This window comes from Battus philenor, unplaced genomic scaffold (assembly GCF_028537555.1).
Source record: "Battus philenor isolate CCGP_79_NKW_IND1 unplaced genomic scaffold, ilBatPhil1.0.hap1 SCAF_5, whole genome shotgun sequence".
Classification (NCBI taxonomy): Eukaryota; Metazoa; Arthropoda; class Insecta; order Lepidoptera; family Papilionidae; genus Battus; species Battus philenor.
The window spans coordinates 15,854,891-15,999,069 of NW_027181715.1; the positions used below are offsets into that span (position 1 = coordinate 15,854,891).

At 33.2% G+C, this 144,179-nt stretch overlaps 1 protein-coding gene across 1 annotated transcript; it reads left to right on the top strand.

Moving 5' to 3' along the window:
- Nucleotides 1–38,744: 38,744 nt before the first annotated feature.
- Nucleotides 38,745–96,341, top strand: Nlg3 (Neuroligin 3). Its single transcript, XM_068773081.1, has 11 exons — nucleotides 38,745–39,195; nucleotides 56,780–56,935; nucleotides 66,383–66,580; nucleotides 81,107–81,223; nucleotides 82,062–82,187; nucleotides 85,123–85,261; nucleotides 86,852–87,064; nucleotides 87,861–87,999; nucleotides 92,048–92,199; nucleotides 93,019–93,177; nucleotides 95,486–96,341. Exons 1-11 carry the CDS (start codon nucleotides 38,745–38,747, stop codon nucleotides 96,327–96,329), a joined length of 2,694 nt encoding a protein of 897 aa, XP_068629182.1. The 3' UTR covers nucleotides 96,330–96,341.
- The last annotated feature ends 47,838 nt before the right edge of the window (nucleotides 96,342–144,179 follow it).

Here is a 144,179-nt window from a genome sequence, read left to right on the forward strand (position 1 = left end):
CGTAGAAGACGCTGCTATTCATCACCTGAAAACTTGTCTGTGAGCAGTGGTAATTCTATATAATTAATAAATAATGTGAATTAATTAAAATTTTATTCCGGGAACCGAATTTACGACCTATGATTGTAAGATCGGTAGGCTACCACAACCTTTTTGTGATCACCTTTAAAATATTCTCAACACAGTAGTAGAGTAATTAATCCATATTTAATACAAGGCCTTTGTTAAGGCTTTAATAAGGTTGTTTGTTCTCTTTCTGGGTGTACGTTTAACGCTGTAGGTATTTAGTATCAACTATAGATGTTGCAAAGCACTTGAAACGTCCAAAACATAAAACTGCGATGTAATACCTTTAAATAAATCAAATGTAATAAAATACCTGGCGATAAATATTGCACATCGACCTTTGGAAAGAGACAATCGGCTAGTTTCGTAGAGCGTTATCTCTGTCGCACAACGGACAAAACTTCACATAGGTAGTGTGTGACAGAGATAATGTTCTACGAAGCCGAAATTAGCCGATTGTCTCTTTCCAAAGATCGATGTGCAATATATATCGCCGGGTACTGTTGTTATTATGGATTTCAAAAGAAATTTGTGAGATATATAAATTTAAATCAAGATAAGCTTTTGCCACTTTATCAACTTTAACATAACTGTTATTTAAACTGTCTTTGCGACTATTTGGGCAAATTACAACCTGCTTGACATTTTTATTTATTTTTAAACGATTTTATTTAGTTCGACCCGTACGGAATTCGCTTATTTGGATCAAAATTAGAAATTGAAATTTAAGCATCTTCCCGTTGTCAGATTGATCTGAAATTTGGTACACACATTTAATTTATATGACAATACAATATAATAAAATCAATAACATTATAAATCCAAGATGGCCGCCGATACAAAATGGCGGATTGCGTATTTTTCCTTAACCCCCTCAATATGGGTATCAAATGAAAGGGCTACACTAGTAAAACACGATGATTATGTCAAAATTTAAAATTCAAGATGGACGCCGTTCCAATATGGCGGACTAGGTACATATTTTTCCGCGACCACCACAATATGGGTATCAAAAAACCGTTTAACTTAAAAGTTTTTTAAATGTATTTATTTTATATTGACAGTTTGTGTAGCTAGGCGTTGTACACGTTCGTTTGTTCTGTCCATCTATTGTTACGTATTATTTTACAGTTACTTATTTTAGTAAAAATATAACTAAATTGCCATCATCATTTGAATTTATTTTAAGTTAATACAGTCCACACGCTCGCCAACGGGCTGCATATTTATATATTTACTCATATATAATGATTTTAACATTAGCATTGCAAATTTTAGAATTCGCAAATCTATCAATCATTTGTGACTATGTATTAAATCTAATCTACATATATTAATATCCGCTTTGTTATTCCGTCTATGGCTCACTAGATATACAGACAGACTGGACTTAAATATATTCCGTTTGATTGATTGATATATTAAGATTATGCTGTCATATAATACCGCAAGTTATTTATGAAGATATTAGTGTTCTAGCCTTAAAACTGGATTAATATGTATATATACATATGTATATACATACGTGTGTTTGTGTATGTGCGTGCGTGTGTGTGTGTGTGTCGTACAACTGCACAATTTTGTTTATCTAAAGAGTTTTATTTATTACTAGCTGATCCCGCAAACGTTGTTTTGCAAAAAAATTAAAGTTTTTAATTAACAAATTAAAGATAAGGATTGATCGTAGATGGGTGAAAATTTAGGGTTGTATGTTTTTTTGTATGCTGTATCATAATAAACTAAAAACTAAAAAAAATTGTCTAAAAAATTAAAAATAAAATTTAGGGGTGGACCACCCTCATCACTTAGGGGTATGGAAAATAGATAGTAGCCGATTCTCAGACATACTGAATACGAATGTAAAATTTAGTAAAAATCGGTCAAGCCGTTTCGGAGGAGTCCAAGTTCGAACACCGTGACACGAGAATTTTATATATTAGATATATAAATACATACATGCGTGTGTTTGTGTATGTGCGTGTGTGTGTGTGTGTGTGTTGTACAACTGGACTATTTTGCATTTGTAAAGAGTTTTATTTATTATATCATCGTAACTCAGTCCGTGTGAAATTTCTTTGCGTTATATTTAAAAAAAAGCCTAAGTTACTCTTTATCATATCAACTACCTGCCAGTATATCACATCAAAATTAGTGAAACCGTTTCAGAGATTAATCCGAAAAAACAAACAGACAGACAAAAAAATTAAAAAGTGTATAGTTTAGTGCAGAGTTCCCCAAACTTTTTTGTGTCGTAGATCCCTTGCCATGTTTTTCCGTGTTGGGTAGACCCCCTACTTACCTGATATTGTTTTCCTGTAAATTTCTAACTGTAGTGAAGTTTAGTGTATGTTAAAAATGTATTGCGACCACAAAGCGAATACCAACATCCTACAACTTACACATTTTATAAACATATATAAGAAATTTTATACTTCATAGGTACTTTTATAAATAATGCAAATGTTTTGATATTATAAGATAGTATGATGTAAGTAAATAGGTACTATCAGTGTATGTGTTGAGATTCCACTATCGTGGACCTCCATTTTCATTTTATGGACCCCCAAATTTTTTTTCGCTGACTTAGACCCCTTGAAGGTTGTCATAGACCCCTAGGGGTTGATATAGACCACTTTGGGAATCACTGGTTTAGTTATATATACCGCATATTTTTATATGTGGAACTACTACATGTAGAATTAAAATTGCTTTTAAGTTAGGCGCATTGCGCCTTGCTAACTTGTACCTATAAATGCCACTTAAGCATCAGTGATAGCCAAATAAAAAATTGGTAGAAAGAAGTTATTTTAATGTTACAAAAATACAGTACAATTTTATTTATTTGTATAGATATATTGTTAGTACGGTAAATTTTAATAAAACCTGCGTAAGATTTTTGAACTTTTTTTTCTGGTTGTTTTTTGCTCTATTTTTTTAAGTCCTTTCAATTTTGAATCTGTGGGTATCTTAAAGAAATCTCAGTTTGCGGTAAAATGGCTATTGTTGTTTTTATTTTGTCTATTTTATATGATTTTTTTTCCTAGATCTTGATATACTAAGCAGTGAAATAGCTAATGTCTTAGATTACCTAAATAAATCAAGTTGATTCTTTGCAATAGCTCAAAGAATCTATAAGCGTTATTTTAGTTACCTACCATTAAATATTGTTAATACTATTCAACGTATTTCGTTATTCACTGTCTAGTTCATATATAGATTTTACAACAGAACAATTTATTTGTGACGAAAGATTTTTTTTTTTTTTTTAATATTCTTTATTGAACACGTTAGGATACCTTTAAGTAGTTTCACAACAATATACAAAAAATACAATGGGCGGTCTTATCACACAAGGCAATCTTTTACAGACAACCATAGTAAGGAAAAGGTAGAAATACTAATAATGGGTAGTTGACGTGTACAAAACATAAATTTGTAAATACAAACAAACGTACATACTATAATACTATAAAACTGATTATATATATAATACAAATATATATAAAAACATTAAATTTATTTCGATCGCACTAGCCTCAGAAAAAATAAAGAAAATAAAAATTAATGAATCAATGGATAAATAATGAGAAGTCTAGTAAATAGTTCCAAAGCATTTTCTTAAAAATATGTAGTTAGCACGTATTATATTCAGCTGTAAATTATTCCACAATCGAACAGCCTGTGTGGTGAAAGATTTGGCCATAAACGAGGAAGAATGCGTCTGCTTCTAGTGACTATGAAAAAGAATTTTTCATGTTTTTAGACTTTCTTCTTTCTTAGTAAACTTATATATGTATATACAATAAACACAGTATATTAATTTGCATGGTTCCTTTAAAAGATCTAGATTTTTTTAGCCTGAAGTATCTCTGCCGCCTAATGCATCTGCAGATTCCAATACCTCTTTTAAAGCAACGAAGGTTGAAGGTTCCCCAGAAGCCTCTACTAGGTAAGGATAATAGGACAGACCATAAAAACGAATAAATAGGTAAAAAAGAAAAGTAAATACGACTAGTCAAAATAATAATACTTAAATGTGTGCAAATTAGCTTAAGCTTAATAGCTTAGCGCGCTATAAATTCATATATTTAAATATTGTAATAATTCGACAATCAATCGGAGCCAAAAATAATTTAGCGAGCCGCAGTTTGGCCACCCCTGATATATTCTATTTAACTGGATTTGGAGGCTGTCAAGCTATATTTCTGAGGTGGTCGCTATGTAGAGTGACTAGAATTAAGGGACCCCACCAGAGGACCTCAACTTAGGCTGTGACTCGCCTGTTTAGTATTTCGGCACAAGGGCGCCGGATAGGTCCGAACCTCGCTTTGGTTGGTTCAATTTTCTGATTATCATCAATACTAACACTTCGGAATGTGTTTACGTTGGGAGAATAAGACGAAAAAACTCCAGAAAACCTTCTATCTAGTATGATCCGACGTCACTACGAATCTCGGATTAACAAAACTTTTTTGAGTTTTAACTTCAATTTAGCTACATCGATGACTTTGTTAACGATTTTAATGTGAGATATATTAAGGTGCAGGATAAACCGCGCAATGTACACCAAAGAAACAACGCAATAAGCCAACCCACTCATAAATCCATAGCATAATACGCGAATTAACTGCGATTTATCGTCGCGAAATTTAACCGGTGCGTTGACGAAGCTCGTATTTCGGGCGAGTTCGGGCGAGTTCGGGTGAGGTCGGGTGTAGCCGTGGTACCCATCTCCCGATGCTGCGCGGCTGGACATGCGCAGTACCTTCAGTCGCCAAAGCGCCTCTGACCGGCGCGGTGGTCGGTCGTGTCGCGTCGGCCGCACCCAAAAACCATTCGTAAATATATAATTCAATACATAACCGTCATATGTATGTGAATACATACATTCGAAACCAGTGTTATGTGTATTATTAGTGTATCTGTGTAGTGTATTGTGATATATGGATGTGTCTGAACTAATTGTGGTCGCGTGAACCAATTTGGTTATGGTGAGCATTTATTTAAAATATTTACTTTAATTAACATATACATCTTATCTAAAATTATTTTAACATAGATTGTGTTTGATTTATAAAATTAATATTAAAACAACTCTTTAATATTGGTTCTCTATATTATTTATTTATAAACATTTATATGACATAATTATGTCCAGGCCTGTGTACAATAGGCAAACATGTTTAATTTCGTATAAACTTTTTATTAAAATAAATAAATTATTATACACATAAATTATTACCACATTTAAAACAGATTTAGAGCATTTAAAGTGATTTAAATATACTAAATTGATATAGTATTCTTTTAGTATATATTGAGAAATTTCTGTTACGTTTTCAATTATAAAAAAATTATTATGTGCTATTAATTATTTAGTAGTAATTAGTACTTTTATTTAAGGCTTTTTATATATGATTAACTTTGTTTTACCGTGTCTTGATTTTAGCAAAGTTAAATAGATTGAAACACATAACGATTGGAAATTGGTGTAAAATTTTTGTTATTATTGCTGATAAATGTGCTACATTTTCTCACTGCCTTGAAGTTTTTACATATCTAAACATCCTGTATAAGAAAAATTTTTTTAAGTAGAAATAAGTGATGTAAGCACATTTTGAATTACTTTTTTATATAAGCGTTGAGAGTTGTTTTATATATACTCACATATATATACATATATTAATTTTTTAATCGACATAGGATCATTGACAGTGAGATGATGACATTATGATATGAATTCTAAAGGAGTTGAATTTAAAAGACTCCGGAATTAGATTAAATTCTAATAAAGACATCCTTCAACTTAAAAGCCGTCGCCGTTACAGCCTATAGACTTCCACTTTAAAGCATAGGCCTCATTCAAGTATATCTAAAGAAATTTAAGTTTTTTTTTTAAGTAAAAAGGTTATATATATGTATACATACTAACTATGCAGATATATATGTTATCTGTTTTTATAGAAGGATCCATACAAAGATACTTCATATTGGATATATTGAAAGCCTTACAGGAAAAATGATATATAAACGCCCAAAGATATTTATGGGAGTATATATTCCACATACAGATACGCCGGATGAAGATAACGTCAGTGCAAAACTCCTCTCTCTTTCTTCTTCTTCCTTTCGGCCCATTGTAAGCCATGGACCCAAAGATATATGGGGGATATATCATAATCGCCACGAATGGGCATGCGGGTTGGCGATTACAGTGTCATATTATAATATGCAGAGCACGCTGCCGTCTATCCTTTGGAAACTTGTTTGTGAGTAGTGGCAATCCTATATAATTAAAATACAAAGTGAATTATATAAGTTTGTATCCCGGGAGTCGAATCCGCGACTCATTTCAAAGTGAAAGCTTAAAGCAAAAAGCTTTAAGGCTTTTAGGCCTAATTTAAATATCCGTGTATACTAAAATAGTAAAATAAAGTACGCCAAAATTTACAATTTATTACAGACACACTCATATAAGCATTTTATCTATTTATTCATTTTATTATACACATATGATCACTCATCGCATTTAAAGTGATCGTTTATTTACGTCATAAATAGAATGACAGAGGAGTTTGATTTGATTCAATCTAGTATCAAATGGATCTCATAACTAACGATGTCTTTAATCTTAAATATACTTACTTACTTAGATAACTTAGGTGGGTTTTTTTGTGTTCAATTTAGTTTTTTATAGGATGCACTTTGGAGAGTGCTCGAAGGCTCTTTTCGAAATGATTGAGCCATCTCCATTCCTTTATCTAGGAAGAATACTAGGCGCAGGCAAAAGATTCATCCATACGTTGTTGACATACCCAAAAGTCGAACTAAACGGTTTGACAGATCGTTTTTGGAAAGAGTCGCCAAGATTTGGTACGACTAGCCTGGGTTTATTTTTCCTCATGAGTTGAACTCTGGAGCCTTTAAGAGTAGAGTGAACAGGTTTCTCTTGCATTGGCGTGTACCACCTTCGTCTTCATCTACAACCTCAATCAGGTGAGATGGAAGACAAACGCCTATTCCATTACAACTACATAAAAAAAAAATTAGACTAATTCATTCCCAAATTATATTAAAACTTTTTTTTTATAAATTTTTGTTTCGAACTTCCTAAATTTATTTTTTAGGTCACAGTATGTCCACTGTTAGATATAGGGATCCCTCATATAATGTTACTAAATAAACATGCAATAAATTTTATCTAAGGGGGAGTGGACTCCCAGTAGTGGACGTTCTGTGGCTGACATCTTGATGAATAATAATGGGATGCTATTGACCATACAAAATTGCCTAAAAAATTGTAATTAATTTTATGAAGCATTTTCTTGTAAATAAAATAAAACGTCGTTTCAATTCTATATCCTTATTATTTCGAAAGTTAGCAACATTTATATAGAAACTTTTTGATAGTATAATCAAGTTTTTTTTTTTTTGGTTGATGACTTTATTTTTAATATTAATATAACTGTTATAGCTTTTAAAGCTTGAATGTATATCTCCTTTATCAGCGAAAAAATTTAAATCTGTTCCACTTACAATCAACCTGCGTAATTTATAATAAACTGTGTAATGTTATGTAATTTTGTTTATTCTATTTGAATACGATACGACAGTAATTAATTTTCGTGTAGAAAAATACATTAATTTACAGTAAATAGCAAAACATTCATCACTTTAAAGACTCGATCATATCAGTCACCCTTTATAAGGCATTTCGTTTAGGAATTTAGTTTTATTCAATACTATATTATATTTGTCGTATATATTTCTTAATGTAGAAACAAATCTAACACAAAAATGGTGCTACCATTAAATAAATTCAAAATATTAAAAGTAAATTGACAGAAAAGGATTATTATTCAAAAAACGAATATTTAAATGACGAGAATCCTTGGCAGTGATGTAGCTTGATTATTTTAATTTGATTTAAATTGTATATGCATAAATCTGTATTGTTAAAATTTATGTAAAGATGTATTGTTGTGGAGTTTCTTCCTGCTTGTTCTTCACAACTATATCATCTCGCGAAGAAGAGCAGAGACAAAAATAAAACAGATAATAGGTTTAAGGTCAATATGGGTTCTGTTAAAAGTTCCCATGTTTAATTTTTTTTTAATTTATTATGCGTAGTACAAATTGACTATCAACGCACAGACACTGGCATACAACCTGAGGATAGCAATATGAAGTAAGGATGAGAAAGTGGTCGCATGAAACGTAATATTAAAAACTGGACATCGTGATAGCGTCGTTATAAACAACCAAGTCACTAAAATTTTAAATAAATACATTTAAAAAACTTTTAAGTTATACGGTTTTTTGATACCCATATTGTGGTGGTTGTGAATATGTACCTAGTCCGCCATATTAGAACGGCGTCCATTTTGAATTTTAAATTTTGATATCATCATCGTGTTTTACTAGTGTAGCCCTTTCATTTGATACCCATATTGAGGGGGTTAAGGAAAAATATGTAATCCGCCATTATGTATCGGCGGCCATCTTGGATTTATAATGTTATTGATTTTATTATATTGTATTGTCATCTAAATTAAATGTGTGTACCAAATTTCAGATCAATCAGACAACGGGAAGGTGCTTATATTTCAATTTCTAATTTTGACCCAAATAAATAAACAAATAAATTCCGTACGGGTCGAACTAAATAAAACCGTTTAAAAATAATAATCGTAATAAATATTATAGTTAGTCTCAACTTCGTTTTAAATATTTTACGATTTTAGTAAGTAAATTGATTAAGAGACTTAATAAAAACCTTAGAGAATCTTTTTCGTATTTACATTAAAAATGATTACGCCGCGATTGTTTCTTATAAAGTTAGAAATATCAATACGTAATCTAGGATATTGACCATAGACCTAGGAATGTCAATAGATGGCGATTTCTACAATTAAACATGTAGTTTTATTCAATTGAAGTACTGGAACATTTTGGAACAGAGTTCCCCAAACTTTTTTGTGTCGTAGACCCCTTGCCATGTTTTTCCGTGTTGGGTAGATCCCCTACTTACCTGATATTGATTTCCTGTAAATTTCTAACTGCAGTAAAGTTTAGTGTTAAAAACTTAAAGTAAAAACACATGTTAATTTATACATTTGTTAATTGAATTTAAATTAAAACTACTCAAAATAAAATTTTGTGTCTGTTATGTAAAATATACGTAACATTAAATAAACTTTAAATAAAATAACAATTAAATATTTTTAGTGAGAAGGATGAACCTGATGCTTTAATAATAAATTATCAAAATTTGGCGTCAATTTTGAAAGGGTTAATCTCAAATCTCCTCGGCTAATGATGTCCAGTCTGTGGACCCCCATTTTCATTTCATGGACCCCCAAATTTTTTTTCGTTGACGTAGACCCGATGCAGGTTGTCATAGACCCCTAGGGGTCGATATAGACCACTTTGGGTATCACTGTTCTAGAAGATATCATTAACCTTTTTTAATTCAGTATGACGTCGGCTATAAAATGGCAACACTGAAATAATTAATTATATTTTATTTCGATTTTAAGTAACAAAATATCACCGAACCTGTTTTTGATAAAGCTTTAATTAAAATGTTGCCAACAATAAAACAGTTAACATTTAAAATTTAAATAAAAAAACAAATCTGTTAATGTAAATATATAAAATGTACATATTTAAATAGGATATTAATTACAAAACACAATTCGTAACCGCGTGGTACGGCTACATACACTCGCGCACTGGACGCTTTTATTTTAACCTATAAATAGGGTAATGGTTCTAAATATTATCGTATCGTTCATTATTAATGGGTGTAAAACAATTGTGTTTTTTTGTTATAAAGAAATAATTGCTACCAGCCTAGTGTTTTTTAATTTTGAGTCCTTTCGTAACCTCCTTATTGAGGTTAGGGACTATTTTTTATTTTGTGTTTTCAAATCACTCTCCTCTTTCGTCCTTCTCAATCTTTATTACACTTCTTCTATTCTACACAATCCCTTTCATTCTCTTATCATTTATTTACATTACATTCACATCTAAACAGTCTTTCTTCGCCAAATCTTTTTCTTTATACGTTCGATATTCTTATTAACCGATCTAGATCGCATTTTTACATATGACTAAAAAGAAGTGGCGACACTCTGTCTCCTACTAGGTAGAAGATGGTGCCACTCTCCACTATTCTACCTAATTGTAACTCACATTCTGCTCTTACACTTGTAAATACGTGACATCAAGTGATTACTTGCATCATGATCTGTGCCTAATGGTTGATAAAAAACATTTTTAAAGTTCTCAGGTTCAACTCTCTTCCTCTCTCTCTATATATATATATATATATATATATATATATATATATATATATATATATATATTTATACAGACTGATAGTTTATGCGTAAAAACTATATAACATTATCAGATTAATAAGGTTCACTTCTAAACATAGAGCCTTCCTCCAAAGTTCTCCAATATAACTGAAATGTTCACAAGGCTGTCTGTCCACTTTGAGTGAAGAACCAACGCTGGGCTTGCCGGTTCAAGTTGTCCACTAATGAAAGTTAATCTTAAACTTCATTGGCGAAAAGTGTGGTATATTTTACATATATTATAAAGTACACATATATACATATATAAATCAAGTTGAAATTTTGACGTCGATTCTAGCCGTGATAATATAGTGAAAAGAAAGCAAAGAGAACTACACTAAATGACAAAAATATCTACGAAATCATTTCTTATTCACGACGCTTTCGACAATGGGTTTATCTCTTTACGTTTTAATATTTATACTTTCAGGAGTGACTGAAAAGATCTATTGATTCTTTTTAATACAGATCCGAGATGAGATATCTATTATTCTAGTTAGGTGTAAGAGTTTTATTTTTATTTCGCTGCTTCTATCATAGTTAAACTATGGACTTTGATTTCTTTAATAATTTAATATTTTTCTTTCTTTTAACTTAGTTTTTTCTTTTTAAGGTTTTGGTGTATTTTATTCTCTTTACTATATAATGAAGATTTTGAACTGTTTCGTTCATATTTAAGTAGAGACGGTAAATATTTTTATACTATTTTTATAAATAAAAAAATAATTATGAATAAAATAATTATTTTTTAATTTAAAAATAGTTTTCTTTTTTGAATTCGAGTCGTTTTATTAACCTACTAATAATTTCGATAAAAAAACTTATTTCTTAATTTAAAAATAGTTTTCTTTTTTCGAATTTGAGTCGTTATATGCTCACATAGGCAAAAGTCTGCCTGAAAGATCGCCATGATTACAGTTCCTGCGCTAGCCGCTTTCAGCGACATCCTTCAACCTTAACTATGTTGTAAAAAAACCTGTTAACAGATGTAAACTCATTTTGAAAAACTGTCAAATTGACTGTTACGTGTAGCTATGCAGATTAACAATCACGATAAGATGGTAAAAGAAAACTTCCTTGACATCTAAAATATGATATTGTATAGCATTTGTTATTTATGTATATTTATGTTATACCTTTTTCACGTACAATATATATATACACGTGTATGTTTATATTTTAATATATGTATTTACATCCTAAACTACTGTCTCCATGTCTCTCATCTCTATCCAAAGGTTGTCTGGTAGAGATCGCCTCGAGCGATAAGACCGCCTCTTGTACTTCTATACATATTGTTTGTTTTTTTTTTTATTTATTATCTACGGTGTAGAATTAAGTGTAAATAAATTAAATTAAAAATTAATAAAATAGTATCTAACATTAGAATTTTTTATAAGTATTTGGCAGTAATATTTACATATAAAATAATTAAAAACTTGGTAATGCACACAAGGCATGCACTAACAATACAGACTTTATATATTTTATTTCAAGCCTTTTAAATTATTATATCCTTTAAGGCTAAATGTAGACACTTTTAACAATGAAATCAATAAATCAAACAAAAAACCAAACACATGTATATGAAATACCATAATCGCCACACCTCGCAGGCTGGTTGGCGATCGCAGTGTGGTATTATGGTACGCAGAAGATGCTGCTGTTCATCCTCTGGAATCTTGTTTCTGAGTCGTGGCAAATCTATATCAATAATGCACAAAGTACAAATTATGTATAAGATTGTGTCCCGGGAATTGAACCTAAGATCGTACATCTAACTCCTCTGCCGCAAGGCTACCACCGCTCATGGAATACATACCATTGTATTCCAAAATTATATCCTTTTAGCTTATGTCTGTCTGTATATCCAGGTTGATCTCTAAAATGGCTGGACTGATAGTGACAGGAATTACATTGGCAGATAGCTAATTCAAAAAAGAGTAACTTAGGCTAGTTATATTTTAGAAATATTAACATATATATTAACATATATTTTAGAAATATAAACTAAGTGAGTTTTTTTTTAAATTCCACGCTGACAAAGTCGCGTGAATAGCTAGTGTAGTATAAGTTTAACAATAAGCAAACAGAACATAAAAACAGGACAAAACAATGTTAACGGTTAATGGTTACGTGAAGTATTCGTCGCAGAATTATCACGAAATATTATAATGTATATCAAATTTAACTAACAAAAATAACTTTAAATAACATAAAGAATTTTAATTTGATTATATGGATATTTCTTTTATCGATTTATTGATTAAAAGCAAGGCCGAAACAATAGATAATTAAATGTGCTTAACCTATCTCTATTTCGAGGTCAACCTGTATTACACACACATAGATCTGAAATTGACGTTGATACTATCTGATCTTAGACAAGCCTCAATTACGTAAATGTATATGTCAGGTAAACCAATACCTGTTTGACACGACAGACACCTAAAATATATAACATATATATGTAATTACAAAATCATTACATTAGATTACCTTATGTACTAATGAAGCTCGAAATGGCAGTTGGTGGGTTAGGCACTCCTTAGATGGACCCATGATATAGTTAAGGTTGCAGGATGTCGCTAGATATGAGCAGCGCAGGATCGGTCATGATGGCGATATCTGAATGCCTATGTCTTGCAGAGAGCGTACGAAGGCTGAAGAGTAGAATCAAAGGGAGAGCCAATATATGTTACAAATATTGTCAAATTATAAATATGGTATCTTACTTCTAAACGCTACAGAGATTAAAAATATCAAGAAATATAACATAGAATGATAGGCAATGCATAAATGATTCGTAATAGTGAAAGGAAGAGCGTAAGAGATAGAGATGGATAAGAGAAGAAGAATACTAAATGAACAAAAAACTGAAATTAAAAATCTAATAGATTCAGGCGTTACTTTGCGGAAGTCCATCCTAAGTAAGAAAAGGACAAATATGTATCTATTTCCACTATGCAGCAGTAGTCGTGCAATGAAGTGCACCGTCCGCCAGCCCGCTGATAAATGCGCGTGCGGTAAACAATGCAAAACACAACTACCACTGTTAATTCACTCAACACGTGTTTCACCCCTCCACGGGGCATCTTCAAGAGTAATTTTACACCGATTAGCTTCGATTAACTCAGTGGTGCACTTTATTGCACGACTACTGCTACATAGCGGAAGTAGCTATATATTAGTCCTTTTCTTAACTGAAAAAAAAAACATTAATATGTACAATTTCTTGTCATAGTATGAGATAGGTGAACAACAGGTCATTAAAACGGGGTATAATGAGGTCTGCAGACGAAAGTACAAGGCAGTATAGACCATGTAATTTGCAAAGTTGGACTAGTGATTTACAAAAGATGTTATTACAAATTTATGGAGGAGTTCTATATCCAACAGACGATGTACTATGGGTGAAATGATGTCGATAAATTTTATTTATCATGACGTAATATATGACAAAGGTACTGTAACATAGCATACAGCCTTTTGGTTACCACTGGTTAGTTGTCGAGTACACGCAATAGACGTTTTGAAATATTTTTCACTTCATAAACGGTTACCGGCCGCCAGTGCCATCACTTTTGACGATCAATTTAAACCGGTCGTTTTATGCTGTTCGCAGCTGCGAGGGTGCTTACAACGATGGACGTGTGAATGGGGCTTTAGTTTTACGTCACACATTTACGGGGTTGCCAACATTTTTTTTTCTACGTATGTCCAATCTAAAATTATAAATCGTTTCGTTTTGGTTAAAAAATTTATCGAAAAAAATTACCCAATATTTTTTAAAAGGTTGACTTAGTGGAAAATTTTTAGAAAGGTTCCGTAAGTTAGGTGGAAATGCTAGTAATCAGAAGTTCTAAGCAAGAAAAGGACCAATATTTAGCCACTTTTTCATTAAGACACAGAGTCAATGATGTGACAAATGTGTTTGAAACTAATCGGTGTAACATAACTCCTGAAGATGCCCCGTGGAGGGGTGAAACACGTATTGAGTGGTTTATCTGAGGCAGTTGTGTGATTCGCATTGTTTGCCGCATACGCGTTTATCAGCGGGCTGGCGAGCGGTGCATTTCGTTGCACGACTACCACTGCATGTGCGGAAGTGGCTAAATATTGGTCCTTTTCTTGCTTAGGATGGACTTCCGCGAGGTAACGCCTGATTCCATTAAATATCAGAAGTTCTTGTATGGTTTTATGAGTTCATTTATATTTCGAGAGATTAGAATCCGGAGAAGAACCAAGATATGACGTAGCTCAAAGAATTTCTCGTATAAAGTGGCAGTCAGAGCAGAAAGATTCTCGAGGATATACCACGAACTAATAGATGCGGCGTGGATATGCCCCTCATTAGGTTAAGGTGGAAGGGAGTCGCTGGACGCGGGAGGTGGAAGACCAGTTATCGCCACTGCCATTAGGAGAGACCTATTTCTTGCAGTGAAAATAAGAAGATATATTCATCAAAACACACAAATATTTTTTGCCTTTTTGTTGTTAATAAACATAAAAAGTTAATTACACGTACACAACTTTAGATATTTTATAAAATATGCAAACATTGTTACTGAAAATCTTTGTATTTGTTGAATATTAAAATTAAATAAAACGATAAACAGAGCGGAAGCGGAAGTCGGGGGAATAAAATCCGTTATGCGACTTCAACAACTGCTGACTGCTGCTACAAAAGTCAACGCAGTACAAAAGTTTATTAGTTTCCGTCTCGACGAAACGTATTTACTCTTAAATATCTACAATGGGATTATTTAAGATTCTGCGAACTTGAACGATTCTCACTTATTTAATGATTTCTTTACAAACATATTATACTGTTTGATATGTTCTCTATCACTGAAAATACATTTCAGTTTATTAAATAAATATTTTTGTTTCATCGTCGCCATTCTTGCAGTCTATAGTGTGTATATATATATATATATATATATATATATACACACACTCTTTATATATATATACTATATATATATATATAAATATATATATAGCCCCCAAAAGTAACTTTTAGGTTATATACATTCATCTCCGCACTTGGTAAGCAGAGGATACTGCTGCCAATCCTCTGGAAACTTCTTTGTCAGCATTGGCAATTCTACATAATTAATGTCTTGTGTGATAAGATAGCCCTTTGTTCTTCTTTGTATATTATTTTGAAACTATTTAAATGTATCCTTACGTGTACAATAAAGAATTTTAAATAAATAAATTAATGCATATAGACCCGACAATCTCAGTCTTCTACCGTTTACCTCTGCTAATTTCATAATCATATATATATATATATAAAAGATCATTTATTTCTATATCCCCAATATGGCGCAGAAGGCGTCCACAGTACGTAACCTTCCCGAGAGGTCTTGAGCCTCGCACTTTACTTCGCTCCACGTCATTCCAACTGCCTTCACTTCTACAGTGATCGTCTTCCGCCATATTTGCTTTGGGCGGTCGCGTCTTTGCTTTCCTTGAGGATTCCATTCTAGGGCTTGCCTCGGTATGTGATCAGGGTCCCTTCGGAGCGTGTGGCCTATCCAGTTCCACTTGCGGCGTTTGATCTGCTGGTCGATCGGCATCTCACCGCAGCGTTTCCAGAGATCTACGTTGGAGACTTTCTCAGGGCAGTATATACCGAGAATGTCGTAAAAGACAGTTGTTACTAAGACTTGTAGCCGAAGCGAAGTATATTTGATAAAACCAATCACCCTGTATATATTATAAAACCATTTGTGTTTTAATAAGCAATTTATCACCTGAATGGCGTCGATAAATGTGAAATATATTTACCTCCACACGATGTTTTCGTAGCAAGTCCTTAAGCCATATTGCTACGCGCTGCTACGTATATTTTTCGGAGCCGTAACCAACGCACGTGACATTGGCTGAACCATAAATCATCGCACGATCCACAGCTCGTTAAGCCGCGAAGCCTATCAATCGATATTCACGGCGGCACTCTGTTTTTATGAAATCACCTTTCTCCCCCTTTTCCAAATTCACTGCGTCATATGTAATGCTGTCCCAAGTGACACGCGTTGAACTATCGACCTATCTGTTTGAAATACGTAAAGGTAAAAATACGATTGAATTCATTGTCTTATTTTGATTTTGCAGTTTAATATGTTAAAGCTGTAATTGCTAAACGACATACATATATATATGTATATATATATACATACACACACACACACACACATATATATATATATATATATATATATAATTGTTTTTTTTTGTAAGCCTCCGACTTTATTTAAGTCTCCTGAAGCGCGTATTTGTTTTCAATCTTTCGTTTTCAATGTTTTTTGAATCTTGACCTGATTGATAATCAGCATTTTTCATTCTATCCTATTCTCTGCTTTCCTCTGCTTTGGCAATGGATTCAGATGAGAGGATAGGTGATCACCCACGTGACTACTATATATATATATGTATGTATGTATGTATATATATATATATATATAAATATATAGTTCATTACCCGTCAATTAATGTATTGTACACGCTATTAAAAATAAATTGTTTTAGAAATAATAACTAACTTAATGGTTATATAATAATAAAAGGTGTTTTCAAAACTCTACATATAAAAACAAATTTTTGTTTACTATCTATCCCTGTATACTTTATACTGCAAGAAGTCATTGATCTATTATATTAAAAATAAATAATGTAACATATTTTAAAGGTATCACATTGTAGCATTCGCTCTGTGTTGTTGGCCACTACGACCTGAATCGGTAGGAATTTAGAATTTTTAAAAAGCCAATTTCGAAATTCAAATTGGCGATCGAATTTGATTTTAAACTTGCAAGCATTATTCTGGTCTTAGTGGCCGGAAGTACAAAGTATTCTTAAATGAACGCTACATTACCCGTCATGGATTGTAGTCGTAGTAACAAGGAATACGGAACGCGAAAGTTAAAACATTACATACAGTTATTAAAAGTAGATATGAAAGCTTTTGAACTACTTACTGATCGATAAGCTATGCATTTATTCCTTTAAACCTTTTGCACCCTTCCATCATCCTGTATATTGGTAATCTTAATATCTATGTAATATTTTTGGACGCAAATACAATATATATAACATGAGATGGAATTTAATGAAAGTATTTTAACAATTTAGTCATGCAGTTTAGGTAAAAATTACTTCGTAACTAAATCAGTTTCGAACTTTATATATATGTTATTATTATTGAACAACAGTACATATATTTAATCATATGAATAAATGTGCCCAGCGGTAGAGGACTTGCGATAGTAGGTCGCTGGTTCAATTCTCGGGATAAAATCTTGTATAATTTACACATTGTGCATTAAATTTATAGGATTGGCTGGTAACAACATCCTCTGCATACCATAATACCACACTTAGATCAGATATACCCAGTGGAAGTCTATGAGCTGATACAACCCCGACATATATTTCACGTACTGAATGAAAATAAATTTAATTTTAAATTTTACAGATGTATAATGACAACTTCATGAGATTAAATTTATTTAAACTTTACATATGTATTTTAATTTTTAAATGCAATTACGTATTACATATAGTACAGTACCCGCTGATAGATATGGCACATCGACCTCTTGAAAGAGACAATCGGTTAATTTCGGCTTCGTAGAGCGTTATCTCTGTCGCACGAAATACAAAAACTGACAAAACATCACATAGGTAGTGTGAGACAGAGATAGTGCTCTATGAAGCCGAAATTAGCCGATTGTATCTTTCAAGAGGTCGATGTGCCATATCTATCAGCGGGTACTGTAAATGTATGAAATTTAAATTGGTTTAAATTATTTTATGTTTGTAAACAATTTATAGTTTAAGTACTTGTTTTATGAAAGTAAAATCATGTAAGGCTTCACGGTTAAATATAAGAGGTTAAATTAAGTAAAAGATATATAGTGGTTTGAAGTAAAAACCAATTTTATAAATAGATAAAGCAGTAACAAAGTAAAAACGAGTGAGTGAAATGAATAAAAGTGTTTCAAGTACGAAAATTGGCTGAGAATCGACGGTTGCCATTGGCTTTGTGTGAACAGTCTCTACAAAGGCTAAGCTCACGGTCGATAAAGGCTATCATGATATTTTCATTGTTTTAGACACTCTGCGTTTAGTGGAAGCTTCGAGAAATATTTATATACTTTTATAACCATTCGACGGTTGCTTTGATTTACTAAATACTTTTAAATATTGTATTTATATTTCATTTCATATTTTTTTATATGGTAAGCTTTTTATTTACTTTATTGAAGATAGTAACAAAAGGCAGTAAGGAAATACAAACTTAGAAGCTTGGAAATATAAAATTAGTTACAGTTGTTACCTTATAACTATCTTACTGAGAACATATAATGATTTATAGTCAAATAATGAAAGCTTTGGAAGGTATATAAAATATCAAAATAAATGTTATCTTAAAAAAAGTCAAATATAAGATTTTAAGAATAATTTATTATCATCGTCATAATTTCAGCTGTAAAACGCCCACTGCTGGAGAAATAGGTTTTTTATATATTGACAATAGAACCTGTTTTAACTCTGTATACATTATATATTGTCATTTAAAACTCTCAGGCATTAGAAAGGCAAGTATTTTTTCTACGTTGGTAGGACTGTCTATAACATTTGCCAAGCGTCTGTTTGTCAAAACTGAGAATATCATTTGGCTCAGTGCAAACCATGTTGAAGGATGTTTTATGTCTAAAAGGCTTTTTGGTTCTTTTGGGTTTTTTGCCAAAAATTCGACTCATATCGTTCCGCAACCAATAACTCGAAAGGATAATGCGCGGACACCATTTCGATACAATTGTGAAGATGAAAACTAAATCGAAGATGTTTTTAAGGCTATACCAGATAACATTGACTAACTGACTGACTGGAAAACGCGTTGGAAAAAGTGAGTTTTCTATTGACGGGGATCTCTTTGGAGGTAATGAAATTGATTTAGAAGAATAAATTACTAATTAATACTTCATTAAGAAGTTCATCATACCTTTTGTTTAGATGCTTTTTCATAGTTATTTTTATTCATACTTTGCAAGTGCAAAACATGTTACTAAATTTATGATTAATAACAATTCTGTATTCTTTAATACGTGAAACACTTTTAAAACAATTTAACATAATAAAAATGAGGTCATAGTAAAAGGAAACTTATCTTTGTAGTCAGAACATAACAAATTATTAATAGAATTTATTAATGACAGTCTCTAGTATTGTGAATTAACAAAGCAACGACATGAAAGAAAATCGTTACGAAGCCAAATACAATAACCTACAAAACAATCGTGTTGGCAAGTGTGTTGGAACAAAATATTTTTTTCAAACTTTTGACGATACTACAAAGGGATGATTTAAAATCGTAGTGTCCACTTCACTGTGCTTTATTTCGAGTTATTTCAGAACGTTACTTTTTTTCATGCCTGAAACATCTTGAAACCTTTGTGAAATATATCAAAGGTTGTTTCAGTGTCTTTTTTTTAAATTATACGCATATTGTCGATTGTTGTTATAAATAATATAATATTGTGGTCAAAAAGTAAGGTTAATTTGTTAATAAAATGTAAAATATTTATTAATTCTTTAAATTTTACAGCCTTCAAAGTGATCTCCGTCCGATAAAAGGCAATGTTTCCAGCGCTTATTCCTGTCCTCCAAATAGTCTTTTCTCATTATAACCTATAACATCTTCTTTGATTCGGTTTTTCTATCCTCAATCGTGTCAACGGCGTTCTATTATTGGCCTTTTCAGTTTTCTGAATAGCCAGAAGTCACATGGCGCTAAATTAGGCGAATGCAATCGTTGCTGAACGATATGAGTCAAGTTTTTAAAATAGTCGCGAAGAACTAATGTAGTGCTACATTGACCAATCAAGTTTCGACGCTTTTAAGACACATAATGTCGTTTGAAATAGTTTTGAGCTGGGCCGAATGATGTTACAACTTTTGAAAAACAGACGCTTGGCAAAAGTAACAGACTGTCTTCCTCACCTAGGAAAGAAAAAATACTTGCATTCCTTTTTAATCTTAGTACATATACCCAAAGACCACATAAATGAACGTGTACTTTGTATATGTTGGTAAATTGGTAACAATTTAACAATTCCACCGCTTTAAAAGGATTTTAAACGAGTTTTTTTTTTTAATAAACTTTATAAATTTACATAATGATTATGTATATATTCAATTAGTAATTGCATCTAATTCAATTCAATCATTGCAGAGTTAGGTTTCACCGATTGACAGGTGAGAATCAATCAAAATTGACGATTCCGATTTCGAAATTTCACCGGTGTTACGAAACTGCATTTTAGATTTACAACTCAATATCCGGTGCTACGAGTGCAACACGATCGCCTTTTGCTACGTTTGTCGCACGTGCTACATTTGCTACGGTGCTACGCGTGCTACGACACTAACATTTTACGTAGCATGTTAATATGCTACGGTACAAATATGAACAGCTATAAAAGCGATTTGCGAAATTCACAAAGGTTTCTATCGACATTAAAAAAACTTGTAGTAGTGAAACTTTGTTGAAATAGGTTGCGTGTTGGAAATTATATATTATATTCTACATTTGATTTAAGGTACATTTGATTAAAAGGTAAGCCTCGATTGTGAAAGCAATTTGTAAGTTTAAATGGACGTTGTAAATTATGAATAATAATAGGTTTAATGATTTGAAACGAGCCTTTGTTTTGTTCATGCCGTATATACTTGTCAACATTCAATTGTAAAATATTTTTGTAAACAAAATATATACAAGAACGTCAGTATTTTTTCTGTATATTTTCTGATTCTTATACCTTTCTGTAGACTCCCATCGCCTAGTGATTTATTATAATACAGTATGAAAGATTATTTTACCTTTAATATTATATATAGTGAACTACTAAAACCCGTATGAGTTTGCGTTGGGCTGATATATCAGGTCCATATATAATTTCCATGTTACAATGTTAGCTACCGTACTCCTCCGAAACGGCTTGACCGATTTTATTAATTAAATTTTATGTATGTATTCAGTAGGTCTGAGAATCGGCTACTGTCTATTTTCCATACCCATAAGTGATAAGGGTTGTTCACCCTTAATTTTTTTTTAATTTATTCACGAAATTTTTTGTTTTTATTTTTTAATGATACAGCATATAAACATACATACAACCCTAAATTATTACCTTAAAACATTATTTTTTCGCAAAACAACGTTTGCGGGATCAGCTAGTATATATATATATATATATATATATATATATATGTAAATATATATATATATATAAAGGGTTATAAAATAATCGCCTCGCTTTCTTAAGTTTGCGATTAGTGTGGTATTATGTTAAGCAAAGGACGCTGCTGCCCAATTAATGCACAACGTATAGATTATATAAGATTGTACCTCGGGAATCGAACTTGTGGCCGACTAGCAAGCATAAGTCCTCTACCGCCGCGCTACTGTTTTTCACTTATGTCACGAGCTTCCAAATGAGCTTCAGATGCTAAATTTATACCGCATTATAGCAAAGGGTGCCTTGAAATACCACTTGTGCATGCAGATGGGCCACTGTTCGTTTCTGCAACTAATATGTTCCCGCGTTCGATGTTGCTCACTTATAATTATATGAACCTTCTATTTCCAGACGACTGTAAATTCATTTATTCTTCTTTTTTTACTTCGAATTATTATAGTTGATTATTTGTGCGTTGGTTAAATAGATAATGGATAAGTCTTGTGTTTATGCAATATATTACCTTATTCCTACCAGGTAATACTAAATTGATAATGTAAATAAATACATTTAAAAAACTTTTAAGTTAAACGGTTTTTTGATACCCATATTGTGGTGGTTGTGAAAAAATATGTTAGGTACATATTGTAACGGCGTCCATCTTGAATTTTAAATTTTGATATAATCATCGTGTTTTACTAGTGTAGCCCTTTCATTTGATACCCATATTGAGGGGGTTAAGGAAAAATATGTAATCCGCCATTTTGTATCTGCGGCCAACTTAGATTTATAATGTTATTGATTTTATTATATTGTATTGTCATCTAAATTAAATCTGACAACGGGAAGGTGCTTAAATTTCAATTTCTAATTTTGTCCCCAATAAATAAACAACGTTTAAAAAATGTCGCAGAAGAGTTCTCCTTAACAATCTGTCTCTTTCTATTCTTCTTCATGTTCTTTTATAATGTCATCGTCTTGTCTAATATACGCTGTCTTCCTTTTTCTTTCTTTATATCTGGGACATCATTCCCTCACTTCTTTAATACTTTCATCTGTCGGACTTCTAAATAGATGTCACTGTTCATTTCTATTATTTCATTCGATATTTTATATAAAAATATTAGTACATTTTCTTATTGTTAATCGAATTTTATCTTTTAGACTTAACTAGACCTAGATATATATTTATTTTAATTATAATTATAATTCTGATAGTAATTTAAATAATAATATAGATCACAATTGTATCACAAATATGGAAAGCTTATCGAAATAAAAACAATGTATTTTTTATTACTTGATTTTATATTTAGTATACTTCTGTTTATTCTATGTTGACAAGTTTCTAATGATTGGCTATGTAACTCGTTTAATGTTCAAAAACCAGACAACTAAGTAAATTAACAAGATATACATGGAATCGAAAAGACATTGAACCCTAGAAGAGGTCATAAAAACTGACGCATATAAAAGAAAAAGGAAAAATATTTAATTTATTGTTTCTATCAAGTATGAACTTTGGATTTGTTTATTATATATTATTAAATGAGCACATGAGATTTTTACTGTTTATATTCGGTCGCGTTAAAATTTGATACTTCGTAGCGCCATCTACCAACAATAATTAACAATAAACTCAATGGTGCTCTGAATTGATTTTTTTTTCGTTTTTATTAATAAAAATTCTTTTCTTCAAAATTAAATCTATTCATTTCCAAAGATCTTAATTGTGAAGATACGCTGGAATTGAGTTATATGCCTTTTGGCAGAGATAATTCTTGAATAATACATCAAATTACTTTGACAGATTGCTAGTTTTGATGTCGAACAAAGTTATCGATGATTCGAAGAATGGTAATTTGTTAATATTAATGAAATCCATCTTTTTGGCTTTGATGTATTCTTATAAGAACTAAATATCCTTTTTATTCGTTGACGTGCATTTCAAGGCGCAGGCTTCATCCAAATCCAAAAAAAAATCCTTAAAAACCTTAACTATGTCGTCAACGTCGTGCCTACCTACTCGCTCCTCGAGAACCTTTCGTCCTTAAAGCGCCTGTGTGTAATACGACCGGACGCGCAACGTATTTTATGAACAATTTTCAATTAGATGAACTATATTGATTTGTTGTATGAGAATTCGGAGGTATTACAAGGTATGAATCAAATTGTCGTGCAAGCGCTGCACAATCGTGTACAGGGATTCTCGATGACGTCATCACGTACATATCCGGCTGAAGGCTAACGTGATCGGAGGCTTATAGAGCCAATCGATTAGCTTGTACGAAGGCGGGGACCCATGTTATCGACTTGTCTGTTTCGACCAGCGATAAGCGCCAGATTAATAGCACCACCGTTATTATAGCTATGCTATATATTTTGTTAATATATTTAGAGTGCTATTGATGCTATTTATAGCATTCGAATTGTAACGGTATTTTCTTTTAAATTATTATAAAATTTTGTTTGTAATTTTATATATTGACTAGCTGATCCCGCAAACGTTGTTTTGCAAAAAAAATTAAAGTTTTCAATTAACAAATGTAAGATAAGGGTTGATCGTAGAGGGGTGAAAATTTAGGTTTGTATGTATTTTTGTATGCTGTATCATAATAAAATAAAAACCAAAAAAATTGTCTAAAAAATTAAAAATAAAATTTAGGGGTGGAACACCCTTATCACTTAGGGGTATGGAAAATAGATAGTAGCCGATTCTCAGACATACTGAATACGCATGTAAAATTTGGTAAAAATCGGTCAAGCCGTTTCGGAGGAGTTCAAGTTCGAACACCGTGACACGAGAATTTTATATATTAGATGGAAATAGTTTAGATTTGTAAAAAAATAATCATTACTGTTTATCTTTACAGTAACTTTACAGGCCTGTTTCACAGATATCTGTGTGCTTATGTAAGCTTTCCGTCAGTCTTTCAATAGAAAGAAATCTTTATTCAACTTACTATAGGTTACATTTCTTTTTGACGGTCAAATTGAATCAACGATACGTTCTTATAATAAAAGCAGCACATGTGAGAGGAATTGGAAGAAGAATGTCAGCGAGACTATATATATAATACAGTGATCAAAAAGTAAGGTGAAATTGGTTGTAAAATGTAAATTATTTATTTATTCTTCGAAATCAATTTCATTCCCTTGCTAGCAATACTCGACCGATAATTTTTTTGTTAACGCTTTTTCTAGTCATTGAAACAGTTGGAAGAGTATTATTCCGGTATAAACTTCCGAATCATGTTTGATGCGGTTTTTATCTTCTCAATTGTGTCAAAACGGCGTCCCCGCATTGGCCTTTGTTTGCTGAATAGCCAGAAGTAGCATGAAATTAAATCAGGTGAATACGGTGGTTGCGAAACGATGTGAGTCGAGTTTTTGACGCGAATGTTATTGACAGTCTTACCGATCTAGGAAAAAAATATTTACCTGCCTTCGTTATGACAGGGAATTTAATTTTTTTAATTTGGCCTTATTTATATATATATATATATATATATATATATATATATATATATATATATATATATATATATATATATTTTAATTTCGGCTAACAGCGCAACAGAGTCTTCGAAAGTTCAAGTGACAACTACGGTATCCATATTTATACACCTCGTAGACATACAAACATTCGTAGCTGGTAACATTCAAATTTTAACAATCAAATGGCTTCAAAATAGTGTAAACCATTGATTCTCAAAGTGGTCTATATCGATCCCTAGGGATCTATGACAACCTGCAAGGGGTCTACGTCAGCGAAAAAAAATTATTATATATGTTTAATAAAATTGTGTAAGTTGTAGGATGTTGGTATTCGCTTTGTGGTCGCAATACATTTTGAACATACACTAAACTTCACTACAGTTAGAAATTTACAAGAAAATTAATATCAGGTAAGTAGAGGGTCTACTCAACACGGAAAAACATGGCGAGGGGTCTAAGACACAAAAAAGTTTGGGGAACTCTGAATTATACTAAAAAATACGTCTTAAAATAATTAATTGTATTAATCATAAATGACAAGATCCAATGTAGAAACAAAATCACGGACGTGTATAAAAGAATTGTTCGACAATTTGATATAAATTATTTCCATGTAAGTCGACCTTGAAGCTATGTATCATAGTAAAGGAAGGTCAATGCAGACTAACCTCATTTACTCTGCGAAATATGTCAGATTAATTTCACGTTGTCAGATTATAAAAGATTTATTAGGTACAATAATAAGTATTTTTGTTTCGCGTAACAGCAAATTTATATTTATAACAATTTAATAAGTTATTTATTTCGGGAAGCTGTTTCAAGATGACATTCTTTGATGAATTTGCGTTAAAAATGTTTACTTATTTTTTCAAGAAATAGCCTAAGGAGTAATCCTTACATTAGCTACCCTCCAGTATGAGTCCCATCAAAATCGTTCCAGCTCTTTCAGAAATTATTCGAAACAGACAGACCAACAGTCATAATGATAAAATAATATAATAAAAAGCGATTATTTTACTATTATAAACAGATACTCCAATTTTATTTATTCAGAAACCAACTCAGATGGGCAGCGTTCAGAAAGATCCCAAACCTTTTCAACTCCAAAATACCGCAATTTCTGTAGATAAAAGTCTTTGATCAATGTTATTTACGGTGATGATATACGGATCTTAGACGTGGTCTTGGACTGTCACCCAGAGAGCAATGGAGAGGGCTATGCTTGAAGATTCGCTGGAAAATAGAATTAAAAATTAGAAATTCAGTAGAGGAACCAAGACCACCGATATAGCTCAAAGATTTTCACGTTTGAAATGGCAGTGGGCGAAGTATAGCAACCATTGGAGTTGAAAGGTTTTAGGGTGGCAACTACAAACCGGTAAACGCGACGAGAGTAGGCACCTAACAAGGTAGATCGACGATATAGTTTATAATGTCATTATGGCGATCTTTGGGTGAGTTTTATGCCCAACAGTGGACGTCTATGATGACATGAGGTCTTTCTTAAGCGAGGTCAAACAGCTGCCAAATGAAAGTGATTTCGGTTCTTTTAGATGATGTATTTCTTGAGTCCGCTATATCGCATCACTTGTAATATGCATATTATAATACCAGGGTTTCAAATGTGATATGTTCCGAGGAGATCCTAAAGAAAACTCTATCGCTTTTTTTTAGTATTTTATAAAAATAAATCAATATTGTAGTTAGAGAAAATTATTTCTAAAAAAAATGGTCATTTAAAAATCACTAATAGATTCAGGCGTTATCTTGCGGAAGTCCATCCTAACTAAGAAAAGGCACTATGCAGTAGCGGAAGTAGCTATATATTAGTCCCTTTCTCAATTTAAAAATCACTAGTAGAATTTTTACGAGATATTGTTTTAAAAAGTAAAATTCTGTTTTTAAATTTATTTCATGATATTTATTCAGATTGCAATAGAAATGGCATATTGGATATCAATGGTGAAGATGTATCCAGTTGTGGGGCGTTCTGTTTGAAATGAATAATGAGTCATAGCTTTAAACATGAAAGACCGCCATGTTTGATTGTGACAGTTGAATATTTAAATATAAATAAAAAAATAAGTGTAATTATCTTGAATCTTTTCGCAAGTCGCTTTCTTAAATTAAATTCACTCAACTACATTTTTAACAAGTTTTTATTTACATTCAACTGTATATTCACTTTCGTTATCAACAACCTTTTGTCATCTAGTATACAAATCAATGCCGGAGCGGTGAAAATCAATCGGTTTTTCAGTGAAATATGTCGACAGAAGCGACATTACTTTCCATAATTATAATTCTTAAATTATTTAAATAATAATATGGATCACAATTGTATCACAAAAAATTGGGAAACTTACTGAAATAAAAACAATGTATTTTTTATTGTTTGATTTTATATTTAGAGTACTTCTCTTTATTATATGTCGAAATCAATGCCGGAGCTGTGAAAATCATTCTGTTTTTGTGAAATATGTCGAAAAAAGCGTCATTACTTTCTGCTACCTCTAACATATTGAAATGGATATTTAAAAAAAATGTTTTTAAAAAATATGCCTCCTTGTTTTTACATCCAATATTCATGTTTCGCACGGATCAAAGGTAGAGAAATGTAGTAAAATTTATGCGATATAAAAAGGATATCACCTATGCCTGTAAAAGGTTCCCAATTTGCCACGATTCCTATCACGCGTCGCCATCCTTTGTGGTCGACCAGTGTGACGTCATTCATGAAATCCAATATCCTCACCTTGGTACGCGTTTAGGGGAACGATGGCAAATATAATATTTTTCGCCCGGAGATTGTGAACACGTATGGATTTACAAGGTTACATTTTAACGTATTCATATTTTCATCTCTGTTTCGTCACTACATTCCGTAAAAACTTAATGGCATATTACATTCGTAATTGTAAAAATAATCAAACATAGATCTTTATAAGTTGATTTCATTACTTGTTCATATAGTCCTGGTATGTTTAACCCTTAAATGCATGACTTTTATTTATACTTTTAAAAAAATATATTTATATTGCAGATAAGTACACTAAAATGCAGGGCAAAAAAAAAATAAAATGTATAAAATATTTTTTAAACTTACTTTTTGAAAAAACCTTATGTTGCATGTATATAACACTATTTATTTACTCTCTCATTTTACGTTTAAGTGGTATGTTGCAGTTCTACATCATTATGCATTTAAGGGTTAAAACGCCTACTACTTATCAAGTGAACCAACCAATCTGTAATCGAACCTATAAAACCAGGATCCCCACCATATGCTTCAAGCGGATTCCATGTTAATTCGACTACACAGCTTGGAGGCAACTAGATAGTCTAGAAAAGCAGTTTGATACAAGTACAATAGAGTCATCATATTCATTGCAACCATAGGATTCCCACTGCTGTACATAGATCCCACTCATAAATTCTAATAAAACCGGTTAATTTTTTTTCCATATTTTTGGTCGGATGCCCAGCGCTGCGCTTCCGTGTCCACCGCCAGCGACCATCTGTACATAATGAACAATATAGTTAAAGTTGAAAGTGCTCATTCATATAAGTGAACGCTCAGAAACGATGATCGACTATACATTTATAAAAGGTTAAGTAGAAGAAATTTTAATTTTATTTAAAGTTTAAAAAATTATATGTAAAATTATATCATTAATTTCCTTTTTTTTGAGAATTTTTCAAAATCAAAGTAAGCTAAGTTACTCCTTATTATATCAGCTACCTACCAGTATAAGTCCCGTCAAAATCGGTCAAGACATTTCAGGGATTTGCCGAAACAAACAGACAGACGAAAATTGTTTTTAAAAATGGTATATGTACCGTATATATGTATATATTTACACACATATGTATATATATGTGTGTGTATATATATATATATAGTAAAAAGCGTTTATATTAATATTACAAACAGATATTCCCATTTTATTTATTTGTATATATTGTTCTATAACACACTCAGAAATGTCGACCGAGTATTTACATTTATATTTTTGCTTTGAATATTATTACAGACGGTACATTAAATATTTATTATTTATAATAACTAAATATTTTATGAATGTTAAATTTATTATACCATTTATTGTACACTCAATGTAGTTCATACTCGAAATATGAAACGATGTTTGTTTTTTTATTTTGACAAACAAAACAATTTATTACATTATCCATAATAATTAAATATATGCATTTACGTGATTGTGATGACTCAGCGTGTAGACACTTGGTTGAGTGTTCATTTGTATAAATGTCAATGTAGATTAATGTAAAATATAATATATGTAGAATAAAATAATATTATAGGTAGTAAATAATAATATAAGTATAATAAATCTAACATCTAAAATTCTCGTGTCACGGTGTTCGAACTTGAACTCCTCCGAAACGGCTTGACCGATTTTTACCAAATTTTATATCCGTATTCAGCAGGTCTGAGAATCGGCTACTATCTATTTTCCATATCCCTAAGTGATAAGGGTGGTCCACTCCTAAATTTTATTTTTAATTTTTTAGACAATTTTTTTGGTTTTTATTTTATTATGATACAGCATATAAAAATACATACAAACCTAAATTTTCACCCCTCTACGATCAACATATATCTTACATTTGTTAATTAAAAACTTTATTTTTTTTTGCAGAACAACGTTTGCGGGATCAGCTAGTAATAATATAAGTAGGAAAAACAATATAAGTAGAAAATATAAGCAGAATATTAAAAAATTAGATTAATGAAAATAATATAACAGAATAATACATGAAACTTTTTAACAATTATGGTATTTATATAACTTTGCAAATGCAAACTACAAGTGCACACTCGTGCCGATCGACTGGTTATATTTTTTTCAAAAGGTTAAATAAATACAATGGGTCAGACTTTGCGTTAATTAAAAACTATTAAAGGGGAAATGCTGTTTTGTGTGACAAAACGGGGTCAACGCCGCTCCGGGCCCACTCCGCGCGGCCTTGCGTGTGACGTAAGCCGAGTCTGCGTACATACTAATTGAATTTTCAGCTTTTCAAATGTTTTAATTAACCCACATAACTTGGATTTGTTTTATTTCAACATGTCTGTACACACACTGCTATATATCGTCTATTATTACTGCAAATATTTATGTAGAAGTAATATATACCTTAAGAAAAGTCTTTTTTTTATAAACGGTTTTATTTAGTTCGACCCGTACGAAATTTGTTTGTTTATTTATTTGTGTCAAAATTAGAAATTAAAAATTAAATTCACTGTTGTCAGATTGATCTGAAATTTGGTACACACATTTAATTCAGATGACAATACAATATAATAAAATCAATAACATTATAAATCTAAGATGGCCGCTGATACAAAATGGCGCATTACATATTTTTCTTTAACCCCCTCAATATGCGTATCAAATGAAAGGGCTACACTAGTAAAACACGATGATTATGTCAAAATTTAAAATTCAAGATGGACGCTGTTCCAATATGGCGGACTAAGTACATATTTTTCCACAACCACCACAATATGGGTATCAAATAAAACCGTTAAAAAACCGTTTAACTTAAAAGTTTTTTTCCGATTTTTTTTTATTATTAGCAACGTAACAATCTTTTCGCTCTATATTTCTCGTGACATTACATCGAAGTAATTAATAAATAAAAAATTCGAAATAATTTAACCTTTAATAAACATATATGTGGTAGAAAAATGGTTTCGGTAACATTAAGATAGAAGGATATAAGAGTTGACATTGACAGGAGATGTCAGAGCTGTCAGGTTTGCGAAGTACGAATGTACATACAAGTGTCTTCGTTTAAATCAAATGTTTTCACTACATACCCACACATATATAATCATATCTTTCTCATCTTATTAACGGAAACCCTAACATAACATATACTATATATCTACATGCAAATATATAAATACAGGCTGATTAGTAATATGTGAAAAAGCCTTAAAAGCGTACATATGCTGACAGTTTATGTATGATGTAGTAATTAATCAAAAAGTTTCTGGACATATAACAAGCTTCGAATAAACACTTTGTTAAGTTCTATAGAAAATCTACGGAAAAGTCCTATTTTATGGTTTAAATGACAATTTAAAACAAACATTAAATAATTAGAGATATGAAATATTTTTATAATTATAAACATGTCTAATTTTTTATATTACAAAAGAGACATACCATATAAACACATATATAACTTTCAAAGTCAAAGAAACATTTATTTATTTTAACAATATTTCAACTTTTTAATTATCATAAGTAGTTAAATACTAATTATTGCATATATTATTCTAAAAGTTACTGGCCAGTAGCATATTGGCGTTCTATAATTGAAAAAAAAAATGTAACATATTTCAGAGTGATCGAAAATAGGTGTAAGATATTAAACCTTTTTGCTAAGAAATGAGATATAAATTAATAACTAAAACTGGTGTAAAATCATTTAAAAAAGAACTTAAACTTTTGAAATTCGAATGTTGTAAGAGCGTCAAGTTAAGACTGTAGTCGGCAGCTAGATGTCGCTGCAGTAGAACCGCAATTTCCTGCAGACCGGGCAACGTCACACTGATTTCCTGTTTCCACGGACAAAGCTCCGTCATAACTGTTATCTTTTACTAACTGCCTGATGAAATATTACTGCATTTGAACGCTAGTCAATATTTGAATAGTTATAATGCTAAAACTTAACTTCTTAAAATCAAAAATATTCTTTTTTCGAATATGCTGTAACATGCTTTTTCGAATAATCAATCAACATAAAATGTCAGTATTGTTGTACCTATAAGCTACCACTGGCAAACTGTAAGAGAATGGGAACATATAAGTTGTTATTTTAAACACTTTTTATACATTTTATGTATAATGGCGAATTTAACACTAAAGGCTTTCTTTACCAGTTAACCGCTAGGCGGTGCAGAGATAAAATAATAAAAGTAAGAAAAGTTCCAATATTTAGCCACTTCCGCACATGCAGTGGTAGTCGTGCAACAAAGTGCACCGCCCGCCAGCCCGCTGATAAATGCGCATGCGGCAAACAATGCGAATTACACAACTGCAACCATAAAATCACTCAACACGTGTTTCACCCCTCCACGGGGCATCTTCAGGAGTTATGTTACACCGATTAGTGCCATACACAGAGTGAGTTTAATAAAAGAAGATGAAAATGGTTAATATCATAAAAGACATAAAAATAAAATAAAAAAGTATGATCGAATTGATAAGGAAAATAATTACATATAGCACTATGGTTGCTACATGATAGATATAATTATATACTAATATATCACAAAACATATTATAGTGACTGGAAATTTATGTCAGTAAGAAAAAGACCAATATTTAGTCACTTCCGCACATGCAGTGGTAATCGTGCAAGAAAGTGCACCGCCCGCCAGCCCGCTGATAAATGCGCACGCGGCAAACAATGCGAATTACACAACTGCAACCGTTAAATCACTCAACACGTGTTTCATCCCTCCACGGGGCATCTTCAGAAGTTATGTTAGACCGATTAGTGCCAAACACAGAGTGAGTTTAATAAAAGTAGGTAACTCTGGTTAATATCATAAAATATTTAAAATAAAATAAAAATGTATGGTCGAATTGATAAGAAAAATAATCACATAAAGCACTATGGTTGCTTCATGATATAATTATATACTAATATATCACAAAATATATTAGAGATACTGGAAATTAATATCAGTAAGAAAAAGACCAATATTTAGCCACTTCCGCACATGCAGTGGTAGTCGTGCAACAAAGTGCACCGCCCGCCAGCCCGCTGATAAATGCGCACGCGGCAAACAATGCGAATTACACAACTGCAACCGTTAAATCACTCAACACGTGTTTCATCCCTCCACGGGGCATCTTCAGAAGTTATGTTAGACCGATTAGTGCCAAACACAGAGTGAGTTTAATAAAAGTAGGTAACTCTGGTTAATATCATAAAATATTTAAAATAAAATAAAAATGTATGGTCGAATTGATAAGAAAAATAATCACATAAAGCACTATGGTTGCTTCATGATATAATTATATACTAATATATCACAAAATATATTAGAGATACTGGAAATTAATATCAGTAAGAAAAAGACCAATATTTAGCCACTTACGCACATGCAGTGGTAGTCGTGCAACAAAGTGCACCGCCCGCTAGACCGCTGATAAATGCGTAAGCGGCAAGCAATGCGAATTTACACAACTGCCACCGTAAAATCACTCAACACGTGTTTCATCTCTCCACGGGGCATCCTCAGGAGCTATGTATGCTACACCGATCAGTGCCAAACACAGAGTCATCTGTCTCACAGTCAAATAGCGGCATTATCAGCGGGCTGGCTGGCGGTGCAATTTGTTGCTCGACTACCACTGCATGTGCGGAAGTGGCTAAATATTGGTGTTTTTTTTACTAAGGATGGACTTCCGCAAGGTAACGCCTGATTCCATTAAATAAGGAAATTAATGTCGTTTCTGTCGAAACATTTTATAGAAAAACCGATTGATTTTTATCGCTACATCATTGATTTGTATACTAGATGGCAAAAAGTTGTTGATATTGAACGTGAATATATTGTTGATTATAAATAAAAACTTATTAAAAATGCAGTCGTGTGAATTTAACTTAAGAAAGCAACACTACTTTCCGATCCCCCTAATAAGTGTCCTTGCTCCAAACATGATAGCGGAAGGTTGTAGAGTAACATATTAAAAAAAAGAAGTGAGATGATAGATTATTTCAGTTTCGTCGATAAACAAATCATTATCGATATGAAAGATCTTTTCTCCAATTACTGTCACTTGAGCAAGACTTCTTTTATCTTATCCCCTTGTTTAGTTATTCCTTTTAATTATTTATGTATTTTTATTTGAAACTGTAAAATAAATAAAGCGTAAGAAAAACGCAATTACATTTGCGCCGCTCCGAGCTGAATATATATCTTAAATTGCTTCGTATTATAGAAATTGCCTTCGCATTCATCAAAGTTTCGAGTAACCAGTTTTATTGCTTATAGAAATCGACCTTTTTTATGACTTCTCAAAGGCAAGAGCTTCGGAATTACAGTGCGTGGATTTTTATTACAAACAGAAATTACTTTACATTAGAACGTGTATTTTTCTTTTCACAGCTTGAAAGTGTAACTCAATGAAATGAGATTTATTAATTCTTTTCAAGTTAATACAGATATTTCTGACCCCGTATCCATTACCTTTGCTGTTTCTGAACTTTGTCTTTGGTCAAGCTAGTCCAATATTTGTTTTTTTTTTAATTCCCGCTTGTCATTATTCCAACGTCTTCGAACGAATCATGTACGTGGATGATCCTTTCTGACTGCTTTTTCGTTTCCTTTCCAAATTTTAAGACTCTAGTGGTCATCATTTATATCTGATATGCCCTGTCCACTACCTATTAAACTAAGTAAGAAAAGGACCAATATTTAGCCACTTCCGCACATGCAGCGGCAATCGTGCAATAAAGTGCACCGCCCGCCAGCCCGCTGACAATGCGTATGCGGCAAACAATGCGAATCACACAACCGCCACCGCCAAATTACTCGACACGTGTTTCACCCCTCCACGGGGCATCTTCAGTAGTTATGTTACACCGATTAGTGCCAAACACAGAGTCACTAGAAGTGGCTAAATATTGGTCCTTTTCTTACTTAGGATGGACTTCCGAGAGGTAACGCCTGATTCCTTTAAACCTATTAAACTTGCTAGAGATGCAGGTCGCTTTTGGTCGGTCCTATTGTAAATATATAGATCACCATGACTTTTTATACCTATTTTTGATACTAGTCTCAAATTCCATCCTATTTGATGAACTCAAGTAGGCATTTACATGCACTTTTAAATCGTCTATTATTTTAACATTATAAGTAGTAAGCTACCAACGGCTCAGAACGCTGATATGCTGAGAAAAACCGGCAAGAAACTCAACAGTTGCTCTTTTAAATGTAATTCATCAATTTTTTACGAGCACGTTATGTGCGTTCAATCAACTAAAAAGGCTTTGATGCTACTATAAGATTTATTTAATAATAAACTTTTAATTTAGCTTTAAAAATAATAAACGGAAGAACAAAGTCTACACAGAGTATAAACAGTATAAATATTTCAGCTACATAAAACGTTACGTGTAAATTTAAAAATTCATTGTCCGAAATCCCCTTGCTATAAATTTCACTGTGATATTGATATGTAAAGATATCGCCTCACCTTGGTAGCGTGTTCTATTCATACGTTCGAAATGGGGTCGCATATCGCATTTTACATTTCACGAGCGCGTGGAATTTTAAATATATTGTAATATCGTCGTTTAGAATATCGGATATACGGGATGTTAGGTTATAAAATTCATCGAAAAGCATGAAAGCTTCTATATATTTTCAATCATACTGAATGAATTGTAATCGCCAACTACTTAGACCTTTACTTAGGGACAGGTAGTAAAAAAGACTATGTAGTTTATAAACACACACACACACACATATATATAAATATATATATATAGCTGATCCCGCAAACGTTGTTTTGCAAAAAAAATTTTTTTAGTTTTCAATTTAAAAATAAGGGTTGATCGTAGAGGGGTGAAAATTTAGGGTTGTATGTATTTTTGTATGTTGTATTATAAAAAAATAAAAACAAAAAATTTCGTCAAAAATATAAAAAAAAATTTTAAGGGTGAACAAACCTTATCACTTAGGGGTATGAAAAATAGATAGTAGCCGATTCTCAGACCTACTAAATACGCATATAAAATTTGGTAAAAATCGGTCAAGCCGTTTCAGAGGAGTTCAAGTTCGAACACCGTGACACGAGAATTTTATATATTAGATATATATATATATATATATATATATATATATATATATATATATATATATATATATATGTATATATGTATAACAGGGCTTCTTAACCTATGGGTCGCGTAGCAAAACTCTGGGGTGAACAGATTTTAATGTCAAATATTTATATATACCATTTTATAACATCACTAGATTTGGCGAAATACAGTGGACTTGCAGCGTCTAAACACGCGCATTTGTTGAACGGTTTAAGCTATCTCCACCGACAGTAGTAAACGATCGATGATCGCTATTATTATACTGTGGTAATTTAATACGAGTACTTACCACGCAACTAATTGAATATATTCGAGCGAATTAAGATGGTCAGAATTGTAATTTTAATTTTATATAGGTTAGGATAGATATATCTTCGTCTTTTCCCAGTAGGCGCCCACTGCAAGGAACATATCTTCCGCATAGCATCGCCACAATGACGGATCATGTGCCAGTCGACCAGTAGTGGTTGCCACTAGAGAATCTTCCAGCCCCAACAGCCATTGATCGCACGATCGATTACCATTTCAAAAATCATTCGAGCTGTACAATATACCTCCAATAAGAAAAGGACCAATATTTAGCCACTTCCGCACATGCAGTGGTAGTCGTGCAACAAAGTGCACCGCCCGCCAGCCCGCTTATAAATGCGTATGCGGCAAACAATGCGAATCACACAACCGCCGCCGCCAAATCACTCAACACGTGTTTCACCCCTCCACGGGGCATCTTCAGGAGTTATTCAAAGTGACTCTGTGTTTGGCACTAATCAGTGTAACATGTGCGGAAGTGGCTAAATATTGGTCCTTTCCTTACTTAGGATGGACTTCCGCAAGGTAACGCCTGATTCCATTAAATATTATACCTCCAGTCTTAACACATATAACAATCATCCTATATATAAGTTAATACGTAAATAGCCTCCAATGTAAAGAATATATGAATTCATTCCATTTTCGAATAATACGCGAATGCAATAAACCGAATAATTTAAAACGACACGTATTTCATCGCGTGCCAATATATGTAGTGTTGATAGCATTTCGCCGGCTAATACAAAGTACATTTACAAAGCCGTATGCGGTAAACCAAACAGGAAATGGTAATTTAGCGGCGGCTCTTCAATAATGCTTCATAATGAAGTTTGAAGACCATAGATGTAAAGGCTCACACGGTCTTGATATAAGAGCTTTACCTTGAGCTTTGAGACGAGACTGAATCTTTAAATATATGTACTGTGATTAAAACTTCGCAGAATTAAATGTGAATTGTTTATTTATTTTTCCAAATCAATATCATCCCTTTCAATGGAATACCTGTCCGATAATAGTGCAATGTTACAAATAGTCACACCGATTTAAATTATTTATATATATATATATATGATAAGAATACACATAAGAAACAAAAGTCACATAAGAAAATAATTTAAAATGCTAGATTAACATCTGCCTGTTTATTTTTTCAACCCTTTTACTTTTCTCTTTGGATTATACAGGTTTATTGGTTTTATATAAAAATGTTTTAAAGTGATGAATGTATAACTAGTTTGGTATCGATACAGATATACACACAATAGTAGCCTAGCGAAAAGTACAGATAATGACGATAATGACGATCCCATCATGCAAGACGAAGGAGAGAGAGAATGCTTCTGCTCAGCTACTGCAGGAAGGTGGTAATAAAAGCAATAGGTAAAAATAAAACGAATACTAAAATATAGAAATAAAAGGAATATAGTAGTAGCAAAAACAGTGTAATAAACAGTATAACATAATATGATAATTATAAAGAAAATATGTGTTAAATGTTTGAACATTAAATGTAATGTTGCAAAATAAATTAGTAAGGAAACCTAGAATGTAGTGGTTGAGGATGGATGTATGGCTAATGGAATGAAAGAGAAAGACTGGGAAAATTGTAGAATGAAAAAAACAGTACGACAGATAATATGATACATGAAAGAGAAGAATGATAATAATTAAAAATATGAATAAATTACTAGAAATAAAAAGTCCCTGTCCCACACGAGATAGGGGAACGAGAGGTCCCCAACAGCGGGGACCATATAAAAAAAATTCCAGTCTAATAAAACGCACTTTTTCGAAAGCTTTTTCCATCCTTGAAACAGTCAGAAACAGCTTTTTTCGGTATAGCCTACAAGACCTTCTTCGATTCGGTTTTTACATCCTCAATCATGACAAAGTATACTTCGCATTGGTCTTTTGAATTTGTTGAATAGCCAGAAGCTGTACGGAGTAATAGTTGCGAAACAATATCAGACAAGACTTCTTTTATTTTGGCACCGGTCGACGCGTTTAAGACCAAAACAACCTTCGTAAGAAATCGTTAAAAATTGAAGTTTTATAAGTGCCTGCTAGTTATAAATGAATAATCTAATTTTTTTGAAATTTAAATTCGAATTCAGCGACTTTTTTCGAACTTGGCTAAGTTGTGTGGTCTACCTGTTATTTGAATTAGTGTATAATTTTTTGTATTACCCACTATTTTATTGTAATTTTAATTGTGATTTTAATAATTGCTATATTTAATTATTTATACGTTCTTTGTTACAGACAAACCAGTAAATGCTTCGAAGGCGTTTCGAAGATCGGCAAAATGATGTTCTTATAGCATCGAACAGCCGAACATACCTTCAAAAGTGGCGGTGGAAGCGAAAAGATGTTTATTTTAATGATTCTTCATTTCATCACTCTACCAGTCATTACATGGAAACCAGTGAGAGGTGAGACGGTGATGGAGGACAAAGGCCAACCACTCATCAGCTCTAGAGTTGTAAGAACCAAGTACGGAGACATTCGAGGGTTTATTATGACACCAGAGTCGCGGTACTTGGAACCTGTAGAAGTATTCCGCGGTGTGCCTTATGCATCGCCGCCTGTGGGATCGCTCAGATTCATGCCACCGGTGTCAGGCGCGCAATGGTCAGGCGTGAAAATCGCAGAAGAATTCAGTCCAGTATGCCCCCAAGTGCTACCAGATATAAGAAACGAAACAGCCGTATTAAAAAGAATATCTAAAGGGAGATTGGAATATTTGAAGAGGATACTGCCCTTTTTGACTAATCAGTCCGAAGATTGTCTATATCTCAACATATATGCACCTGCTCAAGGTAATTTTAATCTTATTTTTTAAAGGTTTTATTTAGTTCGACCCGTACAGAATTTATTTGGGTCAAAATTAGAAATTGAAATTTAAACACCTTCCCGTTGTCAGATTGATCTGAAATTTGGTACACACATTTAATTTAGATGACAATACAATATAATAAAATCAATAACATTATAAATCTAAGATGGCCGCCGATACAAAATGGCGGATTACATATTTTTCCTTATCCCCCTCAATATGCGTATCAAATGAAAGGGCTACACTAGTTCCAATATGGCGGACTAGGTACATATTTTTCCACAACCACCACAATATGGGTATCAAGAAACCGTTTAACTTAAAAGTTTTTTAAATGTATTTGTGAGTTGTGAGTCAAATATTTTCCCACGCAGGCCGTTCGATTGTAGAATGATTGATCGTTGAATATAAGACGTGCTAACTCACTACCTATTTTTAAGAATAGTTAAGAAATATTAATGGAGCTGTGGTTACTTATGCTTTAATTCATGTTTCTTCTCTCTCTGTTTCTTTATCATTTATTAGGCAAGTGAGATGAAAGTCAGTTTGATGTTGTTATTTATTGTTATAATTATATACTTCGCCGTATTTATTATAAGTATATATTCTTCTAAATATATGTATGTATGTTTGTTATTACCCGTTCTTTGTACTTATACTGTGTTCATACTATGGTTGTCTGGAAGTAATTGCCTCGTGTGATGATACCACCCATTGTACTTTTTCTTTACTTTTATACAAAGTAAGAAAAGGACCAATATTTAGCCACTTCCGCACATGCAGTGGTAGTCGTGCAACAAAGTGCACCGCCCGCCAGCCCGCTGATAAATGCGTATGCGGCAAACAATGCGAATTACACAACTGCCACCGTCAAATCACTCAACACGTGTTTCACCCTTCCACGGGGCATCTTCAGGAGTTATGTTACACAGATTAGTGCCTCTGTGTTTTATCAGCGGGCTGTTTCATTATTATCTATTTCTCAATTTTTAAATTGTTTATTTGTTTATCTCTTCTCTTTTTGTTTTACTTTTAATTTTGTAACTCCGTTCTGATAGTAAACAATTACATCAACTGCTTTCGGATTATTCAATTCCTTTATCGCAAGCCATCTCGGGGTTTACTGTCAGCGGAGCAAATATCACATATATTTATAAATATATGTATATTACAACTGTGACCTATAATCACAGGTGTGAGTTTAATAAGTAAAATAACCTTCGGTGATTAAGGTTGAATATATTTGTAACTTGCGCCGGAATGGACACATCCTGTCTATTACCAGTGCTCCCTGCTCTGACCTGCTGTCGCCTGATCAGTCCTGGGAGATCGTGCGGTTGCTTATCACCACCATCAGGGGTACACCGACCTGCGGTGTAAAATCAGACCAGACCTTCTATCTATTACCCTTCATATATAAATATATTTTTCTTCTGTTGCCGAGTTCGCTGTATTTACCTTCCATACCGTATGCAGGCTAGAAGACATGATTGATACAATATAAAGAAACAAAATTTCAAATTACCATTAAACCTATCCCCCGATTTACACGGTACTCGTTTTACACGTTTTCGCTTTTACACGGTTTTCCAAATAAGTTTTTTTTTTTGTTTTAATAATCGATTTTATTAGCATCTCTCATAATGTAAATATTTCTACTTCAAACATCGAATCGGCACAAATAACTTGGAATGATGAAAGTGAATTCGAACCTTCGATTCCGAAAAAAAGAATGAGAGTAATTTATTTTTTGTTCTTCTGTTTAATGTATATTGTAATTAAATATTAAAAACAGTATTTCCGTAATATACTAAATATTTTAACTTGTCAATGCATTTTATTTTTATTTCTGTGTACACCTAAAATTATTGAAAAAAAAAAATAACAACTGTTAAATAGCAAAATCATGCATTTTCTGCGAGTTTTTCGATTTACACGGTTTTGACTTGAAAATTTTTAATTTTCGATTTACACGTTTTTCTAAGGAACGTATCTACCGTGTAAATCGGGGGATAGGTGTATTTATCCTTTCTAAATAAATGAATGTGAAACAATTTATAAACATGGTACATCGTTAGCACCCCGGAGCAGTTTAATTAGTGACACTCGCGATTCACGACGAATTTCGTCCACTTTATTTTTAATTCAGCTGCGGGTGGCTCTTATTTAAATCCGCGAACACCCTCGCTCTAAATTTTGTTACAGTGAAATAAAAGTGATTTTTCTCTTCGAGAATGAAGCTCTGAAAATTATAAGCTCCTGCATTTAGATATTTTTAAATCAGGTTATATGTGCAACCATAAGTGAAAGTTTCATAACGATATATAATTTATTATCATTTTAACAATCGTCACATATGATTATTTGAAACATGTTATACATTTGAAACCTTATAATTTGTAGTAAACATAATTCTCGCCTTATTTTGATTAGATAAATGCATCTACTAACCGCTTTTTTCTTCATACTGCTTATTTTTTTAATTTAATTCAATATTCTTTATTGTACACTCTAAAATATATACAAAGTTGTATAATAGTATTTAATGGAAACAGGCGTTACTTTGCGGAAGTCCATCTTAAGTAAGAAAAGGACCAATATTTAGCCACTTCCGTATATGCAGTGGTAGTCGTACAACAAAGTGCACCGCCCGCTAGCCCGCTGATAATACTCAAAAAAACTGATCGAAAAAAATTACCCAATATTCTGTAAAAGGTTGACTTAGTGGAATTTTTTTAGAAAGGTTCTATAAGTTAGGTGGAAATGCTAGTAATCAGAAGTTCTAAGCAAGAAAAGGACCAATATTTAGTCACTTTTTCATTAAGACGCAGAGTCAATGATGTGACAAATGTGTTTGGCACTAATCGGTGTAACATAACTCCTGAAGATGCCCCATGGAGGGGTGAAACACGTGTTGAGTGATTTGACGGTGGCAGTTGTGTAATTCGCATTGTTTGCCGCATACGCATTGGCGGTACACTTTTTTGCACGACTACCATTGCATGTTTGGAAATGGCTAAATGATGGTCCTTTTCTTACTAAAAGATTCTTATAATTTAAATATTCGATTTTCGTGACGATCTTTGGTGAATATGATATATTATCTTTTACTTTGGTGTAATGAAACCGGGGTAGCTATTAACTTGTATATGTTTATTTTTGGTCCCCGCTATCGGGAGCCGCTCGTATCCCTATCTTTAGGAAGGACGGGGTCGTTTATTTTCTTTATTGATTTTTACACGCTCTTTTGTTATTATCTTTCTCTTCTTTCATTCATCATATCATCTATCTTTCTACTTCTTTCACTTCCGTCAGTCACTCAGTCTTTCTCTTCCGTTCTATTCGCCATACATCCATCCTAACTACTACATTCCAGGTACTCGTATATTTATTTACAAATTTCTTTAAATCTCAGTTTAATAAAGCTTTACATTCTATTATTTAAATATATATATCACAGTTTTTATCTTTTATTCTACTTATTGCAATATTTTGATTTACAGTTTAATTTAATTTCTTTCTTTACTTTAGTGCTTTACTTACTATTTCCAATCTGACAATATTTGAGCCTAAGTTTATGTTTTATTTCTCTCTATAGCTGTTTTGGTTACCTTTTTACAATAGTTGACGAAGAATTCTTCCTCAACTATGAAGTTCCTCTTCTTCTAACGTGATCGAGGCGATGGTCGATACTTCCAATGCGTCTATTCAACTATCGCGCATCTATACGAGAAAGTTGCTACGGGGTGATGAGACATACAATGGGCATCTTTGATACGATTATGATGATAATAAACCATCACTTACGAGCAAATCTCTCTTGTGTGTCATAATTTTTGAATGTAACTTGTGTTACGTACAAATATACTTAAGTATATTAAATTTTTATCGCATTGCAGTCAAAATAAAAACTGCATGCAGTGAAGTTTTAGTAAGAACCGATTTATTCATATGAAGCAATGAATATGTGATACGTAGAAGATATAAATAACATAAATTTTATTTGGAAATTTTATTACTTAGTGTGAATCAAAACTGGTATCGGAGCTTTTATGTTTTATGATACACGAGCTTTTCGGAGAGCTTATTAGTATTTTTCTTATTTAAACCACCTATCATCCTCTGCCGTCAAATAGCAGACATATTTTGTATCGGTTACATTTATTATCATTTATACTTTTTAATAAAATGCCGTGAAACATTATTGAACTACCATTTACTTTAAAAGGCCAATTAAAAATAAATTGTCGGAAAAAAGGATATTATTCAATAAACAAATATTTAAATAATAACAATTCTTGGCAGTGATGTTGCCTAACTACTTAGAGTTTATTTATTTATTCATTTTAATTCTTTAATATTCATTATTGTACACGATAGGATACATTTAAATAGCTTAATAATAATAAACAAAAGAGTACAATGGGCGGTCTTATCACACTAGGAAATCTCTTAACGACAACATAGTATGGAATTAGAAGCATAAATAATGGGTAGTTAACATGTAGAAAACATAAATATATACATACATATGTAAATAACATATATATTTATAATAAATTGGGTGTAATAAATAGTATAAATATAATGCAGTAATAAATAAAAACATTAAACTGGCTTGGATCGTACTTGCCTTTTAAACAAAAGAAGAAAAATAAATAAATTAATGGATAAATAATCACAGGTCTAGTAAGCAGTTCTTAACAAAAATCTTAAAAAAATTTTAGCTATATCTGATAAAGTGTATATGTGTAAATCTGTAAAGTTAAACTTTATTAAAAGGTCTGTCGTTGTGGAGTTTCATCCTGCTTCTTTTATATAACTGTAATATCTTGCGAAGCAGAGTAGAGTCAAAAATAAAATAAATAAAGAAAAATAAGTTGACGATCAATCAGAATTCTATATTATTTAATTTTAAATTCTCCAAAAAAAAATTACATTACAAATAATAACAAGTTAACATTGAAAATAGACATGAAATGAATTACGTAAAAAAAAAGCTAGCAAATAAATTACCATGAGGTTTTAGTAACGTATGGTATAAAATAATTAAAAACAAAACGAGAAGATATAAATATATAAATTGATTTAATTATTTCAACCTCAATATACTTTTTTATGGCCCCCGCTATTGGGAGCCTCTCGTACCCCTATCTTGTGTGGGACAGGGACTATTTTACATCATTTAATTTTTCACAAACATTTTTATTTTCTCTCTCTTCTTTCGTGCATCATATGATCTATCGTTCGTTTCGTTTCTGTCTTACCAAAATTCTTCTATCATTCCCTTTCGCTGTGTAACGCCTTTCATTCATCTCGTTACTATTTTACATTTTCTTTATTTATATTTTTACTTTATTTCTTTATAAGCTTATAACATTATCACATTATTTTTATTGATTTTGGATATTTACATATTTTTAAAGGTTTTTATTTTTATCTATCATTATGCTTATTAATTTTCTACATAGTAAGAGGAACTCTTCTTTGGTTTTTTCTTCTCTTATCAGGGAGGCTATTGATTCCTCCCTGATTTTCACACCAGATCGGCACTCGAAGTCGAACCGAAGTCCCCCGAATGCGGGACACTGGGCCACAAGGTGGATCACGGTCTGGTCCACGCCCGGTTCACAGAAGCACGAGGGGTCCTCCTTGAGCTTGAACCTCAATATACTGGGTGATCTTAGCCCTCATAAGAAAGTTTAAAGTCATCCAGAGAGCAATGGAGAGAGCTATGCTCGAAGTTTTCGAGATTGAATCATAAATAAGATGATCAGAAGAACCAAGATCACCGGCATAGCTTCAAGAATTGCTCGTTTGAATTAGCAAAGTACCCGCTGTACTTTGCTCGTGGAATTAATGGCTGTTGAGGCCGAAAGGTTCTCTAGTAGCGTCCACAAGCCCGAAGATGCGGCGTGGGTAGGTGAGCCGACGACATAAATTATGTCGTCGTGGCGATCCTTTGGGAAGGTTTATGGCCCTACAGTGGACGTCCATCGACTAAAAAAAATCATTGCCTTGAAGTTACAGAAAATAATTTCTAGTCACTTAATCAATCAAGTGAATATAATAGTAATAAAACTCTTTTGTATCTTTTGTATATACAAAAACTAAAACCTAATGTATTGAACCACACGTGACCCGGTTCAGCGCTGCACAGAAGTACGACCTCCTTACTTTATTCATGCCGAAAGTCGACGCAAGAAATGCGAAGATATTTCGACTTCGAAATAGTCATATAAGCGCAACGACGAAAAGGGACGTGAAAACATAGCATGCGGTTCGGTGCTGAAATACTGAAATCCGGCGAATACGTTTTACCACCTCCGCATGTCTGCGACTTTGGCTTTGTCATGAACACACGTATAGTGGCCTTATAAGTTCGCGACCAATCTCTCCGTATGGTACAAGTGATAAGCGATACCTATTAGTAAAATTTTTTTAATGCAATATTCTTGAATTGCCTATTCATTATTCTAGTATTCTAAATACAAATACGACGCTGAACCAGTGGATTCTTAAAGGTGCCATAGTTAATAACTATAACAGAAGTTAAAAAATTCAAGCAATTATTTTTCATTTGTCTATTCGGGTAAAAACATTAATTTGAAGAACTGTAATAAGAAGATATCTTAAGATACTAAGATTAATCATAACAGACGAAGTTCGAAATTTAGTTAAAATATTCTTTAGGTGTCTATTCAATCTATAATATTGAAACGCAGAGCAATAACAAGATGATTCTTGAAGATATCATAGAGATAATATTTAAAATTTCATGCAAATATATTCTTTGAATGTAATTAGTTTAGAAAATTAACACGGGTAACAGTGTCTAGTAAATATTTTTTTTAATGAGAGTATGTTAAAATCCAATGGTTTCGAAATAAGTTGTGGTAAATTTCACGTAATTATTCTTTTTGTGTCTATTCAGTATAGAACATTAACATAGAGGCAGATATTTAATGATACTTAATGAGATTGTATAACGAACCATAATAGAAAAGGTTTAAATTAGGTTCTCTGAAAAATAGATTGCACAAAATTCATATAATTATTCTCATGGTGCCTATTCGGTGTAGACTATTATAAAGGGCTTAGATAATAAATGATACTACAAAACAAATTGTAATAAAAAGACTTTAATTTTCATAAGTTTTTAAAAAGGATTTGAAGGTGTAAAATTTCATGAGATAATTATAAAGGTGTCTTTTCGATTTAGAAAGATTAACATGTCAAACTGAGTTTGCAAACTAATAACAAAAAATTTTAATTTATGAGAAAAATGTGTATAAATTTTAAAATTTCATGCTTCTACAAGTGCTTTTTCAGTTTTGAATATTATGATAGTTATAAAATTCTCGAAATTGTGAAGAAATTTCAAAAATTAGTAAAAAAAGACCGAAATATAAGCGATTTTCGAAATAATAGCTATTTTCATAATTTTAAGTTATTCTTTAAGTGCCTCTTCAGTCTAGAAGATTAAGGTATGTTTTTAAAATATAGTAATTACAAAATATTTATTTACGCTACAATAATTATTTCAATGATGAAATGATTTTATAACGCGGTTATTCCGATAAATATTTGAAGTTTGTATCGGAATTACATCAATTCATTCTCCCATCTCCTTTCTTCCATACAGATAACAAGACGCACGGGTTCTCGACATATATACATCTGGGAGTGAATCAGGCGAATAATAGATGTTTTTAGATATTTTTTAAACACTTTAATTTTTCACTTCTTACGTAGTTGATACAAACCGGCCCATCGCCATCTTCCCAGAGAATGCCATAATTAATTCCTACTCTTCATTCATTCATCAATCAATCGTTCACTTCCTTCACTCTTACGTTCCGTTCCCACATACATTATAAAGTTTTTGCAACCCGCCGGAATATCATACCAGCTAACTATTACTTGGGAGTCTTGAAGACATAAGTGAATAGGTTACTTCTAAGCAAACATGTAGCGATTAAACACCTTGCCTGTAATCCATAAATAAATAATACGAGATATATTTTTTATACTTGGACCATTCGTAAATTCGCTGTCTTTCGGCGTAATTTTGGAACACCCCTCATGCCAAAAAGGAGGTTTTCTGATAGCCCTTACATGGAGTGCAATTAGCGGTTTCGAACAGAGTGCTTTTCGGGAATAAAGCACTCGTACTTGCAAAGACCGTATAGGTCAGACGTTTTACTTAAAAAAAGACATATACAACATCGTCGTGCAGATTTCCTCTCTTTAAACTACGTAGGTTATATATAATTATTTAAGGATATACTTTGTGTTTATGAGAGGTAATATTTAAAAAAAAACATATTTAAAATTAAACTAAGTGATGTTCACTTATATTTTTTTGTGAATGGATGGTCACTGTACTAATAGACATATATATATATATATATATATATATATTAAGAAATGAATGAAGACGATGGTCGTGACCAATGTTGTGCCGTTTAAAAAAAGAAAAATATACATATATTTAATTAACTAAAATAGGTAGTGGTTGATGGCAACAAAATGGCACACAAAGAAAAATATGTATATATTTTTAATTAACTAAGGGTAGTGGGCAGAAGGCCTGGTCTAATTTTGCACCGCAGTTCGGTACTCCCCTGATGGTGGTGGTAGGCAGCTGCACGATCTCCCAGGACTGGTCAGGCGGCAGCAAGTCGAGAGCAGGGAGCGCCGGTAGGTAGCAGGATGTGATGGTTCCGGTGAAAGTTGATATGAATTTCAACAGTGTAAAACTTGCAGTGTAAAACTTGCAGTCTAAAACTTGCAGTCTAAAACTTGCAATGTAAAACTCGAAGCGTAAAACTTGCAATGTAAAACTCGAAGCGTAAAACTTGCAGTATAGAAGTCGCAGTGTAAACTTTGCAGTCTAAAACTCGCAGTATAAAACTTGTAGTGTAAAGATAGCAGTCTTAAACTCGCAGTCTAAAAACTTGCAACATAAGACTCGCACCCCTTGGGGTGCGAGACGATGTAAAGGTTGTGGCGTGAACTAAATGATGCCCGGAGAATGAATAGGACCAAGGCGTGAATTTATAACGTAAATTCTAATTGGCCCCGGCGCGTATGAAGACACATAGCTGGTGAACGCAACCGACACAAAGAGTGTGCGTCGGTGCGTGAGACGACACCTAGCTAGTGAACGCGACCGAGGCCTGGATCCTTCTCCCGAGCACTGGTGTAAACTCTGTGTGCTGGTGCGCGGGCGCATTGGAATTTTTGTTATAAAAACAAAGATCCGTTAAACCAATAGCATGCTCCCACGACCCCACGCCACTTGAGACGTACCGTTACCCGCTAAGGGTTGAACAATTTTTTGCTGTATTGCGATTTATGAGACGTTTCTCGTGATAATATTTTTTTGGTTAAAATTTTAACTAAGATTTATGGGACGTTAACTTGCAACGTTACATTACCCCGCGCGTTACCGAAGGATTTTATTTCATTTAAAGGAAATAAAATCCGAACTTATTGATAACAATTTCATTTTTATCCTTTTAAACTCATTCTTTCATACTTCTCGCAAACAAACTAGCAATAGTAATCATTATAAGGATTACTAACGCGACCAAACAATTATGAAGGTTATAGATTCATTCTAATAACCCAAACGAAATATTACGCGGTTAATGGTAATGCTTTAGTTTATGTTGTATCGCATTATGTTTGGTATTTATTCAAACCTATTTTTTTTTAATCCTTTATGTGCCATGTTCCAACATTTTTACCGGCCATGTCTTTTTCTAATACATACACTAAGAGAGAATTATTTTTAATTATACATTTTATTTAAAGAATCAAGAATAACGTATGTCTTAACAAGCACGTCTTCTACGCTATCGGAATCGTCCGAAATTTGATTGACTCTATTAGTATAAAACATCCTCAGAAGGAAAAAGAGGACCCAGTGTAGCAATTTGTTTACGTAAGTTGTTAACAATAGCGCCATGTTTAATCTACTTTTATAAATTGGTAAAGAAAGAAAGAAGAAAAAATTAAATGCACCACAATAAGGAAGGTGTTGAACAAGTATTCTACTCAATCTACTCCGTTCTGTTACAAATTCACTAACGAACGTTATGGTTGCTAGTATAAGAATTAAAAAAAATAACACAAAAAATAATGAAAATGATGCGTATAACTGCAACTAATGTGTACGGTCCTATGACAAAATAGCAGAAGCAAAAAAGGTTACAACATAAGAACAAAATGTATGTTAAACTAAACAAAAACTTTTTTAAGTGAAGGATGTACACTTCAGTTGCTGGCAGTAGAAAAGGCAAAAATAACGTTTTACAAAATTAATTAAATAAAAAAAAAACAATCACATAACTACACTACAATGCAAAATCAGACCTTTTAATACCACGTTAAGGGCGCCAGTGTGCCGTTTAAAAAAAATAGTTGCTGGCAATAAAAAAAAACCTGGTCTAATTTTGCACCGCAGTTCGGTACTCCCCTGATGGTGGTGGTAGGCAGCTGCACGATCTCCCAGGACTGGTCAGGCGGCAGCAAGTCGAGAGCAGGGAGCGCCGGTAGGTAGCAGGATGTGATGGTTCCGGTGAAAGTTGATATGAATTTCAACAGTGTAAAACTTGCAGTGTAAAACTTGCAGTCTAAAACTTGCAGTCTAAAACTTGCAATGTAAAACTCGAAGCGTAAAACTTGCAATGTAAAACTCGAAGCGTAAAACTTGCAGTATAGAAGTCGCAGTGTAAACTTTGCAGTCTAAAACTCGCAGTATAAAACTTGTAGTGTAAAGATAGCAGTCTTAAACTCGCAGTCTAAAAACTTGCAACATAAGACTCGCACCCCTTGGGGTGCGAGACGATGTAAAGGTTGTGGCGTGAACTAAATGATGCCCGGAGAATGAATAGGACCAAGGCGTGAATTTATAACGTAAATTCTAATTGGCCCCGGCGCGTATGAAGACACATAGCTGGTGAACGCAACCGACACAAAGAGTGTGCGTCGGTGCGTGAGACGACACCTAGCTAGTGAACGCGACCGAGGCCTGGATCCTTCTCCCGAGCACTGGTGTAAACTCTGTGTGCTGGTGCGCGGGCGCATTGGAATTTTTGTTATAAAAACAAAGATCCGTTAAACCAATAGCATGCTCCCACGACCCCACGCCACTTGAGACGTACCGTTACCCGCTAAGGGTTGAACAATTTTTTGCTGTATTGCGATTTATGAGACGTTTCTCGTGATAATATTTTTTTGGTTAAAATTTTAACTAAGATTTATGGGACGTTAACTTGCAACGTTACAATGTGTGTTACTGGTGATGACATATGGATACTTGTAGTGATCATTTACGACGGACCTCATGTGAAGGTTCAAGGTTCGTTTCGAATCCTACTCTCAACCCTTCATAATCGAGATGATAAATTGCTCTGTATAGCAAAGGTTATTTTGGTGAGAATTAAAAAAAAAAATTATTTAAAGGAATCTGTTTTATCATTCGTAGAGCAAAGTTTTATTTCCTACAAACGGAATGTTTCTGTGAACAGATATATCCTTTCTTTCGTTCCATCATGGCTGCGATAGTGTATCGAGATTCGCCATTTCACACCGATACGAACGAAGGAGGCTTTTTTTGTTTCCATTCTAGAAAGAATTCTGAATAGTAGAGCGGCATGTGTAAGTTTCTCGGCTGTATTTTCGCAGCCTGAACACATCCGGAATGTGCTTTATTTAAATTTTAGAATACGACAAGCGAAAAACTTTTCAGGGTTTTACTTTAGGAAAACTAACTCGCTTATTCATTTTCTTTTCGACTTCCTATTTATTTTAACTATAAAAAATGCTCTTACATTTCTGAGCTGTGGTACGACTGAGTCATAGTTTGGGTTCTCGTTGTTCAATCTTGTATTTAATTCACACTTTGTTTTTTAATTACATAGGATTGCCGCTGCTCGCAAAGATACTTCCATAGGACGAGAAAACGTACGAAATGTTCTTAAGGAAAAACTATAAATTCTTTAACCTATATTACTATCACAAGATCATTTTTAATTAATTTGATAGAAAATATTATTGAAGCAGTGGTGGACCATTGGTAAGAGCTTAAACTTGTTTTAAAAATTATCAGTTCTTTACTTATTCTTCAAAAACAATATTATAACCTTCAAAGTATTTCCCGTCTGATTAAACACACTTTCGCCAACGCTTTATCCAGTCCTTGAAACAGTTGTTCAGGTATAACCTTTAAAACCTTAGTAAGAAAAAGACCAATATTTAGCCACTTCCGCACATGCAGTGGTAGTCGTGCAACAAAGTGCACCGCCCGCCGGCCCGCTGATTTTACTTACAACACAGAGTACTCTGTGTTTGGCATTAATCGGTGCAACATAACTCCTGAAGATGCCCCGTGGAGGGGTGAAACACGTGTTGAGTAATTTGGCGGTGGCGGTTGTGTGATTTGCATTATTTGCCGCATACACAGGCTGGCGGGCGATGCACTTTGTTGCACGACTACCACTGCGTGTGCGGAAGTGGCTAAATATTGGTCCTTTTCTTACTTAGAATCTACTTTCGCAAGGTAATGCCACCATGAAATACTTTAAAACCTTCTTGTATTCAGTTTTTATCCCCTCTATCGTATTAAATTGCGTCTCCGCATTGGTTTATTGAGTTTGTTAAATAGCCGGAAGTCGCATAGAGCCAAATCAGGCGAATGCGGTGGTTGCGGAACAATATGAGTCGAGGTTTTCGTAACAAAACGTCACGAAGAACCAATGCAGTATGATATCGACCAATCTAGACTTGACGCGTTTGGGAAACAAAACATCCTTCAAAATAGTATAGGTTGTGCCATATTATATTCCAACATTTTACAAACAGACACTTGTCAAATATTATAGCCTTACCAACCTAGGATAATCTTATTTATTTTTATTCATTTGTTTATTTAATATTCTTTATTGTACACGTTAAAATACATTTAATAAGTACAATAATATACAAAAAAGTACAATGGGCGGTGTTATCACACAAGGCAATCTCTTACAGACAACCATAGTATGGAAAAGGTAAAAGTACTAATAAAGGGTAGTTTACGTGTACAAAAAATACATAGACATATATACTTAAACATACATGCATACGTATATAACATATATACTTATATTAAATAAGGTTTAATACATATTATAAATATAATACAATAATAAATAAAAACATTTAACTGACTTCGATCAGTATTAGTTCGATAGCACTTGCCTCAGAAAGAAATAAGAAGAAAAAGAAATGAACTAAGAGATAGATAATTATAGGTCTAGTAAATGGTTCTTAACCATTTTCTTGAAAATAGGTAGTGAGTTAGCACGTCTTATATTCAGCGGTAAATCATTCCACAATCGAATGGCCTGCGTGGTGAAAGATTTGGCCATAAACGAGGAAGAATGTGCTGGTATTTTAATTCCAGGTACTCTGATGATCTCAAAGACCCCTCATGTGTATCCTGAAGAAATTGAAACCTTGATTAGAGATAAGAGGCAATGAGTGGATTGAAAAGAATATTATAGAGTATATAAAGTATGAGAGCATTCCAACGAAGCCTTATGGGTAACCAATTGAGCTTAGCGCGAAATTTCGAAATATAACCAACCTAGGATAATCTTACCGACCTAGGATAAGAATATACCCGCCTTCCTAAAACCCAGGAGTTATAAATCACAATGAGCTTACTTTTTGATCACAGTATATATACTCAAAGACAACACAACTAAGATGAACGTGTACATATATGTTGGGCAAATTTCTAACAACTTAAAATTCCTTCACATTTTAATATGATTTTATACGAGTTTTTGTTTCATCACCTTACTTTTTGATTACAGTGTAAATTTACTATTGCAATATGTAATATTTTTGGGTTTTTGGCAGAAGTATACTAAACAGCAAGCAAATATAAAACCCACGACCCAGTTTTTCTCATTATACATTACTTGCTATCGATGTTTGCTTATTTTGATATTAAAAATTCAACATTACAACAATGAAACGAAATATCAACAATGGAATGTAAATATTTTGGTAGTTCATTAAAATAATGTGCCTTTCAGAACAAAAATCTATTTCTCCATTTTTGAAATACGCATAGTTTCTTTTTTTAAACTAAGGCATATTTATACAGCGTGATTGATTACAGGTATAAAAGCTTTAGAGGTATGAATGTAAAACACATTTGATAGCAAAAAGCATACCTAATAGATTCAGGTGTAACCTTACAGAAAGATGTCCATTCTAACTAAGAAAGGGACAAATACATAGCTACTAATATTAGCGGAAGTAGCTATATATTAGTCCCTTTCTTAGTTAGCAAAAACAAAACATATTTTCATTTAATTTACTCTAATGGAATCAGGCGTTACCTTGCGGAAGTCCATCCTAAGTAAGAAAGGGACTAATATTTAGCTACTTTCGTACATGCAGTGGTAGTCGTGCAACAAAGTGCACCGCCTGCCAGCCCGCTGATAAATCGTGCGGAAAACAATGCGAGACACAACTACCACCGTTAATTCACACTACACGTGTTTCACTCTTCCACGGGACATTCTTAGGAGGTACACCGACCAGTGTCAAACACTGAGTGCACATCACTCATCACATGTTATTTCTTATTTCTACCTCTGTACTGTATGTAACAACAAAAATGTTTGTGATACAAAACAAACATTTTGTTTCTCTTTCATTCGTGGTACAAAATTTTGGAAAGTATCTATAAAGATGTTTATTTATTCAAAGCATTGTGTGAAATCGAAAACTTTTGAAATTACTAACCCAATCTTGCTATAGGCAATATGAAATACAACGAATAAGAGTTCAACTGAAAGTTTTGAAACATTCATAATCGAATTGTTTATGAAAAGAGGCTTGATTTACTAAGGTATTTCAAAAACATTTTTGTTAAGAAAATCACTGAATTATGTTTTCTTTGATTAAGACAGTCTATTTAGATAATGCATCAGAGGCAGGTCACCAATTAGTGAACCGAGAACATACTTAAGTTAGTCGCCATCCTGAGCAGCCTTAAGCCTCGCGCTTTTCTTCGCTCCACGTCATTTCAACTGCCTTCACTTCTGCAGTGATCATCCGCCAGGTTTGCTTTGGGCGACCACGTCTTGACTTTCCTTGAGGATTCCATTCTTGGGCTTGCCTCGGTATGTGATCAGGGTCCCTTCGGAGCGTGTGGCCTGTTCAGTTCCACTTGCGGCGTTTGATCTGTTGGTCGATCGGCATCTCACCGCAGCGTTTTCTCAGTATATACCGAGAATACGTCGTATACCTGTATATATAGCAGTGGGTTTAAAATAAATAAAGATGCGTTTTGATACAATTTTGATAGTACAAATATCCAAGGTACGGAACAATCTACCAGCACCGTTGCAGTCAAGTGAATAGTGAATAGGTTTCTTCTAGGCAAGCATGTATCATCTTAGGCATCACCATTGCTTAAGGTCTGACAAGACAAAGGTCAAAATCATCGACTATAAAGGATTAAAAAAGACAATTTTTATGCCACATAGGTAGACCCCGCCCTTGTTGTACCAATATAGTTACTATCGCGGTAAGAAACTGAAAAAACACTTATAGAAAGATAACTTAATTTAATTCATCACTTGAATTGTTTCTGTGTCCAAAAAAAGAAAAAGAGGTTTTACATTTTCAGACGAATAAATTTCGATTCGATATTCAAAATTTATAACTTTGCAATTCAAAATCGTTATTCGGTTCTTTTGTCGGATGCCGTTATGAAAATTAATATTTCCTTTTGAGTTTTATCGAATTTGTTCGAGTCGGCTTCGTTCTGTGGGATTTATTGTTTTCAACTTTTTCTTTTTAATTAAACCGATAATCTGTAGTGATGGAATAATATATAGACTCCGGTTTTTAGAATGGATTATTTGTGAGTATTTCGGAAAAAATTAAAGTATTTGTTAAAGTTAATTAAACAAAGAATTACTAATTACTTACACACACACACACACACACACACACGGCTAAATCCCCCCCGTGAAGTAATGCCTAGCGGCCATGCCGTGGGGACCAGGGATACCGAAGAAGGAGGATTGTTTTTAGTCGGTATTGACGCCTAGATCGAGTCCGACATACGGGGCACCACCATCAGGCCCTATGATATGTAAACGTATTTTTAAACCTCTTCGAAAAAAAAAACACACACACATATTTTATATATATATATGTAGGTATGTATATATATATATACATAAGTTCGTTGGAAGATGCAAGATTTGAATCCCTTCTTACCGATCGTATTGGAAATCTTCGTGGGAGAACCATGCCCAAAAGTGGACGTCTTTATGATATTTGTAAAAATATTTCAAAATGTTATTTATTCGCCTAATCATCGTCCACAGCTGGGCATTTATTGGACTCCCAGAATCCAATATTAAAACGATCGATAGCCCTTAGAAACTCTACCATACAGTACACCCTAAAACCGCAGAGTAGATGAACTAACCACCACACTCGCCACAGACTGTATTTACATACTGTATTTGATATGCTTTACTATATATACCACAAGATATATTTGACATCTAGTTTCCTAGTTTAAAAGTATATCATTAAATAAATTAAATAATATGCTCTAAAAAAAAACAATTCCTTTAAATTTGTAGAGGAAACACCGATGATATCGATTTCGGTTACAATGTAGTTATGAAAGATACATACCGTAGGCGGACGAGTGATGAAAATGAAAATGAAAATTCGTCAAGTGGAAAGAGACAATCGGCTGATTTCGGCTTCGTGGAGCGTTATCTCTATCGCACGAAATACGTCTGACAAAACGTAACATAGGTAGTGTGGGACAGAGATAGTGTTCTACGAAACCGAAATTAGCCAGTTATCTCTTTCTAGATATCGATGTGGAATATTTATCGCCAGATACTGTTCTCCGTATTCCTAGACGGATTTCACATTGTAATAAGACCCTTTTACTTTTGACATTCAAAAATAATGTTAATATTTATACATAAGAAAATAAGGTAACCTATTTATATCACATGTAATGCATAAAGTATATATATTGACATATTATGTTTACGTATCTTAAAAATGACATAATAATAGTAACATATACGATATAAATAAAATAAATAAAAATAAAATCGTAACGCTTTTATTTCGTCTGAAAAAATTTAACAAATCTTTCATAGATCTGAGTGTTACATATAAAGATGTCACAAGATATCTTAGCTTTAGTTATAAATCTAAAATTAAATGTATATTATTGAATAGATCTTATTATAACATTCAAGAGTTTTTAATTGAACTAAATATGTGGAACGCGGTTAGTTGACTCATTTACATGATTGATATTATAATGTACATATTAAAAATTGTTAAATTTCATTTAGAGATCATTTAGAGCTGGTACAACAACGAAATTTTAATTATTATAATTAAAAGACGATTCAAAAGTGAGTGTAAATTACTATTTGTATATATTTAAAATTAAAAAATTAAAATAAAATTGTGTCGACTCAATAGATTTCTTTTTCACGTAGCAGGCGTGAGGGACGCCGTAGCAAGGTATCCCGTGTTGGTGTTCGTTCACGGAGAAAGCTACGAGTGGAGCTCCGGTAATCCCTACGACGGCGCTGTACTTGCTTCGCATGCTGGTTTAGTCGTAGTCACAATAAACTACAGACTCGGAATACTAGGTAAGTGTTAACGAAATCTCTTATATTCTCTCTGATATGTTACTATAAAATTCCAATATCATTATCGTCATTTAAAACGTTTAAAAGTGACCTGAATCAAGGGTCTTCCGACGACTAATTCGCGCATAAATATCCACGTTGTGGGCAGACGTGTTACACTTGCTGTTTTGTGACCTTCACTCCAGGACCTCAACGTGTATATAGTCTGTATACTATATATAATATATATAGCCTGCGAGATGCCGCAACAACTTGCGAATCTGCTGTCCGAAGTCTTCTTCTTTTTATGTGGTGGTTTAAGGTATAAATCTACTCCAAAAATCTTCAACTTATCCACTTAAACTGGTCACTGGTGCTGATGGTCACCACTCGACAACCTTTCGACCACCTGCCACTTTAAACGAGCAATTATTGCAGCTACGTCGATGATCTTTGTTCTTCTCAGGTTTTTCTCATTTCTACTTCGATTTCGCAGTGAAACTTCAAACACAGCCTTCTCTATTACTCTCTGGGTGACCACGAACTTTCTTATAAGACACGTAGTAAGTGACCACGTTTCGGATCCATGTTAACATGAATCTATTCACGCACTTCGAACACAAAGACTGACCCAACAACCTACTTTATTAATAAAAATAGATTGTCTATTTTTACTTAAGTGAATTATAGTATCAGGAAATTGGACAGAAAGATTGTTTTTACTAAACTACTTATTTAGAGCCGTCAAAGTTATTTATTTATTTAATATTCTTTATTGTACACGTTAAGATATATTTAATAAGTTTTACAATAATGTACAGAAAAGAACAATGGGCGGTCTTATCACACAAGGCAATCTCTTACAGACAACCCTAGTATGGAAAAGGTAAAAGTACTAATAATGGGTAGTTTACGTGTATAAAAAATACATATTTACAAACATACGAACATAAACATACATAAATATACATAATATTTATATATTTATTTGTAACTTAAAAGCTAGAATTACCTTAAATATATGTTTAAATTAACTTATATTATAGGTGATATATGTATTGAGAATCTATATATATTTAATGACAGATTATTTAAATATATAACTGAATTTAATTTAAAAATAGCGACAGAAACATGATAAATATACGAAAAAAATAAATAAACTGCTAATGCTATAATGGTAATTGGTTATTTGTCTCATTTACACGGTCAAAATAAAAATAAAAATAACAATAACCTACATTTTTAAATTTTATTTAAAAAGATCAACTATATTCCGAGCCTGTAGAAGCTTTTTTTCTTTCATTCATTCAAAATTCATCATTCATTCAAAAGTGCGTATAAATGCCAACTTGAATAAATATATTATATATAAATATTTCTTGTGTAAACTTTAAGTAAAAAATGAAATATAAAAAAAAAACTAAAATATCTAATTGTTTTATTTATTAAAACACACAAAAAAATCATTATTTATATAAAAATATACCATTGTTTTCTTAAATTGTTTCATTGACTATATTTGCGGTATACTCATATTGAAACTGTATTGAGATGATGTGGTTTTAGAATATCGTCATTGTCGTTCCAGAGACCACAGATGTCCACTGCAAGGTATAATTCTCCCCGGAAGATATCTGAGGAGGAATATACTAATCAGTCAACGGTCCATGAGATCGAACTAGGGATCCGTAGATGAACGAAATAAACCTACATTGGTCAAAGGATTGCAGGTTTAAGTAGCAGTATCGACGTTCTATAATGAACGCCAATACGCTTAAAAATATTTTTGGTGGCAATGTTAACTGTTCGGAACTGTTGTCCGATGTAAACTTTCGAATTCCTGCAGCAAGAACGCGTTCTAGATCTCTCTTTTTTTATCAACGGCTAAGACAAATATCGGTAAACGTGCACCCTTATACAGAATGTGTGACCTCCACAATTCATATGTTAGTGATATTGATATATTCTCGTGCTCTCTCGTATCTTTTAAAACACTATTTCATTCAAAATTATTGAGTATACACAATACAATTTAAACCATAATATAGAACATAAACCATACCACAATATAATGTAAATGTATAAAGAAACATAATATAGATATATAAACTATAATCTTTGTTCCCTGTTTAGTAATGTTTTTATTTGTTTTGTCATTGTTTGACTATAAATCACTAAATGTTCTCAGTAAGATAGTTATAAGGTAACAATTGTAACTAATTTTATATTTCTAAGCTTCTAAATATGTACTTTCTTACTGCCTTTTGTTACTGTTTATCTCCAATAAAGTAAATAAATAAATAAAGTACATATATCACATTGGATGATCGTTGAATCCTTGAGATTCATATTTAATGGAATCAAGCGTTACCTAGCGGGAGTCCATCCTAAGTAAGAAAAGGACCAATATTTAGCCGTTTCCGCACATGCAGTGGTAGTCGTGCAATGAAATGCACTGTCCGCCAGCCCGCTGATAAATGTCACACAGAGTCTCTGTGTTTGGCACTAATCGGTGTAACATAACTCCTGAAGGTGCCCCGTGAAGGGGTGAAACACGTGTTGAAATATTGGTCCTTTTCTTCCTTGAGATTCTGTCCTTTCACAAGGTTGACAGGTGACCGTGTGAAGGTAAACAGATTACGGTTTATGCAGCTTGCTCCTGAATCCATGAGGGAGAATTATGTATAGTAATGAACCTTCTGTAGTAGAAACAACGATGATGATGACGACGATGAAACATGAGAAATTTTCATGGCATTAACAATTGGCTAGACTTGTGTAATGCGATTCAGCGAATCCATTAGTTTAATTAAAATAATTTCCGACGAACAGAACTATGTGTATTCAATCGATAATTGTTTACAGAACATCAAAACACCATGATCACAGTATCGCATGCCGCGAAACTATAAACCCACAACCCTTTTGCCGTGACTCAGTTTTATTGGACCAATCGCGTTTATGTTCACCCACCATGTTTGCAGATGTATCCACGGATTTACGACGTATTTATGATTTTAATCGCGTTTTATGCGCGATGATATATTTTATGGTAACTATAAAACCTAAATCTAACTAGGCTATGAGATTTATTGTCTGGATTCGAGTGTGCGATGTATCCTCGATGTCTTGGAAGATGGTCGCGGGCGTTGGTTATTTTTTTTTTGACGATGTCACTTAGTATAATGATCCTGACGATAAAAGCTTTCTTACCACAAATTTTCTTAAACTATTACCATTTTATATACTAGTTTCTCTATCGCACTTCATAATATCAAAGATAACTAATAGATTCAGGCATTACTTTGAGGAAGTCCATCCTAAATAAGAAAAGGACCGATATATAGCTACTTCCGCTATGTAGCAGTAGTCGTGCAATAAAGTGCTGATAAATGCGCATGCGGCAAACAATGCGAACTACACCATTACCACCGTTGAATTACTCGACACGTGTTTCACCCCTCCACGAGGCATCTTCAGGAGTAATGTTACACAGATTAGTGCCTTTTATTGTTTGATCAGACTCGGTGTTTGGTTCATGTTACTTTATTTCTACATTTTCTTCTCAATCATCTCCTGACGTTCGTGTTCGTCTTGAAGAATTTTGTGTTCTATCTTATCTTCTGCTTTCCTTTGGACATTGGCAATGGAGAGTCTAGTTATTGATTTGAATTGATTAGATCAGAGGATAGCGACCACCCACGAAACCATTTGTGTCTTATTGTTATTTTTATATTTAATGAAATCAGGCATTACCTTGCGGAATTCTATCCTAAGTAAGAAAAGGACCAATTTTTAGCCACTTCCGCACATGCAGTGGTAGTCGTGCAACAAAGTGCAACGCCCGCCAGCCCGCTGATAAATGCGTATGCAGCAAACAATGCGAATTCCACAACTGCCACTGTTAATTCACTTAACACGTGTTTCACCCCTCCACGGGGCATCTTCAGGAGTTATGTTACACTGATTAGTGCCTAGAGACTCTGTGTTTCGCTTGTTTGGGTTTGCTGTGTTTGGGCAGTGGCTAAATATTGGTCCTTTTCTTACTTAGGATGGACTTCCGCAATGTAACGCCTGATTCCATTAACTAGCTAAGGTATCATGTTTCAGATCCTTTATACGACACTTCAACGTAGGTGATACGAAGTTTATTTTATCTTGTCTCTGTGAAGTGTAATTCATTCAACACGTGTTTCACCCCTCCACGGGGTATCTTTAGGAATTATGTTACACCGATTAGTGCCTAGAGACTCTGTGTTTGGCTTGTTTGGGTTAGCTGTGTTTGGAAAGTGGCTAAATATTGGTCCTTTTCTTACTTAGGATGGACTTCCGCAAGGTAACGCCTGATTCCATTAAATAGCTAAGGTATCATGTTTCAGATCCTTCATACGACGATTTATTTTATCTTGTCTCTGTGAAGTGTAATTCACTCAAAACGTGTTTCACCCCTCCACGGCATCTTCAGGAGTTATGTTACACCGATTAGTGCCAAACACAGAGTGTTATGGAGGAGAGTTATTTTTAGGCAATGGACTGATACTGCAAGACATTGGCCTTTTTCAAACATCGCCACGATCAGCGGACCTGCGCTGCTGCATCCCAACACCTTAACTATGTCGTCAGTTTACTTAATGGAGGTTCTATCGACGCCGCGTTGACTGCCTTGTGGCCCCAACGACCAACGGCGTCGATGTTCCCACTGTCACTTGAGACGAACAATTCTTCGAACTATGTCGGTAATATCAGTTCTTCTGAGTTTCTTATTATCTACTTTCCCTTAAACCAGAAATTTTTGGAGCCATCTGATTGTCTGTGAACGATGTGGTCAAAATATTTTTGGACTCGTTGGTAGGTCTTCATTTTATGGAAAGCACGTTCTTAATCTTAAGCTGGTTGTAGTTCTTGGTGCGTTTTGGTGTCCACTTGAGAATATTTCGGTACCATTGGCCATTAGTTGAACGAGAGTTGTGGACTTACAATGATATATCATTATTGACATTAGTTTTATTAGAATTGGTGAAACAAATCTTCTATAAGAAATGTAAATATCCAATTAACTTCATATATTTAGTTGTTAAAAACGCTTGGTTTATTAGTTTTTTGATCAATAATAGAGTCTTAAATATAATCAAGTTATATTATACAAAAAACATCCAAAATTATAAAAAGACCCCATAATAATCTTGCAAATATGTTAGGATCAAAATTTACAAGAATTATATTAAAATTTCGGCGTCAAACACGTCGTGTAAAATTCCGGCGGAATGCTTTGATGACGTCACAAATATAACACGCAGGAAGTCCGGAATGCGGCGTCATTTTGGGAAATTATTCCGCAAAAGTATTCCATTAATGCCCTTAGGTAACCTCCTTATGAGAGTCAATTGAATTTTCATATACCCGTATCAAAATATATTTTTGTAATTATTATGCTTTTTCTATCATTTACCATTACATAATGTATTGATAATTAATGCAAATTTATAAAAGCGCCATCTATATATAATTTCATGAAACACATTTTACATAAAACCATTCTAATTATAAGTTTGTTAATCAAGCGCTTGTTTCAAAAACAGAGATATTAATTATGAAAATTTCAATCAAGTTTGATTCTTCAATGTCATCATTGTCCTCCTTTCAAATGATCGCATTATAAATGTGTGTAAATATTACTGTAATAAGGTTTCGCTGTTGCTGGAGTATTTACTTTACAAACAAGTGTATTATTTACACTGAATTAAAATCACTGATAGTATCACTTACGTATACAAGAATCACAATCGATATCAATTTGATTGAAACTAGTATCAAATTAATCTCCTCTGTAATTACATCACTATCATCTACTAGATGTACTAGAATATTGAGTTTCTTGCCTCGTCTCTGCAAAATTGCCTTCCGAGCTGGTGGTAGCTTCATGTAGGAACAGTCCCAACATTTTAAGTTTATTGGCGATTCAAAAGTGCCTGCAACAGTTTATTTTAATTGAAGAATATTTTGATTTTTGATTTTGAAGTAGGGCGCTTTCAAAATGTTCCGGATAGTATAACATCGCTATCGTAGTGTTTTGTTTAGATGTATGCTAATTGTAAAAGTCCTATATTGTTATAAAATTCATAACTATAGTTTTGCGTAAAGAGGTTTTATTATCATTTGTATTTACATGTAACATTGTTCATATTTTTTGCGATATAAAATAAATAAAGTATACTTTACTTTACTTTATTGGAGATAGACAGTAACAAAAGGCAGTAAGAAAGCACAAACTTAGAAATATAAAATAAGTTACAGTTGTTACCTTATAACTATCTCACTGAGAACATATAATGATTTATAGTCAAACAATGAAAAAACAAATAAAAATATTACTAAACAGAGATCAAAGACTATGGTTTATATATTTATATTATGTTTGTTTATATTTTTGTATTATATTTGTATTTTGATTTAAATTGCATTGTGTGTACTCAATAATTTCGACCGAAATTGTTTTTTAAAATATACGAGAGAGCAAGAGAATATATCGATATCACTAACATATGAATTGTGGAGGTCACACATTCTGTATAAGGGTGCACGTTGACCGATATTTGTCCTAGCCGTTGATAAAAAAAGATAGATCTAGAACGCGTTCTTGCTGCAGGAATTCGAAAGTTTACCTCGGACAACAGTTCCGAACAGTTAACATTGCCACCACAAATATTTTTAAGTGTAGTGGCGTCCATTAGAGAACGTCGATCCTTCAATGATAACATTCGGTATCTGTTTAAAAACATTTTATAAAAATCCCGGGATAGTACATAGTATTTTGAATAACAAAATTTGGTTAGTCGTTACTCTTGTTACGTTTTCTATACCAATATCAAGTTCGTGGCTATTTTTTTTAGATTTAAAAGATGCAACCGAAGATTAAAAAGTTACTTTTGTCGAATTGTAAATTGGGTCGCTGGTCGCGTCCAGATTTCAAAGCATTGAAATAAAATTTTAATACAGACATTGCTAGAGATTTATTCGTTGTTATACTAAAATGTCAGTTCAGTAAATGCCTTTAGTTATCACGCAGTATTTTAAACGAAATTCAGTTTTAAATATACAGAGTGTTATTTTATGGTCGCGAAATCCAGTGAATGTATAGCATATCAGTAAAGAGATTTAAAATAAAGCTTGCACAACTATTTAAAATCACTCTATATATGATGGACTTTTTTTTTGGCCCCCGCTATTGGGAGCCTTTCGTACCCCTATTTTGTTTGAGACAGGGACTTTATTAACAAATTTTTTTTTTTCAGGGTTTTATATTTATTCTACACTCACTTTCATTCTTCTCAATTTCTTTTATTCTTTCCTTTTATCCTTCACAAAATCTTGCAAATTTTTTTTTGTTCTTTCATTCCTTCTTGCTTTCATCGCCTTCCTTTCCTCATCTTTTTTACTCTTAGGCTTGGTACAATTTTATTTCTAATCTTTACTTTATTCTTAAATTTTCTATCCTTATCTTTTAATATCACAAGTTTGTTTAAATTAGACTTTTTAATACATTAGAGTCTTGTATTACATTATATTATTATTTAATAAGTTCTTTTACATGTGCATATTATTCATTTTTGTTCAAGTTTTCCTATTTGTTTTTGTTATTTTTTATTGCATTGCTTACCACCAGCAATGTATATAATGGTCACTCTGAAATATATCAAAACCATTTATTTTTCTATTAGACTATGACAATTCAGTTACTTTTGGTAGTGTTAAATCTGCAGGGATAAATAGTAAATAATAATTATTTTATATTATATGTAGTATATCGCGACCGGCCATAGTGTATCGATGGAAGAATTAACAATACGTTACTTATTGCTTCTGAAACCATTTATTTTTAAATAAGGTTTACCGTACTATAATGTACAAAAATATAGATATAATACTATGTACAAAATTTTTTTCATCCCCGTTAAAGGTATTCCCCGTCCGATGAAACGCGCTTTTACCAACGCTTTTTCCATCCCTCGAAATAGTCGGAATAGTCTTTTTTCGCTATACCCTATAAGAATCTCTTCGAATCGGTTTTTATATTCTCCTATAATAAAACGGTGTTCCTGGATTTATGTTTTGAGTTTACTGAATATCCAGAAGTCGTACGGACCTAAATCACGCCAATACGATTGTTTTAGAACGATATGAGTCAAGTTTTGGATGATTTTTTTTTTCTAAAAAAATGACCGATTTTGACACCAAAGACTTGACGCATTTGACAAAAACATGCGTAACTCGGAGATAAATAAACCTTTTGACAAATTAATGCTTGGTAAGGGTTATAGAAAGTCATATCAAAATATATTTATCCTTTTAAATCTACAACCAAATCCTATTTTATATATCATCATTTATTCTTATATCCCCAAGATGGAGCAGAGGGCGTCCACAGTACGTCGCCATCCCGAGCGCTCTTAAGCCTCGCGCTTTACTCCGCCCCACGTCATTCCAACTGCCTTCACTTGCACTGATCGTTCGCCGCAGGTTAGCTTTGGGCGGCCACGTCTTCGCTTTCCTAGAGGATTCCACTCTAGGGCTTGCCTCGGTATTTGATCAGGGTCCATTCGGAGCGTGTGGCCTATTCAGTTCCACTTGTGTTTTTTCTTCACTTGCGATTTAGAAAACGGATTGCCTTCACTACTCTTTCATATATACATCTCATATATAAATTTTAATTTACATTATACATACTTTAAACATAATGTCAACATCACATTTACCCTTATAAGTTTCAAAAACATACGTAAACCATAAACATGTTTTGTTTATGAAAATGTAAAGTGAAAATATGCAAATACGACCCATGTTAGTTTCAACTTACTGTGTCCGTTACGCAAATTTCTAATTTACAACAACCGATAACGTTTTTGGATAGTAAACAGACATTGTATATACAAGGTATTTTAGACATCTTGATATGGGTTCACTAAAGTTAACACAACTAAAATTATCATATTAAAATTTTGGTTTAATTTTTGTTTATTTTAATACAAGCTTTAAAGGTATGAACATATAACATAAATATTAAACAACGTAATTATTTAATGTAATCAGGCGTTACCTTGCGGAAGTCCATTCTAAGTAAGAAAATGACCAATACACATGCAGTGGTAGTCGTGCAACAAAGTGACCCGCCAGCTCGCTGATAAATGCGTATGCGGCAAACGATGCGAATTACACAACCGCCACCGCCAAATTACTCAACACGTGTTTCACTACTCCACGGGGCATCTTCAGGAGTTATGTTACACCGATTAGTGCCAAACACAGAGTCAAATTATGATTCCATTAAATGTTGAAGCAAAGGATGTTCGTACACAAAGAGTACATACAATTTTTTTTATATCATTGGAAGACTCTAGATGTGGACTTTATATGGCAAAGTTGACGATATCTCTAAGGATATAGAATATATTATGAACTTCTTTACAGGCTTCCTGAACCCTCGTTCGGATGACTATCCAAGGTCACCAGCGAATTACGGCCTCATGGATCAAATAGCTGCTCTGCATTGGATTAAGGAAAACGTGGCTGTCTTTGGTGGTGATCCCACGAACGTCACGCTGATGGGACACGGGACTGGTGCGGCGTGCGTGCATTTCCTACTCACCTCCTTAGCTGTACCTGAAGGTGAGTTAAAATAATATTAAAAAAAATGTTCAGATTAATCTAAGAATTTTGACTTTGGAAGGAAAATCGCCGCAAGAACTTGCCCAACTGACATCGTGTGGAATCTTCTCAGGTAAACTATGTACCTTATTACTATACATTTTCAAATAGTTCTGTTCCTAATTTATCTTGTCATAAATTTAGGAGACATAAAATAAAAAACTTCTAGAAAAATCCTGTCATAGTGTGAAAGTTATTTTAATAAAGCTTAGGAATTAATTTCACTGGATTGAAATCTATAACGAAGGTCAATGTTCACCAACGGTTGAAATTATTGTGATGATGAACCATATTTGTAGATCCTTAATAGACAACTGATCACTAAAGTCAAAATCATTATTAAATGAAATCATTACAATGATCTATAAACATGAGCCTTATATTAAATTCACGTTAGTTCGTACAGCGCCATCTACCGAGAAATAATGATAAACTATAATTTATATCCAAACATTTATCGTGAAGATAATCTGAAATAGTGTAATATGACTTTTGGCGAAGCGTGTACTTAATTTCTTCAATTCAGAGATAAATTTGACAGAAGAAAAGATTTAGGAAGATTCTTATAGAATCGTTTATATAGCGACAACAGACTGCATATATTAATGCGCAATACATTTTTTTGTTGGTGAATACAATACCAAAATCGGCTTTGTTCGATTAGTACTGGACGTTGTTAGCCCTTCTAGCTTTTACAGCTTATTCGGACTCATAGCTCAAAATCCGCAAGCTAATATATGAAAAAATCTACGTCAAATGTTTTGCGTATTATATTGACTTATTGATATCTACTTATTAAAAAAACTATATATCTATGTAAGAAAAGGACCAATATTTAGCCACTAATGCACATGCAGTGGTAGTCGTGCAACAAAGTGCACCGCCCGCCAGCCCGCTGATAAATGCGTATGCGGCAAACAATGCAAATTACACAACAGCCGCCGTCAAATCACTCAACACGTGTTTCACCCCTCCACGGGGCATCTTTAGGAGTACTACACCGATTAGTATCAAACACAGACAAAGACTCTATATATCTATATTTCTAAAAAAGCAACTGTTGACTTTCTCGTTGGCCCTTCTCAGCAGTACTGCATTCCGAGCGGATGGTAGCTTCCTAAGGATAACAATGCCTATTAGCAAATGTTTGTAGTAGGCAATTCGAATAAAGAATATTTATTTATTTTATTTATTTAATATTCTTTATTGTATACGTTACGATACATTTAAATAGTTTCAAAATAATACACAAAGATTTAATGGAATCAGGCGTTATTTTTCGGAAATCCATCCTACTATATATATACAAAGAAGTACAAAGGGCGGTCTTATCACAAACGTCAATCTCTTACAGACAACCACAGTGTTTTGAAATAAAGAATATTTTGATTTTGATTTTAAACTCGAAGACGTCTTCCCTAAATATACATTCACTTAAGAATAAGAGAGACAATTTATGGGGCTTATACAGCATGTTTATTTTATTCTTTTGACCACATTTATAGATATTAATATTTATTTTAAATTAGCAAGAATTTTTATTGTAAATATATGGTTCGAATATATTTCTTAGTGGACCCATCACCCTTTTTAGAGATCTAAAATGGAATATACTTCAGCGGGCATTGCTATGTATATATATGACATTACGTCTGTCAATAGCTGTCAAATTTTTGACATGTCAAAACGAAAAACCGTCATAAGATTAAGTCATATAATCATTGATTGATATATCATATTAATAGATGATAAATAAAGTGAACACTTTAAAATACGTGATTGTATTTTTTCTTTTGAACTACGACAAAATATCATTCGAGAATAAGAAGTTTCGACGCTAGCTTCCGGGTTTATATTAAAAAAACATTACCAGCTAAAAAAATTTCCTCCGGGACTCATGTATATGTAATCTTTATTCACTTTTCCGACCGGAACAATTTTTTTGAACATTTCCAATGCTATACTAAACGCTTTGGTCATTAAAGATGACGCTCAACCACGACTTATATACAGGGTGTTCCATTATAAGTGTAAAAACTAAAGACGTGGATGTATATCTCATTTTATCTTAATTATTCCTAGATCAATAATTTCAAAAATTATAAATAATCTTATATGTAAATAAATTAAAATTCAAATTAATATATATTAATATTTATTATTATTTACAATTTTCTTTGTCAAATTTGTAACATTATAATTAAATTATTGTACAAATCTTTTTATACAGGATGATTTTAAATAAGTATTAAAACTTTAAATCATAATTAATAAATAACATATAGCGTTTTCATATTTCGAATTACAAGATTTAAAAAATAATTATTGTTTAATATCTGCTCCTGAAAACTTTGAACTGCCTGAAATTACTGGCCAGCCACATTTCACTTTAAAAAAATAATAGAACTTATCTCAGAGTCATCATTTTATATGTGATGATGGAAAATATCGGTTTCAAATCATCCTGTAGTTAATATGCATGTAGAGTTTTTAGAGTGGTAATATGGTTTATTAAAGACACATACATCTTTAAAACTTTTGTAAATATAATCGATATTCCTGTATACCATCATACAATATCTGTGCATTAATTTCGTCAAAATCAAATAACAATAGACTAGTGTATATTACAATATGCCTTTGAAACCGTATAGTTACCTAGCATTCGCATCAATGAATTTTCCTTTACCAACAACCTCTTGTATATCTAATGTACACGTTGTTGACATAGGATCAGTAGGTTTGTATTCTCAGATCTTTAAAAGGATATTTAGCTGTACGTTAAAACAACCTGCTTGTGGAGTGTAACAGATAACATTTTAACTGACTTACATTGTGAATAAGCTAAAATAAATCCTAATTTTCTTACAACCCAAATATGTTGAATATAATAAATATATATGTCATATTTTGAATATTATTCTTATATCTACGTTGATTTCAACATAACATTGTTACATCATGGAATATGACTTGCGATCGAAGGTTTTTTATGGCACCCGCTATTGGAGGTCTCTCGTACCCCTAACTTATTAATGGGTTAGAGGCTTTTATTTCCTCTTTTTAATTATTTTTTCACGTATACTTTTATTTTTGTGCTGTTCTTCCATGCATATTAAGATCTTTCATTCTTTCCTTACATTCTTTCATCCATCAGCTCGTTTCTCAGTTTTTTATACAATTTATTAATATATTTATTATTTTTCTTACATTCGTCTTATTTTATTTACGTTTTTCTTAGATTATTGACTCTTATTTCGTTGCATAGTTGCGATCGTAGGTTGCGAATTCGAATCTTGGTACAAAATCTTATATATTTACAGTTTGTGCGTTAAATATAGGATTGTTACTCATAATCAAGTTTCAAGAGAATAGATGGCGTCTTCTGCATACCACAACACCACATTGTAATCGCCAACTCGCTTGTCAAGTGTGGCGATTGTGATATATGCCCTCATATATATCTTTGGGGGAAGTCAATACCTTGCACTTAGTGGCTTTCGGCTGAAACGACTTTAACAAGATCCTATCTAAAATCGATAGTTATAGAAATAGTGCAGTAATGATAATGTATCAAGACAAAGAGCGTAAAATTCTATGTAATTAGTACACAAAGTGTAAAAATTACATAGAATTGTATCCTGGGAATCGAATTCGCGACCAACGATCGCAAGTATCAATCCTCTACCGCTAGGGTACCACTGCTTTGTGTGCGTATATATATACAGCAGGGCTTCTTAAACTATAGGGTCGCGTAACAAAATTCTGGGGTGGAGAGATTTTAATGTCAAATATTTATAAATACTATTTTATAACATCACTAGAGTTGGTGGAATACAGTGCACTTGCAACGTCTAGACACGCGCATTTGTTGAACGTTTTGAGCTATCTCCACCGACAGTAGTAAACGATCGATGATCGCTATTGTTATACTGTGGTAATTTAATACTTACCACGCAACTATCTGAATATAATCGTGAGCGAATTAAGACGGTAAGAATCCACTTTTATTTTTGAAACTATTATAATTTTTTGCGCAATTTTTAAATTTAAGATTTTTGTATGTTTCAAAACGAATTCTAAAACTATATATTTTCATATGTATATGTATATTGTTACCTAATAAATAAATCATCAAAAAACATTAATTTATTTTTCTTTCATATTTGTATGGGGTCGTCAAGAAACTCGCAATCAGAAATGGTGTCTTGAATGACAAAAAGTTAAGAAGCTCTGATATACAGCAACCGTTAACCCACTTGTTAAGTGTGGCGATTGCATTCCCCCCATTGGGGGAGGCATATACCTTGCAGTGGGTGTCTATGTGCAGTCGAAGGTTTTGCTGGCTATAAATACAACAACGCGTTCTAGATCTCTCTGCTTTTTAGCAACGGTTAAAACAAATATCGGTCAACGTGCACCCTTATATAGGATGTGTGACCTCCACAATTCATATATTGGTGACATTGATATATTCTCGTGCTCTCTCGTATCTTTTAAAAATCAATTTCGTTCGAAATTATTGAGTACACATAATACAATTTAAACCATAATATAAATATATAAACCATAATCTATCATCCCTGTTTAGTAATTTTTTTTTGTTTTGTCATTGTTTGACTATAAATCATTAAATGTTCCTAGTGAGATAGTTATAAGGTAACAATTGTAACTAATTTTATATTTCTAAGTTTCTAAGTTTGTACTTTCTTACTGCCTTTTGTTACTGTTTATCTCTAATAAAGTTAATAAATAAATAAACTCCTCTAAATTTATAATATGGCCGGATAGAATCGGACTGCTCCTATGGTCTGTCGACGTCATTACCAAAGTCTGTCTTCCTCTCTCTCTCTTTTAAAACTCTCCTTTAATGGAATTATTTAACATAAAGACACGAGACTTCCTGATCACCCTGACCCGAAAAGAACCATCAACAAACTCCATATTTTTTCTATCATCTCTTTTAAAATAGCATACCAATGCAATCCGCAAATGCAGTGGTAGTCGTACAACAAAGTGTCATATGTGTGTGGCATATAAATAACAAAGCGGCGACGGACTGAGCTCACTCTTTGTTTGACACTAATCGGTGTAACATAACTCCTGAAGATGCCCCGTGGAGGTGTGAAACACGTGTTGGGTGATTTAACGGTGGCAGTTGTGTAATTCGCATTGTTTGCCGCATGCGCATTTATCAGCGGGCTGGCGGGCGATGTACTTTGTTGCACGACTACCACTGCATGTGCGGAAGTGGCTAAATATTGGTCCTTTTCTTACTTAGGATGTACTTCTGCAAGGTAACGCCTGATTCCATTGATATTTTTTAATCAACATCATCTTTTCAGTCGTAAGACGTCCGCTACTAGACATAAGTATCTCCTATATATATGAAATAAGACCTATTCAAAACGATCCATATTCTGTGTTTTCTTATGATTTTCACAAGGTTCGTATATATGTATATTGACAAGCGGTTATTGCAATATTATAAACAGACGCACCGATTTAATTTATTTATATAGATTTAACTAGCTGATCCCGCAAACGTTGTTTTGCAAAAAAAATATTTTTAATTTTCAATTTAAAAATAAGGGTTGATCGTAGAGGGGTGAAAATTTAGGGTTGTATGTATTTTTGTATGTTGTATCATAAAAAAATAAAAACAAAAATTTCGTCAAAAAAATAAAAAAATTTTTTAAGGGTGAACAACCCTTATCACTTAGGGGTATGAAAAATAGATAGTAGCCGATTCTCAGACCTACTAAATACGCATATAAAATTTGGTAAAAATCGGTCAAGTCGTTTCAGAGGAGTTCAAGTTCGAACACCGTGACACGAGAATTTTATATATTAGATAATATTTTGCCGTAGCTATGTTTAAAATAACCTTCATACAATAGGTATGTATATACAGTTGTAATTCTGGTACACTGAAATCTAGAACAGACAGTTCAAGTTAAGACCTCTGTCGTGACCTACTGCGTCCAAAGTGAATTATTAATTCAACTCCCCGTGTACGTATTGTATATAATATTTTACACATGTTGGAAGAGAAAGAAAATTACAAGCTTGTATTTCGGCTTGAATAAAATATTTTGTGAAGATTTGTTAGATCACGGAGATGTACCGTACACGCTGCATAGCCTTACAACAGCGTTGCTTCCACTACATAAAACGCCACACTATCTACACGACGTCACAATAGAACAAAACACTACACACCATGCAAGATCCGTTTACGAGGGCGGCCTCCTGTCTTCTAACAGCGTGGGAGATGTCACAGAGGATCTAGATCAGTGATTCCCAAAGTGGTCTATATCGACCCCTAGGGGTCTATGACAACCTGCAAGGGTCTACATCAGCCAAAAAAATTTTGGGGGTCCATGAAATGAAAATGGGGGTTCACGATAGTGGATCTCAACACATAGACCCTCGCTACCGTCCCAAGCCGTACATCACACTACACAACACATCTCTACTCACTATCTCTTGATTATATGTATATATATATATATATATATATATATATATATATATATATATATATATATATATATATATATACTGTTAAGGTGATTTCTAAAGACTATAAGATCCGCGAAAGATATCGATAGCTTTCTATAGCTCTAGATAATGTTTTTAGTATCAATTTGTTAAGTGTTACTATTTCAAAAAGCTATTTGAAAAACCTTTTTTAGGCACACAATGCATAGTTTTATTATTTGACGAAAATCCTGGCTAATGATAAAACTAAATTTATTTTTAATCAATATTTTATATTTAAATATCGTATGCATAATTAAATTATTAGAAAAATACCACATATATTTCGACAAAAGTAATTTAGTAGGGGTAAGTAAAGTAATGTCATATTTCTTAAATTGATCTATATTTTGTATTTTAAAACCAACGTAACATCACATTAAAAAGTTATGTACTAGTTTTAATAAATACATTTAAAAACTTTTAAGTTAAACGGTTTTTTGATACCCATTTTGTTGTTATTGTTGAAAAATATGTACCTAGTCCGCCATATTGGAACGGCGTCCATCTTGAATTCTAAATTTTGACATAATCATCGTGTTTTACTAGTGTAGCCCGTTCATTTGATACCCATATTAAGGCGGTTAATGAAAAATACGTAATCCGCCATTTTGTATCGGCGGCCATCTTAGATTTATAATGTTATTGATTTTATTATATTGTATTGTCATCTAAATTAAATGTGTGTACCAAATTTCAGATCAATCTGACAACGGGAAGGTGCTCAAAATTCAATTTCTAATTTTGATCCAAATAAATTCCGTACGGGTCGAACTAAATAAAACCGTTTAAATAAAAACCGTTTAAAAAAAATAAAAATAATGATGATGAGATTTTGTATTTCGAAAGCCCTTGAATGGACATATTGTTGCGGTCGAGATGATGATATTATTCGCAATAAGCACTGGTAGACTACAATATTAAAGCTCCACATTTTGTTTAATAAAGCACTTCGTTATCTCAATAATTTGACCGAAAGCACTTTAATTATAACACAGTAATGATGTCCCAATTGTTAACTTGAGAATAATCACTTGTAATTTTCTTTTCTGTTTAAATTAAAACCAAAAGGTTCTTCAATTTTCAAAAAAGAATTTTATTTTAAAAATAGCTGACTGAACTTCATACAAAAGAAATTTAACGAAAAAAAAATTTTTTTTCATTAAGGAATTTTTTCTAAAACATAAGTAACCTAAGTTACTCCTTATTACATTAGCTACGTGCAAGTAAGTAAGTCCCGTCAAAATCGGTCCAGCCATTGTTGTACAAAAGTTGTCTCGATTTCAAAAGCTTTACCCTAGGTAAGCAATGAATATATTCATTTATTTATTTAAAATACTTTTTACACATAACCGTCAACGTAATGCCGAAGTATATAGTCTCTTTTTATAAACCACAGTATAATTTCTTCAACCTTTTTTAGTCTTATTTTCAAAGTTTGACACACCTGAGTAATTCAGACATATAAAAATACATTGAAACCTTTAATTACCATATTTGTTGATAGGATTCAGTTCATTTGATATAAAACACTCGCACACCACAATAAATTTTATGACATCGAAGGCAAATAGAACTGTATTTCAGAGTATTGAAACTAACAGTGATTTATGATTCAAACAAAAGTGTATGAATGCGTTATTCGCTCCGGTTCCTGGCCATTTGAATATTCGACCGATAAATAACATTCGATGGAATTGCCTGAGTTGCTACGTAAACATTGAAATAATAAATTATTAGTGACTGTACTGTACTGTTAATAATTCTGTTTTCAAAAACACCGCAAACATGAATATAATCTGTGCCTAATAGTATTGCCAATTAAAACTGATAAAAACTTTTTACTAAACTTTTTTTTCTTATCATTTTATATACAAACACACCGCCTTCAGTTGTGGTCGAAAGTGTGTATCGCGTGCAGGAAGATACAGTATTGGCAGGTCAATAAATAAATGAATCAAAGAAATAGTCAAGATCGCGGAAAGAAATAAAATTAACTACATTTTTAATGCCCGGGAATTTTAAATAAAAATTTCACCTTACTTCTTGATCAGAGTAGTATTTATGTACTACTATATATACATGTATAGTATTAAACCACATAGTACACGGGGCACGGGGGGTTCTCTGAGTACCTCCACAGGTTCAAGCTCAAGGAGGACCCCTCGTGCTTCTGTGAACCGGGCGTGGACCAGACCGTGATCCACCTTGTGGCCCGGTGTCTCGCATTCGAGGGACTCCGGCACGGCTTCGAGTGCCGGTCTGGCGTTGAAATCAGGGAGGAGACAATAGCCTCCCTAATAGGCGGCGATGACAAACAGGCGTTCATATCCCTTTGTAAAGAGATCGCCAAAAGGGCGATAGAAAGAAATAAAACAAACAGAGTATAAAAAGATAAAAAGATTAAAAACGTAAATAGAAACAAAACTGTGATAGAAATAATTATAGAATAAGTAATAATGTGTAAAAAAAATGTAAAATAAAAATATAAATCAAAAAATGTAAAAAGAAAAAGGGAAGAATGATAGACGAACAGAGCAAAAGGGTAAGAAAGAAGAAATGAAAGATCATGTGAAGAATGGAAGCAAAGAACGGAAATAAAAAAAAACTAAGTGAAAAAAATAAATTGCCCAAAAAAGACCCTGTCCCACCACAAGATAGGGGTACGAGAGGCCCCCAATAGCGGCGGTCATAAAAAAAACCACATAGCAAAATAATATAAGAATTGCTAATGCATGTAAGAGTTACTTGAGGAGATAATGAAAAACCGAGATACATAAACATTATACTAGCGGAAACTGTTATGCTTCGCATCCTTACCTACGGCTGTCAGACCTAGGCCCTTACAGTATACATATAATACACACTCACAGAGTACAAGAACTCCAAAAAAATCCGCAATGCGACAATCAGAAACATAGGAGACAATACCCTCCCTGATAGGCGTAAAGGAACCTTGAAAGAATTCCTCAGTTATTGCAAAAGAATTATACAATATGCAATAGAAAAAAATAAAAGTTAGGCATCAACAAACAAAAACAAAAACAAAAAAGATACGTAAAAATAAATAATATTAAACTGTGATAAAGATAAAGATAAAAATGTGATACAACAAAACTAGAAATTAAGAAAATGTAAAATAAAAAGAGGATGAATGAATGGTAAAACAGAGCAAAAGGGAAAGAAAGCAGAATTGTGGTATAAAAGAACAGAATGAAAGATTATGTGAAGAATGAAAGAGAAGAGAATGAAAATAAAATAATTAAGTGAATAAATTAAATGCTAATAAAGTCCCAATCCCACCATAAATAGGGGTACGAGAGGCCCCTAATAGCGGGGGTCAAAAAAAAATCAGAAACATAAAGATCTCGGAAGTCACAACAAAATTAAAAAAAAGAAAAATCTATGAACTGTCTATATCTTCAGATGCCATACTCCAGGAATAGGAAGAGAAATAGAAGCCGGCAATTTAGATGATAGGAGAATTATAAAAATAACAGCAGGATGTTTATGGTCAAGACCGGCACAAAACAGAATGGAAAGGTGATGGAGGAGGCCTTTGCCAACAACAGGCAAACAGAAGAAGGTTGACTATATGTTTATTTATAGTAAATTAAATGTTGTAAAATTGTGCATGTCAACCTTTACCGAATAAAGCCTTATATAAAGTCGCATTACATTATAAAATTAAAATTACAGTTATTATAATCTATTTGAGTCAACATGAATACTTTTGCTCCACTAGGCAAGTCCTGTACCAGATTAACAGATCTGTTTGCAAGACAATATACAAAATAAGATTATGAATACATTGAAACAGATTCAAAGTACGCAGTCTTTTAAGATATACGAAAAAAAAAACAATATTGAATTTAAACTCTAGAAAAGACAATAAATATTTAATTTTGGGTGGAAATTAATGCAACAAACTCAACTATTATTTCATTGCTTTAAAATCGTTTTCTCTCTCATCATCAATAAAAGCAAACATATATCGATTTAAATGGTTCCCGAAAGCTGTGTTTGTGATTGGTAACTGTAATCTGAAAACTCGCTTACTCAACATGGGATGGAAATCTTTATACGCGATAGTGGTTTTATTTGTGGCCACGCCAAAATTTCTGGATAAATAACATACGTATGTTTATATATAGTAATATTCTATAGTAAAACAAATTAAAATTGCCTGTAACGATAGTCTGGCTTTTTATTCAATTAAAGACCTATTTTTACGGTTTTAACCATAGCAAAGCTTGAATTATTTAAATCAGTTTTTTTAATCAAACAGACAATAGCCAGATGGCAGAATGTAAATACAAACATTTAATGATAGAGAAAATAGTAAACTTTGAAAAAAAAAATAAAGGAGTAATGTTTAATACAGTTTGTTAACTGCTAAGTTATATAATATTTAAAACAGATTGCTAACTGCTAAGTTATATAATATTTAATAGAGATCGCTAACTGCTTAGTCATATAATATTTAATACAGATTGTTAACTACTAAGTTATATAATATTTAATAAAGATTGCCAACTGCTCAGTCATATAATATTTAATACAGATTGCCAACTACTAAGTTATGTAATATTTAATACATATTGCTAACTGGTAACTTATATAATATTTAATATAGGTTGTTAGAGATCGCAAATGTCCTTCTATAAAACTAAGGAAGATTTTCTTTTATATATACGTGTTAGAATACATAAGCCTTATAGCACTTGAATGTTTATTTCCTTTATTGATTATATTACCAGTGTTAATCAAAGCACCTAAAACACGAATGAAATGCGGTCAACATATATGATTAAAGAGGGAATTTGTTTAACAGATTTTGAAATGTTTTAACGGAACAGACAGATTTCCAATTTAGCTGCACGATCTAAATGAACTGTCGAGAACGGTGATAAAATATTAATATTTATCTCATTTATTTCGTCATAATATAAACTTCATACTTTGGTTTTTTGTTGACCATTGACAGATCTTTATTTAGTTTAAATTTAATTTAAAAGCATTTTATTAAATAGTTCTTATCACAGCATTCAAGATCTTTGTGTGGAACTTGGTTTGTTGATTCATTTTCGATTGATGTTCTATAAATCTGACTGCCCAACCGAAGTTTCTAGAAGGGCCTTCGAGCTTCGCTACGTGGAAAGCGCCATTTTTAAAATGTATTCAACTGACGACTAATTTTCAGTTACACCTATTACAGTACCCGGCGATTAATATTGCACATCGAACTTTGGAAAGAGACAATCGGCTAATTTCGGCTTCGTAGAGCGTTATCTTTGTCGCACGAAACACAACCACTGACAAAAAGTCACATACGTAGTGTGGGACAGAGACAGTGCTCTACGAAACCGAAATTAGCCGATTGTCTCTTTCTAAAGGTCGATGTGCTATATTTATAGCCAGGTACTGTAATTCGTACGTCAAACATTGTCAAATTAATTTAAAGAAGATTGACAGCTCATGAGTTTCTGGCCGACACCTCTCAATTCAATTCCGGACGGTTGGTAACAAACTTACAAATTAGAAGTTTTACTGCTAGTGTCTTGAACTTGGTATAAAGTAGTATCCAACTTTCTTTTTTCTTGTTTAATTGTTTAAAAATGACTCAAATGTCATTAACTAAGTAACATTATTAACATAAATAAGGTAATAAAAATAAAAAATCGCGGAACATGTTACTTTGCGTGATGCCGGAACAGTATTGGCTCATAAAAGTTAATCAGCAAGGATCTCGCGCCGGCGCGAGACCGGCAGCTAAGTTGTTAAATACACTGAGATTTTAATAATGATATATATTGTTGACAACACAAAATTGAGTGTAAATGTATACTCTAATAAATATATTTTGAATTTAATTTAAAGATATATAGAAGAGAAGTTGAAGTAAAGATATATTATTTTTCTTGCAAAATTACGTAATAAATTTAACGGTACAAGCTTCAAAAAACTCATTGTTACAAACCGGAATCCCTGAAGAATAATATATTTAAAGATGGATACGAAAGGATAATGTTCAGAAAATTCAACGTTTCGCTTCATATTTCCCGTGTTCACTGTCGCGGAAGGGAGTAATGCGTGGATCATTTTCCCCTTTGACTACACATGCGTTCTTCTTGATATTTCTTTCTAACTCAATAACATTTTTACCACCATGGCAACAGCCAACTATATTATGAGCGTTATTGACTTTTAGTTCAACTGTATCAATTGCCTATATTCAATGAATTCCTTTTTCACAAACTCTTTTTAGGCGAAAAATATCTTGTTTGGCATCTTAGCAATATTCTAACTTTGCTAGAAATATTTATTTAATTATAAAAGAGTTTAAGTGGATATTTTTTCTATTTACCATTTTGAAATCATCACATTTTTTTATGGCCCCCGCTATTGAGGGCTTCTCGTACCCCCTATCTTTTGTGAGACGGACTTTTTGGGCAAATTTATTTAATTTTTCACAGAATTTTTTATTATTTTCTTTCTCTTTTTTCATACTTCACATTGTTTTTCAGTCTATTCTTTCATTCCACAATTCTACTGTCTTTCTCTTTTGCTCTGTATCACCTTTAATTCATTCCTCATTTCTTTTTACATTTTCTTAAATCATCACATTTAAAATGATTAACCTAGGTTGATCACCGTAAAACTTAGAACTCTGCTATAGATCACCACTAGGAACTGTTTTGTGCTACCCGTATCCAGTTACTTCCAGTGACTTCCATCTCGTCAATCAATTGCACGAGCGATCTGCACCGGTTTCTGCTATTTCAGCAGCGATCAATTATTCGAGCTACTTCGGTCACCCTCGTTCTATGAGTATAATCTTGTATATGTCATCTGTGTATAATATATACAGCATTTTACATACTTTAATGTATCGTTTTTCTTATTCGGTTATATATATATATATATATATATATATATGTGTGTGTGTGTTTGTACATATGGGTGTTTTTTTTTTTTTTCGAAGAGGTTTAAAAATACGTTTACGTATCATAGGGCCTGATGGTGGTGCCCCGTATGTCGGACTAGATCTAGGCGTCAATACCGACTAAAAACAATCCTCTTTCTTCGGTATCCCTGGTCCCCGCGGCATGGCCGCTAGGCATTACTTCGCGGGGTGGATTTAGCCGCAGCTTTCTCTGATAAATAAAAAAATATGGGTGTGTGTGTGTACATGTGTGTGTGTGTGTATGTGTGTGTGTACATATAGAAGCAAGTGAAGGTCACAGGCCACATAGTACAAAGAGTGGCCGCTTGGACTTTAAGGTTCTGAGTGAATACCACGGTTCGGAAGCGAAGCGTATGACGTCCATTCACAAGGTCGTCTACCTTTGTTACGACTTTTTTAAGGCTGTCGGAAGACGCTACGCAGGCTGTTTCTAATCGGTGCTATTAAATAAAGGTCTTGGGCTTAAAAGATGATTTAATTCTTTTATTTATTCATACATCAGCAGCAGTACACATAAATTAAAATTACATACAAACTTATCGTATAAATAATGGTTCTGTCGTGTTCCTTTATAGGTGACACAACATTAAAAATTATTCTTTATACAACATTACACAAACATTGAAGAGAAAAGGGATCGTAGGAGGAAACATATGGCTTTCGAATTTAGACACCAAAAGAGCTCTTAATTTGTAAATGTATCCTCTGGCACAAAATCTTCTTCAAGGCTCCTTAAAAATACTCAATTAAAATTAATAGTCTGGTATGGATACTGTGAATTTTTAAGATGGTTTCTAAGGACTCTATAAAAGCCGCTAAAGAATTCGATGTCAGGCAATTGTTCAAATATTCTGTTATAAGAATTGTACATTTTAAAGATAGGAGAGGGTAATTCAAAGATTTATATGTGATGATGTAAAATAAATTATTGATAATTTTATTTGTAATGAAACACTAATATAGTCGTATATTTTCAGGTTTACTATTTCACAGAGCTGTATTGATGTCGGGCTCCGGTCTCAGCCCGTGGTCTCTGGTCGCTGATCCACATAAATACGCATCGATAGTCGCAACGCACGCGAATTGTTCCCCCGGTAAGGTGCAAGAATATCCAAAATAATTTATTATCTATATACAGTAGTTTTATTCAACGTCGACAGATGGCGCTAGTTGTTCGTAAACGTATAAATGGAGCACCGCGCGGTGGAATCGACAGTAATGAAGAAGACTCGACAACATGACGTAAATGAGATTTCTTCCTATATATTGACTCATCACTATATCTCTGAACGTATAAAGTTAAGATACATGAAATTTCATAACGATAATTTTTTTGCTAAGTATATATCAGCTAAGAAAGGATTTTTTAAAATTCTACCTATAAGAGGAGTTAAGGGCGCGTTCATTAAAAAAATGTTTAATTTCAAAGTATATAATACTTTACTTGGTTATTTAAAAATCTTTGTAACTGAGATTGAGATTCCTTATTCTGTGATATTATATATGTAAGTTTAACCATCCGGCAAGTGTTTACAAAAATCCTAACAAATTTCCAAAAAAATAAATATTTTAATGTGTATGTGTGTGTCGTTCGATTGTCTTTAAGATATATACTAAAATTTCGATAAAATACATTAATAATATATTTTTTACTTTAAAAAATTACACCTCCCGTTTTGTCTATTAACAAAAAAGTTTTTATTTAATTAACCAAATTTTTTCCATCTCTTTCGATTTCTGACAATTGAGAGGAATTTTCCTTTTGATTTTTTTTAATTTTCATACAGGATATTTGATTATAGAATACCGTTACGGCATACTTCTCCTTAAATAGCAAACTCAGTTAAAAATTGTATGACCAATTATTATGATTGTTTGTATGTTTATGTGTAATAATAAATATTTTTTATGTATATATAAGCATTTGTACAGAACTGACACCACCGGCACTTCTGAAATGTCTTCGTGAAAGGCCACTGGAAGCTTTATTGTCAGCGCCTGTAAGAGCACCAGACTTCTCCTACGCGTTTGGTCCGAGTGTCGACGGTGTGGTCATAGGTAAGACCTGTTATTGACTTAAAATATCTTAATATCATGCTTATCTATAAAAACAGCTTCGCTTCGAAGTAGAAGAAGAGACGAGAAGATCTGTAGAAGAACCAAAGTCACACGAAGAGTTGTTCAACGCGACGAGGTCACTCTACTATGTGGAGCAACGGCATAGTTAACCCTTAATTTGGCACCGATAAAAATATTCAAAATATATGAATTCGCAATTTTGTAGCTTCAGGGGATATGTCATAAAGTTCTGGAAAAATGAAAAAATAATACAATAGCCCACTGCTGGGAAAAGTGGTGTCAGATTTATATGTTCGGAAAATAAAAACTATAATTATTTTTATGTTTTTTTTTTTATTAAAGAAAAATCCAGAAATGAACATTTTATAACTAATTGATACTGAAGTACAGTTTATTTTGTATAAAAATTAAAAAAAAAAACAATTTCTGCGGGCTTTTCCTGTCACGAAACATAATCTTGTGTTGCATTTTATGCAATACACGACAGTTTTCTTTTGGCAGAACCTGCATCTCCTTCTTCCATGGTCGAAGGAAAATGTCTTATATTTTCATATTTTAATGGACTCAAAGGGTGGGTGCATGCGGTTTTTTTACTTTGACGGATTCAGTCTGTTTTCTTTTAGCAGACCTGTTTGTCTTGTACAATAAGTCATAAATATCATATCTAAATGCTTTCAAAGGTTCAAAAAGTTTCGGGAAGTCCCCGAATAAGGGCAGGACAAAACCGGTAATTATGCTGATCTTTAAGAAAGACCTATGCTCTGCAGTGAACATCTGTGACGAATGATATATACGATAAATGTAAGGTTTCTAATCAGCTGTTATCCTATTGTCTGCAAGCGATCTGGACAAAATACTTTACGATTTTAGTTCCATACCTTGAAGACATAGGTTTTGATTTCGAGCCGATCTAGGATGGGCTTATTGGTGTTTGCCATCCTCTCCTTTTCCAATGCTTTCAAAAGTTGTATGTAAGCAAGAAAAGACACAGAGCCTCTGTGTTTGATACTAATCGGTGTAACATAACTCCTGAAGATGCCCCGTGGAGGGTTGAAACACGTGTTGAGTGATTTGGCGGCGGCGGTTGTGTAATTCGCATTGTTTGCCGCATGCGCATTTATCAGCGGGTTGGCGGGCGGTGCATTTTATTGCATGACTACCACTGCATGTGCGGAAGTGGCTAAATATTGGTCCTTTTCTTGCTTAGGGTGGACTTCCGCGAGGTAACGCCTGATTCCATTAAATAGTTGTATGTAAGGTTCGATTTTATATTTCTACTTAAATTTAAGTAACTGATATTAACTTTAAGTATACAATTAAGTTTGATAATGTTAATAATTTATAGTTTCGAATTGTCAGGCTCTGTAGGAAAACCTACAATGTTAACGGTATTCACGTAACGTACCATATTTCCAATACCAAAGTTTATCACAACTTCACCGTTGACAAAATGAACGCGTTTCCCGCGTTATTAAATTTTCTTACGAAGTTTTCTCATTTTATTTGCTCGTGCTTCAACGTTTTTCGTTAATGTGCCTTCTTGTATCATTACTTTCGTTTCTTCGGGTTGACTTTTCTTCTTTGACAAATTTTCATAAATACAATTTCCTCTTGCGATCTATCGAACCGGTCGATATTTTAAAATTAATTTATTAAACGGTTTTATTTAGTTCGACCCGTACGGAATTTGTCTATTTATTTGGGACAGAATTATAAATTGAAATTAAAGCACCTTCCTGTTGTCAGATTGATCTGAAATTTTGTATACACACATAATTTAGATGACAATACAATATAATAAAATCAATAACATTATAAATCTAAGATGGCCGCCGATACAAAATGGCGGATTACATATTTTTCCTTAACCCCCTCAATATGGGTATCAAATGAAAGGGCTACACTAGTAAAACACGATGATTATGTCAAAATTTAAAATTTAAGATGGACGCCGTTCCAATATGGCGGACTAGGTACATATTTTTCCACAACCACCACAATATGGGTATCAAAAAACTGTTTAACTTAAAAGTTTTTCAAAATGTATTTATATTAATGTTTAATAGTTTGTTTGGCTTAATTATTGGCGAATCAAAAATCATTAGAGCTATATATATATATATATATATTAGTATATATTTTCAAATCTTAATTCAGCTTGAAAAACATTGTATTTTTGCGACGTTAAGAACATTTTCGATAGTAATAAAATAATTAAAAATTCAGACTTTTGTAAGCTCTTTTCAAATCATGACTAGTTTAAATAATTTGAAGTTTTAATTAAAGTTGAAAGATGTCATTGTAGATAGTTAGCTTTGAACGAGTCTTTCAAGTTGTTGAATATAATCAAATTAAAAGTCGAATGATTTTTACAAATACAGCCTGCGTTCTTTAATTTTATTCAAGTATTTTATACTTTATTGTCCATAAAAATAGCAATAAGAATATATGTAAAAGGAAATGTAACAAATAAAATCATACAGATATATGACAGGCGGTCTTATAGCTCGAGGCGATCTCTACCAGACAACCTTTAGATGGAGATGAGAGAAGTAAAGGAAAAGGTAGTTTGAGGTTTCTGGGCGTTGTAAGATAGAACTAAAAACATACCACACATTTAAGATATATATATATATATTTAAGATATATCCAATATATATATATATATATATATTGGAGGTCAAAGAAGTGCTCTTTTACCATATTTTTAAAAGCCAGTATCGATTAAGCGACTTATTGCTTCTAGCAATTCATTTAAAAACCTGACAACGACAACAGTATAAGTTTGTTTGTACATGACACGAAATAACAAATCTTCGACTAAATTTAATTTTAATACTGCGTCGAATTTTAATTTAAATATTTTAAAATTTTATAATTTAAATCATCATCAATAAAACACTATCGATATCAGATACAGGTGATATGCTGATGAATCCAGACAGCGGATACGATTGGGGTGGTCAAACCATCAACAGGTCCGGGAAACAAACTGCTGTTAACCTCATCAAGGCAGTTCTCATGAGGAAGAGCGCTGTGGCACAATTAACGAAGTAAGTTACCTCATCTTCACCACCACTACAGCCGAAACATATTCTCTATAGGATATATTCCTCCCCCTTAAATTTCTAATACCGGTTGACAGCGACCTGGATCCAACTTCTACTGGCAATCTTAACAAGATCGCCTATTCATCTTGTGGAAGGAATCCCACACCACCCTTGCCCATCTGTGATCTCCACCACAGAACCGAAAACCTCAAGTAGATATGTGATCTATGTTACGCGTTGTACGCTATTTTTGTAATTCGTACAAACGTGTGTTTGGCACCAATATGATGTAACATAACTCCTGAAGATGCCCCGTGGAGGGGTGAAACACGTGTTGAGTGATTTGGCGGTGGAGGTTGTGTGATTCGCATTGTTTGCCGCATACGCATTTATCAGCGGGCTGGCGGACGGTGCACTTTGTTGCACGACTACCACTGCATGTGCGGAAGTGGTATATTCGTCCTTTTCTTACTTAGGATGGACTTCCGCGAGGTAACGCCTGATTCCATTAAATAAAAAATTGACGCGAAACACAAAACATCCTTGTAGATGGCTGAGTCGAATGATATTTCAACTTTTGATAAACAGACGCTCGGCAAATGCTATAGACAGTCCTACCAACCTAGAAAAGAATATTAACTAACTTAATTACTTTCCAACTTTTTGATTACCATCAAAATTACTTCTTTTTTACTATCCGTCCCTTCAGATGTTATACTACAAGAATTTATTGGCTGGTCGCGTTGATAAAGGTAAAAAATAATTTAACATTTTTCAGAGTGATCACTTTATACAGCATGGTTATATTAAATAGGCCAAAAAGGTTTTTAGGGGCGTATCCTTCGTAAAACCTATGGCAGTAGGGCCTCTCACTAATCGGCACACACACACACACACATTATTTACGAGCAAAAGCAATCTCATATAATTAATACACAAACTCAAACCCACGATCTAAAATCACAAGTCTCAGTTCTCTACCGCTAAGCTACGACAGTTCAATTCAAGGTATTGTTAGCATATAGATATATTTTTATTAATAATTGTTTCAAAATAAGCACAGCTATCGAACTATGTATGTAAATACGAAACGAGAACAAAATATAAATACAATAATTGACTATTTATCACCTTTGTGTACATATAATAATATATCGATAGCACACATATACACACACACACACACACAAACATATATATATACTAGCTGATCCCGCAAACGTTGTTTTGCAAAAAAAATTGATATTTTAATTTACAAATAAAAAATAAGGGTTGATCGTAGAGGGGTGAAAATTTATGGTGGTATGTATTCTTATATGCTGTATCATAAAAAAATAAAAACAAAAAAAAATTTTTAAGTGTGAACAACCTTTATCACTTAGGGGTATAGAAAATAGATAGTAGCCGATTCTCAGACCTACTGAATACGCATATTAAATTTGGTAAAAATCAGTCAAGCCGTTTCAGAGGAGTTCAAGTTCGAACACCGTGACACGAGAATTTTATATATTAGATATATATATATATATACATGAAAAATGTTTTTTGTGTGCGAAAAAAAAGAAAGAAAATGAAATGCTATTTTCCCCACAGGTACGATTTAATGCTAGGCGTAACGAAAGCGGAGGCTTACTTCGCGTTCAGCGGTGACGACGTTCAATACGGCATCGAGGCGGACAGGAGGTCCAAAATTCTGAAGTCCTTTGTAAGGAACACATACAGCTACCATTTGTCGGAGATACTCGCTACAATTATCAACGAATACACCGATTGGGAAAAGCCCGTTCAACATCCTATAAACATAAGGTAGAGTATTAGAATTTCATTCAATCATTCATTTAACCAATCATTCATTCATTCATTTCAGCTCTCTAGCCGCATCGACTTCCCCCAAAGATAGCCCCGATGATCGGTCTTAAAGAATTCTCATACATCTCTCTAATAGAATAATAAATACCATGTATTGTGTATTAGTATTGATGTATATGTGTATCACGTATTTATAGAATATATTTATAGGAACTAAGGTCAACGACGTAGTATGAAAAATAGCTTATCTGAAGTTGCAGTATGCTGGGCACATGCAATCAATGACCGTAGATAAGTTCTAGAGTGGTGACCACGATAGACGCGATGTATTTGGATTCTCTTCTAGGTGACGCCATAGGCAGCGTAGAACAATTTTTTTAATCAATCCAGAATTCTCTTCTAAAGTGACTTCCTTTCAGTCGACAGACGCTCTCTGCAATGCATAGGTCTCTCTCGAAGATCGATACGATGCCTGGTCCTCCGCTGCCCATATACAGCGACTTCCCGCGACTTACTGCGACTTCCTACGACTTACCGCGACTTATCGCGACTTCCCACGACTTACCGCGACTTCCCGAGACTTCCCGCGACTTCCCGCGACTTCCCGCGACTTACCTCGACTTCCCGTGATTTCCCGCGACTTTAACTATGTCAGTAGTCCACCTAGTGGTCGTACCCACGTTACGTCTATCGCCATCAGTTGAACAAGCGATGTGTTCGCCAATTGTCACTTAAAAATTGACTACAGTTAAACATTAATATGTAATTTTAACCTAAAGATCATTTCTAACAGAGACGAAACGCTTGAAGCCCTGAGCGACGCGCAAGTTGTAGCACCAATAGTTTTGACAGCGGACACCCATTCGGCTCTTCGACGCAACTCTTATCTCTACGTATTTGATTATCAAACAAAATACGGTGATTATCCTCAGGTAAGCAAATATTTTCTACTAACCACCAAGAGTCCTTCCTAATGGCTTCGTCCTTTCACTCACTGCAAAGCCTCCACTAAGATATCTATATAGAAATATACCATTATCACCAAGCTTAGCAGGCTGTTTGGTGATCGAATTGTTTCTATTAACCACCAAGAGTCCTTCCTAATGGCTTCGTCCTTTCACTCACTGCAAAGCCTCCACTAAGATATCTATATAGAAATATACCATTATCACCAAGCTTAGCAGGCTGTTTGGTGATCGAATTGTTTCTATTAACCACCAAGAGTCCTTCCTCATGGCTTCGTCCTTTCACTCACTGCAAAGCCTCCACTAAGATATCTATATGGGAATATACCATTATCACCAAGCTTAGCAGGCTGTTTGGTGATCGAATTGTTTCTATTAACCACCAAGAGTCCTTCCTAATGGCTTCGTCCTTTCACTCACTGCAAAGCCTCCACTAAGATATCTATATGGGAATATACCATTATCACCAAGCTTAGGAGGCTGTTTGGTGATTGAATTGTGGTATTTTGGTACGCAGATAACGCTGCTGTACATCCTTTGGAAATTTTTTTATGAGCTATAGCAATAATATATAGTTAATACAGTGTGAATCATATAAGGCTTTACAAGGGAATCAAACCTTTCACATACGATCGCAAGTTACAGTCAGTATCTCACGTTAAATTCAGAAGGATTTTGATTTTTTTTTCTGTTTTTTTTTTTTTTTTGGTTTACTTGATTTAGAAGACATAGTAATCAATTTTCAAGCATTGTTATCATTTAAAAATCATTTACACTGTAGCAAGATATTATAAGACTTTTTGTGTTTTTTTTTTTTTTAAATCAATGACATCCTAGTTAAACTATAAGGATATATTTTAACTAATATAATTATTGGTTTGTTTTAGATTAAAAAAAAACAACATACATATTGACTATAAATCGTCATAATTGACGTAATTTTAGCCACCCACTGCTGGTCATATGCCTCCCCTAGATTAAAAATAGGACCAATGGGCAACCCTGTATCCAGAATCTGTCATATACTTAAAAAGGTATATATCCACCTTGAGGGCAGACACTCAACACTGCTCTTATCAGCATGTAGTCCCCACTTTTAAGGCTTCAGCGGCTATTAACATTTTATATTTCTACAGACTAATTGTATTAAAAATAATAAACTATTTAATATTACAGATATTAATATTATAATACTGTAATCAAAGAGTAAGAATAATTTATCTATAAAATATAAATTCTTTATTTATTCTTCCAAAACAATTTTATCCGTTTCAAAGTAATCCACGTTAGATAAAACACACTTTTGCTAATTCTTTTTTCAGTACTCGAAACAGTCGGAATAGTCTTGTTCCTGTATAGCCTTTAATACCTTCGATTCGGTTTTTATCTCCTCAATTTTAAGGCTTTTTGGGTTTGGTAAAAACAAGAAGTCTCACGAATCCAAATCAGGCGAATAGGATGGTTATGAGGTGATATAAGTCGAGTTTTTTTGCAAAAAAGTCGAAAAGGACCAAAGCATGACATCTATTAATCGAAACCTGACTTGTTTAATAAACAAAACAGCCTTCAAAATGATTTAGCTGAGCGAAATGATATTGCTTTGCTATCAGCGAAGTCTCTAATTGTCAATTGAAATAAGTATAGTAATAGATAGAAATAAAAGCTAATAAAAATGTAAATAACAAAAATCAAGTGATATTGTAATCATCCTATATAGAAATAAAATAATATAAATGTAAAAGAGTAATGAGGGATGTATGAAAGGCGTTACAGAGCGAAAGGGAAAGACAGAAGAATTGTGGCAAGAATGAAAAGAACGAAAGATCATACGATGTATGAAAGACGATAATGAAAATAAAAAAAATATACGAATTGGGTACGAGAGGCACCCAATAGCGGGAGAGTAAATAAAAATATTGTCAATTGACGATTTTAAAGCACCAAATCTTTGATTTTTTAAACATAGCACTCGTAGGTTTTAAATAACAATTTCAGCTTTTCCTTCGCCGCAATCATTAAGAGTTATGAGAAGAAGAGTTTTATAAAGAAACTCCTTTATAAACTCACTAAATACTTTACCTTCACACGTCGTTATAAGCGACCAAATTGTAAATGTCTTTATAACACACACTCCGCGTCTTGTTAGAGGTCTTTTTAAAATGGTCAGTTAAAAGCACCGTTTAATGAAGCCAGTGAGTTCTCAAGTTACGTCGTTTGCCGGGACAGATGTTCGTCTAACGATGCAGTAAGCCAATGACCTTACCAGGACATTCATAAATCTAAATTCAACCTTATTACACCTTAAATTAAGGTACAAATTAACTTGTCTATGATTTTTTTTATTAACAATTCTGTTTAGTTTTTACTAAACTAGTTACTTGTATATATTTTGTACTAGCAAAAGCTCTTCATAATAAACAACGAACACGAATTTAGGAATAACTTACTTACTCCGCTGGCTCAGTGACCCAAAGTGGGACTTGGCCTCCGAAGCGAGAGACTTCCACTTTCCTCTATCTTGCGCCATCGTCTGCCATCGGTTGACATTCAAATCGCGCAAGTCTGCCTCAACGCGATCGATCCAGCGATACCTGGGTCTTCCCACTGGTCTTCGACCCCTCGGTTTTTCCAGGTACGCTACCTTCACGCTCCGATCCGATCCCATTCGCTCCAAGTGACCAAGCCAGCGGATTCGTTGAGCTTTATATTCGCCAATGATATTTGGCTGTGCAACTAAAGTCTCAATTTCGGCATTCTTTCGGAGCCTCCAAGATCCGTCTTGATTTCTCGCTGGTCCCAAGATCTTTCGCATGATTTTGCTTTCCGTCACTAGCAGTTTTTGTTCTTTTCAAAGTCTCTTTTCAAAGTTAGCGTCCAAGCTTCACAACCATACATCAATATTGGTCGTATTACGGTTTTGTAGATACGGACTTTTGTACTTCTGCTTAGGAGCCTAGACACTAGAACCTTGTAAAGTGCTGCATCTCAGCGAGTTCTGGATACGGATATCCTCTTCTCTGGTGTTGTCATCCGTTATGGTGCAGCCTAGATACCGGAACTTCGCCACTCCCGCATATGAAACGTTTCCAACATGAAGGTCATCTCGTTTAACACGCTTATTCTTGTTTCGTTTCATGTGGAGGTACTCGGTTTTTTTGCTGAGGGCTAACTACCCTCCCACGTAAAAACACAACTGCTACGAAACCGAAGAAAGAGAAAGTTTAGGAATAATGTGATTGTTTTTCCATTGTAATACTTTTGATTTATTATAGCAATACCACAGTTTGTGAAACTAACATATCTTCAATATGGTTCTGATTGTCGTCAATTGTTTGATAGGTAGCGCTAGGTATATTAAGGTTGAAGACGACGCCATCAGGTTCACGCCTCGTGACGTCTCTTACCAGAAACGAAGCCTGGATTCGCGGATATTTAGAATGGGGTCCATAAACTTCTACTTTCAACTTCTAAGTTAGTCGATAAAACCTGGTCTCTGACTATGGGACCAGCCCGGAATGATTTTTAACCGGGAGATACCGCGGTGTCTCATATAGCGTAGTGAATTCCATATCACTCTGTCCTCCGCCAGAAACAGGGTATCTTGACCATCCGGAAGATTCCGCCCCTGCCACCGCCCCTCGCCTAAAATCAAGTTTCTGGATTCGAGGCCATAGACTGACAATGATAAACTAGGACTTTCCGCCATAAGATGAACAAACGATCTGTTTAACGTTGTTGGAAGACGACACAGGCCGTTTTGACCTGGTCTTATTGGAAATCTTTGAGGAAGGATTATAACCGCAGTAGACGAATAAACCTGAAATGTTGAAAATTGTTTTTCTTTAATCTCTCCAAGTAAAGATCCTCATGGTTTAAAAATTAAATAAAAAAATAGCCGAATCGGTAGAGCCGTTTTCAAATTTTGTGAAAATTTGGCAATACATTTTATGTGTGTATATTTAAATATGATTGTTGAATATATAAATAAATCATTTCATTTAATTCTATTGCGTAGCGTCAAGGCTGCATACACGGCGAAGAGCTCCCATATATCTTCGGGGCACCACTTGTAGGCGGATTGGCTCATTTCCCACGGAACTATACAAAAGCGGAAGTTGCGCTTTCCGAGTCAGTAATGCTGTATTGGGGCAATTTCGCGAAGACCGGGTAAGTGGAGATTGATTTTCAGCTCTTTCGTTATGCACGAATAATACGAGTAAATGTAACTAAAACATGTTTCATTTATTTGAATTTTCGTTTCATTTATTTATATTTCGTTTCATTTATTCGTATTTCGTGTTTCATTTGTTTTCGTTTTATGTATATTTGCTTATATAAATTTATACACAACTATGAAACCAATCAGTAAATATAACTGTGCTAGCATATATATGTTTTTTCAATGTTATTTCATATTTCGACTCTATATCTTAATTATAAATAATAATTTTACGAGTAAAATAACTTGAATATAGAAAGCGAAGATTTACTTTGTATAATCTTAACAAAAGGCGTTTCAGAAGCGATTTAGCTTAAAGGAGCTTTGACAATAAGGCTTCCTTTTTCCTGAAAGGCAGACAAAGATATACGAGTATAAGTATTACAATTACTTAGTTGAACAGCTATTTCTTTATTTGTAATCTCTTTAAAATAAAACTAACAAGCGTAAATACATATTCTTCTAGATAAATCTACAAATTCATACTGCTATCCTCAGGTTGTACTACAGTATCTGTAAGATGGTGGTCGATGTCACATCTATGAATCTTGTGATCGCATCTTGAGTCTCGTCTGTGCAATACACGCATGAGTTCGTGTGACGTGATATTGCTACCACCGCAATATGGACAGTGTTATATAGTCCGAAAGTGTTTATTTATTATAATATCATTATATAAAGACTTCATTGTGCTAAACAAAGTCAGTACAGTCAAACACTGTGATTTTATATATACGTATTAATATTAATTTTTCTTCATAACATAGAAACCCAAACGAAGCCCAAGAAAGTGACCCCATCAGAGCCGGGAGACAAGAGAGAGTGAGAATGAAGAATATGGACTGGACCGCGTACGAGGCTGTTCATAAGAAGTATTTGAATATAGATATCAAGTCCAAGCTAAAAAACCATTATAGAGCACACAGGTAAGCTAGTAATATAAGTTGATTTTAATGGAATCAGGCGTTATTTTGCAGAAGTCCATCCTAAGTAAGAAAAGGACCAATATTTAGCCACTTCCGCACATGCAGTCGTAGTCGTGCAACAAAGTGCACCGCCCGCCAGCCCGCTGATAAATGCGTATGTGGCAAACAATGCGAATTACACAATTACCACCGTTAAATCACTCAATAGGTGCTTCACCCCTCCACGGGGAATCTTCAGGAGTTATGTTACATCGATTAGTGCCAAACATAGAGTGAGCTCAGTTCGTCGCCGCTTGTTATTTATATGCCACCTCCTCCCCCACTACTACTCAAAGTCACGTGACCCGTGGGTCATATTGGTCCTTTTCTTAAAAAAATTCCAATTTCGAAATTTTAAAGGTGATATTCAACTCTTGCTCTTGTATATGTATTGTTAAATTTCAAATTCGTTACAAATGATATTTCTCTAGCGTTCACGTCAGAACGCTCCATGTTACTGGCCACTGCGGCTACAATACTTTTTAAAGTTAAATTATTCTTGCGCGTTCGAATTTCAAATCGAACGTCGATTTGAATTCGGACGCCATCAGTGAGATAGTCGCTGCCTTTGTGTCTGGTTCAAAATTGTAAATACTACACCATTGTAAATAGTCTTTGTATATATGTAACTGGATTGGGCAGATAATTGCGATTGTAGATCACAGGTTCGATTCTCGGCACACAGTCTTATTTAATTTACTATTGCCACTGATTACATCTTTGCCAAGCGTTCCAATTTTAGTATGTTCCTGCCGTAAATATCTTTGCGAGAGACCTATGCCTTGTGGGCGTCTATGAGCACTGGATATCACATTGATCAGACGTAATTTTTATATTCTTGCCCCAACATATACGTCCAAGGGATTTATGATGGTAGTCAATCATCTTGTGATAATGTATTATTTTCACTGTCATGATTTATAATATACAAAATTACCCTAAAAAATGTAAATCAATAAGCCAGCACGCTACATGTATAGCAGTCCGAACGCGATTGCTTCCTGGCCGCCCAATCAGCGCGCGCGCCGCTGCAGAATCAGTTCTAAACATCGGGCCCAACTTGTCAAGCGACAGCGATTCCGAATGAAATCAAAGGCGTTGGCCCAAGATATCCTAACAGCGACTTCAGCCGCCACTTTAAGTGAAAAGCTGTCACAGATTCTTAAATATCGCTTGAACATCTTTTACCTTTGTATCGTATTAATACAGAGAAGCTTAGTAGAAACAAACTTATTATTTATTGTTGTCGATTCGATCCGTTTTGAATTAGCTCAGGGTATGCTGTCTTAGTTACATCTTTGATACATGCACTTTCAATATCTCCGTCTTACCCGTGACTAAAAGGGCTTTGAAACTATAGAAACAAAAAACCTAAAAAAACAACGAAAAAAAAATTTTTTTTTTGTTCGTGAAATGATTTCGTATATTTTGCGTAATTTCACATTTAATCCATTTCGTCCCAAAAGAAAAATTGTGTTGATCGTGTATCTAAGTTAAAACTTTAGGGTACTTGTAAAAAAATTGTGATTAATATTTTTTTTTCATATGACCTTCGTTATTGGGGGATAGTATTTTTATTCATGAAATGTATTCGCAAATTTTTCGTAATTTCACATTTAATTCACTTCGTCCCAAAAAAAAAATTTGTGTTGATGGTATATCTAAGTTAAAACTTTATAGAACTCGTAAGAAAATTGTCATTAATATATAGTTTTCATATGACATTCGTTTTTGGGGAATAAAATTTTTAGATCATGAAATGTATTCGCATATTTTGTGTAATTTAACATTTAATCAGCTTCAAAATAAACCTATGTCAATGGTAAATCTAAGTTAAAACTTTAAGGTACCTGTGAAAGAACTGTCATTAATATATTGTATTAATATGGCCGTCGTTATTGGGGGCTTCTCGTTTCCCCCTGTTTTTTGTTTGGCATTGACCTTACAAATTCGGGTAAAATGATTTTCCTATTTTTATTCCACATTCTCTTTCGTCCTTCTTGTCTCTTATTCTTCATCATTTATTCTTTCGGTCCTCCACCCCTCAGCTATCACAGCTCAATTAATAGTATTAGTCTATGATATTACCCATAAAATTTAATCTAATTGGTAAATGATATCATTAACTGCATTAATGTTTACAATATCTCTAGCTATAAGATTTAATATTGAATATCAGTTTAGTAGTTTAGATTTCACTGGGTTTTTATTGCATCAAATGTATAAAATAGTCAATAAACTTTCTATTAACCTATTTTCTTTTTCCCAGGCTTTCATTCTGGTTGAACTTGGTACCAGATTTACATCGTCCGGGAGGTGAAGACGTACCACCTTCTCATCATCAGCTCGAGCATGAGGATTCATCCTTGCAGCCCACCATTAAGACATTTACACCGCCATTCAAAAAGATCACAGATATGATCTTGACAGAAACCGGCATGGCTACTAAAGTCCCAGTATTAGCAGTTCTGAATGTCACATCTCCTTTGAACTTTAATATAATTGGACAAAATACTGCCACTCAAAGCACGGATCTTCACAAATCTGATAGTTCCACTTCTTCTCCACCTGAAGATGGATTCGCGGCATATTCCACCGCTCTAAGTGTGACAATAGCCATCGGATGCTCACTGCTCATTCTTAACGTCTTGATCTTCGCTGGAGTATATTACCAGAGGGATAAAACCAGGATGAATGGTCAGGATGGCCACTCAAATGGATCGCATTTAAAGAAACGAGTCGAAAACGGTCAGATGCCAAACAACATATGTGGAGACCTGGAAGGCACTTTAACCTACCAAACGGGTCTCAAAAACGACCCGGCTACCATTCTTGGTCACCACCACACACATTCACACCACCAGTTACCACCACCCGAGTTCGCAGACTTACCAAGTAATAATGTATCAGGAATGGTGACACTCCCACGTGCTCCACCACCACCGAAACTAGGCAAGAGTAATATAAACACTCTTGCAAGTGGACAGTTGCAAGAGAACCAGCCTTTATTATCAGCACATCAGATACAAATGATAAACACCAGTACTCTGACGAAGAAGAATACGCAATTGAACGCAAAGTCGAACGTGACGATGGAGGAGTTGCGTGTGTGACGTCACCGCGCCTGACTGCAGCGTGCCGGCAGCTGCAGTGACGTGGTGCAGCATGACGAGATCGTTTGACTCCAGCCGGACCTTCTCGAGAACGTCACAGACTACATATGACTTAAAAACGTACTCGAAAAAGAAGGTTGACTTCAGTGAAGTGATAGTGAAAAAAAATTCAAACATGAATCCATATCTGAAAGATTGATAATAGTGTTTGTGTATCTCTTATGTAAATAGATGTGTGTAAATAATAAAAAAATCGACATAAACGGTTATAAATCTATGTAAATATTTATCTCATCAGCTCAGCCGTATATCCCTCCTAACCACGGTAAATATAATCTCTATTTTAGAGTTTAGTGTTTAAATATCACATAAATAATTTCTCTCTATTTTACTATTAAGTTAAAACAATTTTTTTATCTTATGCTATTTTTATTTTGGACATAATGCACAAGATTATTGGTTATAGATGTTGAAGCTCTGAAAATGTATTGCTTATTTTTCAGGAAAATTGAAGCCTATATAAAGTTTTTCATTCGAAAATTGTCACTCTGAAATATGTTACATACATTTTTTTTTTTTCATTTAAATGTGATTTACCTTTAAGTTCTGACAGTACAAAAAATTTACAGTAAAAACTTTTTTGAAAAATACTTTTTCATTTCATGCATTAATTGACAACAAGTTATCTATTTATTCACACTTTTAAATTTTTAACATCTTTTACCGATTATCTTGTGTAATATAAACATGTTTATGTTAAATATCAACACAATATGTATGTATAAATATATTAATAGAAAATAGAGAGAATTGGACTGTAATTATATAATGCTATGTAAAAACATTAAATTCTTCTATTTCATGTCAATGAAGAATTAATAAAACACCAACTTATTCCGAATATGAACATAAGTAAAGCAATAAATTCTTTTTATTAGATTCTTCAAAGGTTTGTTTAAATTTTCATATGTTTTCAATTCCACTTTGTCAATGTGTTACTACACTATCGGAAATTTTCATTACTATTATTTCCATCGCATCATCAGCTATACTACTTTCACTGTTGTAAATTGGTCTTTGATTTAAGACCGCTTGGAAGCCTGCATCCATTTAACTTCCGACAAACGTTAGATCGACTTTTTTCAAGTTTCATATATTTTCAATTCCTCTTTGACAATATTACTACTGTATCGGAAATTTCCATTGTTGTTATTTCCATCGCATCATCAGCTATACTACCTTCACTGTTGTAAATTGGTCTTTGATTTAAGACCGTTTGCAAGCCTACTTGCTTTTAACTCCCGATAAACTTAAGATCGTCTTTTTTTCAATTTTCATGTATTTTCAATTTCACTTTCTTAATGTGTTACTACATTGTCGGAAATCTCCTTTACCGTTATTTCCATCGCATCATCATCTGTACTTCCACTGTTGTAACTTGGACTTTAATTTAATACCGCTCGAAAGCCTGTTTAAGTTAAGATAACTTTAAATACCTTGCTGGTCTACAGTTGATTTTTCAGCTACGCTACGATTTACGGTATATGGTTCCTCCAGAACCTTAAGGCTCTAACTGAAATATATTGCATACCGGCCTACCCACATAAAAATATTTGCAAATAGCCAACTTATCTAAATTCAAAACAACTATGTATCATTGAATAATTTTAAGAAACATTAGAATTTTTTTATAAAAGTTACCTTCACATGTTTATAGATATAAAACAGAAAGTGTTTTTGTTTCTTTTGTAATTAAATTTATACATATGAATATAATTTCTATGTACTTTTGTCAAGTTCTTTTCTGTAAAACTTTCATCATTCAGTTCTTCTTATAGTGTCTTCTTAAATTTAGTTCTTCTATTCTTGTACTTTCTTTTTCTATTCTTCTATATATATAATATGTCACAAATGTACTTTAGTTTTTGGGAGGTGATATGAATAAAAACCTCCTGTTTATTCTAACTTTAATGTATAATGAAATAACAGCCACAATATCACTATTGAGTAGTTGTTATCAGAAAGAAGCGTTGCCTTGTTAATAATATAAAATGCAAAATGTAAGCGAAAGTTGTCATAGCAGAGAAAAGGTGAGGTGAAGTGTCGATGTGTGTGTGAGTGATGTGTGTTGTGTGCATTTAATTTCGAAATTTTGTTTCTTATCGATAAAAATCATTTTAATAAAACATTAATAAATTTTTTTTATTTAACTTTTAACCAAATATGTTTCGTTTTTAATTTTCTAAATAATTTTAAAAGTTATTCTGACTTCATTATTGGCATACAGAAATATGAAAGCAGGTTTATTCTTACTATGATTTAGTATAAAATTTAATATGTTATTTATTGTTACTAATTTCGATTTCCATCTTATAATGATCTTCTAATATTAATGAGTTTATATAATGACATAATACATGGCTGTTGAGGTGTTTAAGTTCTGCAGTGAGTACCATAGACCAGCAAGTGTAGGTAGTTCAAACTTGTTTTTGTGACCTTTCATTCAACTCCAGTCATAGATGGACAGTGTTGTTATGTATAATATAATTTTTCAAATATTTTTAATTATTTTGCAAACATATCTTTCTTCCTTCTCAATGTCTATCATTCTTTTCTCTTATTTCCTTTGCAGATCTTTTATTCCTTTCCATACATCTTCAATACTGATTTGTTGGAAATATATTTGATTGAAATGATAATGACCATATACATCTTGTAGTTGGCAAGTGGAATTGAAATTATTTATTTAATTTTTTTTTTACATAGACGGACCAATAGTTTTTGTATATATGTAAATAATTTAAGTAAACAATTTAGAGGGTTGGAAATAACTTAATATTAATCATAAATACCAAAACCGATAGGTGATTTGTTTAAGTTATCACATTAACTTGAATTTAGACTTGGATTGTATACTGTAATGACGATATCGGAGAAGTCGCAACATATATATATATATATGTGAGATATCAACTTAGATATTAACTCATCATATATCTATAAAACAATAAGGTTTAGATACTTGCAATTTTGCAGACATTTTTTTTATTTAGTAAAATTAAGGTAAGAAAAGATTTTACAAAATTCTTTCCACTTGAAGTATTGAGATGGTATTCATTAAAAAAATTATAATTTCAAACTATGTAATTACCCGGCGATAAATATTGCACATCGAACTTTGGAAAGAGACTGTCGGCTAATTTCGGCTTCGTAGAGCTATCTCTGTCCCACACTACCTATGTGACGTTTTGTAAATCGTTGTATTTCGTGCGACAGAGATAACGCTCTACGAAGCAGAAATAAGACGATTGTCTCTTTCTAAAGTTCGATGTGCAATATCGCAGGGTACTGTAACATAATTGTAATTTTATACATTAACATGAATAAAATTTATTAGGTAATATTCAATTGATACATGGTATGGGCACATAAGTTGTAGTATAAATAGTCCAGCGATAGATGATTTTAGACTTGCGATTGTAGGTCGCAACTTCGATTCCCGGAAAACGGTTTTAAATAATTAAACACACTGCTTTAATTATATATGATTGCCACAATAATATATTTCCAGAGCGTTCTGCGTACCATAATACCAATAAACGTTCGTCAACCTGACTGACAAGTGTGGAGATTATTATATATAGGTATATGGAGGATATGGAGGTCCATAGATATCTTTAGGGGGAGGCAGGTGCCTTGAAGTGGACATCTATGAGCTGAAAGAACGAGCGTTTTTTTTTTTTTTTAATTGGTAATTATTATTAAATTATATGAAAAAAGAAATAAAGTGGTTAAATGTTATTTTTTTATTTAAAAATGGTATAACTAAATATCCACTGATTTAAAATTAGAATTGATTAGCATCTTGTTCGAAATTTTTTTGTTAAAAAAAAAAAAAACTAAACACTGTGGAAGGTCCATGTTAAACAAATACTAATTTAAAAAAAGAATATGATATGTTTGTTAATTTAAAAAAAAAACCTGGTTAATATTTTATCTGTGACAGTCATTGACCTCGTGGAAACGGAATAATCTCACTCTCCTGTAAGATATCAAACATCAACGCATTTATTAACTATATTTGTTAACGCTCTCCGATATCGTGAATACAGTTATATACTTTTGTATATTTGTTTGGTTCTTGTTGTAATTATTATTAAAAGTGTTGTTTTTCTATTTCATTAACATATTACAAAATAGCAATGGTAATCCAATAGGGGAATGAGACTTGCGATCGTATGTCGTTTCGATTCCCGAAATGCAATCTTATATTATTCACAATTTGTGCATTAATTATAAAGGATTGATATTCCTAGATACGAGAAGATATATATATATATATATATATATATATATAACCGTCAGGTGTACTTCTTAAGTAAGAAAAAGACCAACATTTAGTCACTTCCGCACATGCAGTGGTAGTCGTGCAACAAAGTGCACCGCCCGCCAGCCCGCTGATAAATGCGTATGCGGCAAACAATGCGAATTACACAACCGCCACCGTCAAATCACTCAACACGTGTTTCACCCCTCCAAGGGGCATCTTCAGGAGTTATGTTACACCTATTAGTGCTAAACACAGAGTCTATACTATATATAGAGTTTGTGTGGCTAAATATTGGTCTTTTTCTTACTTAGAATGGACTTCCGCAAGGTAGCGCCTGATTCCATTAAATATTTAGGTATACTTCTTCTTCTATTCAGCTGATATACGCCTACTGAAAGGCATAAGCTTTCCCTTGATTGCTACGATAATCGATATTGCGTTGCCCGTATCCATTAATTTCCTGCGGGGCATAAGCAAGGAGCGTTTACCAGCTAGCGGTCGCCATTTAAAAATCTTTCGACTCAAACACCCACCGGTAGTACAAGTGATGTTCCCCTACTTCTGCAACTTCATACAAGTAATTCTAGCTACATATAATCTTGTTAAGAGGTCTATCAAAAGCCTGTCAGGTATACGGTGAATAACAAAATAGTAAAAAAGACGAGCCTACATTAAAAACCAAATTATGATACATGCGAAATTTAAGCCGCGAGAAAACACTTGTTTTATAATTGTCGGAGTATATATATCATATAGAACGAATCAACGAGAACCAAACAATATATATATATATATATCAATATGTATAAACAAATTGTTTTCTAATGCAGAATTTAATTAGCTTTCTGATGCACGGTTTTATGTTAAGAAATCAGAATCGATGTGTATACATAGATAGAGTGAAGTTTCGGTCTGTAAAAATACTTCCTTCGATTAAATATCGAATGGCGTATGAAACGATTTTAATAAAGTATAACAAAATATACAGCTTGTTTTATTTACGAAAAATGTCCTTATTTTGTCTTCAAACTCCTGCAAGGATCTTAGTGTACTACTTTGTAATAAACGTATGCTCCGCTACAAGAGTTCTGGCTTTACTCATTGGTAGGTGAGAGGCTTCGAGGCGTATTCGGCCATATTTTTTTTATCTCTCGTACAAGGGGTACCTTATTTTTGGGACAGGGACTTTTATTTTCTTTTAATAAGTTTGTCATATAATTCTTTTATTTTCGCTCTCTTCTTTCATTCATCGTATGTTCTTTCGTACTATTTTTCTACATTTCTTCTACCTTTCCTTCTTATTCGATCTTTCCTCACCTTGTACCTCAATTTTACAATTATTTATCTTTTATTAATTTTTCTACACATTTTCTTCTATTTACATTAATTTTTATTTCATATTATTTGCTATTAAAACAACCATACTGAAGCCCCTCATTTGTAACATCGTTGTGTAACTGTAGTGTAAAGGTTGTTACTATTTACCTCTATTACATGTATATGACACTCATATATTGACCCAGAGTTCATAGTGTGACTCTTGAAAGCTGGTAGTACCGTTCTTCTGTTGATAAGAATTCGTATGGAGGAACATGTTACTCTTTTAGCAGTCAGGGCGGCGGCTGCATTTATGAAACCCAAGCGTTCAGCTTGAAACTCTGTGCTATGGTGAGTACTGTTGCTATGATTGATATTCAATGTAATCTGTGACCAAAAAGTAATGTGAAATTGTCATTTTAAACTCCCTGGCACTAGGAACACGAGTATTTTTTTGTATTCTAAGTTGGTAGGACTGTCTATAACATTTGCCAAGCGTCTGTTTATCAAAAGATTTAAATATCTCAGAGTTACACGTGTTTCTGTTAAATATTTTGACTCACATATTTCCGTAACCACTGTATTCGCTTGATTTGGCTAAGAGCACTAATGAATATGCAGCAAACTCGAAAATACAATGCGGAAAAACCGTTTTGACACGATCGAAGAGACAAAAACCGATACGGAGAAGGTTTTGAAAGCTGTACCGGAAAAAGACTATTCTGAATATTACGAAAACTGAAAAAAGCGTTGGTGAATGCATTTTATCGGGCGGAGATTACTTTGAATGTGATGAAAATGATTTTGAAAAATAAGTAAAGTATTTACATTTAAAAACAAATTCACTTTATTTTTTTACCACAGTATCATATAATATATACATATTACCACAGTATCTAGGTTGCTCTGTGTGGGTTCATCTATTCACCTTTCAAAGATTAAGACAATAGAGAATAATAAAATAACATACAAAACAGTAAGAGAAATCGCCTTGTTTGTCATATTTTTATATCTAGAAAAGGCTGTAAGATGGGAACGAAAATAAAAGATTAAGTAATAAACTTATAACGGTAGGGGAGTACAAGAGGCTTTCGTTAAAATTAAATAAACAAATCTCTGAAACTATATCATATTGGAAGTGAGTTGAAAGCCTTATCTATTTTTTAAAACATCACTGAATTTATTTCTCCGACATATGAAAAGAAAACTTGTTTCAAGAGTTCTCATAAATAATATGCCATAATTTTCCGTAAGGGGCACTGGAGAGAAGTTTTACGACACCATGTACAAACGTGCGAAGAAGGTAAGTACTAGAGAGGATTGTATAACATCCTGCATAAATGTATAAGGTTTACCTTTGGAAAGAGGGTTATAAGTACATGTTAAATAAATTGTCATTATGATTTCATTTCAAAACACAATTGGCTAGATATATTTTCTTTTCAGCCGATGGATGTTGACTGCAAGGTATAAGCTTTCTTCAAAGATTACGACGTTATCCATCGACTTCTCTTGATTTTCTTTTGGAAGCCTATCCACGCCACCTTTACCTACTTGTCTTCGCCATTTGATAACCTTTCATACTCATAGTATATTTTATAATGTCGACTGCAAGCTATAAGCTTCCTTCAAAGATTACCACGCTATCCATCGACTTCTCTTGACTTTCTTTTGTTGGAAGCCTATCCACGCCACCTTTACCTGCTTGTCTTCGCCACTTGATAACCTTACATCCTTAAAGTCCATTAGCTGCACGAGCGATGTGGCTAGCCCGTTTCCACTTTATACGAGCAATTCTTCGAGCTACTGTGATCTTGGTTCTCTGTGTTTGACACTAATCGGTGTAACATAACCCCTGAAGATGCCCCGTGGAGGGGTGAAACACGTGTTGAGTGATTTAACGGTAGCGGTTGTGTAATTCGCATTGTTAGCCGCATACGCATTTATCAGCGGGCTGGCGGGCGGTGCACATTGTTGCACGACTACCACTGCATGTACGGAAGTGGCTAAATATTGGTCCTTTTCTTACTCAGGATGGACTTCCTCAAGGTAACGCCTGATTCCATTAAATATCTTGGTTCTGTTGCGAATCTCATGATTTCTGATTCGATCTCGCAGCGAACTTCGTATTAATACCCATTTGAAATCTACTCGAAAAGAATTTGCTAATTGAAGCTTGAAGTATTTATAGGACATTTTTACAAACGAAACATTGTCATTTATATGATCAATTGGTGATAATGGTGATAATTTCATCATCACTACGTCCGCCAAAGGATTCTTTGTAAGGTATATCCTATCCCAAGGTTTCATAGACTTATTAAGACTAGGGGCCACTCGGGCAAATCATGAACTGATGGCGGGCCGGCCGCCAGAAGTATAGGTAATTAAATATTTTTGGTTTTATTCTGGAATAGAATTCAATATTTTTCGAATGTACGAAAGTATTATTTTTGCTGTCGGCGGGCCACCAGTATTCGACCGGCAGGCCGCGATCTGTGCATCCATGGCCTATGCTGAACATCATCAAAATGACCTTGTATATGTCGCCGGGGATGCCATTATAAAGGAATTTAATATTATTCTAGTTATTATTCTTATATTAGTAGATAATAAATGAATGAAATGTGGCCTTGGACTGAGTAGTGCCCAACACTGGTAATGCCTATAAATATGATTTATAAAAAAAAACTTTGTACTCATAGATTGTATATACCAGCTTGGCAGTTTATAAATTACGTACGAAAATTTCTAGAGGATAATAAAACAACTATAGAACCTTTTTTGATAAAAACTATTATATTGAGTTCACCTATAATGATACCCTTCTACTTTAAATTAGACTAATCGGATTTTAAACATGCCCTGATTTGTAAATACAATATAAACACGTTTCATTACATGTTTTTTGCGTATAATATATCAAAGAAATCTAAATAATGTATGCCTAAAATAAACAACGAAGGTTGAAAATATCCTTAGGAAAACATTTACAATTTATTATTAATACTGTCGTAAAATCTTCATTTAATTTATATATTAGGAGTAGAATTGGAGCCGGTTTTATTATAAATGTTTAGTTGCTGGTAGAAGTGGTGTTACGAATAAAATGATTTTAATGAGTTGAATTTTTAAATTTTTTTATTTTTATTTTGAATGTAATTTTATTTTTTTTAATTTATTACAAGTTTCCGCCTTTAGCATTATTTACATTGTGAGGACGTGAAAAAGGATCCTACATAGAAGAAAGTTACTCAATAAACTCTGTATCACATACAGGATAAGGAACAAAATCTTACAAGATACATATAAACATATACTCACATACGCATGCAAATATACATATACTAGCTGATCCCGCAAACGTTGTTTGGCAAAAAAAAATTAAAGTTTTTAATTAACAAATAAAAAATAAGGGTTGGTCGTAGAAGGGTGAAAATTTAGGGCTGTATATATTTTTGTATGCTGTATCATAATTAAATAAAAACCAAAAAAATAAAAAAAAATTTAGAGGTGGACCAACCTTATCACTTAGGGGTATGAAAAATAGATAGTAGCCGATTCTCAGACCTACTGAATACGCATATAAAATTTGGTAAAAATCGGTCGAGCCGTTTCGGAGGAGTACGGTAACTAACATTGTGACATAGAAATTTTATGTATAAGATGAGAGACAAAGAAATTATTCATACGAGTATATTTGCGCCTTGCGTATGGATTGACACTAAAACGTTAAATTCTCATTTATCGACTAATCCGTTCAACCTTCGCGGATCGCGCAACAAAAATTAGTTATTCAGATAGTTACTGCGACCATTAGAAACAGAGAGTGGCTTAGGAATTCTTTACTGATAAGATGGAACGTGTGTAAATATATAATTAACAAGTTTGGGGCAATCGACAGAGCCATTTACAATTTTAGCTATGTACATGATATCTGCCAACTCCCTGCGCTTCCCCAAAGACAGTAGATTGTGACGCTTACGGTATTATATAAAATATTGAGAATAAAAATCTTTATAGTGCTACCGTAACTGCAGTACCACGCCTAAGGGAAGCGCGGTGAGGTGAGAGGCCAAAAGAAAAAAGCTTGAGCGTCGCATTCATAAGCGTTACAATGGGCTGACGAATCGGAATGGCCGTTACACCCCCCTCTCGTCGCATGCATACCTATGGCGTGGTACAGCAGTTTCGGTACTGAAACGACACGGCTACGAAGATTTGTAAAGTAGTGTAGTACACGCTTAAGTAAATTTCATTTCATTTTCCGATTTTCGTGAAAGGTTTTCACAAAAAATTCCATTAATTTTTATTTCTCTACTAGAATAACCCTACTCCGATGGATAGTTACGGCCTCCCAACAAAGGAGCGAGTTATCATTAATTTTCTTTCGTTGGTGTATGGCACAATTGAAACGAGTTAGCGATTTTAGAATATTTATTATTTTAACTAAAAATCTGTTTTTATCATAAGGTTAACTGTTTTAAAATTATTATTCATTGCGTTAATTATTATAGTTATAGTAGATTTTAGAAATGTTAGGAAAATCGACAGCGTTTTTGATACAAAAACATTCAAATTAAAAAAAATAGTATTTTTTTTAATGTCAATCGATTTGTACCATAATTAACAAAGTATAAATAAAAATTGTGTAGTTTTGTTACGTTTTTTTTACGTATTTTCTTTGATAGAGATATCCCTCGTACAAAAATATGTTTGAGTGTTATCTAAAAATCTTTTAAGAAGCTCTAAAAAGTTTCAGCTCCCACTATAATATCTTAAATGACCTTAATTTTGGTTCCTAGTAATAAAAACCTAAATTAGTGACAATCAAAAAGACGTGACATAACCTCGTCTGTTGTTCGACGGACAAAGACGACTGTCTCGCTCTTCAACCCCTAAGCCTTGCGAATGATGAGCATCTTTATTTTGTTTATTTAATTTCAATTGATATATCAAAATAAAATTCAGCCTATATGTCTCTGTACTATTAGAAATTTCTTTCTGGAAATTTCAAATGTCAAAATATATTTAGAACCGTCTTATCTTTATTTTGAATTCCAATTTCAACCTATGTATACTCTTCTGGCGAACGTAACAAGTGTAAATGGTCAAAACTGAAAAAATAATATTAATGTTAATCTACTTAACATTGTACCACAGGCTATGGGTTTTTGGAGCGAATAACATAACAAAAGCCATCCATATAAACAATGCGGGATACTTAAAGTTTAATTGCATAATTATTAAGGTTTAACAAGTATTTATTGTTTTGTACATACTAACTAACGTAAAATACAGATATGATATCCTCAAAACAAAGTTGATTTAAATTTGGAACACGAAATATAATGGAACTCCTATTTAAGATCATTAACATAATAATTGTTACGTCTTTTGATTCAGTATTGTGTCAGCCGAAAGACTCTCACTGCAAGGAATAGACCTCCTATTATTCCTTGAAGTGGGCGTATTGTGGTTCGTGGTCACCACTATATAACCTTTCGGCCCTAACGGTAGACGGTTGCACGAGCGATGTGCTCCCGTGATCTGGACTATATTTTTTATCCATGTCGCGTCTATCGCCACTTAACAACGTTCCGGCCCCAATGGTAGACGAATGCATCAACCTTGACTATGCTGTTCATCCATGCGTCTATTGGCTCGTAGTTGCCACTTGACAACTTTTCGGCCCCAATGGTAGACGAATGCATCAACCTTGACTATGCTGTTCATCCATGCGTCTATTGGCTCGTAGTTGCCACTGAAGGACCTTTCAGCCCTAACGGTAGACGGCTGCATGAGCAATGTGTTCCCGCAACCTTGCTTATGCTGTTTATCCATGCGTCTATTAGCTCGTGGTTGTCACTCGAGAACTTTTCGGCGCCAACGGTAGACGGTTGTACGGAAGATGTGTTCCCGCGACCTTGACTATGCTATTTACTCACACCGCTTCAACTGGCTCGTGGTCGCCACTGAAGGACCTTTTAGCCCCAATGGTAGACGAATGCATCAACCTTGACTATGCTATTTATCCATGCGTCTATTGGCTCGCGGTCGCCACTGAAGGACCTTTCGGCACAAAAGGTAGACGGTTGTACGAAAGATGTATTCCCGCGACCTTGACTATGCTGTTTACTCACACCGCGTCAACTGGCTCGTGGTCGCAACTGAAGGACCTTTCAGCCCTAACGGTAGACGGCTGCATGAGCGATATGCTCCTGCGACCTCGACAATTTTTTTTACCCATACTGCGTCTACTTCGTGGTCGCCACTTAAGGACCTTTTGGTCCTAACGGTAGACGGCTGCATGAGTGATGTGTTCCTGCATCCTTGACAATGTTTTTTACCCATGCTGCGTTTACTGGCTTATGGTCGCCACTTGACAACCTTTCGGCTCCAACGGTAGATGGTTACAGGAACGACGAGTCATCACTTCATATAAGCAATTCTTTGAGCTACATCGGCTACTTTGGTTCTTCTACGGATTCATTTTTATATTAATGTTTCATATTTAATGAGTTTTATATATTACAGTTTATTGATTTATATTTTTTTTAACTTCGCATACTTCAAGAATTTTTTAATAATGTTATTTCAGTAGTAAAGCCATTGGAACTCGCGATCGTTGACAGCGCGTTCGATTCCCGGGATACAATGTTATATAAGTCACTATATCGCCTCCCGCTGTATTCCATAGAGGCGCTATCGCTTTATTATTTAGTAGAATGTACCGTGATACGTGGCGTTAGCTCTCAAAAGAAACTCGCAGGGCTATAAAAGAAACACATTTTTCACGTCTTTATTCAAATGTTTTACTGTACACTACATGTTTTATTTTATTAAAGGTCGAAGCGATGCTCGCTGATAACAGGTGGACAACAAAGTGTTATAAAATGGAAGGGACGAAGTACCAGAGAGAGAGGCAGACTTACTGCTATTTGGGTTGACGAAATCGCGCCTATAGCAGGACACGGGTAGCTCTAAGTTGCCAAAGCTAGAGGAAAATGGAAAGCTTCAGAGGAGGCTTTTATCCTGAGAGGGTCAATACAAAATTAGTATACAATTATAAAAACTATTGTCTAAAATTTATATTTACTAATTTTTTTGTATGGAATGAAATGAAACTTTATCATTATCATCATCGTCATCGTCATCATTATCATCATCATCATCATCACCATCATCATCATCGTCGTCGTCGTCATCGTCATCATAATCATCATCAGTGTTGTTGTGGTTTTTGTTATTATTACCACCATCATCATCATCGCCATCATCGTCATCATCATCATCATTGTCGTCGTCGTCATCATCATCATCACTACCACATAATTTTATTATTATTATCGTTATTATTTTAGTATTAGTATTATATGTTTTATTAGAAGACATCCTAACGCGTTTGTTTAGGTTTTAACTTACATGAAATGTTTAATATTAAGGGGCCGTCATAAATTCCTGTACAGTTTGTATGGTGTTAAGAACGGCTGGCATTTCGCTGAATGGATATACACGAAGCCTCACCATCGCGATCGGCGCCTAGAAGGCCTGTACCAAGCATACGCGAAACCCCTCGAAGATTTGCTGATTACTATGCCAAATGGTGATCTCTCCCACCAGTGCGTAGGCGCAGGTCTGAGTATATAAAAGTAGATATCTGTTTACCGTATCCACGCGCATTCTCTCTCAGATACTGTACCTAGTAACATAGCATAGTTAGTTTATATAAATTAGTTTCTAGTGTTTTTTAAAGTGTGTGAATTTCTTTAAAGAGCTAACCTCACGTGTCATGCTAGTCTACTAAATATTAAAGTGCAAGCGCCTTTATTAAACACGGCTGAAGGCGCAATATACGGAAGAAGAAAACTATTGTTTGTACATTTTATTCGCACTCTTGCAATTTATTATTTATGTAAGAATCCGTATGTTTTGCGAAATAAAGAATGCATCTTATCTTTAAGTAAAAACCATTCTTGATACTTTAGGAATGTTTGACAGGAATTGTTTTGTTCAACACACCTGGAGGTTGGCAATTATCAACAAATTAGGTGATATCTAATATATTAAATTCTCGTGTCATGGTGTTCGAACTTGAACTCCTCTGAAACGGCTTAACTGATTTTTAGCAAATTTAATATGCGTATTCAGTAGGTCTGAGAATCGGCTACTATCTATTTTTCATACCCATAGTGATAAGGGTTGTTCACCCTTAAAATATTTTTTTTATTTTTTTGACAAAATTTTTTGTTTTTATTTTTTATGATACAACATACAAAAATACATACAACCTTAAATTTTCACCCCTCTACGATCAACCCTTATTTTTAAATTGAAAATTAAAAATATTTTTTTTGCAAAACAACGTTTGCGGGATCAGCTAGTATTTCTATAAATATTATCACGAAGGTAGTAAAAGTCAATATAACTGTCACACATAAAATGTTTAGAAAAGGTTGTAGAAGTTGGTACGACTAAAATCCATTGGAACGAGTATCAAAATTATAGTTTTGTTACGACTGTACAGGTTTTATACTGCAGCAGGCATACAAGTAAATTGACGATGTCTTTAATTTCAACCTTTCAAATATCAAAATTATTATATACTAGAATGCATGATTCAATATTGTTGACGATTGTAAAAGCCGATACTGGGACATTATAAGACAGTATACATCCCTGTTGGTGGGTAGAATCATTGCCAGAATTCCATCAGACAGGGGATGCTTTTTTTTAATGGCCCCCTCTATTGGGGGTCTCTCGTACCTCTAATTTTTTAGGATTAGGGACTTTTTTTGTTCAATAATTTTGTTTTCAGTTTTTTCTTTATTTATCACTCTCTTTCACGCGTCTCAATATCTTTCATTCCTTACTTTTGTTCTTCACAATATCTTTCGTTTTGCTCTTTTATACCTTCTTTCTTTCCTTGCCTTTCTTCCATCATCTTCTTATTCTAAGGTGGCTAGGTATATTTTGTTTATTTTTATTTATTTTTATTCTTTAATTTTATCTTACATTGACAGTGGACGCTTGTGGCGAAGGCGTTGTTGTGTAGTGGAAATGCTGCTGTGTGCAGAATCGCTGCCAGTTTCGTTGTCTGAACATTAAAAGGCGTATTTTCGGTAAGTCTGCGTTTTCCTATTCCCTACCTAAGGTCATGTCAACATTACATTGATTATACCACAAGCGACACCGTCTATTGCTATTAGATATTCAGCAATTCTAAATTTAAATCAAAATATTTTTTTTTATTTAATGGAATCAGGCGTTACCTCGCGGAAGTCCATCCTAAGTAAGAAAAGGACCAATATTTATCCACTTCCGCATATGCAGTGGTAGTCGTCCAATAAAGTGCACCGCCCGCCGGTCCGCTGATAAATGCGTATGCGGCAAACAATGCGAATCACACAACCGCCACCGCCAAATTACTCAACACGTGTTTCACTCCCCCACGGGGCATCTTCAGGAGTTATGTTACACCGATTAGTGCCAAACACAGAGTCAATTTTTTTCTAATGTAAATAAATAAGATCTATGTTGTCTTACATTTAAGACTTGTCTCCAACTCAAGGTTGTGACAATAAATACATTATTTTTCGATGAGAGAAGAAGTAAATTGAAGATACGAAACAGATTGACATCCGGAAGCTATTTAACACAATATTCACCGAAATAAAGTAGCATAGGTTTCAAAACAATGTCGACTGAGATAATGTGAAATATTTGAATGGAACTCGAAAATGAAACAAATGATATGCGCCCTTCAAAGAAATCATTTTTTTCGGCAACTTTTCATTTTTTTTTTGGGTACGATTTTCGGCAAACAATAGAACAAAGAGCGGTTGAGGCATCGCGGGAATTGGAACGGTCGCGTTTGGCTGTTCTATGTTTTTTTATGTCTTTAAAATATATTCTAATTTTGAATTTTCTTACTGCAGCGAAGAAAATGAAGTCATATTACAATTCAATTAGACCTATGCTTATTACTTTGCGAACACCATATTCACGCGTGAAGGAATAGTGAACGTTTAATATTTTAATTAAACGAAGTTTGAAGAATTGCTCTTCTGAAGTGAGGGTGAGGGACACATCGCTCGTTCAACCGTTGGTCGTTGGAGTCTCTCCCAACAGTCTGAGAAAAACTTTCTTTTAATAAACCATCCTATAGATAAAAATAGTTGAAAGAGATACACATAATTTAACAATATAAATATTGTTAGTTTCAATCTTACTATTGCATAAATGTACCTGGATTTAGTTTAATCAAAAAATAATTCTTACATCCTGTACCCTCGTCAATGTCAATGGGATCAGATGTTATTTGATTTCAGCTTGTAATTCGGTCGAGAATTTTTCGTAGCGTTGCAGTAAATTACTGGTATTAGATACTGTTGATTTACGTGTTCCAGTGTGATTGGAATACCATTTCTTTCTTTCTTTTCAGCCCGTGACTCCCACTGCAGGACATGGAGGTCGTACCCACGCTTAGTCTACCGGCTCGAGGTACGCCAGCGATGTGCTCTTGTGGTTGTGTATGTCGTTCTTCTGCGGTTCCTGGTCCTTCTAACATAGGCCTTTCCGTTGCTTTCTGGATGACTTCTAGCCTTATTATGAGGTGCGCGTAAGTGACCAGGTATTGGATCTGTTTGTCATCACCGGCAACACACATTGGTTAAAGACCTCCATCTTCGAACATTGCAGTATTTTGGAAAAAAATTTTTTGTTCATAAACTCACCGCTCACTGCCACTGCCAACGAGCATTCCTTCGAGAACTTCAGACGAATGTTGTACTATTCTTTCTCCATGCTTTATTCTCCTAAATTATGTGTATCTCTTTCAACTATTATATATATATATATATATATATATATATATATATATCCATATTTATTTATATATCCATGGTAAGACGTCGCATTTAATGTGCGATTTAAATGTATGTAGTATTTATTTTTTATTTCTTACACGAGAAAGTCTGTACAAGTTACCTTATTTCACGGCTGTACACATGCTACATAAACTTGTTTGATTCTCGTATCATGAAACTTTGATATAGCTGCTACTACAGTTTGCCGCAATGCGAATTCTATTAGAAAATCATTTACCTTACCGCTCGCCTATGTCACGTGTGTGAGTTAAAATCAAATGAAACGTGAAAACTTATAAGTGGTTGCTATAGACATTAAATAGGAAACTTCATGAAAAATTTAGTTTTAAAAATCGATAATTAAATCTCACAAAACAATATGTTTAAACATACTATATAGTCTTTATACACGGTGATAAATTATAGGTCTAAAAGTTAGGAGTGAATGAAAAAAGAAAAAGGTTTAATGCTTGCATACATATATCCAACCCTATATAAAGTGATCACTCTGAAATATATTTTTCTTTAGAAATCCGACCACGCAAATAACTTCTAGCAGCACAATCTGCAGTAAAGATAGTAAACAATTAATTTTAAAATGTAATCCGTATTTTTGTTAAAATATTTCTTGATATATCAAAAATCAAAACTTAATCTTTATTCAAATAAATCGTAACAAGCACTTAAGAATCTTCTATCAACATGAAATGTCAATATTATCAGTACAGAAGTCTACCACCAGCTCGGAAGGCAGTTCTGCTGAGAGCCGACGAGAAACTTAACCTCTCTTACTTAGACACTTCAGTTATCCATTTCTATTACAGTATCACAGTTTTAATTGGTTTAATTATTTTCTCGTGTACATCAATTTTATCGCGGATTTATTTTACATTTTTTTTTAATATCAATGAATCTATTTTAATAACTTTACAATGTTTTATCCACCTATGTTTTGTTATTGTCTATTGCGTATTGTGCAACTTTCCTAAAGAATTTGAGGACGCACTCTCTTTCATCCTTTTCCATTATAATGGAGGCAAGTGTTGCCTCCTCTATCTTTTTGCCTTTCGGTCTCATATCGGAGCCCTCCAAATGCGAGACATTCTGCTACCAGGTGGATCGCGGTCTGGTCCACGCCCGGTTCACAGAAGCAAAGGCCTATGTTAGAAGAACCAGGAATCGCAGAAGAATCAAGATAACCGGTGCTGCTCGAAGAACTGCTCGAGGTGGCAGTGGGTGGAGCTCATTGCTGGCGTAACCTTCAGCCGGTAGACTCAGCGTGGGTACAATGTCCACTAGGTGGAGTCGCTGGATCTTTGTGGGATGTCTATGCCCAGCAGTGGGAGTCCACGGGCTGAAAAGAAAGGAAGAAATTGTATTCCAATCACACTGGAACACGTAACTCAACAGTATCTAATACCATTAATTTACTGCAACGCTACGAAAAATTCTCGACCGAATTACAAGCTGAAATCAAATAACATCTGATCCCATTGACATTGACGAGGGTACAGGATATAAGAATTATTTTTTGATTAAACTAAATCCAGGTACATTTATGCAATAGTAAGATTGAAACTAACAACATTTATATTGTAAGAGTTATAAGAGCCAATGTGACATGTGTAGCTTGAAGAAATGCTCGTGAAAGGAACACATCGCTCGTGTAACATGTGTCTGTTGGTACAGGAAGGTTACCAAATGGCAACCACGAAACGGCAGATGCTGCGTTGGTATACCTCCACTAGATGCAACGACGAAATATTCAAGGTCACGGAAGGTACCAGAAGGCACCAGAAAAGCCGGGCTTTTTGTGAAGTCTTAGACCCTAAAAGCAACATACTTAAGTTAGATGTTCAGAATCGACAGACACGATATATATATATATATATATATATATATATATATATATATATATATATATATATATATATATAAGGACCGTTTATTTTGAAAGTGGTGTAAGTCCATTTTCTTTTGTTTCGAGAAAATTAAAGGTTACTATATTTGTTGATTTAAAAATACAGGCAAATTACATGAGGTCTGGCATTATTTCTATTGTTTTATTAACATTTTATTTGTTTATATATTTGATTTTGATGTTGATTTAGATTTGTTTTTGGCTAATTAGACTATAACACATATTTATGTGCTGTAAATGGACTTACACCACTTTCAAAATAAATGGTCCATATATATATTATACCATTTTTTGTTTGACCATGAATATATATATATATATATATGTATATATATATACATATATGTATTATTTTAGGTGCGATTTAAATGTATGTATGTAGTTGTTTAAAACATTTTCATTTATTTTTATTTCGTATACGAGTAAGTCTGTATAAGTTACCTTATTTCACGGCTGTACACATGCTACATAAACTTGTTTGATTTTCGTATCATGAAACTTTGATATAGCTGCTACTACAGTTTGCCGCAATGCGAATTCTATTAGAAAATCATTTGCTAAAGCTTACCACTCCCCCATGTCACGTGTGTGAGTTAAAATCAAATGAAACGTGAAAACTTATAAGTGGTTGCTATAGACATAAAATAGAAAACTTCATGAAATTTTGCTTTTAAAAATCGATAATTAAATCTCACAAAACAATATGTTTAAACATACTATATAGTCTTTATACACGGTGATAAATTATAGGTCTAAAAGTTAGGAGTGAATGAAAAAAGAAAAAGGTTTAATGCTTGTATATATATATCCAATTACCCTATATAAAGTCATCACTCTGAAACTCATTACATCAATACATTTTTCTTTACAAATCCGACACGCAAATAACTTATAGCAGCACAATCTGCAGCAAAAATAGTAAACAATTAATTTTAAAATGTAATCCGTATTTTTGTTAACAATTCTTCTTGATATATCAAAAATCAAAACATATTCTTTATTCAAATAGATCGTAACAAGCACTTACGAATCTTCAATCAACATAAAATGTCAGTATTATCAGTACAGAAGTCTACCACCAGCTCGGAAGGCAGTTCTGCTGATAGCCGGCGAGAAACTTAACCTCTCTTACTTACAAATAGTTTTGAGATGAGTCCACAGTTCCTTCACAGTATCTTTCTCTCTTTTTATTTCTTTCATCTGTCATTAAAATTAAAACTTCTTTAGTATTCTTGTTATCTTTTCACCTATAGCCTTTCATCCCTACACTTCATCCCTAAAATAACACAAATTTCACTCTTGTTACTTATTTATTACAATCTTCTAAACACATTCTCTTATTAGTGTGACCGAAAAGTAATGTCGTTTCTCTCGACATATATCACAGACAAACCGATCGATTTTTACTGCTCCAGCATTGATTTTGTATATTTTTTTTTAATGGCTCCCGCTGTTGGGGGCCTCTCGTACCCCTATTTATGGTAGGACAGGGACTTTATTGGCAATTTAATTTTTCACATAATTTTTTATTTTCTCTCTCTTCTTTCATACTTTACTTTCTCTTTCGGTCTATTATCTATCTATCATGCTACATTTCTGGTTTCTTACCCTTTTGCTCTGTTCATCTATCATTCTTTCCCTTTTCTTTTTACATTTTTATTACTTATATCCTATAATTATTTTCTATCACAATTTTATGTATCACTTTGGTTCTATTTTATCATTTTTTATCTATTTATCTATTTATTTACTGTGTTTGCTTTTTGTTCATTTCAATGGCACTTTTTGCAATTTTTTTGGCAGAGGGAACACGAATGACTGTTTATCTTCTCCGCCTATCAGGGAGGCTAGATTTTGTATATTAGACGGTAAAAGGTAGTTGATAACGAAGCCGAATATATTGCTGTGTGAATTTAACTTAAGAAAGCGACATTACTTTCCGTTTCCCTAATATTTCATACGTTTTTATTATGTTATTTGACCAGTTTATTGTTTTTCTTAAATTCTGATCTATTATTATATTATTGTCTTACAATCTCTTACTAATTTATGTTCCTTTCAATAACTATCTTTACAATTACTATACAATACTTTTGAAATGGTGGACGACACTCAACGAACGAAGAGAGAGGCAATAGTTTTGCAGTCAAATTTACATTTGTAAAAATATAAATAATAAGATATATAAAAACACTATTAACTGTTCCTGTGAATTTAAGACAGAGGTTGTTAGATGTCATTTTTCTCACATTTTATTTATTTTTTTCTGATTGTCATATTATTTATTTATTTAATATTATTTATTGTACACGTTAAGAAACATTTAAGAAGTTTTACAATAATATACAAGAAAGTACAATGGGCGGTCTTATCACACAAGGTAATCTCTTACAGACATCCATAGTATGGAAAAGGCAAAAGTACTAATAAAAGGTAGTTTACACGTACAAAAAATACATATTCACAAACAAATGAACATAAACATACACAAACATACATAGACATACATACTTAAACATACATACATACGTATATAACATATATACTTGTAATAAATAAGGTTTAATACATATTATAAATATAATACAATAATAAATCAAAACATCTAACTGACTTCGATCAGTATTGGTTCGATCGCACTGGCCTCAGAAAGAAAAAGAAATGAATTAACAGATAGATAATTATAGGTCTAGTAAATGGTTCTTAACCATTTTCTTGAAAATAGGTAGTGTGTTAGCAAGTCTTATATTCAGCTGTAAATCATTCCACAATCGAACGGCCTGCGTGGTGAAAGATTTGGCCATAAACGAGGAAGAATTATGTTTGTTTTATATAAAACTATAATCAATAATTAACCATATTTCACGTACGGATAATGGAAGAGAAATGGGTAACCTTCAAACAACCTTGCCCTCAATAGGCGATATAGATAATATCTTTCAAATAATAAACTCATTCCTTTCAACGTCGTATCCATTGAAGTATTATTTCTTTGTATTACTAGTGACTATCACGGAATATTCGCGTTTAATTTACTTTTATTGCTTCTAGAGTGCCCCGGGGGTAATGTTGGGTAGAAATTCACCAATTACTGTTATTTTTATAACTGTTTTTATGATGTGTTCCGTTTAGAAACAAATGAACTGTTGTTAAGGTATTATTAATGATATTTTCAAGTCGCTATTAAGTTCAATAGGCCAAGGTGACACGAATAGAGTTCGATAATCGTTTCGTATAGACATTAACATGTTTGTTTTAACACCAAACAAAAATATTTAAAAAGAGATTCTAAATAAAAAGTGAGAAACTGACACCACATAGAGCAAATAAATGTATTAAAACATAGTCAAGATTGTATAAAATCGTCTAGTAAAAATATTTTTAAATTATATAAATCAATTTGTACACTTTTTAAAATTAAACTTTATTGTAGAAATTTATTATATTACATAAGGATATCTAGAAGAACAAACATAATATTATTAAACAAGTCATCAAATGTAAGATTTCATTTACGTTTTTTGTAACGTAAATTATTATCGTCGTCTAATCCAATAACCCATATGCAATACAATATATACACACACATACACACACACACATATATATATATGTCAACAGTTAATATATATATATATATATATATATATATATATATATAATATTAACTGTTGACAGTAAAGCTCGAAGCCGTTAAGATTACAAATACGAAAGAAGATTTTTACTCATTCATTTAATTACCCTCAAATATCTCTAATATCCAAAAATAGGTGGACTTCCGTAGTGTATTTAAAAGGCACCATGAAAAACTGACTGTACCAAAGTTTCAACTACAATAAATGTTTAATTTCGCAAAAAATTATTGAACTGATATTTATGAAATTCAAAATGCATATTAAAACTGAATTGACGGGAAAGGCTTATTATTCAATAAACGAATATTTAAATGATAAAAATCCTTGGCAGTGATGTCGCTTGATTATTTTGATTTCTTTTAGGCTATATCTGATATAGTGCATGTGTATATATTTGCATTGTTAAACTTTATTAAAAGATGTTTTGTTGTGGATTTTCTTCCTGCTTCTTCATCTTTTAAAGCAGAGTAGAATTAAAAATAAAATACGATCGATAAGATTTAAAAGTTCCAAATTTAAATATAAATATTACGCAATAAAACACAACGTACAAGAGGTTGTAACAAACGCAATTATATGCAAGATTAACGCTTCTGTCAACTAACGTATTCAAGATGAAACACGTTCTAAATTTCTTCGCATTCGCCCGTAATAGCTCTCGCATCTCAGTACGAGCGGACGGCGGAATTTCCTTATTCACCGAACAAACACTCAGCCATGAAGTATGTTTGCGCTGCTTCAAAACAATTGAAATGATGAATTTAAACAACTTAAACCTATTTAAGGTGTCTTAACGTTCACTGCGGCTTGAGGTCGATTCAGCCTCATGGTAGACTTTGCACTGGTGCGGCGGGTAAAACTCGTGTTTTCTCTCTAGTGCGGCGGCTGTTTACACTCAACCGTATGAGGTATGACAAATACAAATATAGCTTCCTTTATGTCTGCGAAGCATTGACTCAATATTGTAAAAAAAATGATTGAAACATGAGGCAGAAAAGGCCTCAACCGCACTACCAGGAAGTTCAGCTTGAGGCTGATCCGACCTCAGCCGCACCAGCTGAAAGTTCTTCAAAATTGGGCCCGCAGTGAACGTGTTAAGAAAGTCCTCTGTCAAAATAAGATAGAGATTGCATGCCTGGCAGAGTTTTCGGACAGGAGGTAAGAGATGGGATTTTTTTTTATATGGCCCCGCTATTGGGAGCCTCTCGTACCCCTCTTTTGTTTGGACAGGGAGTTTATTTACAAATAATTTTTTTCTACACTCACTTTCATTCTTCTCAATTTCTTTTATTCTTTCCTTTTATCCTTCACAACATCTTGCAATTTCTAAGAGATGGGATTTATAACAGCTGTCAACGTTTAAATTTAGAATGGTAATATTTATTTTTATCGTGACTTTCTCTGTAGGAAAATTGAAAGTAAGAAGAAATATAACTCTATGTGTTGCCACATGAAAAAATTATCGAACTAATCAGCAGATATATTCTTACATTTACCTTAAAATACGTATCATTTATTAAAATATATTTTTGGCCCGTATGGTTGACAGATAAGAAAAATTTTCTCTGATTGCCTGAAAGAATTTTTCCTTTCGCATATCTAACTAAATCCATCAGGATATGTTTCTTTGGGTTGCCATACGAAAAAATACTTAATTAACAATATATTTTTTCTTTGCATGAAATATATTAAGATTAATATATTTATATCGTTTCGTTTCAAGACATAGACGTCCTCTGCAAATCATAGGCCTCTCAAAAAGATATCTATGGGAGAATATACCATAATCTTCAGGCTTTGCAGGCTGCAAGTGGTATTATGGTACGCAGAGAACGTTGCTGCACAAACTCGAAAACTCATTTCTTTGACATACTAATTATATAAGTCATTTAATGGAATCATGCGTTACCTTGCGGAAGTCCATCCTAAGTAAGAAAAGGACCAATATTTAGCCACTTCCGCGCATGCATTGTTATCTTACACCGATTAGTGCCAAACACAGAGTCCTCTATGCTCTCAATTCCTGAAGATCCCCCGTGGAGGGGTGAAACACGTGTTGAGTGGTTTGGTGGTGGCAGTTGTATGATTCGCATTATTTGCCGCATACGTGTTTATCAGCGAGCTGGCGAACGGTGCACTTTGTTGCACGACTACCACTGCATGTGCGGAAGTGGCTAAATATTGGTCCTTTTCTTATATAAGAGTCAGTCTTGATCCACAACCGGGGGGTGAACCGAGGTTAGGTCCGGATCCCCCCTTTTTATGGTCCCCGTTATTGGGGACATCTTCCCCACCCCTGTTTTTTTGGTAACAGAAACTTTATTTTTCTTTATTTAGTTTATTTTTATTTTCTATTTTTAATTCTATTCTCTTCTTCAATTATCTCAGGTGTTATGTGTATATTAGGGGGACTGTAAAGTAATGTCGCTTTCTTAAGTTAAATTCACACGACTACATTTTTAATAAGATTACATTTCTAATCAACATATTCACCTTCGTAATTAAAGTCTATTATGTCTCATTCATTCGTTGTGTATATTAATCTATCAAAAAATTTCAAAAGATGAGTAGTTAATAAAACTTTTAATATATACAAATATTGCAATGTCTATTTGTCACAGATTTTCGTTAGTATATTGTTGTAGCGAAGGTCTAGTCAGGGACTAGCTTACATTTTTTTTTTCACGGACATTTTTATTTTCTTTCTTTTTGTTCATACATCATATTATCTTTCGTTCGTTTCATTCTTACCACAATTCTTCTGTCTTTCTCTTTCGCTCTGTATCTTTCATTCATTCCTCATTACTTTTTACATTTTCTTTTATTATATTATTATTCTATATCACATTTTTTAATTTTATGACTTTATTTTGCGTTATTTTAGTTAATATTATTTGTTTACAATTATATAATAATAATAATTTCACCGGATTGAAAACCTGATAAATTCTAGATTTTTAATAGATTTTTTAATAATATATATTATATCAAGATCAACGTGCTATATATTAGGGGGATCGGAAAATAATGTCGCTTCCTTTAGTTAAATTCACATGACCACATTTTTAACAAGTTTTTAATTTATCATCAATATATTCACCTTCGTTATCAACAACCTTTTGTCATTTATACAAATTGTCAATAACAAAGCGGTTAAAATAAATCGATAGAAATTACTTTCTAATGCCCTTAAAATTATGAATATAGGATTGCGATATGTAAAACCCCATGAAATATATCAAGAAATATATTCAGATTTATTGTTTTGAATAATGACAAGAAATGCAATAACGGTAGGTCGGTATCTCGGGTTTTCCCCAAAATTCCCTTCCTCTCTCCAACCTTCCCATTAATAATTTCTCATTATAAACAAGTATACGTGTCATTCGGCTGAAACCTTGCCTTAATTATTATTCCAGCAAACGTCACAATGAATTACGACTCGCGTACCCCACTATGTAATTCAACTCGTAGCGTTAATTATTTATTACTCCACACGAAATTCTGAAGATTGTAGTAATTTATTAAGGAAACTATGCGACGGCAACTATATGCCTTAATGTAAGATAGACTGGCATACTACTGCTAATTGCTACCACATTAAATTTCAGATCAATTAATCTTGATAAAATTCGAGTGAATTGAGTGAAATGAATTTTATCATATAACTTATATATAAAATTCTCAAAGGACTCCTTGTTAACCAGTGGTGTTTTATTTCGAGTCAGAACCCACAGTACGTAAAAATATGTATCATATATTATATGCAGGAGTGTTTAGTTTTAGCAGTAACGTGAAATATTTTATGGTATATTTATATTATGTAGTGGCCATTACCATATTTTTTTGTGTTTTAATGTGATTTTCTTCCATCTAGATTTGATTTTACTTTTTTATTTTATTTCGGCACCGCCCAAACGGTTCTCTGGCAGTATGCCTTCGGCATTAAGTTTTTACATAAATAAATAAAAAATCTATTGACGCCTTGTAAATTTAAAGACGCAAGGACTTGTTAAGGAGTTGGCAAAGGAATATTATTAATGTGACGAATTTGATTTGTAATATACTTTTTAACTATCAATTTTGCCTTCCGACATAGATATTCAATATATATATTGTACATATATATATATGTGTGTATTCAACATGTAAATATGTATATAAATATGTCTCTGTGTGTGCGGGTGTGTGCGTGTGTGTGCGCGCGCGCGTTTTTGTATGTGTATGTTATTTTTATGCACTCCAGTCATTCCTCTTAACATATCTTCCTTTCCCCTTCTTCCATTCTATAATTTTAATTTATTATTTTCCGTACTAATTTCTGTAATATATAGTATGAAATCTGCAAGTAATTGTTATGAAAATTTTTAGATAAGCAAAAATAAATGTATGATAGTGGCGAAATATATATTCATATTCTAGTAATAAAGGCTTACAATATTTTCAATTCCGAATTGAAATATCTCATGGTTTCATATCAAGCGCATTGTCTATGGTAGTAATGTGGTGTCTAAGTTAAAGAGATATGGATATATAATATTGTCACGAAGGCAGGAAACATCAGTAAAGCTGTAATACACAAAATGTTTTGAAGGTTCAAGAAGTCTGTATGACTGTGACGATTGCAGAGGTTTTATGCTGCAGCTGACTTGCAAGAAAATGACAATGTCTTTAATTTCAAATATCAATATTATTACATACTAGAATGCCTGATTCAATATTGTTGACGACTTTAAAAACCGATACTGGAAGCATTCTAAGTCAGTATACATCCTGAAGAGAAGTGAAAAACAAGAAGACTTATAATAGTGAGAATAGTAGGGAAAGTACTGCTGTTAGTGGGAAGAATCCATGCCAGAATCAGGCAGTGGACACTTGTAGCGAATGCGTTGTTATTTAGTGAAAGTACTGCTGTAGGCAGAATCGCTGCCAGTTTCGTTGCCCGAAGTCTAGAATATTGAAGGCGTATTTTTATTGAGTCCGCGTTTAACAATTCCCTACATAAGGTCATGTCAATATTACGTTGATTATACCACAAGCGAAACCAAATCAATCAATTGATATTAGATATTCAGCAATTCTAAATTTAAATCAAAATTGTTTTTTTCTATAGAGATATAAGGTTTTACATATTCGACTAATTTTAAATTATTACTAGGTAGATTTTAAATAAAGTTCCGAGCACAGTTTCACCCATACCACAGCGCCGATTTGTAATATGGTACCCAATTGATTTATTATTTTTTATGTCCGATGGTAAGCTTGGATTAATATTTTTAAGAAATTAAATAAAATAAAAAAGCATGTGAACGATTTTAACAAAATGAATAGAAATGTATGAAAAATTATGTATAGAATTGTTATGTATTAATAATGATAAAAATAAAATGTTACAACAAAATAAATGAATAAAAAAAAATAAATGTACCTAGCCACCTAAGAGTAAGAAGATGATGGAAGAAAGGCGAAGAAAGAATGAAGGTATAAAAGAGCAAAACGAAAGATATTGTGAAGGACGAAAGTAAAGAATGGAAGATATTGTGACGTGTGAAAGAGAGTGATTAATAAAGAGAAATACTGAAAAAATTATTGAATAATAAAGTCCCTGATCCCAATAAGTTAGGGGTACGAGAGGCCCCCAATAGCGGGGGCCATTAAAAAAAAATATTTTTAAGACTTATTTTATTTTTAAAATTATATTATTAATATATAATAAACGTTTTTCTTATGTCTCTTTATTGTTAATTATTAGAATATTATGTACCATCAATATTAGATAACCTATACATTAAAATTTTCTTTTATATATTTTTTATATCGATGACGGGTCATAAACTATGTTGTCGGTCCAGTGAGCGATGTAACCAGCGAACTGCCACTCCATACTTAATATTTTATTATCATTAAATACTGTTGGAACGCTTACAAACCACTCACAATAATCATTAATAACATGATTATTTATATAAATATAAATTTTACCACTCGAACTAAATTAAATAAACATTTCAGTTAAATATTAAATGAATTATTATAATACAAAATCATATTAATAGGTTTAAGTATTAATTATCTGTTTAAAAGAAAAATAAAAAACGCTAAAGCTCTTCACTCGTACCAAACGTTTGGAACACAAATACTGTTGGAACACTCACAAACCACTCACAATAATCATTAATGATATGATTATTTATTTAAATATAAATTTTACCCCTCGAACTAAGTTAAATAAATATTTCATTTAAATATTAAACGAATTATTATAATAAAAAATCATATTAAAAGGCTTAAGTATTAATTATCTGTTTAAAAGAAAAATAAAAAACCCTTAAGCTTTTCACTCGTACCAAACGTTTGGAACACATATATTGTTAGAACATTTACAAACCACTCACAATAATCATTTATAATATGATTATTTATTTAAATATAAATTTTACCCCTCGAACTAAGTTAAATAAATATTTCATTTAAATATTAAACGAATTATTATAATAAAAAATCATATTAAAAGGCTTAAGTATTAATTATCTGTTTAAAAGAAAAATAAAAAACCCTTAAGCTTTTCACTCGTACCAAACGTTTGGAACACATATATTGTTAGAACATTTACAAACCACTCACAATAATCATTTATAATATGATTATTTATTTAAATATAAATTTTACCCATCGAACTTAATGAAATAAATATTTCAGTTAAATATTAAATGAATTATTAAAAAAAATCATATTAGAAGGTTTAAGTATTAAATATCTGTTTAAAAGAAAAATAAAAAACGCTTAAGCTTTTCACTTGTACCAAACGTTTTGATGCAACTCCGTTAAAGTGGAAAAAGCCCACAGCGGTTTCAATTAGAGACAGACTGCATCGTTGAGAGGAGAACAGGAAATTGTGATTCAAACCGATATATTGTGAATTTTTTATCGCCATTTATAGAAGCCTTATAATACGATTTCTATACAAGATAACTTAGGAATTAATAAAAATTACTTTATTCAAGTAGGCATTTAAATGCGCTTTTGAGTTGTCGATGACTTTAACATTATAAGTAGTAAGTTACCACCGGTTTGTATCAACAAAGTTCCACATATTTAGAATTAAAATGTCTTAAATGCTATAAGATATATTTAATAATATACATTTAATTTTAGATTTAAAACTAATTAACGTAAGGTCTAATATGGAAGTTTATTATGCATGCGTACGTGTTTGTGTATACGACTCTGTGTTTGGCACTGGTCGGTGTAACATTAGTCCTGAGGATGCCCCGTGGAGGGATGAAACACGTGTAGAGTAAATTAACGGTGGTAGTTGTATTTCGCATTGTTTACCGCACGCGCATTTATTAGCGGGCTGGCGAGCGGTGCACTTCATTGCACGACTACTGCTGCATAGCGGAAGTAACTATTAGTCCCTTTCTTAGTTAGGATTGACTTCCGCAAGGTAACGCCTGAATCTATTAGATATTTTTGTATGCGTACACCGAAACCTATGAAGGCATTGTAAACCTTTTGAAGACGAAATTAAATGAAGGTTTGTTTTAAGGTAACCATTTTTAAATATTTATACATACCTGGCGATGGCCGTTGGGATCGAAAGGTTCTAGAGTGGCGGCTACAGGCAGGTAGACGTGACGTAGGCAGGTCTTCCATTAGGTGGACTAACGACAGTTTATCGTGGCCGGTCTTCATTGCGATTATTAGGGGAGGTTTTTGTCTTGAACTCGGCGTCTATCACCTGATATCATGATGATGAAAGACGTAGGACTACTCTTTGAGCATCACGTCATCTGAAATTTCGAATCGTTTCGTCTTTTCAAATGACTCCTAGTACCGATAATAATTAATAATTCAAAACCGAGTAATATATGTATTGAATTTTCGAAGTGCTAATTTTGTCATGGTTGTTTTCTTAATCGTTTTAGAACAGTTGCGATTATACAGGTTGTTTGGTTATAGCGGTAAACACTAAAAGGGAGGATTTGTATATGTATATGCACATATGTGTATATATATATATATATATATATATATATATAATGTATGATTATCTATCTGTTAATTCATTTCTTTTTCTTCCTCTGTTTCTTCCTGAGGCAAATGTGGTCGAAATCAGTTAGATGTTTTTATTTATTACTGTGTTATAATTATAATATGTATTATACCTTATTTATTATAAATATATGTTATATACATATCTATGTATCTTTATGTTCGTTTAAGTATGTATGTCTATGTATGTTTATGTTGTTTGTTTGTAAATATGTATTTCTTGTACACGTAAACTACCCATTATTAGTACTTCTACCTTTTCTATACTATAATTGTCTGTAAGAGATTGCCTTGTGTAATAAGACCGCCTATTGTACTTATTGGTATATTATTGTGAAACTTATTAATTGTATCCTAACGTACACAATAAAGAATAATAAAATATTCTATATATATGTATATATATATATATATATATTTAATATTCTTTCTTATATTCTTTCACATATATATGTATGTATATATGTACGTATGTACGTATGTAAACACTAAACTACACTCTCCTTCGTGTCTCTTATCTCCATCCAAAGGTTGTTTGGTAGAGATCGCCTCGAGCTATAAGACTGCCTGTCATATCTCTGTATGATTTAATTTGTTACATTTCCTTTTAGATATATTTTTATTGTTATTTTTTTGTACAATAAAGAGGTGATATATCACCGCCTCTTGTGCCATATGATTTTTTCGTCTTTTAACGCCTTTGCATACTTTATTATTATTACATATTGATTATTTCTGAAACCATTGATTTAAAATAGGATATACAATCGCAAACCGCGACGACGGAGCCGAAAGTTTCTCGGGTGGCAACCATGATCGAAGACGCGTGGGTAAGCCCAGTGGGAGCCAATCTTGGCGATCAGGGCTGAAAAAAAGAAGAATCAGAAATATTTATTATTTTTGAAACCATTGATTTTTGATTAGATATACCATACAATAATTGCCAGCAAATTTAATGTAATGTGCAACACATTCACTTACACATACATTTAAAGCACTTTTTTTTTCTCGTACCCCTATCTTTGGTGGGACAGGGACTTTACGGGCAATTTATTTTTTCACATAATTGTTTATTATTTACATTCTCTCCTTTCGTTCTTCACATATTCTTTCAATCAATTCTTTCATGCCACATTTCTGCTATCTTTCCCTTTTACTCTGTGACCTTTCATTCCTCCCTCATTACATGTTACATTTTATCTTTATTTCTTTTCGTTTACATTTTTATCACATTTATATCACATTTTGAGTTACATTTTATCACAATTTTCTTTAATTTTTTTTGTATTACTTTTTTAATTATTTCCTTGCAGTATGAGAGGAATTCTTCCCTAGTATCCTTTCCGCCTATCAGGGAGGCTATTGACTCCTCCCTGTAAAGCACTTATTATCAAAGTGTGTAATTGACATGTTTTTTGTGTGTCAGCGAATAGATCTTTATTTCCTCCAAAGCCTTTTTATCAGAGAAACTATTTAATCTATATTAGTTTACATAATAAAAAAGTAATATATAACATTTGACAACGTCAAAGGAATGTAATTTAGTGTAAAAGGCATACAGCTATTAAAATTTAACAATACAGACAATAATTGTTCTTCGTATCTATGTCTCGTATCCGAGTTGTATTGTCTAAACAACTTTCTCCGCAGTCGCTTTATCGACATTGTTGTCACGTCTTTGTTGTTTTGTCCGTTAATTAGTTTGTTGTTTTATTTGTTCCTTGTCCACGCTGGACCTGGTAAAATTGTCTTTCATCTAGTGCTTAGTTACATCACCGATCTTAATAATAAGATGGATGTAAAATAGACAATTTATGACTTTATAATGAGTATCAAAAATATAGCTTTGATTTTATATCAAAGAAAAAACTCTTTTATTTATAGGTGTAATGGAATAGACGTTTGTCTTCCATCTCACCTGATAGAAAGTGTAGATGAAGACGAAGGCGGTATATGCACATATAAAAGAAACCTGTTCACTCTACTCTTAAAGGCTACAGTTGAACTCATCAGGAAAAATAGACCCAGGCAGGTTGTTCCAAATCTTGGCGACTCTCATCAAAAACGAGCTGTCAAATCGTTTAGTTCGACTTTTAGTTATGTCAACAACGTATGGATGAAACTTTTGCCTGTGCCTAGTGGTTTGATAAAGGAATGGAGATGGCTCGATCAGTTCGAAAAGAGCCTTCGTGCACTCTCCAGAGCGTATCCTATGAAAACCGATAAGCTGGCAACTCGACGACGATGCTCAAGGTTGTGTAGTCTGCTATTTGAGATCTTTTCGTTGTTAATCAACCTACGGGCTCTTTGTTCAACTGACTCCAAAGCTTCCAGATGATATTATCATTATATACAGGATGATTATTTGAATGGAGTATTTTTAATGAATGTACAGTTCAGATGCCATCGATTAATGTATTGTTGTCGTTTTAGCCTATATACGAAAATAACTTTGCTATAAGACATGTAAATCAACTGTGATATAGATAGTTTGTTAAAAAAAATAAAAAAGTAAAATTAAAGAACCCTGGAGAGAAAGCAAAGGAAGTGAGGCGATGCATGAAAGAGAAGTACGGAAATGGAATGAAAGATGTTGTGAAGGAAATTAGAGGAAAGAATGAAAGACATTCAAAAGGACGAAACATGAATATAGAAATTTGTTAATGTGAATAAAGATCCTTTCCACCCATGATAGGTGTTGAACAAGATGCTCCAAAAACAGGGCCATAAAAAACAAAGACGCGATAATTGAAAGATAATACGCCACGCTTGGTAGGCGGGTTGACGATCGCAGACGCCGCTGCCAATCCTCTGGAATTTTTTTTTTGGTGCAGTGGCAAACATATGTAATTAATACATAAAGTGTGAATTACATGAGGTTGTATCCAGAGAAACAAACCTGCGACGTACGATCGCATGTCTCAATTCTCTACCGCTTATGCGTGGCTATTATATATCTAATATATAAAATTCTCGTGTTACGGTGTTCGAACTTGAACTCCTCTGAAACGGCTCGACCGATTTTTACCAAATTTTATATGCGTATTCAGTAGGTATGAGAATCGGCTACTATCTATTTTCCATACTCCTAAGTGATAAGGGTGGTCCACCCCTAATTTTTTTTTTAAACAAATTTTTTGGTTTTTATTTTATTATGATACAGCATACAAAAATACATACAAACCTAAATTTTCACCCCTCTACGATCAACCCTTATCTTACATTTGTTAATTAAAAACTTTAATTTTATTTGCAAAACAACGTTTGCGGGATCAGCTAGTATCTTATAGATTCAAGCGTTACTTTGCGGAATTCCATCCTAAGTAAGAAAGGGACTTATACAGAGCTACTTCCGCTATGCAGCAGTAGTCGTGCAATAAAGTGCACCGCCCGCCAGCCCGCTGATAAATGCTATATTACAGTATATTCCCATAGATATCTTCGAGGGAGGCCTTAGCTTTGCAAGCGTCTATGGTCTGAAACGACGTCGATGAGATATAAAGCTATCTTGGTTTGAGATTTTGATATAGCTTTACTAGGTTCATTCATAATTTACTTAGAAAGAAGTAGGAATCTAGTTGGTGAAGATGAAGGCAATGTATTACAAAGTTAAACTTGCTCCAGTGGGGTTGTAGCGAAATAATCACAGTTGTCAAAATGCTTTCGCTTATCTGTCAATCCATCGGTCTACGCATGCGCAAAAACTAAGGACGCGCGGCGTATGATTTGTAGGCGGTTGTCAAAACCGCGTCTCACGCCGAAAAATAATAATGGCGAACTGCGTCAAGTGACATATGTGTTATTGTTTGTGAATTTATTTCAAACCTTTAGTGCTGTGATGGAATATGTAATTAAATACCATCTTATAACAATTTTGAATCGGTTTTTAATATTTACAAATGAGTGGTGAAAGTTTTATGTAAAAATTATTTCATTCACATGACAAATAATTTATTACGACGTTGGTGTACCTGAAGTTGTAGGCGGATGACTTTTAAAATAAATTGTCTATCTTTCATCCAAGCGTTTTAATTTTTGTGCTCCAGCTCGTTAGGTGTTGTCTCTAACATTGCCGAACCTGTTAAACTCCAACATAGGGTCATCACCATCAAGCACTGTACCCGGCCTCACCCCTACAACGCGATTGATCTTATTTATAAAATTACAATACAATACGATGAAATAAATAAAACACGTATATATTTCAGTACTCTATTAAATTATTTCATTGTAATATCAAAAGAAAAACTACTTGATTTATTCAATACGATAAAACTAGAAGTGTTCGATGTTGAATGTAAATCTAGTTGGCCCGTAGCAAATATAAACTGATATATTTCCATAACAAAGAAATATCTTAACGTATATTAAATGTGATTTGATGTGAATTCTTGTATCATAGTGGTATTTTATTAATCTCCTCTACAAATACGCTTACTAATAAATAAAAGACTATCTTATTTTTGGAATTAAAAAAAAAGTTAAATATTTTTTTTTAAATGCTGATTTTATTTTATGATTATAGTATATAGTCATATCCAAAGTTTTTCTGAAGCTGCCTCGATAATCTTTATGCTGCTAGGAGTTAATATACAATTTGAAATAAATACATTTAAAAAACTTTTAAGTTAAACGGTTTTTTGATACCTGCATTGTGGTGGTTGTGGAAAAATATGTGCCTAGTCCGCCATATTGGAACGGCGTCCATCTTGAATTTTAACTTTTGACATAATAATCGTGTTTTACTAGTGTAGCCCTTTCATTTGATACCCATATTGAGTGGGTTAAAGAAAAATATGTAATCCGCCATTTTGTATCGGCGGCCATCTTAGATTTATAATGTTATTGATTTAATTATATTGTATTGTCATCTAAATTAAATGTGTGTACCAAATTTCAGATCAGTCTGACAACGGCCTTTCCGTGTTTAAATTTTAACTTCTAATTTTGAGGCAAACAAATTCCGTACGGGTCGAACTAACTAAAACCGTTTAAAAAATGAATATAACATGTTTCAGAGCTGACAAGTTGTTTATTATTTTAATGCGAAATTGATGAAAGTAAATTTGCGATATATGAATATCGAACTTAGTTCCTTTTAATCGTTTTTTTATGACTTTGATTTATTACCAAATGTTATTCGCCAGATCTTAGAGAACTGGACGAACAGGCGATACGGTACTCTAACATTCTGGATCGTGCCGATGCTTTTAGACCAGAGTTCCCCAAACTTTTTTGTGTCGTAGACCCCTTGTCATGTTTTTCCGTCTTGGGTAGACCCCCTACTTACCTGATATTGATTTCCTGTAAATTTCTAACGGTAGTGAAGTTTAGTGTTAAAAACTAAAAGTTAAAACACATGTTAATTTATACATTTATTAATTGAATTTAAATTAAAACTACTCAAAATAAAATTTTGTATCTGTTATGTTAAATATACGTAACATTAAATAAATATAAAATAAACTATATATAAAATAACATAAGCAATCAGTCAATATTTTTAGTGAGAAGGATGAACCTGATGCTTTAATAATAAATTATCAACATTTGGCGTCAATTTTGTAAGAGTTAATCTTAAATCTCCTCGGCTAATGATGTCCAGTCTGTGGATCCCCATTTTCATTTCATGGACCCCCAAATTTTTTTTCGCTGACGTAGACCCCTTGCAGGTTGTCATAGACCCCTAGGGGTCGATATAAACCACTTTGGGAATCACTGTTTTAGAGCATGGATGCTTTAGCAAGTATCTGTGTCGCATAGACAAGGAACCGTTAACGATATGCCTCCATTGTGGTAGCGAAGAGGATACAGCACAGCATACGATTGAGGAGTGTACAGCTTGGAATTAGCTGCACCGAGAACTCACCGACATTGTAGGGAATGATCTCATGCTACCAGGTTTCGTTAAGGTGATGGTTCAAAACGAGCAGTTAAGTAGCGCGGGTATAATCTTCTGCGAAAAAGTTATGTTGCAGAAGTAGCTTGCAGAGAGAGAGAGAAAGAAGATCTGAACTCCACATCTGCAGTCGGCGACCTGGACCTCAAAGGGTGTTATACTGCATCTTTATCCAACCCTTTTAACATGGCCTTGGCGACGAGTTCAGAGTGATCTGCCGCTAGGAAGGAGTTGAGACACTAGGCCAGCGCCAACACATTTCAAGTGTCCTAATGTTCACTTATGCAAATTTCATACGACAATGTAAATTACCATCGCATGGACTAAACGCGGTAATGTTATAGCGAATTGAGAATTGCGTAAAGTTTAAATATTCAGTATCTCTATCGGACTAATAGGCGCAGGCAAAAGTTTCATCCATACGTTGTTGATATACCCAAAAGTCGAACTAAACGGTTTGACAGCTCGTTTTTGGTAAGAGTCGCCAAGATTTGAAACGACCTGCCTGGGTCTATTTTTCCTGATGAGTTGAACTCTGAAGCCTTTAAGAGTATGAAAAGGTTTCTTTTGTATCGGACCACCTTCTTCTTCATCTACACTTCTTATCAGGTGAGATGGAAAACACGCGCCTGTTCCATTACAAATATAAAAAAAATCGTGATATGAATTTTAAAAGAAGTGTTTGACGTTTTTCGTGTTTTGTGTCGAATATATGGTATTACGAATATATTCCTCGATTCACTTACATTTATAAAGATTATCTTCTCTTCTTATTTGGTTACGAGGACGAATCTTCATCAACATTTTCCATCAGGTGAGATGAAAAACACACACCTATTTCATTACAACTAAATAAAAATAATATTTCTACATAAGTTTACTTATATTTTGAACTTATTTTTATATATACCGATTACTCATTAAGACATTTATTTTTTATTATAGATTTATTAATTTTTAGGACATTCAATAAAGAAACTTTTCTGAATGAAGTATTTTTTTTCTTCTATAGGCTATAGGACAATCTGACAGAAAGAAAAAACGGGTACAACTTTTACAATACAAAGTTCTTTGAAGCAGTCAATAATAAGTATAATTCAATTACTTAATATATTTTTATCTGTAGTATAGCATTTAAAGTAAATAATTAATTATATCCTAGATGATACGAAAATATATATTGACATACATTTATGTTACCAATCGAATAACTGGTAATTGGAATGTAATATAGTTTTATGGGAACACATGGCGGTTAATTGGTTTCAGAGAATGTCTCCGGGGACTATAGACTGTTGTCTATACGATTTCAAATGAATTATTTACAAAAGAGATATTGTTTCTTTATTGTTCAAACTTTTCTAACTGTATCGATTTTATAATTATACTGTGATCAAAAAGTAAAGTGATTTTATTTATAAAATCTAAATTATTTATTTATTCTTTCAAATTAATATCATTCCTTTTATAGTAAGATAAGGTTCGATAAAACGAACTTTTCCCAGACACAGTTTTCCACAATCAGAATTGTCTGTTTCCGGTATAGCTAAGTTAAAACGGCGTCCCCGTTTTAGCTTTAAGTTTCCTAAATAGCCAGAAGTTATACGGATCCAAATCTGGCGGATACGGTGGCAGAAAAACGAAATGACTAAAATTTTTGGTAAAAAAGACGCGAAGAACCAATACAGTATGAAAAGGACCAATATTTATCCACTTCCGCACATGAAGTCGTGCAACAAAGTGCACCGCTCGACAGCCCGCTGATAAATGCGCATGCGGCAAACGATGCGAATTACACAACTACCACCGCTAAATCACTCAACACGTGTTTCACCCCTCCACGGGGCATCCTCAGGAGTAGTGTTACACCGATTAGTGCCAAACACAGAGTCCCCAATATAGTATGACATCGACCAATCAAGACGACGCATTTGAGATACAAAGCATCCTTCAAAATTTGACTGCGCCATGATATTACAACTTTTAATAAACAGACACTTGGCAAATATAAGCAGTCCTGCCAACTTAGGGAAAATATTAGCTTACTTCTTAATGCTCGGGAGTTTTAAATGATAATTTCAACTTACTTTTTCATGTTGGGGGACCGGAAAGTAATGTCGTTTCTGTCGACATATTTTACAGAAAAAAAAACCGATTGATTTTGATTGGCAATGAAATTTTTTATGGATCCCAAAAGGTTATCGATAATCAAAGTAAATATATTGTTGATTAGAATTAAATGTAATCGTGTGAATTTAACTTAACCCTTAATAGCCTGATTTACGAAAGTGATTTTTTTTTAAATATAACTGTGTTTGCTTGAGGGTCTAGGTGTACGGAAAATAGATTTTTTTTTAATTTCGCTGGAAAGAATATTATACAACAGTAAAATTCGTACAGCCAACCTATAAAAAAGAATCTAATAGTAATGTGAACATTCGGTTTAAAAGATTGGTATCAAAATTGAAACTCTAGGCTATTAAGGGGTTAAGGAAAGCGACATTACTTTCCGGTCCCCCTAATATATAGCACGTTGTTCTTGAGTTGATTTATATTATTATAAAATCTATTAAAAACCTAAAATTGATTGGGTCTTCAATCCGATGATATTGTATGTAGAATTATGTTAAGGCTTCTAAGGAAACCGACAACCTTCGACATCAAAATATACATACGCTCATCTGAAAATGAAAATCTGAAAAATCTCAATGAAAATCTGTGATAAATATACATATTTGTATATATTAAAAATTTTATTAAATTAACGCCTTTTGGGTTTTTATGCAATATTTGTTGGTTTAAAATGTAATTAACTAAATATTTTTTGTATTTTCCGATTGATTAATATACATACATACGAATGAATGAGACACATCGAATATAGGACAAACTATCCTAAGTGTTGTAAAGGAAATATAATGTAACATACATAGCTTTATAACAGATCTAGAACTTAATTTATTTTCATAATGTAACCTACAATGATACTAGAATCATCCCCTTGAATTATTTCATCGCTACGTGTGTTAACAAATATATAAATTCAGTATATCTCAAATTTAAAACCTATTACTAATGCTATAAGGTAGAAATTGGAATAGCATACACCTGGACTAATACGGGATAGTATCTCTCTTGGACATAGGATAACAATATTAGGTATGTTTATGAAACTATTACGGTTTGTGTATTGGAACAATAAAGTCTGCATACGGCATCTATTCACTACACTTAGTTGTGTATTATTCCGAATTGGAACACCATTCTCGAATATTCTAGAATTAATCGTTTGTATATATTAACACGTTCACGGCGGGCCCAATTTTGAAGAACTTTCAGCTGGTGCGGCTGAGGTCGAATCAACCTCAAGCTGAACTTCCTAGTAGTGCGGTTGAGGCCTTTTCTGCCTCATGTTTCAATCATTTTTTTTACAATATTGAGTCAATGCTTCGCAGACATAAAGAAAGCTATATTTGTTTTTGTCATATCTCATACGGTTGAGTGTAAACAGCCGCCGCACTAGAGACAAAACACGAGTTTTACGCGCCGCACCAGTGCAAAGTCTACCATGAGGCTGAATCGGTCTCAAGCCGCAGTGAACGTGTTAAGGTATTGTTGCGACATTATTCTACTGTATTATCAAAATATTTTTTGTTTTATACAATACAATACTTAGTAGTTAATAATTATATGAGTTGAACCAAGCGCTAGAGAGTGGCTGTCTTAACTTTAAAATTGTATTTTCAGGATAGAATTCACACTTCTTGCATTTATTATATAGGATTGCGTTTCTGTAACAGCGATGGAAGATGTGGATGCTTAAATGCGGCACTGATACACATGGGGCGTCCAGTGAAAGCCGTCCAACTCCGGCGCTGGTAACGAAAGGTTTAAAAGTAAACAAGTCTATTTCATTTGAGATGACGACGTAATATTAAGAAATAATCTCCTGAACAATCGAGAAATGGAGCAAGAAACATTGTGGCCATACACTACGGTTCATTGTTTCTAAATATATGATCCCGCGTGTATTTTCAACAGATAAGGGATTTCCCCTTTCACTTTAAACATTCACATTTCAACTTCTCTATTGACAAATGGTGTGTAATCTGTATATGTTTTATTTTGTACACGAAAACCGACAAATTTAAATATTCTGCCGTAAAACGTGTGATATTTCATCATTTTGCTACGTGATGCCGTCATCGCAGTCAAAACTCTTGGATGATAGGCTCCTCTGATGGTCGGCCTAGAAAGACAGACTTTCATCACTTACTTCAACCCTCTTCGTATATCCTATCCAAGAATATATACATCGTATATCTATAACATTTAAATATATAAACAGAATGCATATAATTACACAGACTGTACCATAAATAAACATAAAATCGATCACGATTGTAACATAACTCCTGAAGATGCCCCGTGGAGGGGTGAAACACGTGTTGAGTAGTTTGGCGGTGGCGGTTGTTTAATTCGAATTGTTTGCCGCATACGCATTTATCAGAGGGCTGGCGGGCGGTGCACTTTGTTACACGACTACCACTGCATGTGCATAAGTGGCTAAATATTGGTCCTTTTCTTACATAAAATCAAATCATACATTTACCTAATTTAAAATAATTAGAAAATCGCTATATTTTAATTATAATAAATTAATTGTACGAACAGTATGTTATTAATGTATTTTAATTTATTTATCATATAAAATATATATGCACAGCAGAACCAACATCATCTTCGTAGCTCGAAGAAATGCTCATATGAAGTGGCAGTAGATGCGGCGTGGGCAGGCCGCCCACTAGTGGACCGACACATATCAAGTCGCGAGAGGTTGTTAGATGGCCTTGCAGTGGGCGTAAATCACCTAATAAATACATTTAAAAAACTTTTAAGTTAAACGGTTTTTTGATACCCATATTGTCGTGGTTGTGGAAAAACATGTACCTAGTCCGCCATATTGGAACGGCGTCCATCTTGAATTTAAAATTTTGACATAATCATCGTGTTTTACTAGTGTAGACCTTTCATTTGATACCCATATTGAGGGGGTTAAGGAAAAATACGTAATCCGCCATTTTGTATCGGCGGCCATCTTAGATTTATAATGTTATTAATTTTATTGTATTGTATTGTCATCTAAATTAAATGTGTGTACCAGATTTCAGATCAATCTAACAACGGGAAGGTGCTTAAATTTTAATTTCTAATTTTGATCCAAATAAATTCCGTACGGGTCGAACTAAATAAAACCGTTTAAAAAGAAGGAGGTGATATAAAATAATCTCTCACGCAAATGAACGCATTGTTGTAACTACTATATCAAATAGGCAGAAAGGTTCTTAAATGCCAACCACGCCCCACTAGGCGGCTCCATGCAATAAGGTCGCAGAAAGTTGCTGAATGCTCTGCAGCGCCCATCGACTGAAAAGATGATATAAAAAAACTACACATTCATACGTAAATGAATAAACTGTTCTAACTGCTACATTTAATATGTTTTCAATTCTAATTCAATTAATTCATAATATCTTTATTTAACTAGGCATTTACATGAGCATTTGAATTATCAATTATTTTAACATTATAAGCAGTAAGTTACCAACGGTTTCAATGCAGATCTGTTGAAAAGAGCGAAAACAAAATCAACAGTTGCTCATTTAAATGAAATTTAATAGTTTTTATTTAATATTTTTAAATCTATTTATTTTTTATACATACTATATATTATTTGATAGCAAACATACATTCGACCCTGTAGGCAAGGTTTTATATATATTAACCATCGACCAAATAGAAACTTGTAGCCAAAATATAGGAGGTGTTCATTTATATTAAGCAATGATAATCATTTCAGGATTTCAGGATTGTCCTGATCAATAACCAATAATTTATTGTCACCCGAGTTATTTCATAAACATCGTTGATTTTATAATTAGTATTTGCATTACATAAATTACGTATTGACCGCATTATTGATGTTTTGGTACGAAATTATTTTATATAGACATTAATAGCATTGACCAATTGACTGAATAGGTAATTTGAATTTAAAGTCCTTATCAATGAAACGTAACCGCAATTAATTAAATAACATCATGTTGTCATTGTAAAACACATAAATAGGATCGTTTTCATTGTTTATACAAAGTTTTTGGTTAAAAAGAATAAAAGCTTCATATAAATTAATGGATTACCCATATGTCATTCGATATCGCTTTTTCATCTATTTCCTAATCACAATATATAAAATGTATCAATGAATAGCTCTTATGACATTCAAATTCCGCATTTACCTCTATTTCCTAATCACAATATATAAAATGTATCAATAAATAGCTCATATCTCATTCAAATTCCGCTTTTATATCTATTTCCTAATCACCCTGTATAAAGTGATCACTGTAAGATATGTTACATTAATTATTTTTTTCTATAGGAATGCTACATACGTCCACCCACAAGGTGGAAAGTCGGCTTAGTTAAAATCTTTGGAAGACCGTAAATGCAGACCGCTTCCAAATGGTCTTATTAGAAATATATGGATTTGTCCAATGTCAAACAGTGGACATCCTACAGCTAGAATGATGATGATGATATTTTTTTCTTATGTACTCCCTACCATATTCGAGATAGCGACTTTACGTTATGGATCTTTCATCCTTCTCAATTTCTTATATACTTTCCTTCTGTCTTTCACTGTCTCTTTCTTCTCTTTTCTTTTAAATCTTCTTTCACACTTAGTCTTCGTTTCCTCGTTCTCATTCCTGGATCCAGTTTGACTAGTATAAATTATTTATTTTAATTTCCAATAATAATTATCATTCCAATAAAACTCTTATAAGAGTTTTTTTCCCATTTAAAAAAAAAATCAAAGTATATAAGTAAGTAAGTAAGCCTATGTATAACGTAGTGACGTTATATATATATACATATACACATACGTCCGTCTGTCTGTTTGTTCAGGTTAGTCTCTGAAATGGCTAGTCCGATGTTGACTGGCTTTATACTGGAAGGTAGCTGATATGATAAGCAACAACATAGGCTTACTTTTATTAAAAAAAATTGGTAAAAGTGTTTTTTTTTCTTAAAATCCATACGAAAGAAGTCACCAGACACAGCAGGTCATTTATGTATTTGAAAGTCATTGAATGTCTTACGGGTTGTTCATATAGGGTAATTCTGCCGATATAGATACAGCCTTTGTACCTGAGGAGAAGGTATTTCGTGTCATCTATAATATGAGATTTATAAACTCTTTTAGATAAATGTTAGATATAGTAAAAATTGTAAAATCTCAGCACAAGAAATAAATACAAACTTGAATATGCGTGTACGCATATATAATGAAGTTCCACAAGACATATTACAGCTTCCGTTTTAAATCTAAAATTAAAAGTTTATTAAATAAATCTTATTATAGCATTCAAGGGTTTTTAGTTGATAGAAATAAGAGAAATTTTTTTTGAATCACATACGCGATTTTTATTATGTACACATGAAAAAAAATTGTTAAATTTCATTTAAAAGAGCAACGGTTAAATTTCAGGCTTTCTTGTCGATCGATCAGAGTTCAAACCTGTGGCAACTTATTGTTTATAATGTTAAAATAATCGACGACTCAAAAGCGCATGTAAATACGTACTTGAATAAAGATATTTTGGTACCTTTTTCACATACATATTACTTAGTCACTTCCTAGCTAACACCTTACCAAACCATCACAGATATCGTATCCTGTAGTTAAAATTTATTCTAAAAACAAATGATCTGTATTTATGAGAAATAAACGGTCTTTAAAATCAGTGATTCTCTCTTCAGTTATATTTTAAAATTCGAATATTTAAGAATCCACTATCATACCTTTCATATTGAAGAGCGATTATTTGAAAAAGGAATTGAATAGCGTACTTTGTAAATATTTATAATGATACAGGCTTTTGACCTGATTCGATTCAAAAGGCGAATTTTCTCTCTCTTTTGTCATGAATTAAAATTGTTGTCTTTTATAAGTAGTTAATTCAATTATGAAGTGAACTAAATTGCACAGAAAACGGGTAAAAAAGTAATATTCGTAAAACCCTTCTTACACTAGAAGTGCTGTTTGAAATTTCAATGGATTGAGAATATACAATTTTTTTTGTTAAAGTATTATTCACTTGTTCCAAGTAAAAAATAAATATTTCGCAATGATTACTTAATTTTATTTATTGTCTTAATGATAAACAATCGATAAATAAAAATAATTTTGCTAAACTTTTGTAATATTGTAAATTTAATTGTTTTTATTAATAACTTTGCTAGCACTGACTCATTATAAGAAAAGCCACATAACAAGCTCAGATTTTTTAAAAGCTCGGGGAGCAAGTAACTGACTACGAAAGAATCGCTTAGAGTTCAAGCATTGATCTTACATTTTAAAAGCCTTGATCGCTCTGAGTTATCATGGATGACTCACTTATCAAGTAAAAGCTCGGAAAACTATCTAAAAAGCTCATTTATTATAGACCAATATCACTTATCAAATAATGGGTTACATATTCATTTACGTAACATTACTTAGTTAGTTCATACAGAGATAGCTTGATAGAAAAGCTTGAACTTATTTTTGCAATAACTTGGACAGCTTTGAAGTAAAAGTTAAAATGCTAATATACATTGTTAAGTAAACAAGGCATTGCATGACTCCCCAAGGTAGATCCACAACTTAAATAGTGAAGTAGTTGGATGTGAAAATGAAAGAAGATACCGATCATTGTGATGATCTTTGGAAGGCTTTACAAAAGGCGTCTATCAGCGGACATGATGATGGCAATAATTAAGCAAGGCTTTGTAGCGACAATAACCGGCAGTATAAATTACATTTTGATATACCTTTCTCTGTCACACACACCTGTCATTTCCCTCACACAAACGACGCGTGTGATTGGTTGTAAACTAGAGAATTTGATTGGTCGAATAAATAAAGATAGTTCTAGAATTGGTAAACGTAGTTTTAGCTTTGGATGTAATAAATAAGAATATAATAAATACAAGGTCGATAAGGCGTCGTAAAGGCATCCTAACGTATCTCATCACAAAGTATTCACAGCCCAGTTATTACACTACATACATTACACTTCACAGAGACAAGATAAAATAAATTTCGTATCACCTACGTTGAAGTGTCGTATGAAGGATCTGAAACATGATACCTTAGCTATTTAATGGAATCAGGCGTTACCTTGCGGAAGTCCATCCTAAGCAAGAAAAGGACCAATATTTAGCCACTTCCCAAACACAGCAAACCCAAACAAGCCAAACACAGAGTATCTAGGCACTAATCGGTGTAACATAACTCCTCGATGCCCCGTGGAGGGGTGAAACACGTGTTGAGTAATTTGGAGGCGGTTGTGTGATTCGAATTGTTTACCGCATACGCATTTATCAGCGGGCTGGCGGGCGGTGCACTTTGTTGCACGACTACCACTGCATGTGCGGAAGTGGCTAAATATTAAATACCTTAGCTGTTTAGTATACTTCACAGACCCTACCGCTCCGTGAACTCTTGTTCATTAAGCTGTAAAAGCCTTAAGGTTTATCTTTCGAAACAATACAATACAATACAAAATCTCGTCTATTTACGGGTATATTTCCTCATCGTGTTAACGTCTTTGTTGTAACTTGGAAACGATCGCCCAGCGTTCAATTCCTATGAAGCTGCACAAAGCTAAAGCCTTATAGCAGCATAACTTTTGTCTTATATCATAGCAGTAAAAGCCAGTCTGCTATCTGCACACTAGTTGTATAGTCTCTGAAAGACAGCCTTCTAAAATTATTATGATTTGACTAATCGACAAGTAAAAGTTTAGATATTGTTTTTAAAAAGCTTTCGTTCCACTCAGTTGTTATCTCATAAGCTACTATCAAATGAAATCTTCGCATATTTAGCGTAGCTTTACGGCTGAAAAAAAGAAAATCTACCACCTGTTTAAATTATGATATTTTAATTCAGTTTCAACGTACCATTTTGCTTTTACTAATTAAGTTAATTAAGTCCATTAGTTGAAGCATACCGTTTAGTATTACGAGATGAGATTTATTTATAATATTCTAAAGTGTAATTAATTTTTTTGAAAGGATCTTTTCAGTTGGAACACTAATTGTGAAGTTTGAAAAACTTAGTTAACTTAATTGTAAATCAGCCTTGAAAACCATCGAAGATACTCGAGGAGGCTTTTTTAAATTTTATACAATTAATTAAAAACTATTTTCTCTACTTATGTCGTTATATACAATACAAGATAAATAAAAATTAAACTCAGATATAAAATAGCAAGTTGGCTTAAATCCACAGTAAGTTTTGCTTGAAATAATGAAAAAGTTTCGATTCACCATTAGTTTAAAGATATACAGGTACTGACCTTGTATATTCAAATGCATGTAGTGAACAGTGTTTATTTTAATATTGTTAACAGACCAATGTTAATTATTTTTATAGATTAAAAATAGTTATACAGAACATAAAATTGACCTTGTATGTTTACATTCTTTAAAAAAGGCAATTTTATATATATAAGTCCCTACACGCAGCTATTACTCAAGCCCGTTACGATTTCTCGTAGCTAATTTCGGAACAAAGAACACCGAACCCATATCGGCGTGAATTGATGAAGCCGGTAAGTCTTGTGTTGGATATAAAACACATTAATTTTCCATTGTTTCACAAAGCGATTTTGGGTGCGTATATATGTATATACATATATATGTATATATTGAATTATTTGATTTCTAAAATCTTTTATAATTCTCGAATATGTTTTATGACACGGTCGCATTTAAACTGATTTTAGAGTTTATTCATACCGCTTAAACCAGGTCAACTCGACCTGGTAGTGGAAACTAGTTCGAACCAGGCAGTTAAGGCCTGGTGCCGTTATTTCTGACAAAAATTCAAATAAAATCGATAAAATAATGTTACTAAGTAAAAGTTAATTAATTATCACGATTATTTAATTTTAATGTCATTGGTGTCATATTATATATCATATTATATATATCTGTATAATAATATATGAAAGCATTATTGGGCTGCCATTATCAAAATTTAAAGAGCATTTTAAAATTAATTAACGGAAAAAGCTTATTATTCAATAAACGAATATTTAAAAGATAAAAATCCTTGACAGTTATGTCGCCTGGTTATTTTGATTTCATTTAGACTATATCTGATAAAGTGTATATGTAAATCTGTGTTAAACTTTATTAAAAGATGTGTTGTTGTGAAGTTTTTTCCTGCGAAGCAGAGTAGAGTAAAAAATAAAATAGAAAAAATACAATAATAATATGTTGACGATCAATAATAGTTCTGTTAAAAGTTCCAATGTTGAATGAATTAATTTTATTTTTATCTTGTCTTAATCCATTACAACTCACACTAGCTTATTGCCTAGTAACTATTACGATTTTGAAACTAAAGTGTTTTTCTTCATATAAGGTCAATGACAAATAAGTAGAATGCGATATAAAGATATATAGTACAAAAAGTACAGTCAGAAGTTTAAATTCAAGAAATATTAGCATTAATAAAAAAAATGTCGCGTTATATTTGCTCCGGATAGCTTCGCAATTAAATACCCCCGTTAACTCGGCGAAGTCTTTTGATGTTATTTTTTTTCCGTTCTCCGCGAACTTCTGTTTCCTATCATACATTTCTTTGAAATCTGAGACTGTTCACGCTGTAATTTCGCTTGTTATTTCATGTTTAATGTAAGGTAAGGGTAGTAGTTGACCATGTACTAGTAGTTGACCGTTTTGTATGAAATTTTAAATAATAAGCGTTG

Excerpts from the sequence above, each read along its gene's own strand:
- Nlg3 (XM_068773081.1), top strand. The coding sequence starts at position 38,745 with ATGTTTATTTTAATGATTCTTCATTTCATCACTCTACCAGTCATTACA. Across the intron at positions 56,936-66,382 it reads CTACAGACTCGGAATACTAG|GCTTCCTGAACCCTCGTTCG; the intron begins GTAAGTGTTAAC and ends ACTTCTTTACAG. Across the intron at positions 82,188-85,122 it reads TGTCGACGGTGTGGTCATAG|ATACAGGTGATATGCTGATG; the intron begins GTAAGACCTGTT and ends TATCGATATCAG.